Genomic DNA, 124,530 nt, shown 5'->3' with positions numbered 1-124,530 from the left:
CAGAGCACAAGGAAAGTTTCAAAGGCCTGAAATATCTTAGAGAAGTTACTGTGATGACCCAAGTAACTTTAGCCTCATTTGTCCAATAGTGATGCCATGCTAATATGGGGGACAGTCAGAGGGCCACGGAATGTCAATCCCTTGCTCCAGAAAACTGCTCATCAAACAAGTGATCTTTCTTTTGAGATTATAAATTCAGTTAGTAAAGATAATTCTGCTGACTTAATAGGCTTAGACTTCTGCAAAGCAGTTGACTTAATCTTGCATGACATTCTGTTAAAAATAGTACTCAACAAAATCAATGTAGCTTATATTAAATGGATGGAGAATTTGGTAACATGCATCTAAAAGTAATTATCTGATGGAGGAATTTCTAGTGTGTCCAAAAGCATTTACTCTTGGTACAATGTTATTCAACATTTTTATCAATGATCTGCCATTACTGGCAAAGTTCATGTGAAAAATGAAATTTAGAGGAACAGTAACAATTAATGAGAGGTGGGGTTGGTTTGCTTGGTAGGGTGGGACACGTTGGAGCACGCATTCCAGCAGAGCCAAACGTCACTGCATCTACAGCTCTGATGACTAGAACAAGATGAAAACGCGCATGGCAAAATGAAAGGGCTGTGAAGGCTATCAGGGTACCGGGAACTAACAAACCAGGGGTAAGACTGCAAAGCAACACTACAGCAAAGAATGTAAATATCAGGTGCAGGAGTGACGCAAAATGAGCACGTCAATTAATTTAGCTTGCTTAAGTGAATTTTAAGGTGTGACTTAATCTTAGGCGACAGTTAACTTCATAGACAATAAAATTTCTGGGAACAGAAAGCTTTTTAGTCTAGTAAAAAGTGGCACATCTAGAACTTGCATCTAGGCAAATTCAGACTGGAAATAAGATGTGATGTTTAAATACAGGTAATTGAACTGTGGAACAACTAACTTAGGAGCTGAGTGCACCCTCTATTGGTTGATATCTGGAAGAATGGTGTTTAAATATGCTGCGGTTCAAACACAAGTCCTGGGTCTGATGCGGCATTCGCTGAGTGAGTGTTTACCCTGCGTTATGTCATAACTCTAATTAGACAATCTGCTCTGTTATCTGTAAAACCGCTCCTCTTGTTTTACATAGCGATCAGTTTTACCTACTGATATTTGATATGTTGTTCTGGGCTGGCAAATCTCAACATCACGCTGAGATGACAGTCGTGTTTTGCGCGTAACGTGCGGCAGTATCGATCACGCTCTGTGATTAACAGCCTGTGTCGCCTAAGGGACGAAATGAATATTAACGTTTGCTCAAGTTGTCTGTTGAGATCGAATATTTGTGTCCTTTGTTGACTGCAGCCTGAAGGCTGCATCAGCTTCTTGTAAAAGCACAGAGTCCTGATTCTGAATGAAAGGTTTGGGAGTGGCAAAGCACAGCGTTAGTCTGCGTTTACAATCCCATCCTCTCACTTTTCCTTGGAAAAGCAAAGGGCGTGAAGGTGGCTTGGCTCCTCAGAACACTGTGTCTACCTCTCGGCTGCTGCTTTTGACTTTCACTCAAGAGCTGCTAAATAATGTTGTCATAGAAAAATAAAAGGGGCATCTGTGAACCCTTCCAGTCCGGGCTACGCACAGGATGGCACATACCAATCGCAAGTATCTAGATCTCTACAAACTTATTACCTTTCTACCAGGCAGCACAATTAACCAAGTCCAAGTTTTCTTACCAAATTCTTGCATAGCAGTGGCACTCCCTGCTCACAGTGGCTCAGTCCCGAAATAACCAGCATTTCCAAGTGTCCAGGATCTGTTCTTTCTCTCAGTGAGGTAACACGCCCACCAACTTTGCTGCAAGGAAACAGAAATTCCTCAGGGTTGGCTTCTCTGCTTACATAAACTGGGATAGCTCTATTTACCGGCACAGGGCTGTACCACTTTACATCAGCAGAGAATTTAGCCTGTTTATTTTCCATTGGAGATGGGTATGCAGTTAGTATCTCTTTTCCTTTGCACTTAGCTCCATATAGATTAATTTTGTCAATAATAAGGCAATATTTTTGCTGGTTTACATTATTATCCAAAGAGGCAGAAAAAAAAAAAGCCTACACGAACAAATTGCAGTCACAGTCATAAATGATCTTGGGTTAAATGGCTGCGCTGTCTAGCGTCCCGGGGGATAGCAGCAAAGAAACTCCCGCAAATCTGAGGGCAACCTGACTTGACAGCATAACAAGGCAAAAGACAGTCTGTTGCGTTAGCTTACCCCGCTGCTTCTCTGGCGACAATATTTTTGGATTGGCATTTAGTGGTAAAACAACTAAAATCAAGGGGAAATCAGGTGAATTTATGAGCAGGGGGTCAATGGCCCCAGGGACTGTTCTTAGTAAGTGGGATATATAAAGCTCTTCTGCTCTCATAACCTCTTGCAGTCACGGTTCTGGCGTCCCAAACCGGGGCAGAGCAGATCAGCTCTGATGCACGACAGCCGTTGTGCACCGGAGATGAGCTGCCACGGTGTGCCTGTACACACCACAATGTACCGGCCTGCCCAAGACTTTCTACCTAGGTAATTAGATAAGCTTCTCACTATGTCCTTTGTAAATGATGCAGGTCTGAGATTAACGGCCTGCAAATTGCTGAGTGGACATAAAGAACTGAAAGGTGGCAGGAGGGATTCTGAAAGCCACTGAAGCTCCAGGGAAAGGACTACAGAGAGGAAAACATGCAAAGGGGAAGTGGAAGCTCTGGCTGGCAGCATCTGCTGTGTGGGCAGGAATCGATGGCAAAGAAACAGGCAGCAGCAGCAGAAGGACAGGAGGACCCAATTCCCAGATTTTGATGGGACTATTTGGATTTTGAACATTAAAGTATTCCTGAAGGAAGAGGCTGAAATCTTGCCATTCTTGGTAGCTGTTTGACGCTTTGTTGAAAGGTTGAAGCAGAGCAAAGTAACATTTGAAGAAAAAGCTGTGGAGAACAGTAAAACACACTTAGAGTATACAGAGTTTTGAGTCTTCGCTGCCAAGGATTCTGTATTCTCCAGCTCAAAAGGAAAGTTTCTTCTTGTATTTACCACCACAGATATACGGGTATACCCAGGTATATCTGGGTGTATGCAGTATAAACTGCATATTTAAATCCAGTCACACTAGTAAGTCAGGAGATTTTGAGTTTTATTACTAGATATGGCAACAAGGCAAGTTACTTAAGCACAGGCAGTTCTGCAGGAGCTAATGACCGCACTGGTCCCGTGGTGGTTCCATGTAAGTTAGATTTAACCATTACCCTTAGATGGGAGCAGGGTCACACAGGTGTGTGGTGTCTCATCCAGGAGAAGATTATGTGGCACTGTCACTCAGGTCTTGGTAATGTATGGTGATGAAGGCAGCACTGCAAAAATAATGTTGTTGCTGTCTCATACCACTCCATATATCACTGTGCTTGAATGTCAATAAATGGGAGAACCTGAAAACAGTAAATCATTCCCCAATCATCTGATCCCTTGTTACAGAAGCCCTCTTTGTGGCTTATAGCCCATTTGTCTCACTTATAGGTGTAACAAGCCATTCTGGGGGCCTTTACCAGATGAATTCTTCCCCAGCTCCAAACCAAAACCACAAACCGGGCAGCAATCCTGAGCTGCAGGGTCTCTCATCCGCAGGGCTGTGCAAGCAGGGAGCAGACCCTGCTTCTCGCTGGGTTTGTTGGGCAGAGGTATGGTAAATCCTTGTGCCTACTGCTCTGTTTTAGTGCACAGGGAACATAAGCCTGCTCGTTGCATGCCTGGTCCAGCCCCCATCAAAACCCACAAGAATCTTTGCATCAGCTTCTGCAGGGTTTAAGTCAAGCTTTAAGACACCTTACAACTTTGCACTGCTGTAATTCTCCCCACTCACCTACCCTTCCTTTTTCATTTTACAGTGCATGGAGACAATGTGCAAGGAAATGTGCCACTTTACCTGTAGATTGTTGATTTAAATTGCCTAGTCCCAGCCTGGCGCTATAAATCCTCCATGCAGCTGGAGAGCCCCGTTTACTATAGCGGGTTTCCATGGCAATCCTGCACTCTCCCACGTTCAGCTGCACAGTGCAGGCAGCCCCCCCCTCCCCTTTTTCACTTCAGATTCCATTCACATAGTCTCCTATTGATAGGAAAAAAACCCAAATGGACCATGGATAGCTATTTCCTATCTTAACACACTTTCTCCCAGTAACTGGATGATATATATGTATTTTAGCAGACAAAGAGAACACTTGCCCTTTTCCAGACATTATTTGGCATGCAGCATAACATCCAGATATTCTGAAGGTCTAGTTCTTTCCTGACACACATTACTCTTGTTATTTTAGGACACCAATAGGAAAATACAAGCTTAATATTTCCTTGTGTTTCTGGCTGTAATCACTGCAAAGGAAGTGTATCTTTCTATTGCAGCAAATCCCTCCCTAGGCTTGGGGCAGCTTCATGGTAGCCTCCCACCTACATTTGAGCTGTTCTCCGCACAACACGCCGTACAGCTGAGTGTATGACACAGACCATGGAAAAAGTGTCTACTTATTCCTGACACCGTGGGAAACAGCATGAGCTGCTAGGATTAAAAAGAAAAAAGGAAAAAGATCAGTGGTACCAGCAAAAATTCTGCAGCCAGGGTCAGACTCCTCCCTCTGTGTCGCTGAGGGTTTTACATGAATATTGCTATTTTACAACATTACCTGTGGAGAATGAAATTTGTGTCTTATCTCAGGAACTGTGAGAAGACATTGTTAATGGGGTGGCCCATTTATCTCCGTCTTATTATGCTGCTGATTTGAGAGATGACAAGTACCCTTAAGAATGACTTCAGTATGTGGTGGTCAACCCTAAGCTCTTTGCAGGTTCAGATCAAATCCTGATTTATTAAGTGTCTTTATCTTCATCCCTTTTAACTTCAGCTCATGTTTTGTCACAGATTTCAGCGGGTGCAGGATTGGGCCCTTGGCTGTCAGACTTCAGAGCAATACACTTTTTTTTTAATCAGCTGCCTCTTCCCACCATATGCTTACTACAAAATTCATGTCACATCCAGCTTGCAATCGAAGTTTAGATTTGTGCTTTGATTGTTTGCTAACTGAGAATTGCTGTGAAAAGTGGTTTACAATGTAAATTGCTTAGTCAGGCACTGTAAAAAAGCCAACAAACAAGTACTATTTCCTTTCCTTTTAGCTGGACACACATCCCAAAATTGAGGGGACTCACAACACCCTCACAAAACTAGGCACGTAGAGCAACCCAGCAAGAGAAAGAAAGGAGTGTTTCTGCCAGAGCTGTGAATTACTGCTTATAAGATCCTGGGAGTGTATGTGGCGGGTGCAAAAGCATGGCTGCATGATACGCCGCTGTTTCAAAACACGGAGACTTGGGGGGAATTTCTAGTTTTGGTTCACAGACATATGCACTTCCTGAATTTTGCTAGGCCTTGTGGGTTATTGGTTTAAATATTTCCTAAACAGTGACAGTGCACAACAGCGGAAACTGAAGTCTCTGGGAGGTGAGCCTGCAGCCTGAACCGTGTCAGACAAACCTCCAGACTCTAAACTGCCTTGTACGGGGTTGAGCAATTTCCGAGCCCACTTGCCTTTGCCTTGCAAAAACACTAGAAAACCACGCTGGAGCTCAGAGTGCCGCAGTGTGGCAGAGCTGGGCACTTCTTGTCCCACTTCATCATTGTGCATGTAATGGCAGTGGAAACTGCTGGATGGGAAAAAGCAAGAGCCTCGTATCTGGACAACGTGCTCTCCGTGGGAAAATCCCAGAGGATGGGTTAGCAGCATCTCTCTTGGCAGATTCTTAGCTGCAAAAAACTTTGCAATATCCTTTCCAGAAAAAGCCTAAATGGCTTTTGTAAAAGCTCCACTGGGTATGTGATAGCCTGTAGCCTAATTTGCTAAAACGAGTAGGTGGAAGTCTGAGTACCTCTGTAGGGGAAATTTCAGTGTTTGAGGGCTGACGCATCATAAGCGCCATATGAGTGAAAACATGGGGCCTAATTCTGCCTTAGTTCCATGCGACAGGAGCTGTGGAGTCAGCAGGCCAGAACCGTACACAACTGGCTCATTTCACTCATACAGACCTAAAATACAAATCCAAATGGTTTTGCTCCTATCTGCCTTGGCTCACACTTGGCTCCCTGACTTGGGAGTTTCACACACTGCAGAAGTGGGATTTGGCCCAAGGATAGGATTCACTTCAGCTCTCAGCAGATTTGTGGTCTAACACTCCGAGATGTGCAGCATAACACACTGGCAATCTGTCACTCTCCTGGCTCTCGTCAACTCCAACAGCTTGCTGAGAAAAAACAGTGCCAAAATAGATGCCAGTCCGACCTGAGGGACTTGAGATGTGTCGCCCCTGCGCAGCCGAAAGCTCTGCCTGTCACGGCATGTGCATTCCCACTCCGCTTGGCTCCTCCATCAACCTAGTGGGCCGGGACCAGCCCTGGGCTTTCCTGGTTACGGTCACAGTTTCCCATGTTACCAAATCTTCACTGAAAGTTGCCTTCCCACTGCTGAGGTTTCACGTTACTGTTCTCTTCTCTCTCTTCGGTGGACTGGTTCGCTTGGCACAGTGGCTGCCTGTGAACCCCGAGACTGCAATTAGGGCTCTTATCGCTTGCACACCCTGAATAGCTGTGGCTCCCCTCTTGGATAAGCTCTGCATTCTTAGCACTGAAACCTCTAATCAGGCCAAAACTTTGGCTTGGAACAGCTTGAAATAGGAACTCCGCGACTCCAGTCTGCAGCTTAGGAATTCCTTGTTTGGTTAGACTTGAAAAGCTGAAATGCTGGGGATATCTGAGCACAGACTGCAGTGACATTTATTAGATTAGCAGTCTGGGTCTGTTTCTTCAAAAGAACTTCTCTAGAGACCACAGGGATCCATGTACATGAAAGGATGTGGCATCGGTATCTTGCCTCACCATCTGAGTACTTTCCAGTAATAACGAACACTTACAATACTGACATTGCTGCTTAAAGCAAATCTGTAGAATTATAAAGCATGAACAGATAATTGAGGACACAGACCAGAAACAAGAGCCAGATTCAATATAAACCAAAATGCTGATGAAACAGTACATCAGTCTCCTCTTCTCTGCAGAGAGGTGGGATCTAGAAGAGGATACAAAGCCTCTTCTCAGGGTACTTACTGAAATTCAACCCATGACAGCAGCAATTGATGGCCACTGTTGTAGGGTAACAAGAAATGTGTTTTGTGCCTATTTGTTTGTATTGTACTCACATGCCTTCCATGAATATCTGAGCCAATGGCAAGTATAGCATTAGGACCTGCAGAATTTCAGCATATATGAGAGGATATTTCTGGGAAACAAATTTACAATTCAGAAATGGAAACAATTCCCAGGAAACCAATGTCTAAGGGCCATCCAAAGGCAGCATCGGATGATTAGCCTAGCCTTGGCCATTCTATGTTGACTGTAGTAGTTCTGGTTATAACCACAGATCCAGGAATTAGCTGGGAGTAACTGTGGCAAAGAGCAACATAAACCAAGTTTCCCAAAGCAATGCATGGGCAGCATGCAAACAGAAAGCAAATTCACCAACTGAGATATGCCTTAAGGGATGCTTAGCCATCTGCAGGTGTAATCTCGGGGTGGGGGTGGTAGTTAAGAAATGCACCAACAGGATCTGCCTGGGATGTCACTGCTCATTGAAGCCCATAAGAAAGATGCTCTGTGAAAAGGCTGAGTACGAAAATGAAGAGGAGAGTGAATCACTGCAAGAAGTTTTCTGCTGCTACCCACTCTGGGTTGTCTTTGACCAAGGTGGAAACTGCTGTTCTCCAGGGCTGTCCTGGCAGAAATGGGGCCGGAGCCTCCCAGCACTGTGAGTGCTTCGTCTCCTGTCTGCAAGCTGAGTTTGCCATCTGCTGTTTGCTGAATAAACTGTTCCCTCTTAATCTGAAATGGGAGGGTAAGATCAGCAAAACCTGAAGAACCAGAATGGCTACCCCCAGATTTCAAATACTTAAAGTTAAAAACTGTGATAATTAAAAAAAATGACACCCTTGACGGTGGAAAAGCCTTATCTGAGACTTTAGCATACACTTACTTTATATTCTCAGGCTTTTCTTTATAACCACAAAGACCAGAAACCTTTTCGTTCATATCCCTCTAAATAAAGGCAAGATTCAGAATTAAGCCCCCTGCTCTCTTGAAACCGGGGGTTCAAGTGTGACAGAGAGTGCTGCTGAGAGCAGGACCAAAGGCTGGATGAGCCCACAGAGGATGGCGTGAGGAGAGGTGCCTTGCGATGACAAGTGGTGCTCTGCAATAAGGAACGATGCCCTGGGATGAGGTCTCAGATAGGTCTGGTTTCTCGCCCTGCTCTAGCACCATATTATCTCTCCATCCCAGAACTGCAGAGCTGCTTCCACCTGGGCCCCAGCTTGGCCACCGTGCTCCTCTGCTTCCCTGCCCTCCTCTGCAGCCACCCAGCCCTGGGAACGGTCATTGCCAGGATGTCAGATGCCCTGGAAAGGATGGAAGGGCTTGTCAAGAAAGCTGCTGGCATCTTGCCACATGTTTGCAAGCTGAGATCAGCATTCAGGCTCCTCTTGCTGCTGTTTGTTTTCTCCTCTGTTCCTAACAGACTCGCCCTGTTGCTACTGTAGCCCTGCACAGAAGGGCTCAAAGAAAGGTGTGGCAACGGTTGATGGCTGGCAGGGCTGGTGGGACTCCTCTGGATGTCCTCCTGTGCGTCCCAGCACCCATGGGCAGGGCAGGGACTGACCTGGCGTTTGTCTCAGAGGAACTTCTGTATTCCCAGCTAGTGCCAGGGAGCTGGTGCCTGTGGATGGCTCAGCCCAGGTAAGGAGCAGCAAATGGGCTGTTCAGTGCTGAGTTCTTTCTCACACCTCCCTTTGGAAGTGCCTTCTGGGATTAGCCACTGTAGAAAGACTGCAGCCCTCCCACAGATCCTCTCTGAAGTGCTTCTCTGCGTGCTTTTGCACAGCTCCTAAGTGGAAACTTTGTTCCACCTGTGGATAAGGCTTCAAAAGGTAAGTGTTAACAAGGCAGTAACAGGGGGACATAGGAGGGAGCTGACTTTCTTGACTCTCTGATCATACCATCATTGCCCCAGGTGGGCGTGCTAGGCTCCTGAGCTGGTCCCAGGGCAGCTCTTTGGGGTGTATTGACCCAGAGCAGGACATGGGGGTTGGTCCCTTCTCCCAGGTAACTAGCGGTAGGACGAGAGGAAACAGCCTCAAGTTGCGTCAGGGGATGTTTAGGTTGGAGATTAGGAAAAATGTCTTTACTGCAAGGGCTGTCAGGCATTGGAACAGGCTGCCCAGAGAGGTGGGGGTGTCACCGTCCCTGGGGGGGTTCAGACAATGTGCAGACATGGCCCTTGGGGACATGGTTTAGGAGGCCTGGGGGTGTTGGGTTGGCGGTTGGACTTGATGGTCCTAGAGGTCTTTTCCAACCTTAGTGATTCTATGATTTACCAGCTGTGGCATATCCCTGTCTCTCCCTGAGACTCCCTCACAAGGCTGAGAAAAGTAATAATAACAGGTAACATTTGCAAACACCACAGAAATGTAAATTATGAGGGCCTTTATGGGCAGTCAGCAATTATAGATGAGAAAAAAATATGTATAGGCATAAAAATGACCTAGTCTGTTCTCAAAGGGCAGCATTGACTAGTCCTTTTGCATGGTTATTTCAGACATGGATATCAAGCAAGCAGAGATCTAGCACAGCTGAAAGATGGATAACAGTTTTGCATCTGGAGAATCAGATCCTCTAGCTGGTACGTGGGTAATGAGCTTCCATTTTCCTCTGTACGGTCATAGAGAGACTCGGCTAACTTCATTGTAACCCAAGGATTTATTGCTTATTGAAAGTGGTTAGTTTAATCTGGATTGCATTATTTTAGACACAACGGAGCAAGTATTTTGAAGTTTGGAGACTGTTGGGCAGTTTTGTAACTGTGCTTGTAGCTCTACAGCAACACCAAAACTCCCCATTTCATGCTGCTTTCTAAAAGAAACCTGCTCTATAAATCTTCCTCAGCCTGAAGTTATCAAGATTCAGTTACTGTTGAATGCCATACGAGGATAGGCTGGGAGAACAGGGTTTGCTCAGCCTTGAGAAAAGGAGGCTCAGAGGGGATCTCATCACTGTGTACCAGGACTTAAGGGGCAGCTACAAAGAAGATGGAGACTCCCTAGGGAAGGGGTTGACTTGGCCTCGTTGGACACCTTCAAGAGTCGGCTGGACATGGTGCTGGGCCACCTTGTCTAGACTGCACTCTGCCTAGAAAGGTTGGACCAGATGATCCCTGAGGTCCCTTCCAACCTGGGATTCTGGGATTCTGTGTATGCAGTAAGTTCACACTAGGAGCTTCTCTGTATCTGATGTTTTGCTTTGTTTTTTTCTGTAAAAAGACACAAGCCATTTTTACTCTCACAAGAAATCCTGTATGGGGTGTTTCTGTAAGTAACTACTTCCAAATAGGATTGAATTGGGAAATTCAGCTCAGTCTTTCTTAACTATGTGCAAAACTGCCAGTTAATATCAGTAAGGACTTTGCTGAATAAACACTAATATAGCTCAAAGAGCATTAGTTCTGACAGAACTAAGCACATTTTGAAAACAAGCTGTATATAAAAGCAGTCCAGACACAATTTTTCAGGAGCAGTTCTGTGTTTCAGCCACCAGCTCTATAATCAGTTCTGACTTGGGCATGAGGGAAATTGCCAGTAGTGAAGACACGTGTGAAAAGATGCTAAAACATGTCTTTCATCTCTTGCTTCTGTAGATGTGGCCTTGGTGTGGAAGAGCCTTCAGAAAGCCAAAGCAGTGGTACGTGCAGTTCAGGGAACACTTGCTGTCACATACCTTTATTGCTTGCTGTCAGCTACCTGTGCATCACCCCCACAGTGTTTTCTTTCATGGAAATAATGTAATAGAAAGCGATGTAAACAGGCCATTTTGTTTTTCTTTTGCGATGAACATATAAACTCTTTAATCATTTGCTAAATGACTAAAAGGAGAGAAGGAGAAAAGCAGGGAATCTTACTGAATTTCACAACACTTCAAAATCAATGACAAGAACAGATAAAAGTTTGCCTTGCTGCAGTTGAAGCCCTGAGCAGACTAATAGCTGACACTCACTGAGCCGAGACATCCTCCGAATTCTCCCTGTCTTACTGTCCTCTTAGGAAACATAAGAACGTTTATATCAGGCACAGCAGCTGCAGTCATAACAGTGAAATTGCTTGGATGAATATGTGATATTAGCCAAATGCATGCAGCATTGTTCACGCACTCAAGGCCTGACACTAGTATCACACTGTTGAAGTTGCTATTGGCTGGGGTTACTTCCTGCTTATGCTGTTTTTAAAAACATCAGAGCAGCTCTGGTAAAAATCTGAGGCACACATACATGCAAAGTGTAAATAATGGACAGAGTTGATTTAATCTCTTATCTTCCCAGTCAACTGCATTCTTTCCAACTGTAGGAAATGCCACATGGAACATGCTTAGACATGCCAGTATTTACACAGTAACTAGGAGCTGCAAAATTAATCAGAGAGGCAGCGTATGCCAGCAAAAGGCTACCATGGAAAAAAAAACATATGTCTCCCTTCAAAAGAAAAATCTGCCTTTTCACAGCTACAAAGGATTGAAAACAAATTTTATCATCAAACATGGAGTTGTGCCAAATCACAGACAGCCAGAAGAAAGCCTTGGCATGAAAAAAGCTTTGGTGAGTTCTGAGTTACTGGGAAAATGCTGAGACAGGGGGATTGCTTTGGTGCTGGAGGGAAGGGAAGGTGACAAGAGACAGTGAAAGGCCCTCTTTATTGAGGAAAGGGTATATTCTCATCAGCTTTCTACTAGTGTTCCCTGAAGAATATCACAATGCACCACAATGCACAAGGAGTCACACCTTGCTGGGCAGAGCTCAGGCAAAAGACGCGGCATTAATATCCACCAGCTACAGCAAAGTAAATGTTACTTGTGCTTCTCCTCTGAGGTTTTTTTCCTAGAGGTAACTGAAGTGATGTAAATACAGCATTTTGTTTGTTTACTTTTGCAGGAAATACATAACGTGTTTAAAATCATCTCTAAAAGGCAAAGTGGGTTAAGAAAAAAGCAGGAAATTTAACGAAATTCCAGAACTCTTGCAAACTAATGACAAGAACAGACTTCACTTACTATTTTTGCATCTGCTGGGTATTTGTTTTTGAGATGGCTTATTGGCTGGGAACAGTTTAAGCTGCCAGCCTTTGATATTTATGGATGCTCTTTCCTTCCTAAGCAGCAGGGCTTTGTACCATGCTCAAGGAGATGGCTCACTGCCTGGACCCCTGTCTCAGTAACAAGGATAGCAAGAGAGGTGTGTTGAGTTGCTCTGTTAGAAGCTTTGCTGGAGCTCGTGGTTTTGCACATGAATCTTTTCTCTTGCTCCCAAGCCTTTTGAACAAGGGAAGGAAAGATGCGATGAATGTGGCACTGGGTTTAAATGACAGGGGCACGATGTGACCTGGCAGAGAACGCTTTAACACCATATACTATGGTACTCAAGTAGGTGGGACATGGGGTACTAAAGCTAGCATAGGTTTCTGTGCAAGCTAGTAACCAAATACTGAGTCTGCCCTGCAGCCCTGGGTGGCATGGAGACAGCGTACACAGAGGTTTTTACAGCAAAGAACAAACTCTTACTTTTCCTTCCCAGAACTGCAATGCTGCCAGGCTCATTACAAGTATGAGCGAAATTGTACCCAGGTGTCCAAAGGGTCCAAAGGGTTTGGTTGGGGAATAGTCCCCAGTAAAATGAACTGGTTTAATTTAATGGTTAAGGAGCCTTTTTTGTCATTTTGACATTGACATAATTTTGCTATGCTGTAGATGGCGAGAGGAACAGAGATGAAACAGCTTTGAATAACAAAAAGAGCAATGAGATTCCTCCAGCCTGCAGGTAAATAATAACCTTAACGTACAGCACTTGGTGGATGAAGAGGCGAAAGCACACATAAAGGGATTTAAAGTTCTGGGATGCAGGACTCCAGAAAAAGCCTTAGTATTCATTAGGAAAAAAGAAAAAGTCACCAGACAATTTCACCCTCGGAAATACTGACCAACAGGCCAGTGGAACAGCCAATGCCCTGACATTAGTTCTCTGTGTTAGTCTATCTGCCCATGCTTGTAATAATCACAGTCCACTTGGTACTTTCCCAATATTATCTCCATTTACCAAACTGCTGGTAACTGGCCAAACGCTGATCCTGTGGGGACACTGAGACCACCATCAGAGCGTGTTCTGGAAACACAACTGTCATTCGTATTAGCAGTCTATTGAATAATTTAATAAAATACCCTACATATTCAGTCTTGTTTTTCTTTTCCTTAAGGAAGGGAAACTGTGCTGCTCTTTCCCCTGCTTGGTCACAGACCTGTTTCCTTGAGAGCCCTGCTGTCAGCTCTGGCCCACTCCAAATGACACTGCTGTCCCCCAGGGAAGACTCATGCTCAGCACCTTGCAGCCCTGCCAGGAGGGAGGCTGTGGATGGTGAAGGCACAGCTGGGACGTGGTCTTCTGCAAAGGGCCTGTATAAACCAAGAAGGGACAATTTCAGGGAGCAGGCGGATTCAAGAGGTCGCACAGTACAAAAGGAAAAATCTCCCTGCTCCTTGCGTCACCCACCTCACACCCCTGCTGGGAGCAGTCTGTTCTCAGCTGTCCCACGTGGCAGCCAGAGCGATGCTCCTGCATCCACAGCTGTCCTGCTTCCTATAGACCACCTTCCATCAGCCAGCAGGCCCAGTGATCAGAAGCTGGAAGAGTTGAGGAAAAAATCACCCCAAAAGAAGTTAGAGCAACTCAAGAAGAGAATCCAGGAGCAGAAGCAAAAGCAGCAAGCAGCATCTCAGGAGCAGAAGTGCCTGATCTCTTCCTATGCTAAAGAGCCACAGCAAAAAAGACCCCTGAAGAGAAAGGTGTGCAAAGTGGCATCTGCTCCTTCTGCTCCGGTTTACAGAGGTCAGTAGTAGCCTGGCATCTATGGAGAAAGGCTGAAACTATGTATTACCTAACAGTGCTTCAGCACAGCTGAGTAACTAACGACACAGCTTCTGCCCCACATAAACTTTGGTTTATGTTGGGCAGCAACCATGTGCATGCGATAAATTCATTTACTGCTGCAGCCCTTGGGGGAGCTGTAAACCTCCCTGTGCTATACATATCAACCTGCCTACTGAGTTCACTTCTCCACTGGATTTACTGCCCAGCATGCAAAAATTTATAAATTTCTTTCCACAAAATAGTAAATAATTTGCTGCAAATATATTCTTTTCTCCCCTTTCCTCCCACATTCTTCCTTTTGCCAGATAAAAAGCATGAAATGGGAAATTTCTGCACAGTAATGTAGAGAGGCATCACAGGTATTTAAAGCAGGAACCGTGTAGTTCAGGGGCATTACAGGGGATTTAACAGTGCATTCACTGGAACTAGTGTGGATCTGAAAGCAAATATTATTAGACTTTCTTATCCTGCTTTGCTGCTAGATTTGGGCCTGAAGTACCATTCATCTACAGCTGCCACTTTAGTTTAGCGTGATTTAAGACCTCAGGTTGCTGTGAGTACTGGAGAGCAAGGACTGCCTTCGGCTAGCCTGGTTAGCCTGCCCACTTGGCCATCTTCTCAGCCAACGGGGGATTACTGGGGGTATATTAGACTAGAGAAGACGAGCTGAAAAGCTGTACATAATAAATCTTATTGCTATAATAGCATTAATGTTAATTCATTGAGCACTACAATCCCTGTCACACACCACCAGCTTCCATGCGTATTTCTCTTAGATTCACTCCAAAACACCTTTTACAATGATTTATGGAAGTATATTATAGTGCTTACCTCGGGCCTGTGGGAGCACATGTCCATGCCACCGTCTCCCCCTTCCAGCTGAATCAGGCAGCGCATTCTGCCATCACTGCGCAGCATCACCCCTCCTAATGGTCCGAAGCCAAAGCCACAATCCCTGCCGAGCCTCTTTTGAACATTCTCAGGGGAAAGGCTAGTTTAGTTTGTTTTGAACCCAGAGCATTTTACACAACTGAGTTAGGGAACTACCAGACAAACAGTTCAACTTGCAGATCGAAGGCAGCCTCTAAGGCTGGAGGTTAACAGCTCCAGGCACTTGGTTCAGATGCAGCTTGTTCAGCTTGTCTAACTGTACTCTACCATTAAAAAAAGTGTGTCACAGCTGCTTTGCCAGATACTACCTCTGTCAGACACCTGCAGTCTGGCCTAGGAAGGCTGCTTCTCCTTGTCACATGTACAGGAACTCAATGCTGTCAGATACCAGCATCTGCGCTGCTCCTTGTAGCCTAACAGGTTTCAATCACCTGTTTAGGCTTTAGGGCTGTGACCCTGAGGTCTGGTGTCTCCTTGCCTGATGAAAAGCACACAATACCAGGCAGAGAGGAATTTACCATCCCTGGACAAGGGAGGGATTCTAAAAAAGCCCTCAAGATCATAGGTTAGCAATGCTGTATCATAACAGTTTGTTCCAGGCAACTTGCCCAAGCATGCAGCGTTTGTGTACTCTGCTGGGAAAGGTTAGTCTGGAGCACCAAGAGAAAGGTGTCCCATTGCACCTACTGGATGTGCCATTTTGGTCAGGGCTGTCTGCATGTTACGCTGTTGTACAGGTAGATGGGGGTCACAGTCATAACCTCCGGGATCCTAACCAATGCTTGTTTTGCTGGGACATCTCCAGCACCACAAAAAAGGGAGTCCTGCTTGTTCTGTGACCAGTGTCATTAGAGAGACTCCCCCTTTTGTGTTCCAATGGAACAGGACTGGGTTTGGTTTGTTGGTGCCAGCAGTCATGTCTCCAGTTTGTTTTTAGCTGCATACTAATTCTTTTCTGTGGGTTTTTTCCTTCTGATTAAAGACCAAAGACCAGAGAGAAGCTCAGCATGGAGAATTCAAACACAAAGCCAGAGGCAGCCTTCACCCAAGTCCTCTGTTCTGGTGAGAGCAGCGACAGGCAAAGGTGAGGATGAAAATCAAGAGAAGTTACAGAAATTTATGGGCAAAACTACTGGAGGTCAGTGGCATCTGAGCACTCACCTGCCAAAATCTTTAGCTGGGTGTTAAAACAATACTAAATCCTAGGATCTGCAGTCAAGGACCAGGGCCTAGTTATACCAAGCAGGTAACAAAGAAAACCACTGAGGGAACAGGCAAAAATCAGCATTTGTTCAGGGAGGCGGAAGATGACCACAGGCAGCACAAGGAAACAAGGCTTGATTTCTAAATTAACTGTAACTAAACAGGTTAGCTGCTGGTCAGTTGTGCTGAGGCCCCTGGGATGGGGTGCCAGATTGGCCACCTGATACCACTTTCTGTCACTGAAAAATAAGCCATACATCCTAGGTGGGAAGAGCTGTCCATCACCTATTCAGTTCTGTGTTTCCTGGTGAATTAAGAGTGCCACCAAAAGGCAGGCGTTCCCTGGCCTGCAAAATAGGGACTGAATCAAAGTAGTGAAAAGTCAGAAGAATTGTCCACAGCCTTACTACAAAGTCAACAATGGGAACAGGATTCCCAATCACTAGTTCTTGGTTTTTCTTTGGCGGGTATAGCTAAGTGGAGTTTTTAATTACTGGAGTAATTTTACCCATTTAATGCTATTACTTTGCATTGGATTTAGTTGCATTCAGACTTTGTGGAGAACAGACAAACAGTGGAAGTGCGATGGGCGCTGCTCACTCAAAGCTCACTCAAAGCAAAGGTTGTATTTTACACTAGCCAAGTTATTACACATGCAATTTGTGTGAAACAGAAAGAAAAAAATCCAAGCTATCTAATACTGTGCAGAAGAAATGATGAGCATAGCAGCATCATGTGCTCTGCTACGTAAGTACTATTTAAAATGCATGAAATATATAATAATTTCCTTCTTCCTCTTTTTTTTTTTTGTTTTAATGGATTGTTTGAAAAATGGCTTGATCTTCCTCTGAGAGTGGGTCATAATAAGACCATGCCACGTGAAGCATTCATCATTGTAACTGCCAGTGTCATGGTGTCTTTATTGGCTATTAGTTTCTGTCAGTGAAAGAGCCAAGGCAGGGCTACAAAGAGATGAATGAGGGGCAGGGGTCAGAGCCAGAGTACTCAAGAATTTGATGAATTATAAATTTGCTGTAGTTAACAAAAAATTAAGTCACAACAGCTATAAAATATTCATCTGTTCATAGGTAGAAAAAAACAGGATAATATTTAAATAAAAAATTTCCTTCTAGCAAGTGTTTTCATCAGAAATACTGCTCTTGAAATCTAGCATAATAGTTTCTGTAGTTAATAAATGCTGTAGATAAAAAAAAAAGATTTAATTGAAATCAGAAAACATGGTGAAGCAAAGATTTAGATCTACATACTAACTTGTCAGTTGCATTCAGAGAAATCAAGACAGCATAAAAATAATTACATCCTGCATTTTTAATACTGCTAAACTAGAAAACAAAGTAATACAGCAAGGTGTTTCATTAAAAACGGTGATGGATCTCGGCTGCTCCAAGTCCAACAAATTTTGGCAATTCCACTCATGGTTCCAGCTGTCAGACACCAAACTGCTTAGATCTAATGAATAATTCCTCTGAAGGCTTCCCAAGTAAGTCCCCGTGATTATAGGAAGTGACTTCAGCCCCACAGAGAGTGAAGCTCTTCCTTGTCTGAAGAACATAATTTCTCTTGTGACATGACCCAAACCGTACGAGTAAGATGAGCCTCCAGAGCATCTCAGAGTCTGCTGCAAATCCTGCTGATGTAAGAGGCTGTGCCTCCCTCAGTGGCCATGGTACGGAGCCTGGGGCTGGCAACTGAGATGTTGCCTTACAGCAAAGGGGACTCTCGGGGCAATCCCTTTAACCAGTCAGTCTCTGAAAGTGCTTCGTGTCCAACAGGTGATTCTGAGGTGCTGCACACAGTCAGCTCAGCCCACTGACAAGTTTACTGAACAGAAGCTAGAAGAGCCTGAGGCAGTCAGTTGGCTGAGTACTGAACCACATCTTTGAGCTGAGGGTGGTACTGACTAAGAGTGAAATCTTTTCTTTAAAAAGAAGCTTAAATATTTTCATTGGGGGAGAATTTGATGGGGAGGATATCCATGCAAATACCAAATAAGTACCTGTTTAGTCACCTTCTGCTGGAGAAGTGTTTGCAATAAATACATAATTATCATAGAAACATAGAATCACAGAATGCTTTGGGTTGGAAGGAGCCTTTAGAGGCCATCCAGTCCAACCCCCTGCAGTGAGCAGGGACATCTTCCACTAGATCAGGTTGCTCAGAGCCCCGTCCAGCCTGACCTTGAGTGTTCCCAGGGATGGGGCATCTCCCACCTCTCTGGGCAACCTGGGCCAGTGCTTCACCACCCTCATTGTAAAAAAATTCTTCCTTATAATTATGCCAGTGCAAGTATTGGCATGCTGTGAATGCAACCTGGAATTATGAAGTAAAACAGTGATAAATGTCTATTATGTGACACCACCTATTAAGCAAGAATAATTTGTTTGTGCTGCATACTGCATCGTTTATTTTTGCATTATACATTGTCCCTTGTCCTGTATCGTTCATTGATTCTTCCACACTGCATCCTGCTGATTCTCACCAGTTTAAAAATTAATTAATTTACTCTAGTGAGTTTGAAGTAATCACAAGGAAAATAATATTTTCATCATCCCCCTCCCTCCAGTTCTCAAATCTGCTGGTACTCAGTAAGTACCAGCTGTCTGCAGCTGCCGTCACAGAAAGATGCTCTCAGATGCTCTCAGGTCGGTGTCCTGACCTCCTCTTAGTGTTCTTGAGGGCTCTGGGAGTCAACGGTTTCTGAGTAAAACTTGTAAGAGTTGTGTGAACATGCTTCAAGTGTTAAATGATATAAATGCTAATGGTAAAGCCTTAGGAAATCACTGAACATTCATGCGTTGCCCTCATCTGAGTCACGAACCAGCTCTCTGTCAGTCAGTGAACAGACCCTCGCAGAGTGATAGCCTGCAAGGCTTGAGTGCTTTAAAAACTTTTTGTTACCCAAGTATCATCAACCTTTTTTTTTTGTTAAACCTGCACTGACTGAAACTTTTTAGATCTCCCCACACCTTGGATGTGATTCCCGGAAATGACCATTAAAAAGATCTATAATAGAATTACAATTTCCTTTCAAGGAATAGTGAGGGTTTAATAATTAAATACAAGTCTTCTGTTTCAGGTACAAAGCCACATGGTGCTTCTGCATGGAGGGAAGGTCAGAAGTTAGCTAGAAAGTTACTTGGTCCACCCCCTACATTTCCAAATCTGAGGACAGCTGAAGAGCAGACCACAGCAAATACCTTTGGTACAGTTGCCTCTCTGCTACACTAGTTGTTTTGGCACACAAACAATAAAGTTGTTTATTAAAACTAGTTGAAATAAAAGGTTTCAAGGTCCTTCTGAGCACCTATTATTAATGACTCTTGCAATAACTCACCTGTCAGGTTAATGACCACCCAGAACAACTACTAAAGCTGTTGTCCCTCGTCAACTGGCACAATGGATCCATTGTGGTTTTGAAGAGACAATGCAAATGCACTATTGCCCTTAAAATAAGACTTGTCTGGATCATGACACAGGTTATGTCACCCTAGCAGAGATACGGCATCAGCTCAGGTCCTGCACATACTAGCGTACACTGCTTTTCAGCTGGTTTGGTTTGCCAGACACAGCTGTAGAGCTTCCTTGCATCTCGGTTAGCTGAGGCTGGCCACCGAGTTCTCATTGTGCTACAGTGACAAGATTAGAGGTTCATGAGATAAAGAGTTTCACTGCCCATATATGTTAAATTCTGTTTATACTGAAGGGCCACAGACTACACATCACATGTACAATTGGCCACTGCAACTTCAAATTTCACACTTACAGGTTTGCCTTCTCCTTAGAACATTACAGATTTCACAACAGATGTACAAGCCGAGGCTACACGTGCAGATAGTTCTCAGACCTATAGTAGGAAGCAGGTTTTGAGATGCACATGACAGATACAGGAATTGAAACATCTCTGAAATAATAACACCACTGTTTTTTCAAAATGTTTCCCACAGAACCTGGTAGAGGATTTGTAGCCATGCCAGTGATGGAAAACAGCTTCAGAGAAAAGGGAAATGAACCTGTGGGGAAAAACCCTGAATTCAAAAGCTGCATGGTTCCCCGCAGCAAGCCTGTTGAGAGGGGCAGCAATGCACCAACCAAGGATACAAAACAAATACTCAGGAACCTGCATTTGCAAAGCCAGTATCATGATGAACACAGACATACTAGGCTCCCAAAAGATACTGCAAAAGGCAAGGTAGAAGTTCTGCAGGTATTCCTAGGGATCCGTTCTCCTTCACCCGGTCCTCGGGCCATAACTCCCTCTGCCTTCAGTGGGGAAAAGATCCGATCTTCATTAATAAAAGATGGAGCTAAGCCCAGCAGCTCAGGAAACTGCAAAAGAGGAGAAAACATATCTCCTCAGAGACAGAAGGGCTCAAGCAGCCCTGCCCGGAAAGGGTCTGAGAAAGAAAACCTTAAGCACCCTTCAAAGAGGAGGGCAAGCACTAAAAAACCTCACCCGTACAGCCCTGAAATTGTTCAGGAATTTATGTATCAAAAGAATGAAGAAAGAAAGAAAAAAATCCTGGAAGAGAAAAAGTCTTTGGTGCAGGCCATGGAGATAAGAAACAAGAGATTGCAAGAAGTATACAGGAAACAGCAAGAAGCTATTGGAAAGAAAATGTGTTCTGACAAAACACGCAAGCTCATTGGGGAAAAAGCTTCTGCAAAAGAAAGTCCTCAGTGTAAACTTGAGCAAGTAAGTCATAAAGGAGCGGCAGACTGAAAACCCTCCAATCTTGATCAGTACAGAACCATGTAGGAGATTAAACGCTTTATGCAAATGCTTTGAAGTGTCAGGGGGAAAGAGTTTTATCTGGAAAAACAGAGCAATTAACTTCTAATTATGGCAAGAACTGCTGGGCTCATTAGTAAGGCTGGAACCCTTGCCTTCTGGGTCAAAAGCCTGGAAATCTCCATTCCTTGAGCTAAAAGAACAGGTTTGGTGTTTGGCATGTGCAGTTTTCTGGTTACATGAGCCAGTTAAGTGGAACAAAAGCCCAATACTATCCTCTTGTTGCCTAGCTATTTGGTGCTTACACTAACGGTCACTCCTGTTTCAGGAGCAAACCAGTGGTGGAATCCTGGAGAGGAGTTTCATGGCCTGGGTGGATAAAACATCCTGTACTCTACCAAGGAAAGATCACAGAGGCAGGTACTCAGACATAAAAAGCATCCTAGAAAGCCTCTTTCTCAGCACACACTGCAGACTTTTCATAATATTCTGTTGTAAATGATGAAAAATAGAGCAATGGACTAATGTACTGTCTGACCTTAAAATCAGCCTCACTGTGCTGGAGTCCAGAGCTGTTACCGAACCTGGGAGCATCTGTGAGTGCTTTAGAGCATGGAAAGAGACTGGTGCTCTGGCTATCCAGGTTGAGGCAAATTTTTTGGCCTACTTTTATGTTTTCTATTTTTCTGCTTTGTATTTTTAAATAATAATTATTCCTTGCCAGCCCCAGGCTGATTCTTCTCCGTATTTGTCAGCAGTTAAAGCCGAATCCTGAATTTATCATTTGACAAATGTATCTAAAGACAGGGAAATCTGTTTCCTTTTCTTTTGCGAGGCACTTTAGCTGAGGATACCAGTCTGTGCAGAACACTGCTGTTACTTTGTCTTTATAACCTGACATTTCTCCTTTTTTTTTTTGTTTAAACAGGAATGAACTTCTAGGTACAGTTCAATCACCTAAAGAAAGAGCAGCATTAGCTTCTCCAGCACCATTGGAATCTGAATTCTCATTTCTCAGTCCTCTGAAATATGAAGACTTGAGGGACTGCTCTCCCTCAGGTCTCCATACGCCTCCTCTGAGTTTTTCCCTTCTTCAGAAAGATGCAAAACCTTACTCCAAGGATTCGACTTCTGGTCTTTCTCCATACAGAAGTAAACAGGATCGAGTGAAAGCCGTACATAATCTCTCCAAGGAACTTGCAGAAAAGATCGAGATGGCAACTAAAAGACTGAATAAAGCAAGCAGGGTTAAAGACTCTGCTGACAAAACATTGACTGACACAACTTTGGGCCTTTTCAATGAATCATCCTCTGTCCCAGAGCCTGAGACATCCAAGGATGAGCAAGACAGGCCAATGACTATACAAATGCTTCTGGACACCCCAGATCCTGATGACTTACATGTGTCGTCAGATAGGAAGTTTCATGGACTCGGCAGGATTAGCCTTGTGAGTAACACTGAGGGAACAACAGCCCTGGACAGATGGAAGGAAATACCCTGTCCTTTGTCTGGTGGGAGCGCTGTGAGCACAGAATTACCATGGATCACTCATAGCGCAGGACAGAGGCATCTCAACGCTGGTGAAGACCCAAGCAACACATTGCAAGGTAGATCCTGTTGACACAATGCAACAGTGAGACCCAGGTGCCATAGCCCAAGCCTTTCAAAGCTACAAAAGCAGTGTTTAAGCCTGATCTCCCCTTTCCCTTTGGAAGTGTTGCGTCTTGGAAAATCCCTGAGCAGTGAGGCTACCTCCCTAGGCTGTATCTGTACTGCTCAGAGGGGGTGGCTGCTGGATCCTTGAGTATTTGCAGACTTGTTCTCTGCACAGCGCACAAATCTAACGGCAAGAAGAGCCACAGGTGCCCTCAGAAAGCAGCACAGGGAGCCCAGGGACCCTCTGGCAACCTCAAGTATGAGTGCCACTCCATATGTTGTCCAGTAACTTCAGATCAGTAGGGCAGAACCGTGAAATGCCAGCAAGTCTCCTCAGATCAGAAGGTTGCCAGAATGTTAGTAGTGAGTGGCTTTTGTTATATGTCTGTTTGGTTAGCACTGAAAAGTCTGTCAGTCCCGAGGTGAGAGGAGAGATGGGACTGAAGTAGAGGCTATCACATTAAGAAGTAATGATCTAACTTGGGTAATGATCTAATTACTTTCGTCTCCCCTTATTGCACCTGTGAAACTACATCTCTTAATTTTATCTGTGGCTTTGCCACTGATTTTGGACACATCACTTCACCTTCTGGTGCCTAGGCTTTCCCAGAAGTAAGAAAGGAATTATAAACCTAACCCCATGTACTTTTGAAACCTGTAGATAAGAAGAGCTATATGGAAGTTAAGTGCTCACACATAAATAGGCAGAGAATAGATGCCAAAGCTTGGGCTATTTCATTTCTACAAAGAGCATATTTATTAAATGCCTTCATTTGTCTTTTTAAAAGGTTTTCCTGTGAATAAGGGCTCCGAGGTAGGCATAAGCCTATTGCATGAAAAGCCAATAACCAGCCCAGCCTCTCCATCTCACAGATTCTTCACTAGAAGGTAAACAAATTTGGATATATTATTCTCTGCTAAATGCACCACACACACGCGTAGCTAAAATAAATAGCACCAATTCAGCACAGAGCCAGACTGCTCTTTACTCCTTACCCAGCAAATTGCCAAGTAGGCAGATTTTGACACAAGATATACTGAAAGAGGGAACCACCTATTTGTAGAGAGATGAAAGATCAATAGGAAAGGTTCAGCTGGGGTTTTTCGGTGAGATGGATCTCCCCTACAGTAGTTTTGCCCTAGATGCAACCTCCCAACAGCAGGAGGAGACAGGGAACTGAGGGGGGGATTTCCTTCCATGCAGCTGAGCCCTGCCCCTCCTGCCCAAGGGAGCTCTGGCTTTCCACCATGGGGAGGCACATCCCCACTGGCTGTGCCTGCCGACCCCTGGGAGCACAATGCCAGTGGCGGCCCAACGGCCCCCCAGGCCAGAGCTCCGTGCTTGGAAAGGAACACGTCTCTCACATCTCCCTCCCCACCCCAGTAAAATAAAACCCTCAATGTTTCAACATACGGCATTGGCAGAAGAATAAATCGATTATCTTTATGAGTACCTAGTTAAATCTCCACTGATCTCCTTTTTGCAGGGGATTAAAGAGTGATTTCATCAACTGAATACTCTAAATTCATTTTTAGTAATTGTTTTCACTCACTTTGCTCCCCAAGTGGGTGAAAAATTCTCATTACTGCAGCTCTACAGGTTGGGTGTATGTTGATGCGTGAACAGCATTAATGTAGAGCAACACCTACTCACAAACACTAAGTTTCCTTGAACAGGACACATGTCAGAGCATTGTAATTATTATGGAAAACAAGTTGTGAGGCAGGAAGTTTAGAAAAAAGGATTACGTTAATGTAGGTTGTTTTCAGTCAGCCAACGCTAATTAAATGTTTAATGCAGATGGCAGGCGATAGAACACCTTCTGTGTTTAGCCTGTGTCTTAGAGAGCGAAGACATATTCGTGTAACTGCCGCGGGGGGGTTATCTCTGGGGACAGAGGGGACCATGAAGAGACCTGTTAGTTCAGATGCAATCGCTAACTGCAAACCAGACCATGCCCCTGCCCAGTGCAGAGAAGGACAAAGCCAGAGCCCCCCATGGGGCCACACGTCTCTCTGCAGAGAGATCTTCCCTTAGAGAATAAATCCCCTGAGCCCTAGAAGATTAAATATGACCTGAACAGGCATTACTGAAGAAAGGACATATGTGCAGCAAACTGGCCACCATGTCCCCAGCTTCCCGCTCAGAGCAAAGGATGAGGTGTTGGTGCTGTGGGATCCCTGCCACGCAGGGATGGCATGGCTCTGCTTAACAGGCAGTTCACTGGTGCCTGTGCCAACCCACTGGCAGTTAAACTGCAGAGAGCTCTAATGAGAAGAAGGGCAGTTTTTTTAACTGGAGGCAGGATATAAGGCACAGCATTCTTTTTAAGAAGATAGTTTTCAGCTTCACAGTGCAAAGTAAACAGGAGGAAAATGAAAACTGGTGTGGTAAGTCCAGATAGCTCAGCTTATCAAAGTTATGAACAGTAGTTACTGGAATTACTGAAAGCTAAACCCCTCTTCTTTGTGCACAACTACCACATTCACAAAGGTTGGGCTGATTTGTGCTCCAAGAGATCGGTCGCAAGGATTATGGAGCTGTTCTGTCACAGAAGACAGCAAATGTATAAAACATGAGCACTCAGAGCTTGCAGTGACGAGAGTCAGAGCTGCATATGCACTGCACCTTCGAGAGTGCAGCCCACCAGTCTGAAGAAAATGGTGGGGTCCATTACTCTTGTCCTGATGCGTGCGTGTTTATATGCAACTCTAATTCACAGTAATGGAAGGGAGGTGCAGAACCCCCGTGGGCCCCGATGGGAATAGCCCCTCAGCTGTAATGGACAAGCATCAGACAAAGTAGAAATAAGACAGATTGCGCTGATCTCCTGAACAGTGCAATTACTGAGAAAGCAAAGCTCCGGTGTGTTTGAGCAGGGAGTCAAACAAAGTCCTCAGAGCATCACAGAAAAAAACCCACCAATAAAACCTCTCAAACAATAAATCACAACCCTCTTGCACGTGCTGTTTCAAAAGATGAGGAGAGCTACTTGCAGATAAAATATTGCTGTATTTAGAGATTAGAAGTGGAAAGTGTTGCTATATTGTGAACTCCAGACTCACCCCCTCGTGGGTTGAGGACTCCCTCTGATGCAGCAGTAGTGACAGTAAAGGGACAATACAAAAGAAAGACCACCCCATGTCTAACTCTCTCCTAGCTGCTGGTAAAGTAAATAATACAAAGGTTCAGGGTAAAAGCCTGTCTTTGGATTGTCCTCAACTTTCATTTGCATATGATCTAGATTCTAATTTTGCAGCTAGTCCTGAAGCCTGTGCGCTCACTCACGGGAAGCAAAAGTGGATGAGAGTCCTTCTGTACACACCAGTGGGCAGCACATGCCCGTAAGGACAGCACGAGGCTCCCATAATCAAGCTGCTCCTGAGGTTGCTCCAGCATCAGCGAATTCAAACGCCTGCTGAGGGCACACAGCAACGATCTGATCAGACAGAAAGCCTCATGGCAAAGGAGCACCGGTGTGTTAAGGAGGTGACTGAGGAACACGCTTTCCAGGGTCATAATTTCTCCTGCTCCAGACATATTTGCAGTGAGAGTGCCTGAACTCCGTATGGCGGAGCATTTATAGGGAGTGAAGGAAGCCTGTCTCTTGAGCAGCGTACACAACTGCTAACAGGCGGGAGTAGTGCTGTGTTCTTAGCCCTCAGTAGATCTGTGCCTGTATAGCTCATCACTAGCGTAGCTAGAGCTAGGTTAGAAAATGTGATAGTAAAAGCAGCTGAATTAGGTCTAAGCTCTGACTTCCACTGTTGCTACCAGTGATACTGAGTTATGAGGCCACAGCTGGCTACAATAGATATTCTCTTCAAGAGCTCATCTGAACAAAGCCACCTGTTAAAAACTGTTTTCCAGCCTCATCCACAAATATAAAATATCCAGTGTTACAAAATCAGCGCACTTGAACATGACCTTATTCACAACCAGTGTCAACAGCAGAGTTTTGTGTTTACATGTTTAATTATAGCTGTGAAAACAGTGACTTATGTTCATGCAAGAAATCCCTCAGGTGCCTCTTTCCATAAGAAATGTCTCCATTTCATGCACGGCTGCTTGGCAGTCCGCAGGGGCGGCTGACAGAGGTTTGTTGCTAATGCAAATGACTCACTGATGGGAATTCTCCAAACTGCCAGTAAATGTGTATGCAATTTCATCCTTCTTTTGATCCAGTTACCTATAGAAGTGGCTTTCTGTAACATTCTGCATCTTTTAAGAGTCAAAAAGACTGTAACGCTTTTACCATAAGTTCAGTGCACCGGCCAGCCCCACGGGCTAAGGCAGAGCAAGCAGCCACCAGGCAGAATCCTGATGTCCCGAGCTGTTAGATCACAGCTCTGCCTCCTACTGCAGACCCTACAATGCTTTCTCTTTAAAAATCCAAAGAGTCTCATCTGGGAATTGTGATGGTTTATGCCCACTGCAGAGCTGGTTGTGTCTGGAAGAGAGGGGCTGCTGCCCACTCCTGCCTAATCTCAGTATTTTCTGTAGAATCTGCATTGATTTCCACTGATATTGGCAGTCGCCTTCCCAGGAAACAGCCAGGGTTGGATGTGGACCTTGCCATCAGTCTTTCCAAACAGAAGCATGCATTTCTCAAGAGCCAAAGGAAAGAGTGTCATTGACTGAAAAACTAACAGAACACAAAAACTCATTGCATTTTCCGAACAAAGATGAGAACTGCTTTTTAAGAAATCCCCGTTACCTCTTCTCTTTCTCTCTCATCCACCTTTGCTCCCACTTTCTGAAGACTACATCCAAGACGCCTTAGTGGAAGCTGTTCTAATCGTTTTAGCAGTTTCTGGGTCATGAAAAACAAAGAAAAGCTTATTAATGAGAAAAATGAAATGAGATTTCCTTAAGCTGATTGCCGATAAAAGAAAAAAAAATAACCAACATTTTCCACATTCATTTTTCTGTATAAAAAAGAGAACATCTGTCACCATCTCAGTGTGTCTCGGTGTCCCTCTCTGTGTTTCAGCTGAGGTTTGATCAATAAATACCCATTTTCACACCTTCTTTCCTAATCTTTTTAATTAAGCTCAGATAGTTACAGATCAAAACAAAGTAAAACCAGTTAGCTGAGATCTTCATCAGGACTGTGGAACCTGGTGCTGATGCAGTTTTGAAATATTAAAGTATATATAGCAAATCTTAGTTGGCCCATAGCCATGCTCAGCACATGTCCCCGAAACACTGGAACAGAGATCAGTACTTTATGTTTCTGAAAAGATCTCAGAAAACTTTGCCAAGGTTCAGAGCTAGATTGTGCAACCAAGCCCTAACAGTGGCACAGATTGTACAATGCAGCCCTCATAAATTAAGCGTCAAACTGCAAAGTTGTTGTTTCTATTTTCCACCAGGCTGAAAAATATCCAGCTCTTTCAGAGCAGCATTTAGAGTAGGTAAAGACGAGTGTTGTTAGCTTTCCTGACAACATCAAGGTACAAGAAAGGGGATTTTTGAAAGGGGATTTGCAGGTATGGCTTTTTAGTGAGTCTTTTGTTTCCATTTAACAGAATTTAATAAACGATAGCTTTGTTAAAATGAAATAGCCATTTTTTAGTACAAAAGATTGCTTATACTCATGCACGAGCTCAAAAACGCTGAGTAATTGTTGTTACCTTGACACAGTCCGCAGAGAGAACTCACAGCTCAGAGGAATTGCTACCAGTGTGAGACTATTTCCAAAGTGCAGAATCAAGAGGAAATTGCCACCCAGTCTCCCAGAGAGAGCCTGAGGACACCAAACAGCCTCACATTACAGCCCTCTGCTGCTCTGAGCCCTGGAGCTGAGACTCACGACAGCTTTGAGCAGGACTTTGGTAAGGTGGCACTTCCCAAAGTGGTGGGTACTTGGTGCCCTTCTGAGGCACTTCTTAAGCTATTGCAAAAGAATGAATAGTCCTTCATCGCCAGATGATTCTTGCTTACCTAGAACTGAAAAAACTTCCAGGGTGAGGGGGAATTTCAAATAGCTCATTCGCATTCCACGTTTCAAAGGTGAAGAATGAATATATGAAAAAATGCCCCCTCAACCTTCATGTCCCATTTAAGAGGTAGACCCCACCGAAAATGCAATGGAAACGCTTTGCCTTTTCCATGCAGTGCTGCGCTGTGAATTCAGCAGAGCGGCACCTCACGGGTTGCGCCTGTGCTGAGTGACACAGCGACAGCTACAGACAGCCCTCGATGGAACAAACCCCATTCGCAGCAGAGCCATTTTCAGCACCTTGCAACTTCATCTGAAGGTCTCAAGGAGCTTTGCAATTAATTCTTCATAATTACCACATCAGATAAGTGTGGGATATTATCCTAGATGTGGGCATGCAGCATTTACAGGGGTTAGCCAAGGATGCAGCCTGAATGGAGAGATCTGTGCAAAGATCCTGCAGGGCTGGCCAAGGCCAGGGTGGGATGCAGGGCATCGCCGCTTCTGCTCAGAACCAATGTTTGCATAGAAACAAGGGAAAGTTTGTGGCTGAAAGGGTTAAATGGCAAACAGTAGCATGCAGGCTGCTCAGTCTGAAGAGATCTCTGCTTGCTTCCACCAAACAGTAGCAGATGGTGCATTGTTTTAAGAGCTTTTCTGAGACAAAAGAACAAGATCAGATAACCTTTCCTCAAAGAGGGTACTTACAAAAAGCCTTTGCTCTTATTAAGGATTCTTCATTGTTTTCCCCACAAAATTTTATACATAATATTGGATTTTGAGGAGGTGGAGAAGCCAGCATTGTTTACTATGCTTCTCCCCACCCCCCAGGGACCAGGAGGGCATCTTACATGATTGGACAGTAAGTCCGTTAACAGAAGTGTTTACCATAAGCAAAAGACGTTTTATTTATTTAATATTAATAATTAAGGACCCAATTCTGTAAGTTCTCTGGCAAAAAGACCCTGCCCTCCACTACTCACCACATGAACAATAGGAACTGCTGCCTCCTGTCTACAGCAGGAGAAACCTTTACCTTCTGTGAGCATCTGCAGGAGCTGACAGCGTTTGAGTGAGCTCAAGCCTAAGGTTTCGCTGTGAGCCAGCAGTTCCACCACGGGCCATGTTGCTGCAGATGAGGCACAGAACTGTCACTCTGAAGACAATGTGGTTTTGAAATATGGGTCACAAGTGGATGTGTTCACCGCTCTTACCAGGAAAAGGGCATTCAGACGCAAGGCTGTATTGTCTGCTATAATGCATCACACCAGCAGTTGATTCTGTTCTCTTTCACAGACACAGAAGTCACTGTGCACGTGCAGCATAATGATGTGTAATTACACAACTGCTGCAAAATAGAAATATTTACCTTTTAAAGAAACACGCATCATCAAACGGGTAATTGTCATGCCAAAGGCATGAAAAATTTTCTGTAGAAAACATACCTGGCAAAATAACAAATTTAATTTTGAAACATCATAAAACACAGTATAAAAAGCAGATATTCACAAAATATTCGTAACTATTTACTGCCTGGAGCAAGACAGTGAACCTGTTCCGAACAGTTGAATTTTCTTTTTAAACACAGCCAGTATAAAATCCAGAACTGCAAATGCTACAAGCACACGCTGCGATGGACACAAATCGTCTCCACAGGCGTCACTGGAAAGTATTTCACATAGCTCTTATATGCATCTCTAATCAGTCTAGGCACAAAACTTAATATAACCTAACGAGCTGATGAGGAAGTGGTTTGCACATTCTGCTTGTCTCAGAGACACCACTACATAAAATCTTTCCATCGTTCCTGCCAGACCACCAGTTCTCTTCCACAGGGAGCTGAGGAGATGAGCTACACTCTCCTTGATGCTGCAGCACACCCTCTGAATACAGCCCACAGTGCCCAAGTTTCCATATTGCTATTAAATAAGGGAAAAAGGTGATTAAAAAATTATATTTTCCCTGTGCCCCTTCCTATAGCTTTGCAATTGGACCTTGAGCCAGATTGGACTAAATGAGCCAGAAAGCTCATTTCCTCTGGCCAGATTCTTAGTATTTCCTTTCCCGTATTTGAGAGACAAGGTTTAAGCTGAAATTCATTGTTAAAAAAAATATTTTCTAAATGTTGAGCTTAAGCTTAGCTACTTATTTAAAGTAATTGGCATTAGGAAAGCAAATGGCATGCTCTCCATTATTCTTAAAATGCAGAACTTTAACCTGGATTACAAAGAAAATACATTCATATGTAACATCTTTCCCCTTAACTGCTGATTGACATATTTTCTCATATCACTAGAGGGAGCTGCCTTCTTGCTTGTAGCAGCGGGAGTAATGATTAAATTAGTGGAATCAGCAAAGAAGTATAACAGCATAGGTCCAGCTAATTGTCCTCTGATTGATAATTTGAGATAAGACAGGTCTTTGTGTGTTGTTTCAAAATCCTACACTGCCTTTTGCATTTTACAAATCTTCCGCCTGGTGAAGCTTCAGTGAGCTCCATCATCAGCCTCCAAACGTCTCTAAAGTAGTCCACGATGATGGCAGCGTTGACAGGCAACACAAGAATGGCTCTTGAGAATTGCTCTCACTTCCTTTGATACCAGTTTTCTCCCTTGAACTCGTTTCTTTCCATACCCTCAGAGACTGTATTTGCACTGCTTGTTAGCTGGCTGAAAAATCATCCTATAGCTTGTGTGTGCACAAGAATTCAGGACTTTGCCCCTCTCCACGCCGCTACTCCATAGCATGCTGTTATTTGTAAACTACCACTGCAAAGCATGTTGACACATGTGCATTTCTTGCTCAGTGCAGTCCGGTGTTGCTTTGCCATACAGCTTGGAGCCTTGGCATCTGTATTGCAAGTGCAATGCATTGAGGGAATTTAATATAATTGATGAGCAATAGAAGTAACATTCCATGGAAACTCAGGGTTCTGGTTAGGTCCAGGTTTAGGCCCAGCTCTCTACCGCTAGCCTGCAGCAAGAGCTGCTGCGCTGCTCTGTATGTGACATGCCGCACGTGGAAAGGTCAGCAGCAGGGCGAGGTATTGCCATGTGCTGCAACATCTGGCTGGAGGCTGAACTCTGGCCAACCCTCCGCACTAGAGGATTTAGCTATAAACACAAAATATGCAGAGGACAGGAGCAGCACAGGCCACATTAATCCCCTCGTTTAGCAAGCAGCTACTCTTCAACGACAAGTGGGATACCAGATGTATTGAGAAGAGAAGAGAAGAGAAGAGAAGAGAAGAGAAGAGAAGAGAAGAGAAGAGAAGAGAAGAGAAGAGAAGAGAAGAGAAGAGAAGAGAAGAGAAGAGAAGAGAAGAGAAGAGAAGAGAAGAGAAGAGAAGAGAAGAGAAGAGAAGAGAAGAGAAGAGAAGAGAAGAGAAGAGAAGAGAAGAGAAGAGAAGAGAAGAGAAGAGAAGAGAAGGAAAGGAACTGGTTCATCAGGTGTGGAAATAGAGATTCTCCAAGGTACTCAAAAATGCAGATGAGCCCATTGATTTTCCTGTGTAAACAAGTGTAGCCTTTAAGTTTACAGCCTCTTGCTTAGGGATTGCTCTTGGCTCACAGACCTTGCTGAAGAAGGGCCAAACAGCCATCCTGTTCACCTATGCTGCATATCTCAGCTGTGACCAGGAGTTAGCAAACCTCTTTTCTCTATCCCCATTTACCTGTCATCACTACAGCTCAGTTCCTGCATGCTACCAAATTCCTGAAATGCCTAGGTGGTATTTTGCCCACCCCTTCCCTTACCTGAAGAGCATCCTGAAATAATAACGCGATTGAGCTAGCACAGTAATTTGGAGAGGGGAAGGATTGCCCTGGCCTGGGTATCAAATGGGTCAATTCCTTCTGGATCTGTCGCTCTATTCCACAGCAGCATTTCAGGGCTCTTCACACCCCACCTTCATACACCTCCAGGCAATAATGTAGTCAAAGTTGTGCTTACATACAAAGTTGCAAGTATGTATTTCTGTAATAACTGGTTTGGACTGATTGCTGACATGGGCAGAAAGAGAAAAAGCTGTCCTTGAATAAAGCAGCAGTAAGTGCTTCTGCCTAGCTTCAAGTGATTAGAAAAATGAGACTTTTAGCCTGGCTTTTTTAATTATATGTCACAGAGATTCTACAGGCTTTACTGAGATTCTGCAGGTGCAGCGGAAAGTGATTTAATAAATAGCATTTTTTTTAAAAAGACTGAGTGTATGTACATTGAAGCTATCTGGGTATGCAGTCAAATGCCATTCATCATAATGTATGAGGACATGAAGTTTAGCCAGATGGTATTTTCTTTAATGCAGGATGTTGCCAGCACAAGAAATGCATCTGGAAATAGCCACAATTAGGAAAATTATGTTCAAAAGGGGTGAAAACCAATCAGAAAAAACTTTTTATTCACTTTGACATCAATACCATTGGTCAGGCTTTGAAGAGAACAACAATAACGTTGTTCAGTTTGAGACACAAATTGAAAATACTTGCATTTTAAACTATATCCTAAGAGATTTTCATACTTCAGAATGGCCCAGTTGTTAGTATTAAAAGCTACTCAGACAACATGGCATCGATAAATTCAGCTTGTAATTTTTTTTAAAATAAAATTTCCTTATTTGTTAGTATTGAAGGAGGCACCCTCATCTGGGTTTTGAAAGCGATGAGCTGTCTGCCTACCCACTGAAGAATGGTTCACTTATCTTTTTTTCTATTATATTGATTAAGACCAGTAAAAAAACTTCCTTGTAGAAACAACAGCTCTTTCACCCACAGAATTTTCCTAAATATACCATTTCACAAAATCACCTCTGGTAACTATAAGCATTAAAGAGGCTGAATTGGTCCTCAAAATTAGAAAGACTGCGGTGAAACCAAAATCTTTTTAAAAGGTTGAACTCTTCATTGGGCGTGTGATTTCTAGGTAACTCAGTACAATTTTGCCTTTTCAAACAACTCTCCAGAACCAGGAGATACGTGTTACTGAAATAAAGATGAGATTTTCATCCAGTCTTTTGATTCTGAAGAGTAGGGGCTTAAGAAAAGCCTCCTATAGTAACACCGTAACAGGTAAGTGAAATTCACAATCAAGCTGCTTATACAAACACAGCAGCATCCTAATAGAAAATCTGCATCAGGCTTGAAGAATTAACATTTTATTTCACTCACATCCATGTAAACACAAAAAGCATCCTGGCATGCAAAGAAGCCCATGTCTCTGCTCCTTACATGTTAAATATCCTTCAGTATTTAAAGCAAAACCAAACCTTGCATGTCGTGGGCTTATCCTGAGGCATGGGCTAATTTGGATTCAGACAGTCTGGATAGGGATACAGATTTTATCTAAAGTTTCCAAGTCAAACCTATTTCTATTTATGACCCACACTTCAATTCATTTATGACTCTGGTTGCTGTGACAGTGGCACAGCACAGAGTAAACACCCAACCTGTTTGCATAAGCTTAGCAATTCATCTGAGAAGCTCAAAGCAGCCAAGAACATATCACTGGTAAATATTACATCACCTATACTGTAAAAAACAGACAGGAGACTTACAAGAAGGAAGTAGCAGTGCAATAGGTGCACTGGAACAAGAGTTGTTTTCCCCACTTAAAAGTGAAAGCTTTTTTTCACGGTTTTCCCTTCCCTGTGACAAAAGAGAGAAATCAAGCCTGCACCCCCATAGAGGGAGAAGCTGCAAGATGGAGGGGGCACGCAAGAAGCTGCTAGAGTTCCTGAAGAGGTGACCAGGTTGGGAAACTTTTATTTTTTTGTAACTAGTGGGTCTGATCAGTTGGTGCAGCAAAGGAGCAGTGGGAACAAGAGTGGCAATAACACACACTCTGAGCTTTGGGCTTAGAATGGGAACAGGTTCCCAGTCCTTCTCTTTCCTGGCATAGGCCCTCTTGAGCCCTACCTCCTCCCCTCTGCCCAATACTTGCAGGACTTTATGCTAACAGATTTCTTGGCAGGATGTAGGTAGCGACATTTTCCTTCTTCAGATACAGTAGAAGAAGTGAACGTATGCAGAGAAGTTATTCCAGGAATAAAGGCAGTCATCAGGTTTGGGAGGCTTCCAAAAATAAGCCCAGGGAAGATTCAAAAGGAAAATAAGAGTCAGGAACAATGTACACATCCCCCCTTCCCCTTTTGGTGATCCCCTGTTTAAGTCTATGCATTAGGACTCAGGCATGTTTTGAGAAGTACAGTCAGGCCTGAAATGCAGCAAAGAATGCCGAGAAGCAGATGCCCCAATACTGCATTGGAAACATCATGATGCTGTTAGATTATTTACAAGGTACACTGGCCTCAGTGATGACCCAGCAAGTCAACCCTGCTGGCAAAACACTTAGCAAATGCTTAAGTCCCAAAGGACTTTGAATGTCTAGAAACACATTTTCAGGGGAGTAACTGGAATCTGAAAGGAAGAATCTGCTTCCACTGCCTCCCTCTGGTTAACTCTGGTACTTTATGCAGCTGGCCCCTATTAAATGGAGCACAGGTGTTTTAAATTAATCAATGGTGACTGTTACCATCTGTTTCCTAAGCTTCTGCAGGTGAGGGAGATCCTAGCTGCACAGAACTGGAAGAGAAACACAGGAGCCATCTGGACAATTTGAGGCAAACCTCCCTGCTCCTGGCTCACAAACTGAAGGTACAGTAAGCAACCTAGGCAATAAGTAAAGAGCAACTCAAGTTCTGCTATCCCAGGTAAAAAGGTGCTAGCTATCCCTAATTCAGGTGGGTTTAGCTATAATCAGTTGGTATCATCTGACTGTGCATCAGGTTTACAAACCCTATGTAGCTGTAAAGGAGAGGTGCCAGCCTTAGTTTGCTATTTGGAAATCCTAGTCTAGCACTGGTAGGTAAGAACGCGTTGCCCTGCTGCAGCCAAAGCAAGTGTTTGCACTGCCTTCCACAGGCAGCCGGATGCGACAGGAGCTGGCTGCACCATACCTGTGCTGCCCTCCCTCGGAGTTTACTGCCCTTTGCCCCCCAGCTCTGAGGAATCATGTGATTTGGTTAAAACCATCATTCATAGAGTGTCATTTCCTAACACAGGTCCATCAGCTCCAGCAGAAACAGCAGCTTACTGTGCTGAGGGAAAAAGCAAAGCTAGAGGTACAAGAAAGCCAGAGGCTTTTGAGTGACCTGCTTCAGCACCGTTCAGAGGTAAGTTATCATTCCAGATCCTGTGTTACTACTTCTGGATTCATCAAAATGCTCTACCAATCCCCGCTGGTTCTTTTCCCTCACTTAAAGTCCCTTAATCAAAAGGGGGTTTTAAACAGATAAAAACTGGAGGTCAGGGTAACTTTTTGGAAGTGCCCAGGTTTCTCAGGTACTGGAGTCCCTTAGGCTGTCATTTGGACTGTTGATCTGAAATCCTTTAGATGCTGCAGCTTTTGGTATTTATGGCTGGTTTTGCTGTAAAACGAAGTGACAGCTTTTTAAGTCCTCAAGAGATAATTACTGATACTTGCTCAGACATGAGAGGCTAGTGAGATGCTAATCTTGACCAAAAAGTATCCTTTTAAAAAAATAAATTAGAATTCTGTTTATTTGTTTTTTCCCTTCTGGCCTTGGATTCTGAAGTCGGCTAGGAACTGATGGACTTCAGTGTCTATTTGTTAGAATAAGAATTTAGCCCCATATGCATAAACACAAGCTCAGCCCTCATGTGCAATTCCAAGCTCTTGTTATATCGTTGAGAGTATTTGCTTTGGAGGATACTTCAGCTCAATTAATGTCTCTCAATATGTTTGAACAGCTTAGAGAGAAGTTACCTCTGGAGTGCTTCTTTTGGGGTTTGGTTTTGTTTGTTTGTTTGTTTTGGGTGGGGGGGGTTTGGGGGGTGGGGTGGGTGGGGGTGTTGTTGTTTTGTTGTTTTTAAAAAACCCTTAGGATGAACACAGTACCCTGACTCCCATGAAAGTAGCTCTAAACACAGAACGGTTTGTGAGCTGTTATACTACCTTACCTCCATATGCCCATGCAGTTTTTTCACTGTGAGTGGTATCCAGTGGCTAGTTAATCCAACTCGGAATTATTGGCATATGACAAGTGTTATCTACAATGAAGGGCTTTCCCAAGAGGATGAGGGAAGAAGGCTTAAAAGTTCTGCCTTTCAAATGGACCATTCAGGTGTACAGACAATTTCTGTGTTTGCAGGAGTGCAGTAGCTCCAAAGACAGTTATTCTTCAGCATCAAGACTGGACCATGCAGAGCGAACGTGGAGACGACACCAGTCGGAAGGTGCCAACACAGCTGGCAGGTACAGGAGGCGGTACACATCCAGGCACTCTGATGGTTTAACCTGCAGTTTGACTATATGGATGGCTTGGGGCTCTAGAGCGTTTGCACTGCGTTGTTTCTAAAATAGATGTTCATGTCAAGTCATTTAAGAACAGCTTACATGGCCGTCATGTTTTCTTTAAGACTATGGCCTAACCATTTTATTCATTCAGATCTCTGCTGTGAAGTATCCCACTTTGCAGTACAGTCTTTCTACCCTGATTTATGCACAAACCACAGTGTAAATATCTTTCCAATGTTGTGGGAGAACTTGCACTTTTCTTTTTTTAAATGTAGAAGCCCCGTTGAAACTTGTGGGAAAACATGATTTTCCTCATTTTGCTTTACCATCATATATCTTGGTATGAGTGAGAATATTGTATGTGCACATTTTTATGTTTATTTGAAGTGGCATAGATTAAAGACTTGAGAATTGCTTCTAGAGCCTTATGCATACAATTACCAGAAAGGCACCTTTGCGCAGGTAAAACTTCCAATATTGCATAGAAGTGAGCACCATGCTAGTCTGAAAAAGATTCAGCCTCCACAGAGGACTTTGCTATGAAAGCTAGGAATTGAAATAGTATCTCTGCAATAACAAAATATTCCCTTCCTTTCTTACCTTCAGTAATCAAGAGATACATTCACTGAAACAATCTGCATTGAAGATAGAAAGAGATCACAGTCCAGTGGATCCCAAAATAGTGGGAGAAAGAAAACCTCTGGGAGGAAGGGGTTCATATTGCTCAGTGCTTCAAGAAGGTGAATACTAACTTAACGGATTTGGTGGTATTGGGCAAACAACAACGCTTTCTAGCATGGCACGAGAAACAGCGCGGCATCCAGGGGCTGGAACATGTAATCACAAATTGCACTGATTTACTGACTGATTTTGAAAATTTTGACCTTAATACTTATATTATGCATATTTAAACCATAGCAATCTCCATTTGTGCTCCTGACGCTTCTACTGAAAATAGTCTTGGGAGTGAAGACTTATTAATGCTATTTATAGGCACCCCTCCCTTTTTTTTTTTTTTTTTTTTACCTGTTTACCATGACTTTAGTTGAAAGTGAGGCTGGTGTTCATAACTTGCGCCTGAAAGCTAATGGCTGTGGGGTGACTGTGTTCAGGCTCCTGCTCAGGGCAGTGCGCAGGCCTGGCTGCCAAGTCTTTGCAAAGGCGCCTTGAATTCAGGAATGGATGCTAACTCATGTACTGTGGAAACCGTTTTCAGGGTCTCTTTCTCCTTTGGTAACAGACAAATATTTTACTTATGGTGACTTTAAATCTTCTCCTCAGGATCCCTGCTGGCAGAGCATGGGGAGCTGCTGCACGACCATCAAACCTTGAATCTGTTGTCACCTCCAGTGAATCTGCCCCACGGGGAGACCTGTGCAGGGGATGACTCTGGAGAGAGCAGTGAACAGGCCAGCTCTGACAGCCAGGTGACACCAGCTCTTGTACTAGTGTGGGGGGTGTTTGTTCTTTTGAGGGTACTTTTTTGGTTTTCGGTCCCCATGTCAAACTCATCACGACACTTCTCTAAAAACGTGACGCTTTGCTCTGTCCCCAGTGGAGTGAAGTTGGCCGGCACTATGGAGGCTCCAGCACCTTCTGCCATTTCAGCTTGGCCATGGTGGAGCAATGTCTGAGGGGAGAAGAGCTGCGAGCTCAACACCAGGCTGCCCTCCTCAAGCTCCGCAAAAAAGCTCTCCGGGAGAAAGCCAGGGCTGAGCTGGCCTGGCTGGGCCACCAGAAACGGTGAGGGGGAGACGTGTGGGCAGGACACCACAGGCCTGCCCTGATGGGGACAGGTCTGTCAGCAGGAGGTGGAGGTGCTGCTGCCTGCCCAAAGGAAGAAAAACTGTCCCGGCTCAGGGCATGAGAGCAAATATAAAATCTTTCTCTTACAGAGTAAGTGCAGATAAAGGAGAAAGAGAGGAGTCTGCAGAGTCTTATTCTCTACAGAGCTCCCCACTGCAGCCTCCTTCAGGTGTGGTGTGAGCCCCTCCTCAGTGCTGACTGGGTTGAGGCACCGTTAGGGACAGCGTGAGCCCCCCTCGTGCGAGGGCTCCCTCGGCGCTGACTGGGCCGAGGCGCCGTCAGGGATGGCGTGAGCCCCTCCTCGTGCGAGGGGTCCCTTGGCCTGACTGGGCCGAGGCGCCGTCAGGGATGGCGTGAGCCCCTCCTCGTGCGAGGGGTCCCTTGGCGCTGACTGGGCTGAGGCGCCGTCAGGGATGGCGTGAGCCCCTCCTCGTGCGAGGGGTCCCTTGGCGCTGACTGGGCTGAGGCGCCGTCAGGGATGGCGTGAGCCCCTCCTCGTGCGAGGGGTCCCTTGGCGCTGACTGGGCTGAGGCGCCGTCAGGGATGGCGTGAGCCCCTCCTCGTGCGAGGGGGTCCCTTGGCGCTGACTGGGCTGAGGCACTGTCAGTGACGGCGTGAGCCCCTCCTCGTGCGAGGGGGTCCCTTGGCGCTGACTGGGCTGAGGCACTGTCAGTGACGGCGTGAGCCCCTCCTCGTGCGAGGGGTCCCTTGGCGCTGACTGGGCTGAGGCGCCGTCAGGGATGGCGTGAGCCCCTCCTCGTGCGAGGGGGTCCCTTGGCGCTGACTGGGCTGAGGCGCCGTCAGGGATGGCGTGAGCCCCTCCTCGTGCGAGGGGTCCCTTGGCGCTGACTGGGCTGAGGCGCCGTCAGGGATGGCGTGAGCCCCTCCTCGTGCGAGGGGTCCCTTGGCGCTGACTGGGCTGAGGCGCCGTCAGGGATGGCGTGAGCCCCTCCTCGTGCGAGGGGGTCCCTTGGCGCTGACTGGGCTGAGGCACTGTCAGTGACGGCGTGAGCCCCTCCTCGTGCGAGGGGGTCCCTTGGCGCTGACTGGGCTGAGGCACTGTCAGTGACGGCGTGAGCCCCCCTCTCGCGAAGGTCCCCTCAGCGCTGACTGGGCTGAGGCACCGTGAGGTACAGTCTGAGCCCCGCTGGCGCATGGCGTCCCTCACCAGTCGGTGCTGTGTACTGAGTGCTCAGGGAAGTCTGGCTGCCTTGGATGAGATCCAGGCGATACGGCCCCAGGGTGGTGAGATGTCCTCCAAGTCTAACGGAACTTTCTGCAGAGCCTTCCATAGCTACTGCTGCTTTTACAGCTGCTTTGAGAAGAGCTTTGATCCTATCCCTGGCATTGTTTTCTGACGAGCATTAAATCATGGCATTTAATTATCTGATAGTGATTCCCATCCTTCTCTGGTCTCCAGCTGTCTGGAAAACTTTCAAGATAGCAAGGGAGCCTCTGCCGTGGCTGCAAAGCAGCGCAAAATCCTAATGGAGCTGAAACAGGAGCAGGTAAAGCTGCAGCAAGAGGAGCTGGCTTTCATCTTATAAACAGTGGGAGGATGCAACATGGGGAGGTGCCTGGAGCTGCTGGAGCAAGAGGGGTTTGTTGGTTTTTTTTAAAAAAAAGCCACTGATGTAATTTCACATGCATTATTCTGGTTTCTTCCTACATTCAGTGAGGTTTTTTTTGTGCCAAAGTCAGCAGTCTGTAAATCTTAAAACACCTTCTTCTTTTTTTTTTTTTTTTTCCCCTTGCTACTCCACTGTTACTGTGGATTTTTCTATTTGTGCCACAACAATCAGGTCATATAATGCAGGTTTCTACTGATTTATGCAGATTTATGCTTCTGATGTTGAAATATATTAAATTAATCTGACAGCTAATTTTATACTCTCAGTTCTCCGGCTTCTGAGAGGAATGCTGGGTTCATAATTACACTTGGTAATCAGAAAATTTCTGTCCTACTCACTAGCTTGTATAAGCCTCTGCTTTCCTTCAAGAAATTCCTATGCAGAGTGCAAACCACAAGCATCCTGTAGTTTTGAATGACCTGAAGATAATTTGTTTCCAAAGGTCTCACCTCTGAGACACGCTGTCTCCCAGGATTCTCCCTTACCTGTCATTAGTTTTCACAGGTAACCCCCAGTCAGCATTAGTGAAAAATAAAACTGCAACAGTCCTTTACAGAAAAAGGAACAAACCCTTTGTTTTGTTGAATTTTCAGGATGTTTTGTGAGTAGTATTGCCTTATGATAAGAAATACTATACATAGTTTTAAGTAGGTCTTTTTTCTCTTATCTTGGCTCTCTTACGCTCCTTTCTTTTTCTGCTTTGCGTAGGCAGAAATCCAGCACCTGCAAAGCATCTATAGGGAAGCCCATCAAGAAAGAAAGCTTTTATTAAAGCAGCAAAGAGAAATCTTAATGATGCGGCATTCAACGGCACAACTCCAGGAAAAGCTGTGTAATTTGGCCAGGAAGCAAGAGGTTATTAAGTCACAGTCTGAGCAGACAACTGAAGTCAGAGCTGACAATACAGCTAAGGAACCCAGGTGAAACCTTATGTATTACCATTTCCTTTTAGCTTACAAGGAGCCCACCAACTGAAGAAGGAATAAAGTTGAAGACAATAAGACTTATTTCTAGCCCGAAGTTATACTCTGCCTCAGCAGATTCCACAGCCTACCCAGAAAGGCCTGATCTGACAGAGAATAGAGTTGTGTCCAGCTAAAGAATAAGCAAAGCAAGAAATATGAGGGTTAAGTAAAACCCTTTCCACAGTGGTAGCTGAAGAACCAGTCCAGTGGAGAAGATGGAAGCAGTTATGTCCTAGATAATTGTGTGAGCTTTAAATATTCCAAAGAGGGAGGTATTATAGTGACAAGTTTCAAAAACCGCTATGTTCAAGCAGTTGATGCATCAAGATCACTGCTTATCCTTCTGACCAATATTGCCTCACTGTTTACTTGCATGCCCTCCGTATGGCCAACCTACCATCTCATGTCCAAATCAGTAAGTTTCTTGGGGCAGGTATCAGCTTATTGCAAGGTATGTGAACGGCATCGAGTAAATTAAGGTGTCTGGATCCATCACTGGAGATAGATCCTTTCCATACCACTTACTAAATTTTTTAGGTAGAATACCTTCATCACTTACACTGATTTATTTCAGATTCTTTCATTCTTTGAAAAGAAGTACCCTTCTGTGCAGAGGGAAAGTGTTTTAAGTGAAGTCTTGAATTTTACTAGAAAATTGTTTGAGTCAGTATTTACACCAACTGGACTGTTTATCAGGGACTGCTTCTGATGTCTACAAAAAAAATTTACAGGGAGTTACATTATGATCTCAGTACTTCTATATCTCACAAATATTAACTTCTTCAATAGAACAAGCTAAATCTGAGCCTTAATCCTGAAATTTAGAGTCTACGTATATGCATATATCTGCTTGTGTCTATATACATATATATATATATATGTAATCATGTAGTACTGTGATTTGGATTTATCATTAGAAGTTGGGAAAGTCTGTTTCATGCTGAAAAAGCCATGTTGATCTGCCATCATAAGCTTATTGCACATGGAAGGGGCTGCACTGGGTAATTAATTATTTAATCCTTTGTGCAAAAGGTGGAGTGACAGTTGTTCCCAAGGCAGCTGTGCTTCCATTAGAATGGCTCCCTGCTCTTGCATTCAGTGTCACAATCCTCTGGGCTTTAAGAAAGCCAGTCCTTGCAGGCTTTATCTACTAATTTTAAACTGCGTTTTTGTTTGAGCAGGTAAACGTATTTCACTATGATTATCTGCACTATAAAATGTTAAGCAGTGTTGCCCGAGTCTGTGGGACTACAGCCTGTCGTTGCGATGTTAGGAACAAATGTAGCTTTGAAGCATCAGGTCTAGGCAAGTTAATTTACATAGTGTTAATAACCAGGATATCTTTTAACGATGACACGCAACCGCTAATGATAATTTGCATTTTCATGATGGCTCTTAACTACAAATTCAGAATACTTTGCAACTACATATTAATGAAACTTCAAAATACCCATACGGAATGAGCAGAAATGTATTGATTTGATTGGTGAAATTCACTCCCTTGTCGTCATCTGGCTCTCGGCCTATGCATCACTTAACCCCTTGGAGCAGGTTTGTGTTTCACTTAGGATTTAACCACGGAAGGCTTTTGTTCTACACGGAGCTTAATTTTATGCTTAAACTGAAGTGTAGAGGTGTCATGTAAAATGCCCACAGTCAGGTGGTTCAGGGGTTCAGTCAGACTGTTCGGAGAAAGCGCTGGCTTCCTGTTCCCCAGGCGCTGTATTCCCAGCATCCCTGTTTGCTTTCTGCTGAGCCAGCAGAGCTGAGCAGAGCAGATGAGGGCCCAGTATTTGCACTGCTCAGAACAGCAGTCTTCCGAAGCAGGCTCAGATGAACAAAACCATCTAGTTTGCTTCATTAAAAAACAAAACAAAAACCAAACAAACAAAAAAACCCAAAACAAATGCAGTTAAAGACAGATATATATCTATATGAATTAAAAAGCCCCTTTCATTCAGTGTTACCCAGACCTTTAGCAGACTGGTGAGTCAGGTCTGTGCATTTACTTAAGTCCCCACAGGGAAAGGCTTTCAAATAAATCCCTGCATGGAACTGATCTATAATTCATGGTGTTATTGATTGCAAGTCACAGAAATCTTTAAAAGGTTTCTTGGCTGTGCTTTCACTTCTTATTACTGACAAGCCTGCTCATAGGAGAACATATTAGCATCAGTCTAGAGCAGACGGGGCCTGGAGGAACCGGCACTGCACCCAAACGCCAGCCGCTGCATGAGTGTGTATAGAGCTGCTCCCTATGTGAGAGTGCAGAGTGGTAACTCTGCTATCTATCCACCAGTGCAGGTATGTTCATATTCTATACTGATCAGGAAGGCAGTTAATAAGTAGGGCTGTAAGGAGGTGGAAAGGGTTAGGAAATACTTTTAAAAGTGAAAGCAAATTGAAATAATAAATAGATTACTAACATGCAGCAAAAGCTGCTGGTTTGGGGTTTATTGATGTATGTTAAATACTAGAAACAAGGAATGCAAAACTTGTAATTGTTATAAGTGGACAAGCTTTTAGCTAAGAACTGGGAATATATCTTCTGAATTCTGAAATCTGCTTATTTTTAAGTCGTTAAACATTAGTGGTGTTGAATCCTCTATAGGCCTGTTTTATTCATGTTTAAAAAAAACTCAGGGATTTGGCTTCTAAGCACTGTCACATTATTGATTTTAATCTATTCAATATATTTTTAACTTTTTAAACTGTTGTACTAAAAAAAAAAGCCCACTACATGTAGATCACTTTTTTCTGAACAGAATAACTTACTCAACTCTCTATTCTACAGCTTGTACCACTAACAGAAGTCTGAGTGTAAATTGTGTTGCCTTCTGCTTTTGCAGTAAGGAGACTGTTTTATCATTATCACAATCAGTATCTGATGTCCCAAATGTCCACAAAGTTGTGGTGCTACATTTAAAGTGGAAAATTTAACGAGTTCTGTTGGAATCTGATCATTGATTGGAAATGGAGGAGGCATACAGGTTCAGAGTCTGAGCCTGATTTTGCATTTTCAGGGCTGATGATTTCTTCAGTCTCCTCCTATTCTTGTCTATGAAGATTAGAAACCAGTATCTAGTGGGAGAGAGGGGAAAGGAGAAATAAATACACTATTCGGAGTGCTTCTGGCTTTACTAATTTGCTGGTTTATAAACATAGGTGCACATGAGCACTATCAAGTGCTACCAGAAGCATTTAATTAATACCTTTATTGACTTTGTATAGATTTGTCATGATTAACTTGGGAACACGAAAACAACTCCCAACCATTAATTCCTTGTCTAACTGTTTACAGCTTTTCTACTGAGAACAAGAAACCATTGGTACAATACCAGAAAGAGGCAGAGGAGTCCCCAGGTTTGGAGCAGTCCCTTGGTGTACAAGGCCCCGAGGTGCCTGGAATGGTGGCCAAGAAAGCGTGTGGTGTTACCAGTCAAACCACAGACTCAGTCTTTATGGTTAAAGATTCCATAAACACAGGTACCCACTAAAGAAGACTTCTGTAGCAAACCATGTCTGTGACTGCTTAGTCAAACTGAACAACTTGAGTCAAAAGTTGAAGTCTCAGCTGTTCTTTGGAGCAGTTCAGATGATCTTTCAGAAGAGGACTGTCGAGCTAATTAACCCATGAGAGAGAACTTGTGATGTTGATCTGCCCCTCAGTTACCTCCAGCATGGGTTCTGGTACCAGGAATTTGTTCAGGATTAGCAAGAAGAGGGTGTAACAAAGGTTTAAGCTGTTTTGCTGAGGTAGCAGCTATGCGTAGGTGAAGAAAGAGAAAAAGAGCATAGAAATTTCTGGAAGTGGGCTTTACAGTTGCTGCCACGTAACTGCAAGATACGTAAGGTGATGATTGGGTAAATAAGGTCATTGGTCCTTTCAGCTTCTGTTGGTGTGACAAGGAATGTGTGGGGCAAAACTAAAGTACTCAAACTATAAATATTTTTAAATTAGCCTTTTTGAGCAAAAGAAAAAAGCTATGGTCAAGTTACTCATAGAAAAAAAAATGCAGCACTGGAAACATTGTAACTTAACATTGTGCCTTTCAGAGCTTAAGGCTCAGGATCATGTTTTATTACCTCTGGAACATGCAAATTCAGCTAGAATGGATGAGTCTATCTCCACACCCATTAGAAGAGAAGGCAGAAAGTGTGCGTTTCGGGTAAGGATCACCTCTGTAATTCCATTTGTGCCTAAAGAAATGCTGCCCTGGGTTATATTTGCCTTAAGGTAGGACAAGACTCATTTGACAGTTATGAACATCAAGTAGAAATCGGTCTTGTGTGTTGACTATGTGCACTTTAGCTAAAGACTAAAGAGACATGGGCTGGTTTACCACAACTTTCCTGCCCCTTCCACTTTCTCTGTGTTGTTAACTCGTGACAATGCGTTTAAGCCATCTCCAGTGGGTAAGTGCTGTGCCGCTCCAGGAGAAACTAAACCTGTCCCTGGAGCAGTAAACTATCGTTTGTCCATAGCAGCTGCAGAGACTAGTCTTTCTCCTATTTCCTACACCAGAGAGACAGCCCCAGCGTGGGTACATATGCCTAAGAGTCCATATTCACTTGTATATCTTAGTGTGAACCTAATCTCTGATCTCTTAACTGTTGTTTCTGCCAGTCTGCCACCAGCAAAGTCCTTTCCTCTTTGGACATTAACTCTGTCTCTTAAATATTTACATTGTAGGAATCTGTGCTGGAGGAAAAGGCATTTATTTCAAACCCAAAGATAGATCCTAAAGACGATGAAGATATTCATCCACGTGCCAGCAAGTTCACAGTGAAAGGCTTGGGGATGCTTTCTACTTTGTGTAACTTATGCCTGGTTCGGGCAGAAAATACTCTTCAAGGAACTGGTAAATCATATTTAATGCTATTATGTCCAATCTGTTTCAACCACTTCAATCAAACTTTAATCCAGACAGAAAGAGAGACAATCTTCTCATTTATTACTGAAGTGTCTTCCTCACTATACCCAATACATAAATCACTGCTAGGCAAGATGGTGGAGATCTCTCAAAGGTTTATTATGAGACATGATTATTCTGCTTCCTCAGAACAAAATCATAACTTGTTCTCATTTGTCATTAACAACTTACTCTCTTTTGAGGCATTTTAAAAATAATTTAAGGTTTTCTTTTTAAAAGAACATAGATCAGTTGAAGATAGACTTCGACAGGACATGCTGGGGTTATTTTTGTTTCCAGGTTTTATCCTCAGTTCATATTTCTTGTTCTCAGTAGGACATATAAAAAATAAAACTGGCTGTTTATATATGACCCAGTTATATCATTTATATAGTTCTGGGCATGCATAATCTCTGTATTATAAATATTTGCATATTGTGGAAATATTTCATATTTCTGTTATTTTTCTAATGAACATTCTTTCTTTGTTTATTCCTATAGCAAGGGAGACTATAGATCTGTGTAATTAAGAGTTATATCATCAAGATCACTGTTACTAAGTTTGGCATAGGCTGCACCTTAACTAGATTCTCAAGCCTAGCTTTGAGCATGTGGACATCAAATTGTCTGAAATAAATCCTGTCCCTTAGGCAAAGAGAAATTTTTCCATGGACTTCAGTGGCCCACAATTGCACCATTAGTGCTTTGACTTGATTTTTTATATTTTAAAAAAAAATTATATATATATATTTGGCAAGGAGTCTTGTGCTGTTCCATAACCTAGAGTGTCAGTGCATAGGCACTGCCATAAACTCTAGTAGCAAACCTTAGATCCCTGTAGTCATGGCTACTTTGTGTGACTGAGAGAAAAAAGAACCCTGTATTTGCCATCTGTGCATTTCAGGTGATGCTACACCATCCTTAGAAGATCTAGAGGAAGAGACTCTGATAGCGGAGAAAGCACACAAGGTGCAGAGAAGTCATAAAACTCTAAGAGAAGAGCAGGACACCTGCAGTCCACTTCAGGCATGTGGCAAGCTTGTAATTTATCTTAACTGGGTTTTTCTCACATAAATATTCAACAGGACAGTCCTCGGTATTGGCTGTCATAGAGATATTGTGCTTGGAACTCAGCTTGCAGGCAGAGAAATTGAAGTTGTATTGAGGTTTTGTTGTACTATGTTAAAATGTTGCCCTTGAGTCTGGGGGAAGTCCAGCAGCAATTCACCTGTATTTAGGTTTCCTGTATATTCAGTGATTCTTGATCACACTCTCTGCAGCCTGGGAAAAGGAAGAACAACCTTGCTTGTGATGATGAAGATGGGGAAAGAAGATCAACAATGATTACAAATGAAGCTACATTAGTGAAAACCCAGTTAAGAAAAGGAAGGTCATCAGAACAACAGAGGTACTGTATCTGTCAAGGCTGACACCTTCAGTCCTACCTTGGGATTCTTTTATTGACGTGACAAACCTTGCCTTGTTTGGTTTATGCCCATGGTTTTCCTTCTCTTGCATGAAGAGGAGGCAGACCTGAATGACGTTAGCCTGGGACTATTTTTTTTCTTGAATAGCTTAAAAAAAATCCCCAAACACACACACCCTACCTCACCCCACCAAAAAAACCCCAAATCACCAAACTCATAAAAAAAGAAGAGTTTGACATAACACTTGTCACATTTATCAGACATTGTCTGCCAATCTTTCTTAGGTGATCTAATTCTTTGGAAACAGTTGAAGGTGTGCTGAAACAATGCATTCCATACACTTCATAATTTCAGTTTAATCAAACTATAATGTTGTATTTTCAGATTTAGCACAGACTGTGAGAGAAAACTGGAAATCACACATATAGATAAAAAAGTACCTTCTAAAATCCCTTTGTCAGAAGGTAAGAAATATCCCCTTCCCAGTAGGGTTTCTGTAGGTATTTAACATACAGTCCGAGTAATGGCTCTTCATGGAGTTTGTCCATAGCGGATAATAGCCTGCTTCTTGTATCAGGTAGTGAAGCTACTTATTGGGCTAAAATAATGGAGATCTTAATGAAAATCCTGTTTTCAAACTCTTCTGCTCAGCGACATTGGACATTATTGTATTTGCTTGCTTGCTGCACTGCTGAGTTCCTCATCTTTATTTAACTTAAGTCTGATTTAATTTTTTATAATGATATTAAAGACTCCTGATCTTGAATGTGTATTTAATGCTACTGTCTTTTGAATGCAATTTACAGCTGAGGTTTGAATCCCAAGTTACCTGTCAGCAACCCCTTCTATAAAATAAAAGATTTTTCTGAAATGCTGACTTTTTTTTTTAATGTTCCAGTTAAAGAAGTGGAAGTACCTGTCCCTTATGAGATCCATCAGGTGGATGGTAGTCGGTGCTTGAAGTGTTTGGACGACATTTCTCATCAGTCTTCTGACGAAGAACTAAATTTAAAAGCATTTTCTGAAAGATTAGCTTCCACTGAGCCCCTGTGCAAGTCAAACAACAACTCTGTGAGATGTGAAAGTGCCCAATCAGATTCTTCACTCCCAGAATTTCAGAAAGTGTCTGCAGCTTGGATTGACATCTTGGAAAGCTCCATTTCAGACTCTGAATTAGAGATGAAAAACGGAGAGGACACAAATGTTAGTATCCCAGAAGAGTTTACCTATGACAATGGTGCTGCATTTCCTAATGTTTCAAAAGGGATGCTAATAGTAATAAGTAATGGAAAGGAAACGTTACCTAGAGACAAACGTGATGAACATGAAGTACCCAAAGGTGATAATACTTCATCACGCTCCCAGAAACACCCTGGAGGTGTTTCAGATAATGGCTGCACTGATCGCTTGCTTTCTTTCATTCCATCAAACAAAGCAAATGCCTCCAAAACCAAGTCAGCATATTCCTCCCAATCTGACAACCCTGGCAGGGGAATGGATGAGCCACATCTGGATGCCTTGGAAAACTACAGCAGAAACAAAACCTGGTTTCAGGAGATCACAAAAGAGGGTAAAGACGCAGTTGCCAGCTTTTCTTGCAGTGATGACACTCACTCACTGAAGAACTATGAACAGCAGAAACCTAGTTATCCAACTAGCAGAGTGAAAAAGGATGATGGAATTGGCAGTTTATTTGTGGATAAAAATAGAGACTTAACAGGGTTTCCGCTGGCAGGTTCTTTGAAACATCTAGACTTGGTTGCTGACCAACTTAGGAACACCATCTCTTTCCCACCTGACAAAGATATTACAAATAATGAACCATTAGCATGTCTATCTTCAAGAACCTTATCAGTTTCAGGAGGTGAAGATAATCGTGCGCAGCTTTTGAATGAGACACTCGCATCCAGCAAACTCAGTAAGATCATATCTCTGTCCATGACCATGCCAGGAATTTCTGAAGAAGCCCGTACAGAAACCAATTCATTCAAGTCTTTGCAAAGGGTGGCCACAGGAAATCAAAATAACTCACCAACTGAAAGTCAAGCCAAAAAGGAAGTGAGGGCACTATTTTCTTCTGCCTCCTCAAAAAAGCAATTGTTTCAAGCCGAGAACTGCTTTTCCAAAGGTGAAGACAACACAAATTTTATTAGTGATGAGGGTCTTCCTCCAGCTGATGAGGATACCTTGTCAGAAATACTGTCTCCTGTTGATGAAGTATTGTCCTATGGAAGTGCTGACTTGCCATCCTCTAATAAAAAGGATTTGTCATTTCCAAGTGAAGATCATCATCATCATCCTCCTCCTCTCCCTCTAGGTGCAGATGCAATGAAAAATGAAGATCCTAGCTTCAGTATGGATGATTTCCTATGTCCACCAGAACAAATGACAGCCTCAGAGACTAGACAGTGTATGGATGAAGATATATCACCAAAAATGGATGCATTATCCCCATTACCTGATAACACTGTGCCTGAAGAATTTCCCCTGCTTAATCAAGAGACAACTGATGTTTTTTCAACTCAGGATGGTAGTCTCTCAGAACAATCTTTAACAAAAGATATTTCCAATGCAAAGGAGAGATTACTAGAATACCAAAAAGGGGAACATGAGATGCCTTCTCAGCATTTGGAGTTTCTGCCTGTGTCAAATCCTGTTTCTTCTGGTCAGGCCAGTAAAAGTCCTGACTTCACGATGAAACAATGCAAAACATATTTAATGCTGCCCAAAGCTGAGGAGGACACTGATGATCCCTTACTGTCATTTGAAATTGGGGACAGAGTGTTAGTAAAGCAGAGCCAAGCTGGTACCCTAATGTTTAAAGGACGTACTTGTTTTGATAGTGGCCATTGGGCTGGTGTTGCACTTGACAAAGCTGAAGGTGATAATGCTGGAACTTATAAAGGGGTGAAGTATTTTGAGTGTGCTCAGCACTGTGGTGTCTTTGTCAGACCCGATGAGATCTCTCACCTGTTGGGGGCTAACAAAAACAGTTGCAGTAACACTGGGGACAAAGACTCTGACTCCTATGATGATGAATCCTTCAAAGGAGACCACAAATACTCTGAAGATGATGGGCAGGGAGGAGGGCTTACAGAGCAGAAAGCAGAAGACACAAGCAATGCAGGAGGATCAGAAGTGAAAGAAAACCAGTCTAGGTTACACACTGCCTTGCTGTCTGGAAAAAAGCAAAAGTCTCCACGTTCTGACCAGTGTAAGTGCAATGAATTCCTCTGCCAAAATCACTTAACATACTTCGGATCAGATAAAGAAAAAACAGAACTGACACAAATAAAACAAAGGATACTTGCAGATGTGCTCCCAATTAAAAGTAAGACTGGTTACACAGATGAGGTAAACACAAGCAAAAATATTTGTTGCTCAGTAGAGGATCAGAAAAGAAATAAAGTCACTGATGATATTGCAAGTGAACAGTGTAAAAAACTTCTGTTTGACACTTTAATTGCATTTTCTCAAACAGGTCAACACAAATATAAAAGTGCCTTTGAAAAAGACATGATGAATTATGGCAAAGGCCTAAGACAAGAAGACAATCAGAAACTGTTTCTCCTCAAAGAAAATTCAGTTGCAATCTTATCTGAACAATCAGGAAAGGCTTCTGATGTTTCACTGTGCAATTTCAATATGCTTTGCGTTCATGGTTGTCACACAGTAGCAGAAAGAATTGTAACTAAATTTGTCGATGATGCAGTTAAGGAATATAAGAAGATAAAAAGAAAACATGGATCAAAAGCAGACAAGATATTTCATTCATCTTCAGAGACTTCTCCAACCACTTTGCCAGTAAGTACAGTCAGAAAGTTTTTGTCTACACAGGCAAGTGTTTGTGTTGCCCCGTTGTCTTTACCATCCATAAAAATTAAATCATGTCAACATTTGGAACCAGATTGCTCACTTAATCTGACCCATTCCTCCTTTAAGGAATTATCCTGCCCCCAGTGGATAGCACTTGTAAGGTGGCAACAAGCATGAGCTAAGTATGGGGATAATGACTACAGCTAGCCCAAATGAAGCAAATAGAACTTTGTATTGGAATTTTTCAGTCAAAACAGATAAATCTGCACAAACTTCAACTTTAATTAATTTCAGAGCAAACCTGGACACCTGTCAGCTCATCTACCTGACTCCTTTGCAGCTCCTGGCTGCAAGACCTTCAGCTTCCAAATTCTGTAGTATTTCTGCAGGCAGCTTCTAGCAAAGTCAAGACTCTTTGTTTGGCCCCCCCGGGACACTGGAACCCCAAATTAAACAGAAGCTTTTGATGCCTGCTGCTTCCAATCCCATGGGGGCTAATTTTTACTTCTTAAATAGTCCATCAGGAAATAGTAGCACTGAAAGTTTAAAAAAAAAAAAACAAAACTAAAACAAAAACACCCAAAACAAACCCACAACCCCCTCCCCACAAAACAAAAATTGCTTTTGGGGATGGGGAAAGTAGTCCCAATTCAGAACAAAAATGTTTCAAAATGTCAAGTTTCATAGAACTCCAAATATGGAATTCTTTCTAATTCTGATTTCTGCCAAATACAGTTAAAATAGTTGGGTTTTTGGCGCATCAGTAAGCCTTTCCTTGAGCCCATGAGTAAAGAGATGGTTTTAAGTGTAACCTTAATCAGTTGCTAATAATCTCAATATCTCTCAAATTTTGGAAATATATGGAGTATGTCACCGAGCTTTTTCTTTTTCTCTCTACTAAAGTTCCTTATAAAAATCCTTGATGCTGGTGTTTTTGGAAGCTCTGAAGACCTTGATCAGCCTAATTCTGACCAACATACACTGGGGAGACAAACCCAAAAGCAATACTTGTACAAATTAGATCAGTGGCACTCAGCTCCTTGGAAGAAAACTGTGGAAGTTCCTCTTGTGGTACCGCATTACAGTTCACATGTTAAGAAATTATCTGCACATGCTGTAGAACAACTATGGACGCCAGAAAACATGTATTCAAATTTCAGGAGAAACAGTGTGCCAAGGCGCTTTGAATGTAACGATCTCCCAGGGAATGACTTGGAAACAGAAAGCAAGAGGATGTATAATCAGGTATTTGTAAAGCACTAACTGTTATTAAACTTTTCTGGTGTTCTGTAGGCTGCCTCATATTAGCTAGCACTTAATGTTATTCTAGCTAATGTTTATTCTAACTTAATGTTATTCTAACACTAAATATAGCTCAAGGAACACTGAAAGAGGTATTGCAAAGTACTGCTTCTGGTAATCTGCTGCAAAATAATTCCACTCAAATAGCTGTCCTTGCTGTGATACAAGCCTTTTGCTAGAGCTCTTCAGTCTTATGACCCTGGACACCAAGCCCAGTGTCTGTTTGGGGCCTATTCAGAAAAAGCCCAAGCTTCTTGGAAAGCTGCAGTCTAAAGAGTCCAAGCCTGCTGCCTCAGATGTCCTGCTGAGTTTGATCAGATCTTCATGTTCCTCAGCATCCTGGAACTATTGAATTTTGTGGACCTCGGTCTACGCAAGGAGATTTTATAGAGTTCCATCAGGGCCTCTTGCATAAGCCATCCATACTTAGAGGGTTTACACATTGCTGTCAAATATCTTCTGCTGTACAGGTTTCCATGCTCTTTAGGTAATGGTCAGCATGACATCAGCTATAGGAACATCAGTGATGCAGATGATGTTAAGAAGTTTTGCGCTGAGATGCAAACCTCTACTGTTACCAGCCTAATGTCCTTCACACGCACTGAGAAAACTTTTGAGAGGGCGTGAGAAATTCAATTTTTGTTGGTACTGGGGTTTTGTTGTTACAGGTTATATTTGATTTGACCCATGAGTTGCTATGCGCAGAAAATCAAGGGACTGCAAATCCGAATAAATTTCAGTGGATGAAAGATTTTGGATCTCGCTGTTCCAGGGGCCTCTGCAGAACAACAGACGTCGATGATGTCAAGGTACATTCTGGAAATGTAAAGTGTACAATTACAAGAATCGCTGAAGAGAGCAGATGTTGCAACGGCAAAAAGACAGAAATGTGAAATTTGGGAGGATGATGGCAGCATAACTGAGGTGATTAGAGAAGGAAACAGCATTGCTTTGAAATGCTGGAAGAAACAGAGACTGAGCTGATTTGTCTAAATACTCCAAACATACGGATTTCTGTAGAGGAATGGGAACTGGGCTTCTAAATCTCTCTGCTTATGACTATCATGGGTGTAACCTCTAGAGTAATCTTATGTTTAAAATGTGTTGGTTGGCCAGGATTGACCAGCTACTTCTAGATCAGTTCCCTAAACTCTGGGACATTTCTAGATTTAAAGCTGGATCTTCACACTGGCCCCTGCTACAACCTTCACAGTGACAGAATTCCTATGAGAAGAATTCTTTTCAGCCTTTTTTATTTTGTAGACGTTTGTTCAGGGTGAAATTATTAAAATAATGAACCTGGAAAAGAATGACTTAGAAATGAAAAGAAAAATCCTTAATATGACCAAGTATGGAAACTGTAAGAGAGACAGAGTGGACCTTATTCTGGTAAGCAGCCTTCCAAATGGAGATTTGTTTACTTTTTCTAGGTTTAACTAGAAATCTCATGCTTTTGTGAGAATCACGTTTACTTAAAATAACTTCAGAACTTCAAGTTATTGCCTTCCTTTTCAGTACGCCTGCACTAATAATCCAGTATTTCTAGTTCTTGTGAGTGGTTTCAATTGAATAAATGAACTTTGTATATGCACTGGTAATTTGTTGCATTAGGTATAGTGTGTTAGTACCTTTCAGAACTGACCCTCCTCTTATTCTTGAAGTAAACCTTCATATCCTTGTTATATTTTAGATTCAGGAGCTCTGCAAAGAAGAATCTCAGTGGACTTACTATGATGATGATGAATTAACTGTGAAGATGAGAATGACTGAAGAAGTATTTGATGGTTTGATCCTTGATACAATCAGAGTTCTTAATAAGATTTATCTGAGAAAAGCCTGCAATTAGAAGTTTTCCTTTAAAATTCCTCTATTAGGGCTTTTTATCTCTGGTTTGTGGTTTTTTGGTTGGTGGTTGTTTGTTGTTTGTTTTTGTTTGGGTGTGGGTTTTTGTTTGTTTTTGGTTTGGTTTGTTTTTTTAAGGCAAAAATGTACCTTTTAAGAATTTTAATTCTGGACTTGTACCCAATACCGGTGTGGCCTTGGCCTAATTTATATGTTCATGTTTACAATGAAAGAATGCAAGCAGAGACTTAAGCAGATAGAAAAATATTACATAAAATATTCTTCCTGTGTTTTGTGCTTTTAAGATCAATGTTCTTAGACTGGTGTCACACAGAATCTAAACGGTGGAAGTTTTATTCTTGTCTGTTGGGTGTTTTTTTTTTTGATCAAGGGGGCACTTTATTCACTTCTGCATTTCAAAAGCACAACATGTTTTAAAATTGTATACAAGCCTATACAAACAGGGTTCAAAACCAATTTATGTGTAAATTATCTTATTCTTTTTTATCGTGTTCAGGGTGTGAATGATAAGTGAATCATATATTGAAAATAATGTTCAGAAAATCATAGGTAATTGTCTTAAGAACATAAATATGCAGATGGAATTAAATCTCCCAGAAACTGAACTGCTGTGGACCTCTGCAGTTTAGAACAAACTCATCTAATTGGAACAAGTCTAAAACTCTTCCTGATGGGTACAGCAGAGTCACAAAGGTGACTGTGCGCCAGATATTTTTTTTATACACTGTGGAATTAGTTAAAAGTAGCCCGGAGATGACTTCAGAGATGTGGCGTATGGAATGAGCTTGCCCTGGCAGGATCTAGAGCCAGACATCCAGTGTTAATGCCTACAACTTTATATAAATGAGACAAATATCAAGGAAATGCACTTTAAATGGGATATTTTTCTATCAGCAACTCCAATTTCTGAAAATTATATATGTACATGTGATTTAGGTTATTTATCATGCAATTCATGAGTCATTTGAATCCTTGCAACATCTCAATGTAAGGTGCTGAGGATGAACTTCAAATGGCAAAACAGGAAATCAATCATCCTATTTTGTATTGGCAAAATTTGAAAAGTCAAGATTTTAATATGGAAATATAAGCTAATTGTTCACCTATTTTGCATTAAAAGAAGACCAATGATATATTTTTATTTGTTAGGTTTTTAAAGAATAGATACTATGCAAATATTTCTTACTGGAATTCAGAAACTGTTCATTATTGAATAACTGAATGTAAGTAGATCTGATTTATTCAAATTCCATTCATTCAGGATGTATTTCAAATAAAATTAAAAACAGGACAATTAAATATAAATTATGTGTAAACTTATGTTTAAAATCACAAGACTTACAATCTGGTTTTGGTGGGGAAAAATAGAAAAATATTTTATGTTCCTATTTTTAAATACTGATGGCTTAACTGTTTTCATACTGAATTGTTTATTTTCTGAATAAACAAAATAAACCCTATGCATCTCATTTTTATTTATTTCATATTATATTGTACACATTGCTGTTCTCATTAGAAAATGGGATTTGAGGTTTAGCAGGCAGCTCTAGGGGATGTCCAAAAGCCCTCTCCTGGTAGTTGCCATATGAACAGAAATAAATGGCAACTTCTGCCCCAAGCGCGTTAACTGTTGATCTCATGTAAATTATTTTCGTGTCCCTAAGTGGTACATTTTCTTAAGTCTCCCACTTTTATCCCCATTGATTAATTAATCCCGATAAGTTATTTGTTCTAAGATTAATGTTTTCTTGTTGTCAGTTTATGGCAGAATTTAACTTAATTTTTTTTCTCCTAGACTTTCTAGACAAATAATGATGAATCTGTATCTTGAAGCACTACGGTTTTTCCGTTTATTGTCACTATGGTTTTGCAGCAGCAGCAGGATCGTTGTTGTGTTTGGAATGAAAGCTATTAAAAATATCACTTAGATATGTGAATGAATAGCTGAAGGACTCATTTTATTTCAGAGCGGTGCTTTATGTTACGCTATATGTTACACTTGAGGAAGATAACCATTATACTTGCTATTAGGTTTGTGAGCGGAGCCTGAACCCTTGCAAGATGCTATATACAGAAGGACATGGCTATAAAGTAACCACTGCTGATGAGAATAAAAAGTGTATACATATAGAACATGCCAGACATATTTAATATCCCCCACCATTCTGTGATCAAACCCTTAGATTCTGGCATCCAGATATATTGACCTGTTCAGTCAGTGGCAAGACTTCAATATCAAGATTACTCTCCTTCAAGGTCTAATATTTTGTTTGCCTTGGTTTTGATCAATATTAACCTCTGGGGTCAATAAATCTTGATACTAACCTCAGGAGGAGTCATTATCTTTCATAGAAAATGATTATTTCTCAGTTAAACCCTACATTTAATTTTCCTGTAATCCATCTCTTTCATCGTTACACGTTTAACAGTTCTTCTGAACAAAATGTACTCTAAAATATCTTAGGCACTGCAGATTTTTAAAATCCTAATTAGCAGCTGCTACAAGATTTTTCAATTCTTTGAAGTGGTTGGACTTTGTTATTTTAGCCACCTACTTTTGTTGCTTACAGTGCCTGGTAAAATAGAGACAGAAAACTCCTCAGCTGGGACATGATACAAGCAACCATGTACCTAACAGCTGTTGATATGGACGCAAAAGATATGCGACTGAACTTCTTTGGGTATTAATGGTCAAGCAAAGATGATCAGGAAAAGAAAAGGCAAAGGTGGCAGAATCTGTTACTCCGTTCTCAGAGGAAAAGACTTATACTGTAAGATTCCCACCCTTGCACTGTCTGTGGATTACCAGCCAGGTACAATAATAAACTAGATTCTAACCTCTGAATTTACACCGGTGGGCCTGACGTAAGAATTCAGATCCATTTGTTTCCTACCTGTTCTTGAAGGATTAAAAGCAGTGTTTGTGATTAACAGAAGCAAGAATTATCTTTTGGGGGACCTCAGTCTTTTATTATCTGGGTTTTAAACTCATCTGAAGTCGTCCTCTGGGGACATTTCTGCAGTTGGTTTTCTGCCTCTGTTAATGTAATGAAAATATTTGAGCTTGTGTTTACAAATGAAAAGAGACTTTCATACTGTGGCTATGGCTATAAAAGGTGCTAAAATCCATTACTAGTGCACAACCAATATCAACTTACTAAAAGGACAGTTTCTAACATCCTCTTCAGAGCTCACAGCGTCCTACATGCTGCCTTTCATCGCATCTTGTGTTGAGGAGAATCGGCTCTTCCCTACCGAGTGATGTCCTTCGGGATGAAACAGTTCTTGATGCAAAGGCCACACTGTTTTAATCTCTTCTCTGTGAGAAGCTTTGTCAAGTTGAAACTTGTTTCTGTAGCAGATTGCCCCATAAACCGGCCACCAAGCTACCTGTTTTAACCTCATTCGGTTTATTTTCCCTTAAAGAGTCCCCGTGAGGAAAGGCGGCTCTGAGCACAGCGGCAAAGGGTTTATCTGCGGCGTGTCCCTGTCACCAGGGTTCGGTGCGGCCGCCCTAACGCCTCCCTCGCCCTGCGCTTCCGGGGCTGGCGGTAAGGACATGGCGGCTGGCGGTCCCCGGGGGGTAGCCGCCAACAGGCGCGTCCCCACCTGGGGAAAGGCCGGTGTGGCGTGGGGGGCGGCGGGGACCCCGCCAAAGCCGCGGGAAGGAGCGGCGGGCCGACGGGCGCTGGCGGCGGGCACTAGGCCGCGTCGCCAGGGCCGCCGCGTTGCTATGGCGCGGCCCCGCCCCGCCCCGCCCCTCGCCGCTGGCGTCCCAACATGGCGGCGGCGGGCGGCGGCGGGCCGCTGGCGCTGCTGGTCGCGCTGCTGCTGGCGGCGGCGGCGGCGGCGCGGCTGTACCGGGCGGGGGAGGACCCGCTGACCGTGCTGGCGGCCGGTTCGGTGCGGCGGGCGCTGCTCAACTCCTCCACCGCCTGGGTGGTGCAGTTCTACAGTTCGTCCTGCGGTCACTGCATCGCCTTCGCCCCCACCTGGCGGGCCCTGGCGGGGGACGTCAAAGGTGAGGCGCCGCCGCCCCCTCCGCGGCGGGCTCACACCGGGCCCCCGGTCACCGCCGCCGCCCGGTTCTCCGCAGCTCCGCCCGGCGTGAGGCCGGGCTGCCGCGGGCCCGCCCCGCAGCCGTCCGCCCCCGCGGCCTCCCTTGGGTCCCCGGGCCGCGGCCCTCGGTCCCCGCTGTCGGTGCTGGGGCCGGGACACCCGTGTGGGCCGCAGGGGTGCCTCGTCGTCCCTCGAGGCACGTGGTCGATCGTGGGATGCTCAGGTGCAGCAGGGCCTCGGCTCGCTGCGTCACCCGTGGGCTTCGGCCGTGCCTTGGCACGCGTGGCCGTGCTTTGCGCGAGCATCGTCCCTCTTCTCGCGTCTCCGGTGGCGGGCACGGCCCTCGCCACGCTGGCTGAGCAGCACGCGGGACAAAGCCAGGAGCAGGTGACAGTAGCAAGTCTCCAAATAAGAGGTTTGGTGGGAATCTAGGCATAAAAGATCACCGCCTCACACACGCAGAGCGACCCAGCTGCGGGTTTACACGCAAGCGTCTCTGCGTTGGGGTGTGCAGGTGGATGCGCTGAGGCAGGGGAGGTATGTTTAGACTAAACTCTGAGGAAAGATCTTTATCTTCTGAATGTTTTGTAAAGAGACTAGCCTGTTTTAGAGGCTAAATGAAAAATAAACATTGTGGTACTGGAGAGGCCATGTATGTGTTTGATTTATATCTTGCAAATTCAATGTAATGTGAGTGGGCTGGAAGGGGGAAAAGGCCTGCCAGGAAATAATAATACAAATACCACACTAAGTGAGAATCAGACTTTCAGGTTTGTCAAATAGTGACTTAAGAAGAGATGGTGGTCTCTGTGGTTTATACTGAGGGAGACCTGCCTTCCTCTGTCTCAGTCTGCTCAGTTTTTTTGGCAGGTGCTGAAGTGTTTTACTCCATTGGTAGACGTAAAGTAAGGAAACAAACAGGCCCCTCAGGTATCGCTTAAATTCAGTACCTCTGGGGTGAGAAGACCTGAGATTGGATTTGTAGGACATATTATGCTTAATATAGTGGTGTTAAAGGCTTTTAAACCACTCTGAACTTAGCATTTGACCCAAGAGACATTTCCAGGATGGAGACAGAAGTTTTAATGCATTCGTATGGTTTCAGTGCGAGAGGGAGTGAAGAGCTCTGGCTCTTCTCTGGCAGCCTCGTACATGAAAAGTGTTAACGATTAACAAGAAATGTAGGTGCAGTATTACGTATACGTGGATTTAGATAAACGGAAATGGAGGCCTACTCGAAAATAGGATCTGAGGGAACACAGAGCAGTAATGGCTTCAGTGCATTTCAGATGTTCCTTACTTGCATGAGGTTTTTTGTTTATTAAAGCAGTAGCTTTTTTCTGTTTTCTTTGCATAAATTCGTGTAACATTTTCACCTTCTGATTTGTTTTGCTTGTGGCCAAAACAGTATTAGATTTTCTTCTTTTTTTGAAGAAAGATAAGAACAAGGAGGTGTTTGAACACTGCAGTGAAGATCATGAAGAGCCTGAACTGACCAGAGCTTTTGTCAAAATAAGACTGGGATGTGTTTATATATTACTACAGCAGCACAATACCTTTGCAGGCGGTATTTTTTTGTAACTTGTAGTGACTTCTTCAAACATCTATCTTCCTTCTCATCTGCAGTCATGATAACTGCAAATGATGTTATGCACTTGTATTACTATAACCAGTTAAAGCCACATCTACTCTTTAATCCACTGAGTTTTTTATGAAGACTTTCATTTAAAAAGTGCATTTTTATGTTTGTGGACATTGGCACTACCAGCAAATGCAATTGGCTCCTGGTGTTATTTGTCAGCAAAATGTTTCCATTTCAAAGCTGGAATGAATGGATTTTAATAGGAGACTGAGAACAGTCGCGCTTTTCGTTGGTAGCTTCATCAAAAAAAAAAAAAAAAAACCAACCAAAAAACATGTTACCCACTTAGGCTGTCCCAACATTTATTTTTCAAAAATATTTACTTATCTGCTAGGATATTACAGCTATCTTTGAGGATGCAGGTGCATCTACATTAGAGAACTCCTAGATCACTGTGGTTGTATTTGGTAATTTGGTATAGTCCAGTTAAACTGGTGCAGACTACTTTGCCCATAAAAGGTCTGTGCTAATATACTTGATTTTTATTTCATTTCTCATTTGTTAAATCATGGCAATGCTGTCATTGCAGACTTCATAGCAGAACATAATCGTCCTGAGAAATAGGAATGGTGCTTGCTTTTGTGTAATTCACATTTTGCGTTTAATACTCCCTCTCCTCTCAGAACAGGCTTTAAGCTTAGAGTCATTGCTGCTGCACCCCTAATCACACATTTAGTTTTATTATAGTAGTGTCCAAAGTGGCCATTATAGTTAATCGTACTTTTTCTGTCTTAAAAGATGATTTGATCGATCCACCAAAATGTGTAGCGATTTTCTGTGCAGAAGTAACAAACCCTTGGAAATCCCAAAGACAACAGTCCTTGAATTGTATGCAGAAGCAATCCACTCCTCTGGATTTGGAGCAACTGTTCCAAGTCTAGCAATAATGATGTCCTTCTAGAGGCTGTTCTTTAAGCACATTTGGTGGGGAACCCCAGAGACCTTGTCATTACTTGGGAAGGAGCCTTTTTGTTAAAATACTCACAAGTAGCATGCAGGGAGATGTTCCTTGTGATGCACCTCTCTTCTCCCTGAGTTAAACTTTGTTACAGAAAATGGCATGGCGTTGCATCTACCTGCTGGAGGGAAGACACAAGGTTAATGCAAAGAAAGTATCTTCCTGGTAATGCACCGTGACTGGTGTCTTGGTATTCTGCAGCATTTCTTAAGCGGGAGCCCGTTTGACCAACCTGCTGGATTTCCAGTTTGTCGAATACATTCATTGTAACTTGATTAGCAAAACCAGACATAGTGTTGGTTAATATGATACCACTCATCTACCCCTGTCGTATAGTTCATGAGTTAGTATTTCAAAAATATTAATGCTAATTAAAAATTCATCAGCATTTTGAAAGAACAATCCAGGCCACAGTGCCCCTGTAAAGTTACACAGACTAGGCTGGGCATTCCAGCAACTTTCACATCCTTTAGAAAGGAAAAGCTCCTTTTTAAGCAGAAGCAAATGCTAAGCAGCACACATCCCAGCTGGTGCTCTTTAACCCAAGTATTTAGCTAGAGATGGGCTTGCATTGTTGTGAGCAGGCTATTTGCATTAGGTTCCTAGTGCTTCTATTCATTGTGCGGAGGAGGATCAAGACAGGTGGAAAAAGGAGGAGGAGTGGTGAAAGTTAAATGAGAGATATACCCAGAAGCCAAACTTTTTTTTTATTTTGCATTTTATTTGATGAAATTGACTGTTGTATCTTTTGTGCTCCTGTGAATACATGCCCATCTGCTCTAGCATGCTTGTAGTTACTCCTGGTGCCTGTTCAGCTGTTGGCATGTTCAGCACAACTGAAATTCTTATCAGCTGCCCCATCCTCCTCCAAAGACAAATAAAGGTCAAGCTAAATTTCAAAAGCAGCTAGGCATACAACTGTCAATCAGATCTTGAACTTGATGAAGCTTTCGTGCTCTTGGCTATAAAAGCAAGTTTAATTTTAGTGCTTTTTTAAATTTTATTGGTACTTGGGAATTGTGATGTACCTTCAAATTCTGCCCACAGCTGTTTTGATTTTAGATTAGCTTTAAAAAGTAACTAAGAAGTCTCTTGGAACAGTTCTTCTTTAAAGTGATTGCTGCAGTGGAGCATGGCTCAAAAAGTTAAGTTCCTAGCAAACTGTGAAGGAAAAATCTGTAAATTAGTTGAAAGCTTTTATTGACGTTATATAAGCGTATTTATAGGAATACTTGAACTCTGGTGATTATTGCTAGGAAACATTTATCAAGGACACTCACAGTGATGTTCAAAGTCACCTATTTAGCAGTCTGGTTAAAAGTCAGATATTTTTTGAGGTATATCTAATGTTCAGGATGTGTTGGAATTCTTATTTAGGTGTATTGAAAATACTGATTCAGCTAAGAAAAACAGGGAGGTTTTCGTTATTTTAAAAATCAGTAGATTGTATTACTTGAGAATAGAAATGAATAGCAAATGAGAATTGACTGAGGGCTTGATTTTTATGCCATTGGAATCTATCGGAGGTCTGTTGTTGATTTCCATGGGAAGCAGGGTCATCCATCAGCTGGGATCCGTGATCACTTCTGCTGAAAATTGAAAGATATCTTTGTTTTCAGACTGGGAACCTGCAATTAGAGTCGGTGTGCTGGATTGTGGGGAAGAAGAGAACTATGAGACGTGCAAAGAATACGGTATTCACTATTACCCAACTTTTAGGGTAAGTGTCACAATACATTGCCTTAGGTATATGATGCACGCTTCGTAGTAACTAAAACCCTAAAAACACTGCTTGCGCGGAGTGTTACATGTAACTGGGTGTTTTAACTGGTCTTTTACTTTGCTTTTGCTGAGAAAACTGTAGACTTGATAAAAGATTAATTTGAGTTCTTGCTGAATGCAATAGCTGGTGCAGTTATTTATAGCAGTAATTCAGTCCTCGGTTCTGAATCTGAAAAAGTCGCCTTGAAGGAGGATACTATTCGAGAAGGTACTAAGTTGTTACATTTATATAACACCTAGTTTTAATATATTTGTTCAATAATAACAATTTGTATAAATATTTTTCAAATTCAAATGTTCATGATCATTTTGGTACGTGAAAGTAAAGGTGATATATTGAAATTGCATCATGAAATCAGCTGATTTTATGACTAATTAAAAATTTACCCGTGATTGATCCTTCACTGTTTTTCCAATTAATTTCATAATTTGCTTAAACTGGCTTTTTAAAGGGATCTTGTGTTTGCCAAAAGTATCTATGATGGTTGATTTTCAGGTCTAAGTGCAATTTTTAACTTCTCTGTCTTTGTCGATCTGTGTAATTACATTATTAACTGTAAGTATGAGCAGAATGTGATGGATGAGGAGGGCTGAATAAGCTGTGTTTGCTACAACAAGAAAGAGAACAGGAGATGTTTGACAGCAGAATTTGTGATGTTCTGCTCTGATAGAAAGAACAATATTTTTTTTATTCTTTAAACTTTTGGGTGTAATTTGGAATGTACTCTTTATTAGACACTGAACCTTTCTATCTTATTTACTATAGCAGAAGGCAGTCAAGCTCCATTGTATATCCTGTTTAACCACTGGAGGGAGTTGAGAAAATGTGAATAGTGCTCTAAGTGTATACACAGTTGGTTGTACTGATTCGGTAATCAGTTAATTTGTGCTTGGGTTAGTGTTTGCTGTAATGGATCAGTACACAATATTGAATTATGCGTTACGGTATTTTTCCTCTAAAAGTTGGCTTTATTTTATATCAGAGTTTCGACTTCTACATATAAGCTACCCTCATAATAGTTGAGAAGCAGGTCTTTGGAACTTATAGGCTAAGAGGGGAAATTGTCTTCTGAACAGATAGATAAAAATGTTCTTTAATTAGAGCTGTAAAAAGTAAAAACTCTTGGAAGCCATTTTTTTTTCTAAACTGAGCTTTTGTCTGATGCAGTGAGTTATTTCAAAGCAATAATACTTTTTTTTTTTCTCCCACACAGTACTTCAAAGCATTTACAAAGCAGTTTACTACTGGAGAAAATTACAGAGGTAATGATATACTACTGTAGGAAATCCCCCGAGCAGTTATGCCTATCAGCCAGGAATGCGTCACACAAGAAGCAAAATCGCTTTGCCTGTCAATTAGTTTAGACAGCTAGAGATGGGATGGACACTAAATAGCTACTTAAGATATGATATTACAAGTACTGTATGAAAATGGAATATCAGGTAGAATTTTAGGCAAAACATTTGTTCAAGGACGTAGGGCTCACAGTCCTCTTTTTTTTTTTTGAAATGTAGTTCTTAATTTTCACAAATAGCTAGATAATTTTAAATTATTATTTATTTTATTATTAATTTTTTAAAATACCTTTTTTCCACCACACATCTCATCAGCCTCAGATCTAGTTTGCTCAGTCCTGACTCTCCTGCTTTTTGATCTGCCAGCCACTTTCCAGGCACCCTGAACCTCACTGGGGGAACCCCTATTCAGATGTTGACTCACTGAAAACAGGCTTATCCTGTGTGTCTGACAGGATCACAGCTTGAGGTGGTTTGTCTGGGGACAAAAGTAGTGTTGTCTTTTTCAATGGATTAACATTTAAAAGGCCAGAGGTCAGAAGAGAGACCACCTGCACCATTAACCCTTCATGTAGAAGTAAAACCGTAGTTCCACCCGTTACTTCTTGGCATTTGTGAGAGTCTCTGGTTTTTAATTTTTTTTATTTTAGAGCAAAAAAAGGTATTCTCACCCTTCAGTTACTTCCTCATATTGTGACTTGGTAACGTCACCTGGCCCAATTGCTGAGAACGGTGCACCTGTGCACTTTTTAATGCAGGATGGATATCCTTATTACAAAAAAGCTACTGAAGTTGCCCACACCAACTATTGTGAAAATGAGCACAGATTTAGAATGAAGCATTGTTTGAAGAGAAAATCGGCAAGGCAGGCAGATGGTTAGATTTTGAAAAGTTTTGAAGTTTTATTAATTTGGGGGTGGGATGACAGCTTTGAAATATCTCTTCTCAATGTTAAAAGGAAATCCTACAACTCAATCTTTAGTCCCTGATCTTCCTCAAATAGTATTCTGTTTTTAAGTCCAAATGTAAAGCAAAAACCTGAGAGTAATTTTTTTCCCAGTTTTCTGAAGTGTTGTATCTTTTTGTAATCTCTACTCAGCAGGAGCAGATCGAGAGCTGCAAACAGTCCGTCAGATGATGATTGACTTCTTGCAGAACCATTCCCAAGAGTTGAGACCGCCTGCTTGCCCGCCATTGGATCCAGTTTTGTAAGTTCCTTGTTTAAAATAGAGCTGGTGTATGCTTACTGTGTTAATGAAATAAAATGTAGAAGGTCCTGTTAAAGAAGGAGGAAGCTTTTTTCTTATTATCAGTTCTGCTACAAGATTGTAAAAGGAAATTCCATCAATAACAGTGGGTGTATTGCGTTCTAGCTGTGCTAAATAGCTTTTCTTTTCTTAAAAGGTCCAGCGATATCACCTCTCTTCTTGACAAGAACAGCCGTCATTATACTGCCATTGTGTTTGAAAGTAATAACTCCTATGTTGGACGAGAGGTAATGTATGACTTACAAATGACATAGTGAATCTGAATGAATGTTATCATAATATGGCTGAATTTTGTTATTTAGCCAAGCAACAAGATTTCTGATGACAGGACTGAATTAAAGGGTCATAAAGGGCAGGTCGTGCATATTTGAGATATCACAAAGACAATAAATTATATAGGGCCGTTGTATTTAGTCACACAGAGGAACTTGCTTACCAATTAATACGGTATCATGTTAACCTATTGCATTCATATTTCAGTGGAAGATTAATTTATCAGCTTCATTGTTAGCACAACTCCTTTTTCTTTCAAGATTTGGAAGACCACAACAAAAATATTGTCAGATAATGTTATTGTTTTGTTACTGCTAGAGAGCCCTTCCTAATATTCACTCTCTGGGCAGCTTTTGTGATTTCAACTCTTCATAATAATCTAGATTCTCTGGTTCTCTTTCTTCCCCTATAGATTTTAGGAAATTATATTCTAAATTAAAACGGTAGCATAAAATTATTTTCACAGCTCTGAGGCACTGAGGAAGTAAGAGTCTTTGGGTTTTTGCTTCCCCAACCCCCCCAATAAAATATTTGCTTTGGCATTGTTTCACCACCTAATGAGCCTGCTGTTAGCTCAGACAACTGTTACTTTTCTCTTCCTGCCAAGATCTAGGATAAGTAAAGAAAATAAATTACATAATTATCTAGGCATAATCTGTGTAGAAACATCCAATGTCTGTGAAATGTTTCTAATTAGATCTGATGCTGAGACGGCCCAGTTGTGTAAGTGGAGGGGAGAGTGTGTTGCCAAAAGTGAGAATCACTTTGAGAATCAGGCTGCTTCTAGACATTTGTTTTCTGGAAGCTGCTGTTGATACATGTGGGCATTACTGAATAGAAGAAATGTGATGATTATAAAGTTCTTCAGCACTTTATCACACTCGCTTTTACCTGCTGTTGTAGGAAAAGACTGAGTGTCATCTGATTAACAGAAAGTGGGGTCTGCTTTCAGAAGAAAAAAGTATTTGCTAATGTTACGTAGCATTTTAGCTTTATAGAATAGTCTAGTAAACTAGAAAATAACATTCTTTTCAAGTTTATGGTATGAGACAACATGGACAAAGCTAATAGAAGTCACAGCAGCTGAAGAAAGGAAGGCCATGCGTTGATTGCTAATGACAGGAAGGAAGGAAAGGTCTCTTAAATTACAGGCTTGAAAGTGAGGGAAAACGTAGCAAAGATAATATTCACCTGAAAGGGAAAAATATAGTGGACACTGTGAAACTAACAACAGAAAATGATATAGAAGAGGCAGAGGGGTGAAAATAAAAGAATGACAAGTAGAAATATAAGAAGAGTCAGAAGCATGGAAGGTTTTGTAGGTAAGAATGGAACATTTGAAATGGTAGTACAAGAGCATAGGCTAATGGAAAGATGTGGGGAGTGTGGTCATGAGAACGGCAAAAGAGGATGCCTTTAACAATGGGGTCTTGAAGGATTTAAGAAGGGAAGAGATGAGTAAGCTTTTTTTTTTTTTTAAAGGACAGATTTTCATTACTTATAACCAAGTCACTGTATTTGTAGGTGCAGCTTTGGCTGTAGTTGGCAAAGAGTTTTGATAGTTGAGTCCTGGCAAATCTTTGAGGCATCCTGATGTTATCACCACCTTCTGCCTCTTCCACCCTTTGAATTTTACACCTTGTGAAGAAATTTGTGCCCACTCCCAGCTGCTCTAGTGCAAAAGCCCAGCACCGGGTCTAAACAACTGATGAAGATTGGTTTGAGCCAAGATGCTGGACTGTGAACTGGAACTTCTGAGATACAGGCACCTATTCCTGTATGGAGTCTGCTGCGGGGTTGGTAAACAAAAAAAGCCAAACAGAGACCTGGGTGCTGTGGCACCCCAGACTACACAGCTTGATTTGGCAGGGCTTGCCAGGCAAAGCCTTGACTCCTGTGGAGCCCTTAATTGTTTTCTAAATCACGGACTTGGACATCAGAACGCCCTAAAGTGGTGGGACCAAATAAATGTTTCTTCACTACCTGCAAATTTGCATTCAGGCTCTTACATAAAACATGAAACATGAACCTGGAGGTGCCTGTGGATTATCCTCTGGGCTTTTTTGAGGTTTATGAGGACATTTTATCATTCATTCTCATGTTTCCTTCAGATGTTAGACTTCAAAGGGAAAAGATCAAGACAGACCAAGAAAAACCACAGAGAATAGGAGTAAACAATTTCTAGAGAAGAGTAAATCTTCTTTAACTGAAATTGTTAGTATCCACAGAATACTTGTAGATGTACTTCTTGGAGAACAGCTTAATGATACCCTTAAAGGTATTTGCTATTATTAGTCATATATTCACTATTATTAGTATTATAGTATATATTATATTCACCTGTTTATATGTCTTGTCCTACAAGACTGGATATTCCTTGAAAAATGCATCATTCCTGCCATCTTTTTATTATCCAGGTTATTTTAGACTTGATCCAGTATGAAAACATCGTTGTAAAGAGGGCGTTGAATTTTGATAAGCCTTTTCTTGAGAAACTTGGTATTACCTCAGTTCCTTCATGCTATCTATTGCACCCAAATGGGTCCCATGGATTAATTAGCATGTAAGTAGTTATCTGCCTGAGGAATACGGGGAGGTACACTTAAGTTATAAAAACAGTTTCCATAGCTTCTTTTCATACAAAGTTATTCTATAACCTTTTTTTTTTGCATATTTATAATGACGTTGTGTCCTGGCATGTAATCAATACATTGTACTGACTGAAGCTGCGTGTTCCATTTCTTTGTGTTTTAAAATTGCCTGTCTTGAGAGCTCTCTAGCAGTTATTAAATCATCTAGTGGTCTTGTTTACTCTTTGCAAGTGTTTGTAATAAACAGACATGGGTTATGCCAGTGGAAGTTAGATTTCATCATATAGTAGGGAAGATCAGCCAAAATGGTGTGGTGGCTAATTATAACCTTTGTGGTGTTTGACCACAATAACAAGTTTATGCTGCTGACAAAACTCCCTTGTTCAGTAGATGATTTGAAGTAATGTTTCTAACTGGAAACAAAAGCTCTAAGCCAGTGTTTGTTATATGGACAAATAAGCTGGTGGTTCTTAATGAACCATTTATTATTGTTACCTCTGGTTTTCTAATAAGAAACCTAATATTACTTTTCTTACCACTTGCCTGTTTATAGCTTTAACCTATTACTGTGATACTTCTGAAAGGAAAACATTTTGAAATAAAAGTGGGAAAAAGTCAATGAAGCATCACAGTTCTTAAAAAAAAAAACCAACAACTTGCTTCTGAGTCAAAATACTCTCCCATGAACACATCACCTGTGTAAGGTGAACTGATGTTTTGATGAACATGATGTGTCCTTATTTTGAATGGAATTTCAAGCCACTAATCCGAATGATTTTTATTACTATTCCGAAATTGAACATGATTTCCTTTCACTTTGTATCAAAACATAACGTGTTGTACTAGGACTGTAAAACATTAACCAAAGTGAATGTCTTGTTTTATAAATATACTAGTTTGCTTTGGATATTCCCTTAGTCTGAGATAAAAAGTAATCTTTACTTTGTCCATTTATGTGCAGTTTGAAGCCTCTACGGTCTTTCTTTTCTTCGTATTTAAAGTCACTGCCAGGTGTAAGAAAAAAACTTCTTTTGCCACTCCAGCTACCTGTTCAAGAAAACAAAGGGGAGAGCACAGAAATCAAGGTGTGGAAGGAGTTCGATAAGTAAGTGATAACCTCGATTTTCAGATCAATGCTTGGTTATAAAAGTTTGCTTGCAGTTTTTTCTTGCCCTGTGGGAAGCTGTGCTGCGATTTATTACAAAATCCTAGTGCAGTTCGAAATTTTACTCCATTTTACGCAGGTGATGCACCTTGAGTTGAATCGGTTGGTCACTACTGAATGATCTGCATTCTTCTGCCCAGTAAAATTAAATGTGTTAGTGCTTAATACTGGAGAAATCATGGCATCAATGCTGAAAGCAATGCTCTCAGCTGTTGCTTCAACTTCATCCATTTCTCAGTATATTCAGGCAACGCCTGTGAATTAGTTCAATTCCAGCATCAAGGTTACAACTTTATGATTGTGAGCAGTGTTTCAAACAATTCAGAGGTGAAATTATTGAGGGCTGCCAGTATTTGGTTTTTAGCAGCAAGCACCCGCACTGCTATGGAAGGAACATCTTCCTCCAGAAGTGTTGCAGAATACATAATTGACTTAAAAATACCAAACACTCATCACCTGTTACCTGAAGTATATAGATCGTTGATTTGAATTATTGGAAAACTTCAGCGAGTAATAGCTGTCCCTGAAAAAATAAATAGTAAAATAACAAGGTATAACATTTCCGTAGAAAATGAGAATTCTCTGTGTGTATAATAGTGAAGCAGTGCCCACTAAAACGTGCTTGTCAAAGGCAAGAATAATAGAAAATACTAAAGTCACTGTAAAAGATGTTTATCATACAAAATCTGGTAAGGTTTATCTTCACCCTCTTTGTCTGTTTGAGAGAAGGATGCAAAGGCTTTGCAGAGAGATAATCCCCCAGCATCTTTAGATGGAAAAGATGTAGGACTGAGTGCTTTCATTTTGTACTTATTTTCCTTTCATGGACATTATTAATGTCATCTCCTTTCAATGATTATTATAAAATCTTTTATATGAAACGTTCTGTTACCAAAACAACTTAGTTAAACTGAGCTGCTTTCCAGCAAGACAAAATCTTGTTGACGTGAATCTCAAGTTCAAATATCTTCTAAACAGGATTCTTTAGGGGAACCTCGGGTATTCACAAGGATGTCTCTTTATTTAAGAAACTTGAAGCAGAATTTTGCTGTTCTTTTAAATTTGTGAGTACAGTATTAATTAAGGAGGTAAATTCAGAGTAAGTCTGTAGTCTGAGTTGTTAAGAATATAGATTGTTCTGTATTTTAGTATGTTATTGCCTGCAAGTTGTTTAAGAGGTGGGGCCAGCCAGTTTCTTGAATTGATTGTTCTTTTAATTCTGTTGGGGTTTAGAAATAATAGTGTTACTGAACTCTTACAAGGAGGGTTTATTAACTATGTGAACTTCTGTTTGGTTGATTACAGTGCTCTGTATCGTACTGTCTAGAGTTTGGACTGTTAAAGCATTGAAATAGGGTGTTTTACTTGATGTATTTGTACTTTGTAAAGTGTTTTTTGTTACGAAGGTGTTTAGTTGTGAGAAAGAGCTCTTAAAATCTTTGATTTGCTTTACGTGTTTTACTTGTACCTGTCGTAAGGTGCCTAATTCTGTCTTAAGAGCTGGTGTGATTAAAATTGGCTGTTAAACTTGTGTGCAAAGAACCTACAGTAAAACTGCATTTGGGAGAGGAGTTCTAGATTCAGTCCTTTCCAACATTGGCTGTTTTCGGTCTTGTTTGCACTCCTGCTCTGTGTATAATCTACTTTTGTTCAACAAGTCTCCCTTTTTTCATAGTATGTCATTTTTCTCTTTGTGGTCAGTCCTGAAGAGAAGCTATAATTTCTTTCCACTAGCTGTTTCCTTGCTGGCAATGTCAGGGTTCTAATTTCATCACAAGGTAAAGCTGGCTGGGAGGGTAAAAGTTTAGTCAAACGTAAAAGAAATTCTTGTGTGTGGTTATGCTTCGTTTGACTAATCTCAGAACAAAATGACATAAAATTACTCTCTTAAGAGTACAGTTAAACTCATTGAACTTGACATTCACCGTACCGAGCACTGCTGTGTCTTCCCGTACTGGTGCGGGGTATACTGCAATCACTGTGGAGTGGCAAATGTTGAGGTTTTAATGACACCTACTATATATCAATTTTACCTTCATGACTGGTGAGAAAATGAGCAAAAGAAACCTGCCACTTTATAACGTTATATATGTGTCTTTCAGATCTAAGCTGTACATGGCTGACCTTGAATCGGGATTGCATTACCTGCTCAGGGTAGAGCTTGCTACGCACAAGACACTTGAGGGAGCTGAGCTGAAGACCTTCAAGGATTTTGTTGCAGTCTCTGCCAAGGTATACACTTCTAGTCTTTGATTATTTGTAAGAATAAAGTGACTCTAACATAAAATTTATTATGTGACATAAGTCTCTCAAAATGTCTTTCAGAATGTTTAAATATATGCTTCCTCACTAGCTTAAAAATAATTTTCTGTTTTTTTAAATGTTATTTTTGAGTTATTGTATGCTGATCTGATATACTTATAGGGTTGAAATGCATTTTAATTTAATCTTAGAGGGCTCGAAATTAAATAAAGCTTAAGTAGTCTGCAGCATATTGAACAAACACTGTAAATACAGCCCATTTATCAGCTTTCCAGGATAAGTAGCTATTGTAACTAAGTGGGATTAAAAAACCTTTGGTTTTTGTTCTTGACTTTTGGATTTTGTTAGTGCATGCTTGGCAAATGGTGTTCTATTTAGAGATGTCTAAATTTTGAATATAATTGAGGTATTGAATTTAATTGAGTATTTAAAAAATAAAGATGCTTACATATTACATTTGAGTGAAGGGGCAATATATATAATATAATGTGATATGACTACAAAAAAAATTTAAATAATTCAACTTTATAATGTCAGACTCCTGAAATGACCAATGTTTCTTTGTATTTACTTACTGAGCAGCCAACACTTTGTTTTGTTTTAAAGAAAGCGAACCAATATATGTTTAAGGGAATAATAAGGCCTATATGAACTATTTCCAAATATCTGGATTTATCTGAAAATCAGACAGACAGTTTCTTCCCCCCCCCCCCCCCCCCGCAGCCGTCAGAGGTCAGAAATCTCTAGCTGGCCTCATTTCTTTAAGAAAGTGTAGCATAATCTTTCCATTGTATTATCCCTAAAACATCCTCTCTTCTTCCTGATGGCTCCTGGCCAGCTGATGTCATCTGCTTCCCTGGCTATTAGTGCGTAAATGGGGAATGCTCATCTCCAGACTGCCTTTGCACAAGTGGGGACCCAGTCCTTTATTTGCATTCTCATCATGTAACACTTTCCTCGTGGTTCTCATTCATGGTTCTCGGGTGTTCCATCCGATACTAGCCTCCTGTGTAACAGCGTTCGTAGCGATGATAAATCCAAAGTCACAGAGGTCTCTGGTTCCCTACTTGGGGAATTTTCATTGTTGCAGAATTAGGTTTTTTGGCAGACGGTGCAGAAGTCTGTTTTTTGAATCCTTCGTGAGACTGATACCTACATGAGATACTGTGCAACTATTGTCTTTTAGATAGTAATGCGTGATATTCTGGGGCTCCTGCAGGAGTAGATGTAGTTAGAGTATGCTGTCAGTAGTTCAGATGTGCGCTGCGTTTTTTACAGGCTATTTAAGAGTTGTCTTTGAACCCAAACCATGCACAGGGTCCCTTGTGTTAGGTACAATACAGACAATTAGCAAAAGGGAGTTCCTGCCCATTAGATTCGCATGGTATCAAGTAAGAAGTCTATGAATTACAGATATTATTGATAGTTAGACAATTATCTAACTAGCCTACGTAGTTAGACGTGACTAACATATGTATAGCATGTTCTGTCATAAATTGCTTTATGTATTTAATGTAGCAGATACAGGGACTTTATCTCCCCATCTGTTGAAATACTGCTCCCTCCGGAATGGCACTTAGAGGATGGCATGCATGCTCTACTTAATTCTATAGTAATTATAACTATTACTAAGGAAAAATACCATTTCTACTGTAAAGTAATGGCATTATCCCTGATTTACAGTTCCTCACAGTCATCTGCCAGCCTCTGACTTCTTTAAATTGCAAGTTAAGGAAGGCGACTGTCTCCAAATCACTTTGGAAAACAGTTACACACATGAGGTGGAAAATGCTTTTCTAGATAACCATCATCATCTAAATTTACAGAAATCTGAACAAGTATTTTTATAAGAACTAATTTTTGTGATTAATCTTGTAAGAGTGAGATGGGACTTCAGCCTCCCTGGTTCACTTAGGTCTTGTGCTCCTTTTTGAACTATACACTGAGCTGAGTTACCTTAATGTGATATTCTACGTAATCTGTCAAAAGTTGTTCTGTAGCATTTCTGCCTGCTGCTGAGTATTTTCATTTTACTAGTTAATATTTTGTGCGTGCAACTTCTTAAATTTTGTAAGAAAAGTAGTGTGAGGTGGCTTTTTACTGAAAGCAGAACAAGTAATTAATTTGCTCATACTAAAAGAAAATCTGAAGCATTTTAAAGACAGGACCAACGCATCTAGATAAAGATAAATGTCTCACTGCTAATGAGATTTGTGCTTCAAAATATGGGTATTTTCTTATTTTTTTTTTTCTCAGCTTTTTCCTGGCCGTCAGCCTGTGGTAAAGTTGTTAGAGACCTTGCAAGAGTGGCTGGTGAGCCTTCCATTAGACAAAATCCCTTATGATGCTATCCTAGATCTGGTCAACAACAAAATGCGGGTAAGCTGTTGCTAGTTTCCAGCATAAAATACAGCATTAGTAAAGGATAAGATTCTGTATCAATCTAAGACATCAGTTACTGATGGTCCCTCAGTCATAATGGAGTTATAAGAAGGTTAAAATGAAAATAAAGTGAAACCATTACCAGGAAAAAAAATCCAATGAAGGAACTGAAATGAGAGAATTGAAATACACAATCCTGCCTCAGTTTTGTAGCGAGCAAGCAATCGCAAACATAGACACGTTCCCTAACGTCAGCTTCAAATGATGCAAGATTCCCAGCAGATGTTTTTTGAGTTGCCTTTGCGTGCTATGCCCGCCATCAGCAGGATTCTCTTGAAGGTCAGAGTTTAAGTGATGGGAAACTTACCCACTAAAATGGGCGTTATTCCTGAAGGGTTTCCCCAAATGCTCTTTCATTTCCCGGCACAGTAAAGGCCTGGCTAAGAATCCCATCTCACTTTGGTAATGCAAAGCCCTTTGACGGGCCACCTTTGTACAGAAGTTAATGCCAGTCTGTCTTCCTGTGAAATGGCCTTGCTATCTGAAACTTGGAAACTTCCTGTGTGTTTTAGGAAGCAGAGAGATAAGTCTCGGAAACTGAAATCTTGCGCTGGATTTTAGGTATAATGAATAAGTAGTGGTTTTGTTTTAAGAAGAAATAATAAAGAATTCAGCATCTTAGCCTGTCAAGACTTTACCACTAAGTTATGTAGATCTTGCTGAGTAATATGGAATTCTTAATGTGCCCAGGGAAACCGTAGCTCTCAGTTTACTGTAGTATTTGTGCATTTTGTGGTCGTACTGTGCCTAAAAAGAACTTCACAAGTTAAGCTGCTTAAGGTATTCTGTCAGACTAATTAGACATTTATGATGTGCATTTTAGTAGGTTTGACATCAGTGACTGTACGTTGTGTATCATGCGGTATATTTGGAAGAGGGATGAGTTTTATAATGGGGCACCAGAGTAGCTCAGACTTAAGGATTGTTTTAAGTTTGTTTACCTTAAGCATGAATCATTAGCAACAAGTGCAGAGAGTCATTTACTGTTCTTTATCCTCGGATCACCTCAGTTTCGAGGTAGGATCAGCTGTGACTGCTGTTATGTTCAGTAGTGAATTTAGGTCCCAGAGCTGCATATATCTTAAATACATAATTTTTTTTTCTCTCAGATTTCAGGGATATTTCTCCCTAAGAAAGTTCAGTGGGTCGGATGTCAGGGCAGCAGACCAGAGCTGAGAGGTTATAGCTGTTCCCTTTGGAAGCTGTTTCACACCCTAACTGTTCAAGCTGCGCTGCGACCAAAAGCTTTGATAAATACAGGTAAGCAGCAGTTATTTGAGACACTTGAAGGAAGAGACAAATATGTGCAGCAGTTCTGCTGTGCAATAGAAGAGGTAACGGAATAGAGCAAATTTTTCTGTGTGTAAGTACTCAACTAACACATTGGTGGAGGACAGGGGCTTTCGGGGCTTAGCTTTCAGGTTTGTACCAGCAGAGGTCAGAGCATAGCTTTAGTGCAGCGGGAGGGCTTTGAAAGAAAGCATGTCAGTTCTTGCTTAGAAATGTGGTAAATGAAGTATGTGGCCCTAAAGATGCGAGCAATAAAGCAGAAGGAGAGAATTCCAGACAAAGAAATTTTGAACTACCTGAAAAGGGATGAAGATTGTTCAGGTTACCTGAGCTCACACTGTTTATTTAATTTTAGAAGAATGAGATTTAACTGTACAGTTTAGTAGCTATAAAAGCTGTACAACTGTTAGTCAATCCTGTAATTTTATTTCTTAAATACCAAATGTTATGACTGGGATGTTTTTCAGCTGGATGTGCCTAGCGTCCATTAATCGTGCAGTGATGTACTACTTTGCAAGCATTCTGTAGAATTGCTTATTTTTACACTTGCAGCATCCTGTGAAGCAGAATGTTAATATTCTGGTGACGATTCGTGTTTAAGAAACATGCTGGATATAGAATCTGTTTTCATGACACAATGGAAATAGAATTACTGATGCTAAAATATTGGCCTTCATATGTTTTTATTCTTGCCAGGACAGTGCTTTGTTTGATTATAGTTCTATCTAGCTTTCATTTAAACCTTTCTAATGTCTTTTCCAAGGAATTTAAGAATGCTGGATGGAATGTTACTAGATCATAAAACTGAGAAATTTGCAATTTATCAGATGCTGATTGTATGTTAGGAAAAAAATAGTCTATTACTTCAAAATATGGATCTATGCATTTGTCCGGAATTACTTGCAATCACGGTGAAAATCTCTCAATTCTTAATATTGAGTCTCCTGCAGAATAGGGATTTTTTTTTTGCTAGCTAACCATCCTGTTGTTGACTTCTGTTTCTTTGTTTTGTCTTGTTTTGTTTTTTATTCATGTGACAGTAGGTTGAATCCCTTTAATTTAGTACTGTGCTCTGCCTGGTGAGTTTGGGGGCTTTTTTGTACCGGATATATAATCTGTTCAACAGGATCGTGCAGAAGTTAAATTTCCCCTTTTGTCCCAGTTGCCAAAGGTGTTCTAATTAAAAGTAAAAATGTTCTTAATATTTAACTTTACAAAATCGCATCTTAAATTGCTGCCACGTTTCAAGCACGAGCTCTAGTCAGTCCAAAGTTAAAAATACATCGTAGAACCTGAAAACTCTTTGGCACACTTAACCATCGATTTAAATCGGGACAGATATGTGATGATCACTTCTTACGGCGAAAGAATTGGGTCAGTCTGAGACTGTCGGATTATGTCTTGGGAGGTTTTCCTCTCCTTATTGCTTGTTTAAATCCCATCTACTAAAAAGCATGATGTACTCCCTAATCCTTCCCACCACAGGTAGGGTTTTATGGTTCTTGTCCACTTTAAAGATTAGGGTTACCCTGAATTGCAGTAGTTTGGGAGGAAAGAGAAAAGGAGGATTACACAATGATACGTGGCAGATGTTAATAGAAGATTCATCTCTGGGCTGATAAAAGAAAAACAAACAAAATGAGCCATTTTGCGATTGTTTGTTTTTCTTTTTAAAGCAGCTGTATTTTTCTTGATAGCTTCCTCTGCTTGTGGAGTCTGGCAGTCAGCGTGAACTTGCTGCAGCTCCCCTGATAGAATGATTTTTATCTGTTTATATTTGACACGTTTTAACATTGAACGGTGTAATTTGAACCTGCGGTGGGATCCAGCATAAGGGAGTCCGAAGGAACTCTGAACAGAACTGCTTATATCCGAGGACATATAAAATCATTGTAGAAGTCTAGTCCTGATCATGCTTAATTATATGAAATGTGATTTTAGGTAATAGGATCTATTGGTGTGAATCAGACAAGCTTGCGGATTTTATAAAAAAACATTATCTGGATTCTTTTTAATCTGTTGCTGAATTTGAAGGACCTCCCCACAAAATGAATTTTCAAGAGCGTAACATTACACAGAAGAACAGATATAATTAAATTTGTGTATGAATCTCTGTTCCTCCGTAAAGAGGTTATTTGCTAGTAGTTACTTCTGTTGTGTGTGGTGTTGGTTTTTTTCTAAATATATATTTTAGTACACACAGTAGAACTGATTTGCCTGAAATTCATTCCAACTTCCCAAAATTATTTTTCAGCCTTTCTTTTAATACTGTAATTTAATCTGCTTTAATCTCGTAGCTTTTATTTATACATGCCTGTTCAATCACGGATATTGAATGTCTGAGTGGAGATTGTTTGCTTTTTATGTGTTGTGTTTTTTGGCTTTAAAGACTCTTCTTAAACATGGCAGCCAAAACAAATAATGTTCTAAATAAAGGTGTTTATGACAGTCTTCAAGCATTTCTTATATGTAGCAGATAAGTGCTCTGATAGTTTTGAATAGGTTTTGTTGAGGATATTTTTTTAAAAAAAACCGATGCACATACGGAGGGCATATGTGCTACCAAACTCTTTGTTATGCACTGCCAGAATAGGACAGTGAGCAAAGCACCGTAACCCTTTACTACAGAACCTACAAAACCTGCATTGTAAATTACTCGTGGTAGAGGTGTTCAACTGCAGGGGTCGGTAATTTGATCAATCTGCATCATAAAATGTGTTTCGTTTGACAGGTGTATATTCGTGGTAACGTATGGTACGTTTGTAAATACATTTTGGCATAATTTACTAGGTCAATTAAGCATGAATCAGAAAATCTGTGAGACAGAGATGAAACCATTAGGATTTCAAGAATTATATCAGGTTTCCAAGCCACTTATAGATGTAGGGACTACCTGCTGTCACAGTAAAGGCCCAGGATACAGTTCTCAATCTGTAAAGACCTTAGCTTATTTCTGAATGAAATAGTGATTCTTTTGCATTATCTTTAGTGTAAAAGTGTGAATGTTGTAGGAAGAATAATGCGCTTTTGTATTTATTTTTGAAGGAGTTCCTGAGTAACTCTTGAAAATGCAAATGTTGCTAAGTAGCTATTGTGTATGTGCATTCAGTGCCTGCCAAAAAAGCCGTGGAATTAATAACTGCAATGAGAGTCTGGTATTCTGTAATACCTCAGAGTTATGGAGTAACAAACATCACAGGCACCTTGTGAAATACTTCTCAGAGGGGTTTTGACTCTTAGTTTTTCAGTAGCAACGACATACTGTGACCATAACTTTAGTGCCTGAGCATAAATGTGGTGATGAATGCATAACATAAATGTTCATGTGGTTGTTGGGCAAGGTATTGGAGAAAGCCTCTGCTTCCAGAAGAATTGTGTGAAGTATAGACAGCGTGGGCTTTGCATTTTTAACAATTTCAAAATGTCCTCTGATAATGGGCTTCTGAAAAAAAAAATTGTAATATTTGATTTTCGTTTAGTGAAGTTTGTTCCCCCCTCAAATTGCAAGATATTCTTCCTAGAAAGGTTGGACTAGATGATCCCTGAGGTCCCTTCCAACCTGGGATTCTGGGATTCTGGGATTCTCTTTGAAAGGAGAAATTTCACTGTAAAGAACATGTGACCTTTAACTCTTGCTTTAGTGTGTTGTTCAGGGTAACTTTGAACACAATTGTATAGACCAAGTGTGTTAGTATGTGTTGGTGTAAGTGGCTACTTTGCATTTTTAATAACGCTGCCTCTCACCTAGTGTTTTTTGAGCCTTAGTGTGTTTGAAATAATTCCCTTGTAGTTGTGTCTGAAATCCCAGACAACCTTTCAAAACAGTTTGTTTTGAAAGGAAGTGTTTAAGATCACTTTAAACTACATTCTTTATTGCCAAGTAATCTGGTTTCTAAAAGTGTCACTGCAACTACTTAGTGAGAATATCATATATGTATTTCTTTGGGGAGGGCTATTTCTTGTAAGAACTGTGTGAATCTTTTAACCCCTCTAATATCTTTGTGACTTACTGAGGTGTAGGTTCTGTATGATGGCACAGTTGCTATGGATATCTTCAACTTATAAAAGCGGCTAGTTTCTTATTTCTAAAGCAGAGGGGTAAATTTGCATGGAACAAGAAGGTAGCAACGCTTCCTTTCCTTTTCCCACAGTTCACTTTTACGTATGTCGAAGTGCTTGTGTTGAAGCTATGTTTGTGCTGATGGTGCTAAATGCATCTATCATCTGCCTTCCCAGGTCTTGAAGACAATCCCCAAATAGTACTTCAGATCATGCGGAGGTACATTCACCACTTTTTTGGCTGCAAGGCTTGCACTCAGCATTTTGAAGAAATGGCTAAAGAGTCCATGGATTCTGTGAAAACCTTAGACAAGGCTGTTCTCTGGCTCTGGGAGAAACACAACGTCGTGAATAACAGGCTCGCAGGTATGCAAGACCTTGCTTAAGGAAAACCCACCAAAGGTAGCTGTGCCTGAAAGACAGGGCTATGGCATTTTATACAACGTGGCTTCTATCTGAACAAAGGCAGGCAAATCATGCTCCTAACGGGAGTTTAGAAACAACAGTAGCAGTTGTTCCACCCTGACGTTCTTTTATTAAATACTGACTTCAAAAGATTAACTCCACATTTGCATCGGTGTACAAGGAAGGGTACTTGTGTATAGAGCAAAACCTAGAGCATCCCAATCAACTCTGACTCTAAAGACCAACACGCTAACCTTTGCACGAGTGAGAAACACACGCTTGAGATATGCTATCCTCCACTAACATGGCTACCTCTTATGATAAATAATGAAAAAACATCATTATTGTCAAAGATACTGTTTCTTCTGCGATTTCACCTGTTGCTTGATGAGAGGATCTTTCTGGAGTACAAATCAAAGCCTTTTCAAAAAAGGGCAATACAGTTCAGCTACCTATTGGTGGATAAAAAATATTTAAATTTCTTTCTGTAACAGTTTAAGTAGATGTTAAAGCCTGCCTTCATCTTGTTCTGGAGAGATACTGTATAGAAAATGATGATAATTGAACAGCAGATTTTCTCAGCGTAAAAGAGCCTAAACTATTAGCAGATCAGCAACTGAATAAAATAAAATTACTGTATGAAGAAAATCTGCTCCCCCACTAGATTGCTATGTTTTCAGCTAGACTAAAAGTACCATTAAAATACTGGTTGTATTTAATCCGTTCTGTTATGGGGATATCAAGTAACTAAAGCACTAAAGAAAATTGGTTTCTCTTTGCACTTAATCTCTGTCTGCTGTTATGGATCTGTGTAATGTAGCATTAGTTACAATTTAAATATGCTGTATTGTGTTTATATTATGGTTATGCTGAATTCCCAAGATTTATGAAGTATTAAATACTGTTGTGAGCATAACCAGTTTGTCTCCTTTCTCCAAGGAGGAAGAAAGTAAATGATGAGGTATTAAATAAAAACATCCCCTGACGTTTGTTACTATTGCCAGGTTGAACACAGGAAAAAAAAGTCGCCTTGTTAACTTGAAGTCGCTAAGTAGTGGAGCAATATACTGATTTAGAACATTAAGTTATTGGAAAACTCGCATGGATATTGATTTAGATGATGCAACAGCCGGCTAAAATACCCTTTTAGTAAGAAGTATAAACATGCTGGAATAAATAATAAAATTAAATTATGCTTTTTCAGTTTACTAAAATTTCTCTTTGGGACAGTGACTTATTTTAATTCCTAAAAGCTGCATCTGTATTTCTGGTAATATATAGAGCTTGCAATGAGAAATTATGTTTGACTGGTCAATGAAAACGCCTTGGCACAGCCTTCAGGTGCGGGTCATAAGATTGCTGTATATGGCTCTGCCCTATTTAACTCTTCCCTGTTGCTTTAGAAGGTACAGAATTTATAGCATTCTTCTTTTTGGCAGGAAAACATGAAGTACAGAAAGTGTTCTGTTTGTAGTCTTACCGTAAGATGTTTTGTTTCTACTTTCTCTGCTGAAACAAATTGCTTACTGAGTGATCTTTGTTTAAAGATACCCGAAATGCAGACTTACTCTCTTACTTGTAAATGTCAAGGAGACAAATTAATTTTTAAGCATTCTTTGAATGCCTAAACAATATTTTGCTCAAAATCATGGGGAAGTTTCACGCCTTTAAAAACGATAAAAATAATAATAGAGAGAATCTATAGTTATTCCTGAAATATTTTAAGCATTAGTGTACTAGCAACAATCAGATAAAGTAGCTTTTTTACCAGATAGAGATTTTTGTTCTAAAAATTATCTCCATCCACACTTTAAAATGTTATTTTTTTAGAGCGAAATGCACCACTGACTACAGTGTTCAGCTCTTTGCCATCAAGACCAAAAGGTGGCCAGAGCTGTGAGCAAGCGAAACGTTAAAATTGGATCTAGTTCAAGACAGCTTTATATGTTCAAACGCTAAAAAGCAAGCTGAAAAATACATCTTAAATATGATAATGGTTTTTAAAGTACTGAGAATGGTTTGCTATAGTAATAATGCAAGCTATGAAAAAGCAAGCTTAGGACGGAATGGTTCACAATATAGAAACATGAAAATACCTGCAGGTCTTTGGCCTTGAAACTGCTTGCTGCAAACCAAGCTTCAGGATTAAAGAGTATTGAGTGCAAAAGGGCTGTTTTGAACTATAATTCAAGTTAACCCCTGAAAGGCCCGGGTGGTGGCGTTTTCACACCTTCTAAAAGCCTAGCAGTTGTAGTATCTTGTGTTAGAATTGAACACTAGCTGAGAGAAATGGAAAATAATTAAGATTTAGCGTTTGTATTTGAGAGAGGAAGCAATGCTTCAGAACTAATTGAGGCATCCATAAGGAAACTTATGAATTTCCAAATTTGTTCATGATTCTCTTCAGTTTAATACAAATATTGTGCTGTGGGCTTTTTTTTGTTGCCAACCTCACTATTTGTAGGTGGAAAATACTCTCTGTGGTTTCCGGTGCGGTGTCTCATGGTTCAGCCCTCCCGGTTCATTCACTTCTGTTATTGTTTTTTTTTTCCTCTCAATTAGGTGATTTGACTGAAGATCCAAAATTTCCCAAAGTTCAGTGGCCAACTCCAGACATTTGTCCTGCATGTCATGAAGAAGTTAAAGGATTGCACAGCTGGAATGAAGCCCAAGTTCTACAGTTCATGAAGTATCACTATAACAGTGAAAATATTCTCTATAAATACACTGAAAGCCAGACTGACCCCAGTGAGACTGAACAGGGAGATACAAGGGAGGGGAAGGACAAAAGCCTACTGAAGAAACCAAGTGGAAACAGAGAAAATAAGAGCCAGGATAAAGAAAACGTGCTCGATTCAGAATCTAAGGTGTTAGATAAGCTAATAGCAGATCACGGACCTGTCAAAGGTAGCGGTAAAAGCGCAGTTGGATCAGCCAACCTTAAAGAGACGAAGCAGGCTGTGTCTTTCTTAGGGATTGGATTTTCGAACATCGACATGAGTCTGTGTGTCATTCTGTATGTAGCGTCGTCCTTATTTTTAATGATAATGTACTTTTTTTTCCGAATGAGATCTAAACGGTGGAAAGTGAAGTATTATCGTTCATCTGTATAGAAGTTTAATTGGAAACAAAGTTTTCATCGTATGTGGCTGTTCGGTACCAGATGCAGCTTTAATATTTATGATCAGGGATTTTATATACAGTATTCCTTGTTTAAAACCCCTTTCTTCCCAAGTCATTTCACAAGTGTTCTAGCTTAATGTGCGGAGCTCACCGTAAGGACCCCAGTCTTTAACTGAGGCACATAGTGCCATCATCAAATGCCCGCTGAAGGAAGCGTTGTGTTTTCAGTTAAGACTTTTCCATGACTTACCACCTACATCCTTTACTCATTTTCAGAGTAAACATTACATTATGCAGTCGACTGTGCCTGGTTTTAGAAGGAAATTGGATATTGTTTTGTGCACTTCAAGTTAGGGTGGTTTTTTTTGTTAATTTATCCAGAGCTGATTTTACCTACCAGAGTACTGAAGAGTGATGCTCTGTAACCTTGGCTGCTTCATTTGGAGAAGCAAGAATTCTGATTCTTTCGTTCAGGAAACAAGAATTCTACTCTGATTAAATCAATTCTAAACCTCTGTGACTTTTTCTCAAATGTTATTTACACTGTATATTTAGAGTGGAAAGCATTGCGTGTTCAAATAAGCCTTCCATTCTCCCGTGCATTCCAGCCAAGGATGTGTACGTATCTGCTCGGGTGAGAGGTTGGGGGCAGGTTGTACCCCAGTAAGCAGCCTGATTCGGTTCGCTAATGCTGGCATCTGTTATAATGGAGTTAGATGTAAGCAAGGACAGACCCGGCCCCAGCGCGTTACTTGCTCCTCTCTTGGATGTGTTGATGGAGCATTAGTTAATGTGCCTCACTCATTTAGGAGCCAGAAAAGCAGCTGAGTAATTACTGTGTTATCCAGATGGAAACCAATTCTGATGAACCCCAGCAAAGGGAAGCAGTGTTTGTAGTGAAGGACAGTGAGATTTGCATCAGGCTGCCAGAACAAATTTACAGATCTGGAAATGCGAAGTCTCCGATGATGTTGGACAACTCCATTAAAATATTGTAATTCTCTTTCTTGTAAGGTGGGGTAAGTCCTTACTTGGTATTTCCAGTTCTGAGCTCGCAGACAGCATCACCCGCCAGCTGTAAAGTTGTCTGTAAGACATCTTTAAGACGTCTTACACATTCTTCACTTCTTCGCTACCCTTCTTTAAGAAGACGCAACTTCTGTCATTAGAAGAGCGGCCCATTTCTCTTGCCCTTCTGCTGGAGTGCTCCTCTCTTTGGGTCAAGAAGGGTGTAACTAATGGTTGAGTTAGAGCTGCTCCGATCCAGGATGTGGCGGCAGTTGGGAATACGGCTGTTGCCTTTACAGACCTGTCTGGCTGCCCGGGGTCCTGGCTGGCAGCAGTTAGAAGAAACCATGAAAACAGTTATGAATTTACCAATCGGAATAGGAGTTCCCTTCTGATCCTAGCTGTGGGAGATAATTCACGTCCTGGATAGTGAAGTTTATAATCCTATCCAATGTAATTGAGCATGTTCTAGTTATCCATTACCTAATCTTTAGTTAATCCTAATAGGTTTTGGCCTCAATGTTTTCTTGTGGCAGTGAGTTCTACAGATTAATTATGTTATATAAAAAGGCTTTTCCTTTCAATTCTACATTTGCAACTTTTAATTTAATTGAATGTTTGCTGGCTCTTCTGTTACGTGAGAAGGAATAAATAGTCCCCGGCCAATTCGTTGTATTTATACTGTTAGTGCGTCTTCCTTTTATTTCCATCACCAGCCCTAGCATAAAAAATGTAAAGCCTAGCCACAAGAATGGTCTAATAGCACAAAGACTCAACAGGGATATTTTTTCATAATCAATTCTTGTTTGTTCACAAAACTGAACGTTTCTGACACGAGTTTCTGCAGGTTCCGGTAGGAATAACAGAATGGAGCTTCAGAGATTTACTGTCCCTTGGTCCTTAAGTTTATCAAACTAACACACGTAAAGTAAAAACCTGCTGTGGTTATTGTAAACATGTGTCGGGGGGGGGAAGAAAACCTCCTTTCACATGACACTGTCAGCCTGACGTACATAGAGGCGCGTTATCTGTGGTTTCCCTGAGCCATCTTCGCTGTTTATTGTATGCACCTGATGGCTCTTGCTCCGAGGTGGGAAACTTGACTCCGTGCTCGCTCCGGGAGGTGGGAGGCGGGAGGCCAGCTCCTGCCTTCTGCCACACGCCGCCTCCACGGAGCCGAGAGCTGCTGGGAGCGCCTGCGGACAGCTGCTTCTGCCTGTGGTCTAACATGAAAACTCCTCTCTTTAATCTTGACGTTAAGCCTGCGACATCAAGTCAGTCTTAAGTCTTTTTAAGGATCGTTGCTGTTCCAGAGTTCTGGCACAAGGAGCCATCATGGGGGTCTCTCTTCTTTAGGTATTTATAAGAGTCCCTATAATTATCTTTATAGGCCTAGGCTTGAATATTAAAACAACTTGTCAGTAACTAGGGAGAGAGTGAACCAGCGGTGGGAGGTGGTCCAGGCTGGCTTGTCGGTGCCTCCTGCTTTGTGCTGGAACCCAGCGAGAGGTCCCAGGAGGAGCTTAGTTAAGAGGAAAGCCCAGAGCCTCCAAATTTAGTTTTGAAAGTCAGGCAACTTTTAAGTGACCTGATCAGGGGAGATGTTGATACCAGCCAAGAAGCAAGGACATTTTCACTTCTCAAAAAGCCCACCAAACACCAAAATAAACCCCAAACTGCAGCAGGGCAAGTATTGGATCTGGAAATCTTGGTGAGTTTCGGTGGGACTGTTGAATTTCCTGCTGTCAGTATTGCGGCACATTTTGAAATGAAAATCAGTCATGACTGCTGATGTTCGGAGCTCTGCCAAATAGATGGACGTGAGTTTGTTAGCTGTGAGTCCTGCTTATTTCCATCTGCGTATGAAAACAAAAGGCTTTGAAGGTCTGTAGGGATGATTTTGCCACTCAAACAGCAGCAAATGTGGGTTTGGAGTAAGGGTTTTTTATTTTAACTTTCACATTGCAGTAACTGCTGGAAACATGACAAAATGAACGGACACTCAAACTTGCTGGGTTTTTGTGTTTAAGAGTGTAAAAGCATGAATGTAGGATGTTGATTGTCCGTGTTGGTGCTCCAGCTCTGCAGCCAGCTGGTGGGCTAAGGCTTTCCTTTTAATTGCTAGTAGCGAACTCGTCTGGAAAAGTTTGCTTGACTTTGAATTCTGATGTGTAAAGCTTCGTTTACTTATTTTCTATCTTTATAATGACAAATAATATCCTTTCATCTACTCTGACTGTAAAGATACCTTATGTCTGCTGGGGAACATGTGATGCTGCTTTGCTGCCGTGCGTTATCGGAGGGTGAGCTACAAGAAAGCATTTCCTTTTTAAAAATTGCCCCGAACCCCCACCTCCTCAGTCCTGGGGGTTTTAGGTGCGTGTTGTGTTGTACCGCAGGAGCTTCTGCAACGCCGCGTTCGTTTGTGGGTCGTACCCCGCTGGTGGCGGGCGTTTCCCAGAAGGATCTCTTGGCCCTTCGTAATTCACAGAGCCTTTGCTCTTCCAGTGTTTTTAAAGAGGAACTATTAAACCTGCAGAGAAAAGAAGAGGAATACCATGGAACGCGTCAGGAGAAAAGCTGCAAGTGCTAAAGAAACCTGATGAAGTTGTTCCTAAGAACTCTCTAGTTTTACTTTCCAGCCGTGTGTCCATCCTGCCGTTCCTGCCCAGAGCTGGATGGGAACTGCCGTCTCAGCAAGAGGTCCGCGCTGTCTTGCCTAGGTCTGTGCGTTGCATATGAGGTGTTGAAAATAGTGACTGTAACAGCTCGGTAATTTAAATGTTTTATTTATTTTAATTGAATAACTTGACATTTTCAAGTCTCTTCTGTTTTGGTTAGTTTGGTTTTTTTTTTTAAACTCAGTCTCATACCTCTCTAGGAAGGAAAAGTGACCGTTTTGTACTAAATTGTAAACTAATGTGCTTGTTTAAAATAAATCACAAACATTTGGGCGAAGCGGTGCGTTTTGGCTTTTTACTTGTATTTTTTCAAGTTCTTTTTAGCTAAACCATATTGCAGCTCGTACACACACCCCTTTCAAACCGGATTGGCTGTTTTACCTAGGTACTTAATCTTGAGAAGTACCAGGAACAGGTAAACTTTTACTCCATTTCTTCCACTCTTTCCCCATAACTTTATAAAATATCAGCGAATGTTTGCAGGAGTGATGGAAAAATTGTTGGATTCTGACCAATTACTTGCACGTTACCTCCGTATATCAACACACATGAAGAGCTTCCTTTCCCTTGAAGCCGAACGTTTCTGTGGCCCGGAGGGCGCTTACCTCCGCTGGGCGCCTCGGAGTCCTTGGGCAGCTTCTGACACCCGCAGCGCCGCCGAGGAGGTGGGGTGGGTGACCGGCTAAAAATATCTACCAGCAGAAGTACTCCAGGATATTTTTAGAAATCAGTAAGATCTCTAAACCTGTAGATAAGGTTCTTTGAAGTTTGGCGCTGCAACTACTCCAGGGAAACCGTGTGTCCTTGCTGGCCTGTGGCCTTGCCTGGAAAACAGGGCTGGTCCCCTGGGGAACCTGATGTCCGGGCTTGTTGCCTGATTGCTGTGAGGGCAAACGCGGACGTTGTCCCTGCTGGGGCAGGGTCAGGAGTGCCCTGCCCTTACCACCCCTGGTATACACCTGCTGCCTTGTCTTAAAGAGATGCTAAGGGATGTCCTGGGAACTCCCTGCTGATCTCTACAACTGCCTGAGAGGGGCTGGAGTGAGGGGGGGTTTGGTCTCTTCTCCCACGTAACAAGCGGTAGGATGAGAGGAAACAGCCTCAAGCTGTGTCAGGGGATGTTTAGGTTGGAGATTAGGAAAAATGTCTTTACTGCAAGAGTGGTCAGGCATTGGAACGGGCTGCCCAGAGAGGTGGGGGTGTCACCTTCCCTGGGGGTGCTCAAAAAACTTGTAGACGTGGCACCTGGGGACATGGTTTAGGAGACCTGGTAGTGTTTCACTGGGGGTTGGGCTTGATGATCTTAGAAGTCTTTTCCAACCTTAATGATTCTGTGATTCTGTGATCTGATGCTCCGTTGTCAAGGTGGGGGGAGACAAGGGCTGCCATACGCAAACTGGCACAAGTTCCTTGGAAGGAAGGAAGGACGGTGCAGCCTTCGGGTCTGTCCACAGAAGGGAACAGGGAAGGGAATATGTTTAAGCCCAGACTTCTCAGGGAACCCAGGGAGGGAGAGAAAAACAGGAATAAATATATGTTTGGTGGTTTGGGTTTTTTTAATTGTGACACACCACAATGAGGAAGAATCTGGGCAGGGTCTGATGCTACAACCTGAGCAGGAGGGCACAAGAGCGTGCGTAGTGCAGAGATCATCCAAAGGGGCTTTTGTGGAAACCTGACGAGATGGTGCCACAGTGCGAGCGACTTGGGGGGGCTGAAAACATGAGGCTGTGCAGGGCTGGCACGTGCCATCGACGGTCCCAAGCGGGACATTGGCCACCGCCCTCCATCCTGCACAGCCACGACCCTGCCCTGTGCCACGTGCGCTGGGGAACAGCCACCACCCCACAAACACACACCCCCTTTCTTAAACTGCTTCCTTAGAGGATCAGACTAAAAATCCACTTATAAAACTGAGCTTAAAAGAGCCTGTGTGGGTCATCACCTGCCCCCCACCCCCACCCCTACCACGCCCAGAAGCTGTTTGTGGCCCTGGGGAGGGTTGAGATGTCCCAGTGCTGGTGGTACCCAGCAGGACCCATCGCGGTAGCCGGGACCATCTGGCACAGTGCTGGTGATGCTCCACCAGTGCTCTACCCGTACCCCAGCCTGGTGTTTCTAGGTACTTCAGTCAGAGACCCCAGATCCTGGTCCCCAAAGTGTCTCCCTGCATTATTTTCCAACCCTATGGGTCTGAGCTGTCCTGCGGGCTGCGACCTGTCCCCCAGCCAGATGAACCATCTGAGGGGCCAGTCCTGACCCCTGCAGCCCTGCACCACGCAGGACCCAGAGCAGGCAGGAAGGCACCCAGGGGTGCTCAGGAGCTGTGTGGGGCCAATGTGGGTGCTATGAGGTTGGGGCTCGGCGCTGGGCCCGCTCCCCGGCTGCCCCCACAGGCAGGCGAAAGTCCCTGTGCTGCCGTCCGGCAGGAACATATGTGTGTTTGGAGGCTCCCGCCCCTAAGCTGCTTTTATTAATTTGTAATCCCCTGCGAGCAGGAGGTAAAGGGATTTGGGGGATTAACGGGCTCACAGTAACAACCACAATTATCAGCTCCGGCTGCCTGGGGCAAGCGGTACACGCACGCACGGGGCTGTGCGCCCCGGCGCAGGCACACACAAGCACACAAACATGAGCCCACAGCCCTCTGCACACACACCAACACCTCCGCACACGCAGATGCGTGAGTACCCACGGAATAGAGCCTGAGCACGCAGGTACGGATGCAGGCTCCCACACCTGCACGCACACACAGAAACCTGCACACCCCTACAGGCACACCCGCACGGATACACAGGCTGGCACACGCACCCCTTGCGCCCACAAGCGCGCACACGAACTGCGTTGCAAACAGGCGCATGACCATGCACACACACAGAGCCGCACACACAGCCCCGCGTGTGCGCGCCCCTGCATGCCTACATGCACACGCGTGATCCCGCACACGCACCCACACACATGTCCATGTCCGCCCTGTCTCATTTAGCGCAATTAACCTGCTGCAGCCGCAGGGCACTCATTGCCCTGGGCAACCCCCACCCCCCCGCCTCCCCGCGTTACCTCCTCGCGCTCATTAACTAATTAATGGAGGGGGAAGAGCCCCCCCCGCGCTCCTCACGGGCGGCGTCGGGGCAGACCCACGCCGCGGGGGGCAAACGAAATCCGGGCGCGGGGACGTGCGGGGGGCGGCTGGTCCCAGGGGGAGGCTCGCCCCGACGGCGACTCCCTCGCCCCCCGGCGTGCCGCAGCCGGGGGCTCCGCGGGGGCCCCGGGACCGCTTTGCACCCGGGGGCAACGGCTGCACCCTGAGCCCACGCGTCGGGCGCGGCGGCCACGCGTGGGACGTGGCGGAGGCGGTGGTGGTGTTGACAGTACCCCCCCGTCCCCCCCCTTCCTCCCGCTTTTGTTATGCTAAAGAGCCCGGCGGTGCCCCCGCGGGGCAGCTGCGGCCCGGCCCGACGGCGCGGTGCCGCCCCCGGCCCGCCCCGGCCCGCCCCATCCCCGGGCGGCGCCAGCCCCGCGCCGCTCCCTGCGCGCCCCCCGCGCCGCTCCGCCACTCCTCCGCCGCCACCCGCGCACCTCGGACGGCGCCCGCCGCGCCCGCGGGGGCCGCGATGCTGCTGGAGCGGGTCCGCGCCGGCTCCGAGAAGGCAGCGGAGCTTTGTCCCTTCCCGCGGAGCCCAGGTGAGGGACGGGGACCTTGGGGGGACGGGCGCGCAAATCTCCGCGTCCCCCCGCGGAGGCACCGGTGGCGGCTCTGGGAGGCCCGGCGGGAGCGGGGCGGCCCTCGGGAGCCAGCCGGTGCCCGTTCCGCGCTCCCCGGGGCACCGTCGGGGCTGGCTGCAGGGGAGGGCGGGCGGCCCGACGGCAGCGGGGGGGGTGTCAATCCCTGTCCATCCCGCCCGCCCCCGCTCCTTGTCGTTCTCTCCTGCCTCCCCGTCCCCGACACTCCGGACCGGCCCACTGCCCCGCGCAGCCCGGCGGCTCCGGCCCCGCGCCCGCTCCGGACGCCCGGTTGGTCCCGTCGGGGCTGGACCGGGGGTTCCCGCCCGCCCCGGGGGTAAAAGCCGCCCGCCGACCCCCCCATCCCCGGCCCGGCCGCGGCGGGAGTTCTGCCCCGTACCGGGCAGCGCCGGCTCCTGCCCCGCGGTCCCGCCGCTCCCCGCGCAACGAGGGCAGGGACGAAATGGGGACTTTCTGCCCGCCGCTCCCCCCCTGCGGTGGGCACCCCCTGCGCGCCCCGCCCGGCTCTCCCCGGCTTTTTCCCCGCTTTGGAAAAACTCCCGTTAATTCCTCTCCTAAATATATTTTTTTTCCTCCCGTTTAACGAACGGACACAGCGATGTCGGGGCGGGGAGAACAGGCTGCGCTTCCCTGCCGTGTCCGGGGCCCGGGGGCGTCTCCCCGGGGCTGGCCGATGCGGGTCCGGTCCCGGTGCGGGGCCGTCCCGGTGCTCACCAGCATCGACTGCGCCCGACGGGGGCTTAAAACCAAACCAACGAGGAGCCGGGGCGGGGGCCCCGCCGCTGTGCGGGGGGTGCGGGGGCAGTGGGAGCGGGACCGACCCCGCAGCCCCCCCGGGCAGCCCCCGCCGTCGGGCGGCCACCCCCGGTCCCGCCGCTCGGTCACCGCAGCCGCGGTAACTGCGCGTTTGAGGCGGCAACCGGGAGATGCTTTTGCTCTCGCGGGGTGGGGGCGGCCGAAAGCGACCCCCCCGTAAAAGGAACGACGCGAAAACGCCGTTTGTTCGCAGGACGCGACGCCCGTTCGTGGCACCGCGGCCCCCGGGCGGGCTCCGTCGGGTCCCGGGAGGCAGCGGGAAGGAGCGGCGGGGCTCACGGGGGCCCGTCGGCGGCAGGACCGGACCCGGCGGTGCTTTGCCCGGACCGGGGGGCGGGGGGTCAGATCCCGGGGTTTGTGGCTCAAGAGCTCGGGGCAGCGGCCGGTGCTGCCTGACGCCTTCCCGCCCCCGGCGCCCCCCGCCCCGCGTTTCGTTTCGGGGCGTCCCGGAGCCGTCGCCCTCCCGGGAAGGGGCGGTGGAAGGCGATGTGCCGGCCCCCGGTGCGGGGATTAAATACATGCCCTGCCCGGCGCTTCAGACCGCACCGGCGGGGGGGGGCCGGCGTCTAAAAATAACCCGCTTTAGCGAATTAAATCCCCGGCGCCGCGGGGGTGGCAGCGCCCGCGTGGGGGGGGAGGGGGGGGCGGGAGAGGAACGGTCGCCGTGGTTTGGGGGGGCCGGGGAGGGCCGGCGGGGGGAGCGCGGCAGTTCCGCACCCCGGGCCGGCCTCGGCAACGGCGGGGGCTGCGGCCGCGCCCCGCGGAAGATGCGCCCGTGCCCACGGCCCGCCCGAGTCTCCAGGCAGCGTAAGAGCCGCGGATCGGGACCTTGCGGGGCTGTGGCGGGACCTTGCGGGGCTGTGGCGGGTTACCGGGCCGGGGCCGGGGCCTTTAGCGCTGCCGTTATCGGGGTTATTTGCTTGGTCGCGGTGAATTGCTGACGAGCCGGTTAATACCTGTAACGATACCATCTCCCATCTCCGCCTCCCCCCCCGCGCAGCCCTGCATTTCTGTACCTCCATACGTGGTCATCTTCGTGTATCGATACTTTTCCGTCTGCATCTCTCTATATCTATACAGCCGTGTCTATACATCTTCCCGCCTGTATCGATACTGATATATCTATATTTATGTGCCTTTATATCTACATTTTTACCTACCAATCTATAGCTATATACCGATATTCATATAATTATGTCTGTCTGTACATTTTCGTTCTCTGTCTACTGTATCTGTTTATTTTTGTATCTATTTCTCTATATCTGTATCCTTATGTCGTCTCTTACATTTCTTATCATATCTCTTATCATCTCTGTCGGTACCTGCAGGGCGACAGGACAAACCTACCGGCTTTTTATTTTTAGTCTAATTCTCGTAATTTTTGGCAGTTTCTTCCCCCCTGCCCGGGCTGTCCCGCCGTTATTCTAGAGTTGTAAGAAAAGGAAAATTTTGGTGAATTTTGGAATTGTAAGAAAAGGCAAAAAACGCCCGGAAAAATCGCGTTGCAACTTTGCCGGCGGCTCGGCCCGGGGCTTCGTTCCGTTCCCATCACCTCCTTTCTCGTTTCCCTCGGTGTCCCCTGGCACTTTCCCCGAGGGTGCCCGGCCCGCGGGGGTAGAGGGGGTGGGTGGTTCGCTGCTCTCCACGGCGCGGCAAGAGGCTCGCACGGCGCCGCGCCAACGAATTTGAACGAATACTTGTTTTTTTCGGGCCGCTCCCCAGGCCACCCCCGGGTCCCCCGTCGGGAGGCAGCAGCCCCTGGGGCGGCGGGGCGGGCCGGTGTCGGGGCGGGGGCTTAAGCGGGGCCTGACGCGGGCTGCCTCCCCGCAGAGATCCCGCTGTGCGCCGGCTGCAACCAGCACATCGTGGACAGGTTCATCCTCAAGGTCCTGGACCGTCACTGGCACAGCAAGTGCCTGAAATGCTCCGACTGCCAGACGCAGCTGGCCGAGAAGTGCTTCAGCCGCGGGGACGGCGTGTACTGCAAGGAGGACTTCTTCAAGTGCGTGGGGACGGGGCGGGACGGGACGGGGAGAAGTCTGGGTGGGTGTTGGAACGGCGGCGCCCACGGGCACGCGTGGGGTTCAGCACCGCGGACAGCGGCGCTGCGGGGTTCAGCACCGCGGACAGCGCCAGGCCGGGCCCTCCCCTCTCCGTGTCCGTCTGTCCCCTCTCCGTGCCCGTGTCCCTTGTCCGTGTCCGCCCCCCTCCCCCGTGTCCGTGTCTCGTACCGTGTCCCCTCTCTGAGTCCGCGTGTCCCCATTCTGTGTCCGCGTGATCCCTCCATGTCTGCGTCCCCCCCACCGTGTCCGTGTCCCCCCCCTTGTCCGTGTCCTGCTCCTGTGTCCCCTCCCCCGTGTCCGTCCCCCGTCCCGTGTCCCCTCACCGTGTCCGTGTCCCGTGTCCGTCTGCCCCCCCCTTGTTCTTTTTCATGTCCGTGTTCCCCCCCCCGTGTCCGTGTTTCCCCCCATGTCCCGTCCCCCCCACGCCGCACTCAGCAGCCGCCGCTTGTCGTCCCCCCACGCTCAGGCGCTTCGGGACGAAGTGTGCCGCCTGCCAGCAGGGCATCCCCCCGACCCAGGTGGTCCGCCGGGCCCAGGATTTCGTTTACCACCTGCACTGCTTCGCCTGCATCGTCTGCAAGCGGCAGCTGGCCACCGGCGACGAGTTCTACCTCATGGAGGACAGCAGGCTGGTCTGCAAGGCAGACTACGAGACGGCCAAGCAGAGAGGTACCCCCTGCCCCATCCCTCCCACCCCCCAGGGCAGGGGGGGAGGCGGCCCGGGGCCCTCCTGCCCCCCGGGACGCGCTCCGGCGCCGGGCGGGAGGGGTGCCGGCAGCGGCAGGGGACGGGGGGGGAGATCCCCGGGGCCCCTCCGTGGTAACTTCGCCTCCATCTCGCACCGTGTCGGCAGAGGCTGAGTCCACGGCCAAGAGACCCCGCACCACCATCACGGCCAAGCAGTTGGAAACCCTTAAAAACGCTTATAACAACTCTCCCAAACCGGCGCGGCACGTTCGGGAACAACTTTCTTCGGAGACGGGGCTGGACATGCGGGTGGTGCAGGTGAGCGGGGGGCGGCCGGGGGTCCCCGGCGGGGCGGGGGGCGGCGGGGCCGGGGCCGGCCCCGCGGAGAGGGAGCTCCCCGCCCTGCCCTGCTTGCAGGTCTGGTTCCAGAACCGTCGGGCAAAGGAGAAAAGGCTGAAGAAGGACGCGGGAAGGCAGCGGTGGGGTCAGTACTTCAGGAACATGAAGCGGTCCCGGGGGACCTCCAAGTCCGACAAGGACAGCATCCAGGAGGAGGGGCCCGACAGCGATGCCGAGGTCTCCTTCACAGGTCGGTCCCCGGAGCCCCGCTCCCAGCCGGGCTTTGCTGCGTGCTGCCGGTGTCCGGGCTGCCCTCCCCGTCTCGGTGCTACGTTAATAATCTCCAGCCATAATACAATGAGTGAAAACAAGCGCCCGACGAGCGGGGAGAGGTGCGGAGCTGCGGGATTTACCGGCGGGGCTGCGGGGGGGTAGCCGGAGCCGCCGCAGCGAGGGGCAGCCCTGGCTGAGGAACTGCAGGGGAAGCTCCGCTCTCCCCCCGGGGGGGGCTGCGTCGGGTCCAAAAAGGGGCAGGGAGAGCCCCCGCGGCCGGCGCCCCGCTGTGAGAGCTGCTGCTCATAGACAGCCTTTGCAAGAGACTCTTGGAAATACAAAAACCAGAGAGTCCGGAATCACTGAACGTTTCTACTGGAAAAGTATGTAGAAATATTTTTTTTCCTCCTATTCATAGGATTTCAAATTAATCCTATGGTTTTATTTGCATAGTTACTAGTTAGGACTCCTTTCCCGGTTCTGCCTGAGTCATCAGCTCTCCGCTGCGCTGTGAAAGGGAGATTGCTGCGTCTTGGGAGGTTTCTGCATCAGAGGGTCGCATTTTCGGAGCAGAGATTTCTGCCAATAAGCCCAGGGACGTGGCTACGCTAGCCCTTGCCCTGTGTAGCCTCATCCAGCACTCTCCAGACCCAGGGCATCTGCTGTAGGAGCAAGTCGGAGGGGGGGGAGGGGGGATTAGTGCCTGCGGCGCTGCTCGGGGGCACATTCTTCACGGCCCCAGCACCAGCCCAGAGCTGCCCCCGGGCCAAAGGGTCCCTGCCAACGCCCTCTGGTCCGTGCTACCCACCGCAGTGCCCAAATGGGCCTCTGTGTGTGTGTTGTTTTCAGGAACGCAGGAGAGAAGCTGAAAAGCAAAACTCTGTGTGCATTATTTACACAGGGACACGTCTATAATGCATCTATGGTCATACACACACAGCTTTGCGTCTCAGCTTCTCTCCTGTGTTCCTAAAAACTATTTGATTTTCAAGTCTGTTTATACACGCTGTGCATCAGCATCATTAAATATGAATATACTATAAATAATAACTAAAAAATGTTGAACAATTATTGATAGCTCGATGCCACAAACAGGTTTGTATCCTAGGCAACAGAGCAGCTCTCGCTGTCCATAAAGCCCCTAACAAATGCAAACAATTTTTACAGGTAACTTAAAAAATATTGCCCATTTTTCAGAAGTGTTTTTAGTCATACAGGTACATTTCATTAGCCTGGTCCTGAGCAGAGAAATACTGCTGAGATTTAGTATTCTTTTTTTTCTGAGCAATGGAGAGTTTTTCTTGCATCCGTGAGTGCTCAGCTGGCTCCTAAAAATGATATCAAAACTCAAGATAAACCTCAAAGCCAGATAGAATTGCAGAACAAAAGGTGGAAAGACCCTGAACTCACATTCCCCTTTAAAGGATTATTTTAAAATCACGGTCTTATATTTTAATATGTACTTTTCATGCATATTTTTAAAACCCAAGATGTATTAGATGTTTGTACTCAGAAAAAAGAATAATCCTGGGGCCTTCTATGAGGATCCGTCAACAAGGATGGGAATAATAAGGAATTACAAGGGGCAATTGCGTGGCTGCTCAGCTCCCATCCATCTAATCTATTTATACCCAGAGCTTGCAGGAGTTGCCATGCGACCGCTGCCAGCCGTGACGATTGCTTTCCCAGTAAAACCAGTCCATTTCCCTTTCAGATGAGCCCTCTATGTCCGACATGAGCCATTCCAATGGGATTTACAGCAATCTCAACGAAGCATCCCCTGCCCTGGGGAGACAGGCTGGGACCAACGGGAGCTTTGCTCTGGATCACAGCGGCATCCCGGCTCAGGACCAGTACCACGACCTGCGATCCAACAGCCCCTACGGGATACCCCAGTCACCAGCTTCCTTGCAAGCACTGCCAGGTCACCAGCCTTTAATCTCCAGCTTGGTTTACCCAGACAACGGCTTGGGCATCATGGGACAAAGCGGACAAGGGGTGCCCCAGTCCATGAGGGTCTTGGCCGGGAACGGTCCCAGCTCCGACCTCTCCACCGGCAGCAGCGGGGGATACCCGGATTTCCCTGCCAGCCCAGCCTCTTGGCTGGATGAAGTCGACCACGCTCAGTTTTGATACAGGGTCCACCACCTTGCAGCGGGAAGGGAAAGGACTCGGTGCTGTTAAACGTCATCTACTCTTGGAAATAAAGGAGGGACAGACCGTGGTCGCTGAGCGGGGCAGGAAAGAGTGACGACACGGAGAGAGCAGGTGTGCGTTCGGAGGGCGACCCAGCAGTGGGTTGGCAGAGGACGGTGGGCAAAGGCGGTCACGCCGCAGCGATACGGAGCGTCCAAACGGAACTGATTATTGTGTCTTTACTAAACACCAAGACTTGTGCTTTACAGATTTGATATAAGGTATTTCGCTTTCTGTTGTCAGTGCATTCTCCAAAGCAAGGACTTGCTTCATCACCCATCCACACCGAAACCTTTTAAAGAGAAAATAAAGTCCTCACCCATGGTAAAAGGCGTGACAATGTCTATATTTCTATAGGAGAAATGTTAATAGTGAATCGCTTCAGAAATCCATGGTAGAAAACTCTGTTCTTCCAGCAGATTTTTTAAAAAGCGCACCGATGCGGTATGTTTTGTTTTATTTTGAATTTACATTGACTTTTCTAAAATGAAATGCTCTTTAATATGCCAATCATTTATCAACAACCCTTTTCCTTTGTGAAATGAAAATCATATGTTAATTCTGCTTCTCATCTTTTTAATTTGTAGATTGCTAGTTTTATCCTTCCATACAAGCATTAAACCGTGAATAGATGTATTTATTACCAAATAACTACACTTTTATCACGCGGTCAAGAGGTGATTTTTCTTGACCCAGGAACACTAGCGGCTCTGGGTTGTGAATTTTATGCTTTTCTTTCAAATTCCTTTGCAACAGTTTTACTGCAAAGTGTTTCAAAAATCACCCTGATGTCTCGTTGCCAAATACCTTCTCGGGGGTCTCTCAGCAGGGGGATTCGGTGGCTTTAGTTCAAGCCGTTCTCCAGGCACCGCTGGGAGCGCGTCGGAGCGAGCAGATGCTTTCCTGGTGACCCTTCTCTGTTTCAGGCATTTGTGTATTCACGCAGATATAGCGCGAGCTGATTGTGAGGAAAGGCAAGACAATATGTATATCGTTATCTGTAAAACTTATGGAATTAACTGTAGATTATGTGAATGTCCAGTGTCTTTTATTTATATTCTCGCTTTCTCTCTGATGATCAAATACTTCAAGATTACAAATAAATTTGTCAGCTAAACTTTAAATAGTCTTTTGCTAAATTCACATCGAAAGCATCGATATAGGTAAATACCATACCTGCAACTAAAAGGAAAAGCCCCCAACACTCAACCCCACGATTCAACAAAGTGTTGAAATGAGCTCTTCCATTTAAATACAGGAGCAACGCCATCGATGTAAAAATGCTTTCATAAACTGAAACAAATAATGACGGTTTTGGAGCCTGGCAATCCTTGGGAGATCCAAGCACTGTTGCTTTAGACATGCACAGGCTTTGGTCGCGAACAAGCTATTTTTGATGCATCATGGGTTATTTTTTAGCATTCATTGAGAAGGTAGAAATATGTAGAGCAGAAATCTGTGCTGATAAAGTAATAGAAAATAGCTGAGTGTGATACTGTCTGTCTGTGGACAGAAAGTGGTGCACATGAAACACTAAAAGTCAGTTATTGGTTTATTTCAAAGAGAAATCAGAAAGAAAAGAATAAAACCCCCAAGAAATTAAGCTGGACCGAACATGTGTGTGTACGCACCCACGAGAGGTCCATGCACACGCGTGTCTTCATATACAAACGTCTGTAGTCACGGTCCTCAAAGCAGAGCAAAGCACTTTGCTGAAGTCTCCGATTTAAGAATCAGATGGGAAACACTATTTAAAGCACAGGGGCTTCGAGCCTCTCACTCCCCTGGGAAGCCGGGGAATAGCTGTTCCGGGGTCTGCAGTCTCTATCAAGCATCTCTGAGAGTGTGCGAACCCGGGAGGCCGCCGGCACCCCGGCCCGGCGCGCTGCCCCGGGGGCTCGCCAGAGGTCAGGCGGCGACACCTGGAAAGTCCGTCCGGGTTTTGGTTTCTTACTTTTTCTAAAGGCCGCTGCTGGAACAGGGTGACGTGACGTTGTCTCCGGCCTCTTGCTAGAATGGCCCGTGCTGTTCTGCAGCTGCGGGGGCACGTGTGCTTGCCCGAACACGCTCCCTACTTTCTGGGCCTTTGCTTGGCGGAGGCGGGACACTGACGCCTCCGGGGGCGAGAAGGTAGTGACAATATTTGCAGGAAGGTTTGGCTTTGCAAAGCCCTTGTTAACCAGCAGCGCTGTGTAAGCGTCCTTACAGCTTCTCCCCCTCCCGTTACACAGGCATTGCACCCGAGGAGAGGAGCAGTTTCTGCTCTCAGTGAGCTATGGGAAGCCTGCCCAAAGCAAAACAGGTACACGCATACTGCCCGAGTGCTGCAATAGTCACTCAACAGAGAAACTCAGGCTTTTTTTTTCAGGAGACCCAGTCCAAGAGCTACGGCAGGGCAGGGAGAAGCCCCACTGTGTGACACCATGGGATTTTTGGCGTAAAAACACCACACCAGGTTGGACCTGCGGGTGAGATGCGCAACTTTGCTCATGTCTCTGCTCCTGGGGGTGTTTTCCGCTGGGTGAAGCTGTGTCTCCTGCAGCCAAGGCAGAAATGTGCCTCATTCAGGTCTGAGCCCAGAGCTGGGCTCGGCAGCAAGACTCTGGAGCTGCTTTTTCTTCCTCCTCCAGAACTGAGTAATAAAGAGACAACTGTTGCTGCTAGCCCGTAGGAACATTGCAAGGACATTTCTTTTTGAAATTTATGGATCAATTAGAAAATGATGGGATTTTTAAAAAGCAGATTACAGAACTTCACCCAAAGAGAAAACAAGAGTTTGTGTTTTCAAGTATTCTGTGTTTTCTGCCCTCTTGCCCTGTGAGCTAGAAACACCCTCACCAAAGCTGGCTAAGCGCTTTGCATCAAAACATTTTGGCAGTCTAAGTATAAATAATATTTTCCTATAAAAGACTAAAAAAGACTCTAAAAGACTTTTATTTCCTAAAAAAGAAAGAAGAACAGAAAGACAGAAACACAGTTGATTTTAGGATAATGCTGCCGTTATAAAACCACTGTCAAGAAACTGTAGTAACTGAGCATGTATTTTATAGATCTTTTTTTCATCGCTTCCCTCCCAACAAATAACGGGCACTGTTGTTCCTCTCGCTCTGGGAATTCCCAGCGGATGGCTGAATTTAAGAAAGGAAGAAATGCAAATTCCCCTCACCCCCCCCACCCCCAGCCTTTGTGCTTTGCTCTGAAAGGCAGAACGGGCTGAAAGTTGCCGGCGCTTGTGCTCGCCTGAACACGGAGAAGAGCTTCCCGAACGTCCTGATATAAAATTCAGGGATTGTATTTCAGCCTCTCCTTTCAGGGCTGAGGCTCAGGGATTCCATTAATATAAATGCTTTCTTCCCGTTAAAAAGAAAACCAATTTGAAAGAAGCAAATAAAACTAACACTATCCAGCTGACTGACAGCTTGTAAAACCCAAGCAGAATTAGGACGAGGGGTTTTGCGGTGCTCAGTTTGCAGGTGAGCTTTACAGCCTCCCCTGATTTGCGTGAGCGCATGACATGGGAGGCAGGAAATTTTTTGCACTTTCAGTGAGGAAAAACTAATGTATGAACCTTTTTTTTTTTTTTTCTGAACATTAATCTTTCAGAAGCAGTTGTGCCTAAACTTGCATTCCCTACAGATGCAGGAAATGATTAGATTTTGCGTCAAACAGTAGAAGTAACTTATTTTTTTTCCTATTCTGATTTCCTATATGAGGCCAAAGCAAACAAACCCACAAACCCCCCATGCTAGGAGAGACAGACACCACCTTACTGCTAAATCTTCTCGGCAGTTCCTGCAGGGGTGTCAGCTCTGCAAGGGGACCTGTTTCTTGCAGCGGCCGAGGCTGTCGGCGCCCGCAGTAACCCAACGCCTGACCACCCGGCTGGAAGCAGCAAGGCCAGCGGGAGCCATGTGCCGGGAGGGAGGCTAATCCTCCCGGCTCCGCTCGCACGGCTTCTACGGGTGCTACAACGCGAGGAGCCGGTGCGAGCCGAGCCAAACAGGGCTGGGGCATGCAGTTTAGTCCAGCCTGATCCAGGGGAGCGAGGTGGTGAAAGGGGGGTGACCCTGGCTGGGGTCGTAGGGCTGGCCTGGGGCCAGCCCGCTTCCCTGAGGCGCAGGGCTTGGGGACCTTAGTGCCCCCCTGGGGACGTGGGGCAGGTGAAACCCCTCGCCCACAGAGGGTGGGGAAGGTGGATGGTGCCGGGTCATCCTCGGGGTCCCCTCTGGCAGCTTCTCCCAGATGTGTCAGAGCGTCTGAGCAAAGGCGTTCTCAGCGCCCTGCACATCCCGCCTTGCCTCTCCTGCAAGAAACAGGGTCTGTGGGAGCAAGGCAGGAAAGCAAAGAGCTGCGTGATTTATACACTGAAATAACATTTAAAAGCAGAAAATTACTTTGTTAAAACCCGACAAGAAAACCAAGCTAGCAAAAATATGCTGAGAAAAAAAAGCAAAGGTGTTTAAATTAGTTTTTTTTTCTTTCTGACATCTTTACTGTGTGTCTAGGTGGAGTGCATTTCGCACTAAACCACACGTGCAGGCGTGTTTGTTGGCACACGGGAGTAGCGGGTAGGGAACAGAGCCTGGGGAAAACGTTGATTTAGGATGCAGAAAGCGCTGCTTTTGTGCTCAGCATTTTGCAATCTGGGGATGAAAGATAATTTAATAGTCAAATATGCAAGGCTTCTGGATTTAAATGAACTTTTCCGTGTTAGAACACAGTCAGCTTCTGCGCATTATTTCTCTTGCAGGATACACAAATATACATGTGTGTGTGCGCGTGTGTGAGCAGAGTGTAGGGAAGGTATGTGCGCTGCCTACAGAAAACACAGACTGTGAGCCCCTGACAGAAGATGCTGTTTAAATGGTCTTTTCTGGTTTATAAGCAGAAAGTGCATACCGGCTATCACGACATTTTGTCTTCTTTCCATTTTGAATGAAGACTCGGGTAATTTCTAACAAACGAATAAAGCAGACCTGGTGTAGCCGCGGGGCTCTGGGGCCAGGCAGCCGGCAGCGGCGTGCCAGGACCGGCACTGGCCAACGCACCCTCGCTGCTGTTTCGGGGCTCTGGGAAGAGCGATGCTCCCGCGGGAGGAGCATCCGAATGGAGGGGACCCGGGACCCTTCCTGCACAGCTGACGACCTGACCCGTTTGCTGTATGTGAAGCGCTGAGATTCTTGCTCTGAATGCAGGGAAAATGCAGAGGAAAGCTCACAAATGGCTCCATCCTGACTCACCAGAGATGTTTTTTGACACTTATATATGACACAGACCCTCCTCCCGCAGCAGAGGCAGAGCTGCCTGTGGGGAGACGGAGACATCCCAGAGATGTGGACTCACGAAATATTCCAGCAAAGATGCTGCGTTTTAACAGGCAATTTTGGTCACCAGCCTCTAGTTCAGACAAAACCAAACTCCACGCCTCTTTTTAGCTCCCTGGTTACTTTTCCCCCGTGGTCACTTTTCCCCCGTGGTCTGAAGAGCGTCTCTGTCTCTCTGGGGAGGGCAGAGCCACTTGCTGCCAGTATCTGGCTGGACACACACCCTGCGTCCTGCTCCCACCCGGGCACTGGCCTCTTCCAGCTCCTACGCAGGAGCCTGTAAAAAGTCTCCGAGTCAGCTGGAGGCAAGTAAATCATTCCTGACAGCTACATCTCTACAGGGCAGTTAGAATTAATGTAACAATTTGGCGTTTAATGAAGCAACAACATGCTGAGCTGCAGAGAATAGCTGGGACCTGCTGCAGTCATATTATAATCCCTGAGGGACCCAAACGGCAGAGACTTCATCAGATGCTGACTTGTTAGGCTGAGCAAACTGCCATGTGGGAGGAAAGCGGAGCGGCCAGGAGCCGGCAGCCCCCTCCAGCTGGGAGACAGCCAGCGTCGGCCAGCTGAGCGCGGCTCGCAGGGACCAACCTCCGGCTCGGAGCCCAAAACCATGTGGCCTTGTGCTCCCGGGATGGGCATCGGTCTAAACAGAAGGAGCAGCCCAGGGGATGCGAGGGCAGGTTGGTTGCGGATTGCCCGTGCCGCTCTGCCGGGAGCTGCGCGCCGAGGGTTGCGGGGAGCCCTCATCCTAAGGCAGGTCACAGAGATGCTGAATCAATGTTGTTTGGGTAAAAAAAAAAAAAAAAAAATCTACTGAAGGTTGTTGGAAGAGTAGAGAAAATAAATCAGCGTTGGAGGTGCTGCTGGGCGGGAGGGAGCTGGCAGAACAATATGTTTTGTAAATAAAAACCAGCTTGATCAGGTGTTCTGCACCCAAAAGTCTCTGATTTCCACGGAAGTTGCAGGTATTCCAGCCGTCTCCAGGATAAGTCCTTTTAAAAACACGCACTGCATGAGGGAGGGAGGGAAGGGACAAATGCAAATGACATTGGAGACAATCTCCCGTCTCCCATGTATATACATATGCTCTCAAAGCGTCGCAGTTTGCAGCAGCTTGGATGCTTTAAAATAAATCATGCAGTGCATTTAAATTTTTTTCTAGCTTTTAAATGAAACCATAGCACAAAACAACATCCTCTCGCTTCCAAAGCCATCCATGCTGGTTCTCCTCTCCAGGGCTGGCTGGTGTGTGTGTGTGTGGCCATAAACCTCAGCGCGTTTTGTTGTGAAGCCTCATGGTCACCGGCTTTAAGGGCTTGACAGGTTTATAAAGTGCTGAGTGTCCCAGAGGGACGGCGGCACTGTTTGCAGAGAAGATGAAGCGTGCTATATCCAGCTGGTCTAACAAGGCAGCGGGAAATCTAAATTAATTCAGGAATCACTTCTGTTTTTCCAAGGGAGGATGGTGTTCTCAATCTATGGAAATAGCACATCAGGAGAATACTTATTAACGGCAGGCACGGGGGGCACAATGCCAGGCTCCCCTCTCTTGTAGCGGTGTAAATCAGGGGGCATTTAACAGAAGTGCAAAGCAGCAGAGTGAAGCAAGGGCCCCAGGGCTGTGCCACCACACAGCACCCCACACTGGGCGGGATTTGGGATGGAAAGTTTATTTCCACTTGAAACAGGTGATTTACTGAAACCTGTCTGTAAAGAGGGATCAGCCTCAACAAGTCCCACCTGGGCTCCGCAGCTGAGGCCAGAGAGGAGTTATTTAATGGCTCCTGGCTGCCCCTTTCTTAGAGCTGTGTGCTTGCTGGTTCCTGGCCTCCCTTGAGCACCATGGCATCACTCTGTATTGACAACCTGGGACCTGGCCTTGACCCTCCCTTCTGTGCTGAAGGTCAGTTGTGGGGCTGGGTTTGGGAGAGGCTGTTGTAAATTCATGGGGTGTAGGGGTTGATCTCATCTCCAGAACATGGTGCTTGGTCTTTCCCTAGGATCTGTCCTGGCATCAGTGCGGGCCATGGACTAAGCTGTATGTGCTTCTTTATGTCCATAGGGAGGTTCATTCCTAAGATGTGATTCTCTTCTCAACTGAAAACACCAAAACAAAACTGAGATGGCCTCAGCATGGTATACCATAAGCCTTTACTTTAACACAGACTAGTTTTGAGGGGTTGGAGTTGTTGCCTGGTTCCTTTTTGTGAGGCCACATAATGCTGAGCTGTGGCTGCTTTTCCTTCTATGTGCTGCAAGTTGGACTCAGATTTGTTGGGTTTTGTTTTGTTTTCTCAAATGTGAATTATAATTTGAAAGGCAGGAGAATTTCTGGACACTGGATGCTGAAATTCCTGTTTACCTGCTCCTAGAGGCAGTCCTGCCATGGGCCTGCTGCTGCCTTGTCTCTGGGGGGTCTCTGGTAAATGAGAGGGTTAAAACCAAGCTGTCTGTGTGTGCAGAAGAGGAGGGATGGTGGTGACCTTCTAGTGAAGGAAGGGCTGAGCACTGTGGATAGCTGCACCAGAACCATTGCTTTCTTAGGTGTGGTGGGATGGAGGTCCCACAGCCCAGCTGGTGCCTGATGGGTTCATCTGAGGATGATGGAGTGGAGCAAGGCTGTGTGTGCTAAGCAGACCCAGGTTGGCAGAAGGTGGGGGGGTGGTGGTGATAGTGGTCTAAAAAAAGATATCTGTTGTAACTATGCTCTTTGGAATGTTAAATATCCAGCGTGGTCCTCAGTACCCCGCTTGTGTCTGTCAGTGTACAGCCCCTTGGGCCCAGCTCTAGCAGCAACTGCTCTGATAAGCCTGAATTGAGAGCCATGGGGAGCCTTTAGCTAAATGAGGGAGGATTTGGACAGCAGACCTCTCCGTTCGGGATCTGGGCTCCAATTGTTGAGTTTATCATGTTGAATTGGCTTCATACTAAATGTGGCTTTTATAAGAGCGATTGAGAAGGAGCAGAGCCAGATCCTGCTTCTGTTCCTTGCCACCAGCAGTACTTAGCACAGCCTTTTCATTTTCATTTTCTGAACATACTCTTCTTCCTGTGGCCTGTTTCTGAGAGGAGGCTGCCATGAACTTCAAAATTAATTTTCCTGGACTGTCCTAATCGTTCTAGCTGAAACATCCCCTTGTTATGCTCTTATTGGGACTTGGCTCTGGGGGATAAGGGTGTTTTGATGAACCTGCCTGATGTGGCAAAATTAAAACTTATTCTGGTTTTAATTTGTACTAATCATACACTCAGAAATAAAGAATTGGTCCCCCAAGTGTTTTTCTGGACTAGAGGACCAGGCTCACTTATTTGCATGGATTAATATGCTGTATGCTAATTGTGGGATGCCGATATTAGCCATGCTGCAGGAACGGGGCAGTGGAACCACACCGAGTCAGTCTGGAGACATAGCTATAGCCCAGATCCATTGAAACACAAATTCGTGCAGTATTTTATCACTAGATTTGCCAACAGGAAAAATAATTTTCAGAAACAAATTCCCTTGTGTTAGTTGAGGCAGCTTATTAACTTACAACACTAATGGCCGTGCTTTGATCAGATGGGATATTTCTTTCCCACTGCCATATAAAGGGCAGTGGCTTATGTCCTATGTGTGTGTTTAACTGTTCAGACCAAACGCAGCACGACGCAGTAGGCTCCTGCGCAACCCCACAATGAGCAGCGCGCACAGGAGCGGTCACTGAAATAACTGAGCACTCGGCTCAGGTTTTTGCAGGCTGGTGCCTGGTATCAGGCCCGGCTGTGGCGTGCCGCCCTGAGGCATGCCCTTGTGCCCCAAAGCCTGCCCTGGGGGTGGCTGGGGGAGGTCCTCCTGCACCACCCAAGCTGTCTGTGCTTCTCCTTCCTTACAGCACCAGCATGGCCGGTGCTGCAGGGAGGCAAGGGCAGGATGGGAGGAGAGCTGGGGCTGTGGGTGCGAGGTGCCTCTGCACTCTCGTGCTTTCGCAGGGTTTTTGGGCCCTGGCATGGCATCAAGGTGAGCCTGTTTCTCCTTCAGGTGTAGCACAGCTGGAATATGATCGCTTTTGGGGCTCTGTGGGTTGACGCATTACTTGTCATTAATATTATATCAAGCCAAGCGGAGATCGAGTTGCAGTGCGTGGAGCCTTGACATGGTTGTGCTTTCCCTGCTGTGCCCAGCAGGCTTGGGGGAGAGGGCTGGGATTCCTGGGGTGAGGCTGGGATAGGACTGGCAGCAGGAATATAACAGAAGTCAGAGGAAAGCTCATGAGTCAGGACTGGGTCTGGCCCTGACACCCCTGGCTTGCTGCATCTGTGGGGACAAAAGTCACTCAAGAGTCACCTCCTGCTTCCAGCACGGCAGATGTTTTACTTTCTGCTAATCTTGGCAGAAAGACCCAAATGATCAGCAGAGGATGGAGGAAGGGAAAACAAGAGCCTTCTATTTTCTGAGGCCATCCCTGCTCCCCTTGTGCGTTAGGGCAGGGACGGTGTCAAGTTTTAGCCTACCCCAGGGAACAGCTTTGTAAAGTAACGGGTCTCTGCACCAGTGCTCCTTAGGGCAGAACCACGGTTATCGCGTACTGCTCCAGACCCTGTGCTGGGTGTTACGTGTGCCCCATCACACTTGTGTGCAAGTGCCTTTGAAAGATTTCTCTACCGATAGCTCTATCAGCGACACAGCTATAGCTCTGTGTGTGCCTACAAGCGCATCATATGTAACACGCACACTCATGGGCTGGGCACCACGCGTGTATGCTGCGACACTGCCTCGCACCCTCAGCTGGCAGCAGGTGGATGCTCCAGTTACAGATGGGAAAGTCAAGCCAAGACTAATCTTGGGTATTTTCTAGCTGTCATGGACTAACCTGCAACCTGATGGCAATTACGAGCCTGGAGGTCAAACTGATCTTTGAAAAGTGGAGCTGAAGGCACATACGCTCAAGGCAGGAAGATGCTGGTGGTCAAAAAAAAAAAGAAAAACCCAACCCGCTGGTTGCATCATCTGTGTTTTGGGGAGCTCTGTCACTTCCCACAGAGCAGCCAGTCGTGCTAATGAGAAGGCTCGCTCTGAAGTCACCTCTCCTCCATTAATTAAAGCTGTTTGGTGTGAAGCAGTGAAGAGGAATTGAGGAAGGGCTCTTGATGCAGTTACACTTTCCATAGATGTTGCTGAGTATCCATTATGGCCCGTGAAAGCCTTGTCAACATTTTTCCAAGGAAGAATGAAAATGTAAATAACTTTTTAAAATGATTCAATGTCACTGTGGTATGGAAAAAGGTCATGCTGCTGGAGACCATTTATCTTTTGCCGATTTAAAGAGCTTTTTTCCTATTACATTTTTTGAAATTAATGTTTTTAAATGTTACCCAAAGTAATGTTAACAATCATGGGGTTTATGGGATTGATCGTTACGCAGGCTGGGATTTAAATTGAAAAAGATTTGTTTTAGGTAGTTGTTGCTGAGGGGGTTTAACAGACTTTTTGATTTATTGCTTATAAAAATGTTTGCATGGTTTAATGAAAAGAGAACCAGATCCTGAGTTCCCACACAAATGAGGGTAGAATATTTCTTGCGAGTGAGTTTGGGATAATGGAATCAGAGCTCTTAAAGTGTATAAATCTGAGGTGAGCCTGAAGGGACAGGGTCCTTATGTACAGATTAAGTGTTGGAGGGAAGATAAGTTGGAGACTGAGCTTCCCCTTAGCCCTGTATAGCGCTGCCCCTCACTGCTGTGAGGGCATCTGGAGCTCTGTGAGCCTAGCAGTGTAGCAGAGAGTCCCCACCTGCCAATGTGCTTGGCAAAGCCCTGGTCCAAAGGAGCAGTGCAAAGCCAGAGTTCAGGTGTCCCAGACAGCATGGGCACAAATGGTTTGTTGTGGGGTTTTGGTACCTATTACCTGCCAAGCATCAAAACGAGCAAAACACTGCATGGATGCAGATGAGGTCCTTGACCTGAGGAGGGTGGGCCAAGGAGGGGACCTTGGAAATAAGGGCTGGGTGTTAAAAACTAAAGCTCAGGCTTGTTGGTGTGGTTCAAAGAAAAATGCTTGGAAATAAGGGTGTAGAGATACTGTTTGCATCCAATGAGGGGAAAGCCCCACATCTGTTCCACAAAGGGCAATAGCACCAGCGATGACAGGCTGTCAGGGGAGATTGGATGTGGCTACCTGCCTCCTGCGGTGGCAGAGCACAGCCCCCCTGACAAGGCAGGCCAAGACCTTCTTGTTAGCTTGCCCGCCCCAGCTGTCCTGCAGCAATGCTGACTTGACTCTAAACTCCCCTCAAGTAATTTCTGACAGTGAAAACAGGTGACACTTGGGAAAGGCTTTCTGCTCCTCTGCACAGGAAGAATTTTAACAGAATCTTGGTTTGGGGAAGGGTGGGGGGGAAATAGCTCTGCTCTTAATAGAAATGCTTGGCCTGCTGAGATGTACTTGCATTTTTCACCTCTGCTGCCCCTGCTACATCAAGTGTGAGGGAGCAGAGGATGCCACAGCTGGTGCTTTGCATGTAATTTTCACCCTCTTGTTAATGACCTTGCAGGGATTAGCATGGCCTTCTCCATATGCCAGTAGATTATGTCTGTTGGCAGCTGCTACTACTGGAGCAAAATGGGATAGTTTTCATTAGGAGTGCTTGACACTAGGTTGCCCTGGGTGTCGTCAATCCTAAACTGTCAGTGCCTTTGAATAAAGCAGTGTACAGATGTGATTTATTAGATGTGTTGCTGCTTTGCTGAAAATGTGGCATTTTCAAGTCAGCAAGGTCTTGCAGAAGTGTGGAAGGACCTTCTTGCTCTTCCCTACCCACTTACCCTTCCACCCCACAGGCTCTCTGGGGCTGTGTGGTAGTGTAGGATTGAAGAGCTGCCCTGAAATGACTGAGTGGCATGGGGACTTGGATGAAATAACTCCCCTGTGCTGTTTGGTGTAGCTACATGCTAGAAAATACGTGTGTGTTTGTGTTCAGTGGGGGGAAACTCTATTTTTCAACAGCTTTAACTTGTAAATCTGTTCCAAATGAGCATTTCTATCCAGCTTGAATGGGGTGTGGGGGAAGCAAAGACTCTTCCTCAGTGTTGAAACATGATTTGGCTTTGAAATGATTTTGTTCTGATGCTTAAGAAAATGTTCAGGTTTACCACACAGATCTCTCCCCCCTTAATTCAAGCAGTGCAGGGGAAAGTCAGATTTCAGTGCTACCTTATTCCTGTAATTGAATCACGGGCATATCCTGAGACTGCAGAATATTTTTGCAGACTGGGATGCACATGGCTTGCTTCTGGGGACAGGGTTTCTAGGATGCAGGGTAGGGGGTGGGTGAGATCCTCATCCAGCTCCTGGGGAGAGATGCTGCAGAGGCTTCCTTCCTCCCTTTGCCCTGGGAAGAACCAGGCTCTCTGTGTTCTGCAAGGTTATTAATCCTCTGTTTATCCTGTTTTAAAACAAGCAGTTTAAAGGAGGCTGTCAAAGATGATAGGCCACAAATCCACGTCATTCTCTTGATTTGCAACAGCAAAGCTAAACCCTCCTGTGTCCCTCCCTCCTTAACAGAATGAGGGCTTGTGCTCCCCTCAATAACCCAGCCCACCCCAGCCGGAGGAGACCCGTTCCTCGGGCAGAAGTGCTCATTTAAAAGGGCCTAAGACTATCCTGATGACATAGGGTGTAACCAGACAGCTAGTCCACAGAATTCAGTGGTGTTATTTAGGGCTTATGTCCACCTGACAGACCCATCCATCACCCATGTGGCTTTATTGAACAGCAGACTTGGGTAAGGGACCAGCTGTTGTGGGAGAGTCCTGAAGCTCTTTGCTCTGCTGGACTTTGTGCCCACTCAAGGATGGGCCACTGGCCCTTCTGAGCAACACTGAGCAGAACAGCTTCACTGCAGTCTAACTACTTAATGACTCTTTGCAAGTTCAAGTAACCAGCAATTAACTGTTTAAGGCATGCCAGAGGAGGATTAGCAGCTGTGCAATATGCCAGGTATGATTCATCTTGAGTATACATGTCCTTTCTAATCAATAGGTAACTATTTCATCAGCAATAGTTCTGGTTAAATCTAAATTAATAGTGCATGTGGGACACTTGATTTAAAAGTGGTAATATAATGTTAAGTGAATTTTGCTCATTTTTATTACAAAACAAAAGCTAGAGATTGTAACAGAGCAGCAGAGCTGGGCCAGCCCAAACTCCCAACAGGCACTGTCAAAAAATAAAGAAAACTGAGAAAATCCTCACATTTGAATTGAGCTAACTTATTGGCCCATGGTAGTCTGGAGATGTTCACAAGCACTGCCTGTGGGCAAAGCTCCCGCTTCCCTGGCACTGAAGGAGGCCTTTGTGCAAGTCTGTATGAGCTGGGTGCTGGGAGGGCTGTTTTGTGCCCAGGGTCCCCAGGGACAGCCAGGGTGGGGGGCTGTGGGCGCCTGGGGAGCAACTTGCTCTGAGCCCCTGAGTAATCTCCTAGTCAGAAGAAGACACAGAGGAGTGGTGAAAGGGTGTGGGCAGGGGATGATAAATGAGGGAGGAAGGAAAAAAGAAGCAAGAATGGAGAATGTGAAAAGAAGTGCTTGAACTCTGACTGCAGTAGCATTACACCACAGATGGGTTTGACTTCTGTATTCAGCAGTAGGAACAAAACGTCACCCTTGGCGATTAGAGGCAGCATCAGCACAGCTAGTTTTTGGGAGAGAAGAATAAAACAGGTTAGTTAACAATGACACCTCCAAAAAGCCCAGGAGGTAAGTAGAACAGCCTCTTTCTCATATGTAAAAACTAAAGTCCAATACTACAGAATAAAAAGGAATAAACAAAGCTATCTTCTTGTCACCTATTACAGCACCGAGTACATGAATCCTGTCAGCATGTGACTAGCAATGATGCTAAGGATTACATGAATGAGACTGCAGCTGGGATCCTTGCTGGCTCTGGGGCTTCTCAGATCTGTGGCGCTTGATGTTTTGTGCCCAGGCCAGGGAAGGCTCTGATCTGGTGTGGGGTAACAGACCCACCCCCAGCCACCACCATCTGCTCTCTGCCAGCTGGGCCATGCCTAGGGTGTAACCCCCATATTAGAAGAAAGAAACTGCTCCTTTTCCCTGGCTTTCTCCTTGCTGGAAGCCCCACAGAGGTGTTGGGGTCCAAGTAAAACCACCTGCTCTTCTCCTGCCTGGAAATCTCCTTTTGGAGCCATGTTGAAGTGCTGTGAAAATATCCTAAAATTGAGGTGTGTGTTTTGCTGCCCACGCTCATGGCTGGAAGGGTTTCTTCCTCACCAGTGGTCTGCCTGAGCCTTCAGCTGCACCCAAAGCTCCCTCTGCACAGCACTGGAGATGCTTTACCGTATTCTCAAATTCCCTGATAGAGGAGGGCATTTCAGAAGGTGTAAAACCGACCAGCCTGATTGCTATGCTGACTCGTGTTCCCGTGAACATCCTGGGATGTGAAGGAGAGAATGTGGAATTTTCACCAGCCTCGTGGCTCAGACACACGTGTGCTTTTGCACCAAGTAAATGGGGCCCTGAAGAAAATCTGGGCATAAAATTGCAATGCTACTGTTTGCCAATTGGGTTGCTCTGCACCTTTCAGGCAGGTAAAGGGTTCTGCTTCCTCCTCCTGAAAGTGAGGCAGACAACACTGTGGTAGGGAGGTAACGAGTGGCAAGGTTGCTTTCTTAGAAATAATGGATGTAAAATATTTGTTTAATCATTTTTGCAGTAGGATTTTGGAGATTTCCAACAAAAGTTGGGTACCGACAGCATCAGGGGGTTTAGAATTTAATGAGGTGACTTTAATTATTCAAATTCCTTTTTTCATTAAACTAAGTATTCTATTAGTTTAAAATACAGAGATATTTGAATATACTTGGTACTTGCAGTAGGGAAATTAATAGTCATGGTAGGAAAGTCTTATTGCCTTTTTTACCCCACTTTCATTCTATTCTCATTGGAGAAGAGCTTGTTCCAAAGTTTAGTTAATTATTTAGACTACTCATGTAAACCTTGCTGAAAACATTCTCTTGACATCATAAGGCTAAATTAGAAAGAGAATTGACATGAAAACAGCTTTAACACATTGGTTGTCAACACCGATTAAATATACGATGTGATTTTGGCACAGTTAGCGTTCCTGATACCAGGATTGCAATCTCGTGCAATATGACATCAGCCCAGAGAAAGATGTTAGAGTGATGAGAGTGCTCGTACCCTAGAGATACTGGGCCCCAATTTAAAATGGTAGAGTGCAACTGGTGTTCACAGCCTGGCCCAGAAGCTAGCAGGGCTGCCCTGTGTCAGGCCAAGGCATGCGGGAGAGCCATGGGGACTGAGCCAGGGCAGGACGACTTCTCCTGCTGCAGCCGTGAGCTCCCGCAGCTCCTGCACCCCTCGGCTCCCCCCAGGGCTGTGCAGCCATGCCCTGTGCTCCCCTGGCCCTGGATCTCTGCCCTTGCCAACCCCATCCCAGCAGCTCAGCACCGTGATGGACTCAGCCTGGTGTGGGTTTACTTTGTGGTGCCAATTTTGGCTGTGTTTTTTTCCTAAGTGAGGGCATCTGGCACTTTGTATTCTCCTGTCTTTTACAATACCGTGGCTGAGCTGGGGTGCATTGGGAGGGTGACTGGCTTCTCCCTTTGCATCTCAGAGACTGGGTTTTGTGTTGATGTGGAAGCAGCCTCCTCACAGTTCAGGGATGATGCTCCCAACACTCCCTTTCCCAGAAGTCAGCACATGACACTCACATAGTACGATTTCAAAGGCACACAGCTTCTGCAGCAACGTTTATCAGGAATGACAGCAATTTGGTAGAATATTAGGGTGGGGAGAAACCCCAACTCCCGAACACTAGAGATCCTCCCTGGGGCACCGCCAGGTTAAAGCCTGCTCCAAGGTCTTCTGAGGGGACGCAGACCTGGCTCGCACAGGCCTGCTCTGAGGTCCTGCAGAGAGCAACACTTGCTTAGCAGGGGAAGGGGTCCCAGTTTCAGGGGCTGATTAACTGTAATAACCTCTGGATTAAGACTGGTCACAAACATGCTGAGGAATGGATAGCTCTGGGTAGGAGCAGACCCAGAGGGTTGAAAGGCTACTTTCAAGAATACCCAGGGAGCATCAAGTTAGTCAGGACACTCTTGATTCTGGACTAGATTTTTTTTTTAAAATGAGGTGCAAGTCTACAACCAGAAGACACTAATAAGCAATTGCATTAAATCAAGAACTACATTTGACTTTATGGATTGTTTATGGGGTCTTTCTTTTATTAATTCTTTATCCTTTAATATTATAAAGGATTTGTGTCTACAATAAATAATGTAAAGTTACATTACATCCTCTTTGGCTTAAAATTTTAATATTCCTATTGCCCATCTCCATAAAGAAATTGTATTTGAGGTCATTGCATATGTACAGCTGCAGTCATAACCCTAATGGAATTACTATTCAAGCACAGGCGAGATTAGTATGAATGCCAAGAAACTACCCGTCTGTCAGGGGAAAAGGTAAAAGTTCAGAGTTCAGCTTGCATCCAAATTATTTATCTCCCTAATAACTTAATAGATTGAATATATTACTTGTCAGTGACCTTGATGTGCAACAATAAAGACCCCTTGGTTGTGTCAGAAAATATATGAGACTATAATAAGTAGTACTTATGTAGTGGAATAAAAACATATTCTTTATGATAATGAAGTCTCTTCCCACAAGGACATCACAAGGACATGAAGGCATGTAAATATAAACACCAGCTTACATTTGAGCATAGCTAGACAGTGGCTTCTCTCCTGAAGTCAGGTGAAGAGATGCTGGCTGTGCTCGGCAGGTGCCCCAACCCGAGCGTGTCTGCCTGGGCAGCGGGTCCCTGGCCGCACACGGCGAGGGATGGCTTATGCCCCTTGCTGCTTGCCCAGGCGCGTGTAATGTTCTACATCCCTTCTCCCAGCCGCTTCATGCAGAGAGGCAGCCCTTGCTCTTTCAGAGTCCCATTGACCTGGTGCCATTTCTAATTGTGTCCATTCTGGATGTCTCAGGCATTTAAAGGAATCATTTAAATGAGAGTTTAGGATCAAAGGTAATACTGCAAATAGGCATGTTGTAAACATGCCTAAAAATAGGAAGGTAATTTCCCTGAGTGCCGTGGTCTCTGTAGCAGTGTAACACAATGTCTCTATTTCTTTCTGTTTCTATGTCTATTTTTCAAGGCTTCACATCACCCAAAGGGGAAAACAAAAAGCCCTCGAAGGATATTGTTCTTTAATAAGGCTTATGATTATGGATTTTTTTCTTCCTCAGCCAGCACAGAAGCACTATTAATATACTCAAATGGAATGAGTCTCTCCTCTTTAATAGGTCATTTTAATCATATATTTAAAGTTTTTCTTGGAGATGGAGGAGGAGGGTGAGAGGCATGTCAGAGAAAGAGGAACTTATTTTATCTGTTTAATGTTTTCCAATTAATCCTCACGGTGCGCCCACCCGCAGTGCTTAAGCCAAGCTGAGTGCAGGGGTGGTGCAGCTGGCTCCAACTGCTCCTGGCATGTCTCCTCGCCTCCTGGGATACCTTGGGTGCGGGCTGTGGGAATGTGAAGGGGTCCCACGTCCAAGCCAGAACACTAGTCTTAGAAAGCAATGTGGCATCTTGTCTCTGAGGTCCCTGAAGTTGTGAAGAATCTTCCTTTCTTCTGCCCCCAGCAGTGCTGCGTGCTGGGCTGAGCCTCCAGCCCCTTCCCCAAAAGTGTGGGACCCAGCCCTGGGCTGAGGAAGCACCTGAAGTCTTGTCCCTGCTCCCAGAAAGCCTGCTGGAGCTGGCACATGTGCGGTTGTGCTCCCATTCCTCAGCCACTTATCCCAGCAGCCTCACGTTTTTGATTGTATTTATGGCCACTTAATCTGTGCTAGCAGCCAGGATCAAATATATCTCCAAGTATTGATCAGCTTTAGGCTGATAGAAGTTCAAGCTCATGAGGTCTCGGTCTTTGACCCTCAAATAGGATATGAATCTCAATCCAATAGACTGATATTCACACGCAGTCGCTGCCCAGGGTTGCAGGCTGCAAGGAAAAAAATCAATGAAGAGTGCTAATGATTCACAATTTATAGAGCAGCTGCCATTTTAATATTAGAATAAATGTTATATTGCAAAGGGATGGGAACATAGGTGGTGGCATGGAAAATATTTCTTTAGAGCCTTTTCTGTGAGAAAATGATGTGCACAGGATTTTATGAAGTATAATTTATTGGCCTCATTTAGACTTATAATTTAAAACTCCTTATGAAAAAGGTATTTAACTAGAGTGGATTGGGTAAGGAAATGGCAAGGGCAGAGCAGGCTGTCTTGGAGTGCTTCAAGCGCAGGCTGGTGGGGGAAAAGGAAGCAATATCTGAATACATGAGATTGGATTTAAGAACTCCCCTCCTGCTTAAATGTCCCTGCAGCATCCGGCAACAAAGAGGCCCTGTTCTCTGGCCCGGCTCTTCTGAGCGCACTTGTAAACAAAACAAAAATTATATTGAACATGCCGATGAGGTATATTGAGAACATCAAGATCACATGATGGATCGTGTCAGAGTGGAGTAGTAGGGCAGAGAGTTCTGCTGCACTGAGGTGTGATGGCTAGAAAATTACTGATGCCGAAGAGAAGGGGCAGGCTGGAAGACAGATTTCAAACCATGGAACATATGAGCTCTCTGTCCAGATTACACAGGTTTTATTGTATTCTCAGATAACTAAGTCTCTGCAAATAGAAATGAGTTTCCTTTGAGGTTTCTTTATGATAGCTCATGGGGACAGGTTTTCTCCAGGCTGTGGCAGAAAGGCAGGAATGACAGGGGGGGCTGTCAGGAAAAAATGGAAGGTAAGCTCTGCCCTTTTGCCTTTCCTTGGCTGTGATACACTGGGGACTGGAGCTGTGAGTCTTTCTGGAGAGAGCAAGGGGATGGAAATAAAGTGTCTTCAGCTGCTGCAGTTCCCTGCATGACCCAACAGCTTGGGCCAGGCTGGCACTGGTGAGCTGGATCCCTTCCTTGGGCTACACGCCAGGGGCTAGGAGTATCCTAGGAAGCAGTATCGCTTCTGATCCGCCAGTGCCATGTCCTGGAGGATGGCTGCCAGAGCTCTCTGTTAGAAGATGGTGGTTTTTTACTTCTCTGCAGAGAGCAGCATCCCCATGTTGGTTTGCAGGCCACCCTTATTGGACAGGAAAAGGTTTCAACCTAGGAAAACTACATCTCTCCCTCCAGCTTCCAGCCAGAACTGCACGCTTGCTCTCAGTTCTCATATGTAGTAAGTCTTCACCTATAAGTCCAGTTCATGGGACACTACTTCAGTGTGCAATAAAGTCTTTCCCTGCATGGATGCAAATGGTAAAAGGATTTTCAGTACAAAGAACCCAGGCTTTTTAGAACAGACAAGAAAAGATGGAAATCCTACATCAAAACCACAATTTATGGCATCAGTTTTGGCCATCTCTATTTTTTTTCTAGAAGTGAAAAGAACTTAAATAATTCATCTGCCTGAGAGCTCATAACTCTCTGGCCTGCGTAGAATATCTTTCATATATCTCATAACCTAGAGCCTATTGACAAACTGTATGAAAAATAACAGCCCTTTCACTTGCAAAAGCAAAATCCAATTTATTGATTGTGATAGTCTAAATAATAGCATTTCTATTGACCAAAAGGTATTGCCCAAACAGGTTAGAGTTTACTTAACTCAGGGCATGAAACATCCTACGCATACCATCATCAAACCAAAATGTACTTGATCCTTTTCCTTCCTTGGTTATACTGCCACTGTGACCAAACTATTTTATGAAGAATTTCATGACAGGTGCTTAATGAAGTTAAAACCCAAGATCTTTGGGGGCTGAGGGGAGGAACAGACCCAGGGCATGCATGCATTCATTTTTCTTAGTCTGACAAGACGTGGCAAAGGCTTACACACAGTGTGAGCATACAGCTGCTGTAGTAACCTTTAGGTGCTCTGAATTCACAGACTGGAGTTGCAGGGGTCCGCCTGTGGTGACCGGGCACCACCACCAGTCTTGGGGAATCCTGTAAAGGGGGTGCAGTTTGAGTGGAGACAGCTGGATGTGCCTGCTGGTGTCCTTAAACTTCCTCCAGAAAGGGCCATGGAAGAGCTTGCACATGGACTTTCCAAGGTGATGGATTTGTATTGTCTGCTTGTGTGTGGATTCAGGGAGAGGCAAAGGATGGGGAGGTTTTACAACTGGTCTAGGAAGGCTGAAGACCCGCACTGCCTTCTCGGCACTCCTCTGTGGCATGGAATGCTTCGTGCTGTCTAAGCGCGGCCCACCAAGCAAGTCTCTGCACTTCATCGGCAGATGCTTCATGGGTTTTCAGCTCTCTGGTGCTGCCTTGTTTAGTAGCGGTTGACAGGGCTCTGGTGCCTACTGTGAGGCTCCGGTGCCGTGCTGGTAACTGAGTCCAGTGAAAGCAAGAACCTGTTCTCCTGCTGCCATCAGGGCGACAGATGTGAGAAAGTTTGCACCCAGATCTGACCCTAGAATTGGGTGGGTTTGTTCTGGGGTCCTAAATGTGCTTTCTTCCCATCCTGAGAGATTGCTGCTTTCCTTTGCTTTTTTTTTCCTCACTCCCTGTCAGTGTCTCTCTCCTAATTGGGCAACAAAGATTGTTACAGCCTCATAAAATACTGAAACCCTTTCCCCATCAATTCTGTCTGTTGGAAAATGTTGCTGTCCAGTCCCAGTCTTGCATACATTCTATTATTTAATTCACAAATGTTTAAATAGGGGCCTAAGAGATCCCAACTGTGTCTTTTTACATAATGAAATTACAAGGAGTCATATGTTACTACCATCCATAAACTTACTGTGCACTTTACATAAAATTCAGATCGGGTGGCTCTGCATGCATACATATTTTACATTTTCAACTTTATTAAAGAAATGAATAGAGTGCTGGAAGGGCTGCTCTGCTGTATGGTCAATTCAGATCCTGGGGGCCATAAATCTGAAAGCCTATGATTTGTTGTTCTTTGGTCACAATAAATTAAGCCTTTCTTGATGGAAATGTTGGCTACATTTGTTGCAGTTTAGGTCACAGTATTTGGACAAAGATGCATTCGGATGTGCTGGGAAGGGAGTTTGTGCTGGGTCCAATGAAGCAGGGAGAGTATCTTGTTTTTGTTGAGCTACTGGAGCTGGAACCCACAGCTGATTCTGTGGCACAGGTTTTCAAGGCAGGATAACCGAGTGAGGAGACTTTCAGCTGAGGGCTGCTTGCATTTTAAGGGCCTTTGATGTATTCCTTGGAGCTTTTTTGCCTGCATGACGCAGTGGTAGGGGAGAAAGGCAGGGCTGGATGCAGGTGTGGCTCGGGTGGGCCAGCCAGCTGTGCCCCCATTGCCTGAGTGGGGAGATGCCAGCAGGGCAGTTCTCAGGAAGAAGAGAAAGGCAGGGCAGCGCTGTCTCCTGGGTAAAGCCAGCCCTGTGAAGTCCATGGCCTGGCATCATACAAATAAAACCATGTAATTTTATCTCCATTTCTAGGAATAAGTGTCCTCAGTTGCTACTGAATGGTGTCTCTGGGTAAGGAGCTGGTTGATAAGCAGGGTCTGGTGAAGCAAAATACTACACTTTCCACCATGAAATCATAATATTTAAAAACAAATCACTTCAAAGTGCTTAAGTCTGTCACGTCTAGCATGAATGATGATTTAGTTGATAGTTGCTTATATTTTTCCATTAAGAAAAAATAATCACCATTCCAAGCTTTTTCTTTCTCATCTAGATTTAAACCTTTTAGCCAGAAAGGAACAATGGTCTTGCCATTGAACAAGACAAAGGGCTGTTCTGCTGAAATAGTAGCTCATTTAGAAATAACCTCAAAGCAATGCTGAGATAACCTGCTAGTCTGCAAAGGCTAATCACAGGGTAACTGGCCTCCCCGCCACAAATGCAGGCTAGCTCACAGACCTGTGTTCCTTTCCGAGCACCAAACTTCTGGATTGATAGGCAAGATGAGCTACTAAAATGCAAAGGAAATGATGCTATTACCAAAGTGGCAGATTTTGTGTTTAAAGGAGGGGGGGAATAATCATAGGAGTGACTTTTTTCTCAGTGGGGATAAGATCAACACTGGGGAAGGTGACATGGTGACAGATACAACATTCCCAGCTTATTGGTCTCAAAACCAACCAAACATTAAATCAGACAAAGCTGCTGACAAATTGGCATTTAACCTTTTTCCTGGAGATGAGTTTGCTGGAAGCAGAACTATGCCAATATCTGTATATTAGATACAGATACATGTATGAGAACTTACAGCTGTTTAAGAAGTCACTAAACAGCTCAGGGATATTGGCATTAATTTTACCACACTGAAACATAAAGAAGCATAATCTTTTCTGTCACAGTACTATAACAAAAGATTGGAAGGTGTGGGTGGCACATTCCAAATCTGCTGTGAATAAATATTGGGTGAAGAAAATCTATTTTGTTCCAGTGAAGAATATATTTCAAGTTTACTATTAAAGTGGCCAGGTCATGCCTATCCTCTGGCCTGGAAGTCACCCTCCCAGAAAGGCAGTGCTGTCAATTGGATGTTAATCTGTATTAGATCCCACATCTGCCCCTTATCAGCATGGATACTTCTGAATCCAAGCGTAGCTGTGACCCCTGGAGGCAGAGCCCGTGCTGAGGAGGCCTGGCCATCCTGTGCCTGCTTAGTGTGCTCAGTTGTGGGCGAGCGAGCCCTGCTGAGGCGTGCAGGGCTCTCCTGGTGTCTTCTCCACTTCACACTTGGCTATTTAAAACTCCCTGACTGAAGTCTTGTGCAAAAGGCCTCAGCTAAGCCCTGCCCAGCGGTGCCTGTGAGATGCTGACATGGCAAACCTGCTCTGCATTTCAGCACCGGCCAAAGGCTTTACCTGTTAATTGCCAGGTATAATCGCCTGGCAGGTGCTGGCTGAGGGAGCCGGTGTTACTGTAAATGCACAGAAAGAATGGATGGATTAAGAAACAAAACCAGGAGAGAAATAATGGGAAACCTGAGCTGGTACCTATGAAATGCTTGTGAACTTACTGTGTCCCCAGTGCTGAGGGAAAGCTCCTCTGACCTCTGCAACCCGCATACCTCCAGCACTAACACAAAGCACCTGACAAACTCTTCCAAACACCAGCCTGAACTTGAGGGGAATTGCTTGTGCTGAACAGTGATTATAATTCCTGCTGTATATCCAGATTTTGACAAGTAAATCTCATATTTTAAACACAGGATTAAAAAATTTTATTACTACAGTGGGGATTAAGTAGCAAAGCCTCAGAATGTAAGTCTGCAAAGTAGGAAACACAGGAAAATAAAGTGAAATCTATTGTTCAAAACAACTCGGGCTTAACCCTTTGTCACCTGGTGCAGACCCAGATTGCAATCGCTACAGCCCTGTAATAATTATCCCCGGGTCTCTTGTAACATTTCACAGGATAGGTAGGGGATATGGAATTTCTTCCTGTTGTTTTTCAAATCCCTCCATTTCCAGACTTGGCCACACCATCGTGCTCAGAAATAACAGTGGCATTGAATAGCATCCAAGGAGAAATTCAAGCTTGCTGGTCTCATTTGCTGCACTGACTTGCCTGATTATGAAGCGGTTCATTTCCGTTCCCTCTTGTTTGTTTTTCTGGGGGAAAGTCTCTTTATTAAGAGCTCCATTGTAAAAGTGCAGTAAAAGTAATAACTTACCAGCTGGCAAGTTTTCAAGCCTTTGGGTGAAACCCTGACCCCACAGGAGCCAGCAGATATCTAGCCCTTGTTTTCAGTGAGCCTGGGATTTTACCCAAAATGCCTAATTTTGAACCTGGTCCCCAGAAGGGTGATCTTGGGAATGAAGCAGAAGCCAGGGAGCTGGAAAGTGTGGGTTCTGGTTCCTAGCTGTGCATTGCCTCAAAACCTCCCTGTTCTAAAATGATGGATAATAGTATTTCTGTACCTGCCAGGTAGAAGCTTAATTCATCCGTGGCTAGTAGGTGATTTGAAATCCTTGGCTGAAAGCTATTAGGGAAATGGAAATAATAATTCTTCCGGGATGATTTGAATACAAAAATTTAGAGGCTGCCACCTCACACCTCTAACTTCAGAAAGTGAACTCACGAAAGGCACCGTTGTCACTCCGCTCAAATTTCCCCGCCTAAATATTCCCATCCAGAACAATGAAACGCTCTCTAAGAGAACAGTGAACTTTACCACAGGGAAAATCGTAGCTGAAATGGGCACCGGGAGTAACCACCTAATGGAAGAAATATTCAGTTTTTTAATGAATAAAGATACAGCTTGATGTTTTCTATGTCTTGTCTTCTCTCCCTGAGCTCGAACGTTGGAAAAATTGCATTTTCCCCAAGAATACTGGAGATTAGCAGCTGCTGGACTCGGGACCGCTGTAGAGTTTAGAACGTGATGTGTGATCTATTATGCGAAAGCCTGTCAAGCCAACAGCTCCTGCTGTTCCTAGGGTTCAGCTATTTTCTACCAGTATTGCTTTTCTGAACAACTAATGAACACCTAATATCCAATTAGCTGTCTGTTCCATCGCATACAGCTTAGGAATCTAATAGAATCACAGGCAGGATCTTAAACCTTGCACAACTGAAACCCTTACTCTTGGCTCTTCTGGACAGTGAGAATTCTGGCAATTTTTTTAATGACTCTCCAAATGAAGGTTTCTGTGTCTCCAGCAAGGCCATATGAGATTTTGACTTGGTTTTAAGATTAACAGGGAAACAGTTGATAAATGTAAGCCTTCAGAGATTCCCCTGCTTTGCTAAGGGAGGTAAATCTATCTAATCATAGGTTAATTACCAGCTATTTTCACACTACCAGAACATTCTTAAAAAACAAATCGATGTCTAATAAATGATTTGTGTGTGTCCAATAATTAAAACCCTAATGATCAGTGCTCACCAACCTTCCCCAAGCGGAAACTGTCAGAAGATGCTATTTCATTCCAGTGGTATCAGCAGCGCAATCCTTCTACGTAACCCACTGATTCTTGCACAAGGAAATAAAATTATTAGGCGTGATTACTTAACCCCTTAGAGTGGAAAGGGGTTGTAGCAGTTGTTGGAACAATAAATGAATACAGAGTTATTTTGCACACTGGCACTGTTAGCTACATACCTATTTTTCCAGGCAAAGAACACAGAGGTTTGGCTACACTGAGTACAAAAGAAAGCTGCAGGCAGGAGGAGAGGTCATTCTGGGGCCAGAGAAATTTCAAGTTTTTCTTTCCATGTAATTTTAGCTGCCTATTGATATGGTTCTTAATTAACTAGTAAACTTGTCTTTTCATTTCCAGTTAAATGTATTGATGGTGCATTCTGACTTGGCTTGTAGTCTACTTTTTTCCTTTTGGTGTAATTAACACAGAGATGCCACAAAGGTACAGGTGACATTAAAAAGAACTTTTCTTTATCCTATGTAATTGTCTTTCTCTCTCCATTCTATTATATAACCAGTCTAATGAAACAGCCCAGAAGGCTGCCTTAGAGGGAAGGTGGGCCTAGTTTTTCAGTAGTGCTGGGCTTGCTTGGGTGAAGCAGAGTTGAAGACAATCCCTGCAGTTTGGAAAAACATAGCTTACTGCTTTGTATTTGACATGGGCCTTTGAGAGGACACAAACACCTGGGAAGCTTTCATCTCTCCTTACCCTACAATCTTTGTGCTACCAAAATGTCCCTTCACTCCTTTAAAATAAATATGAAGAACGTGGCTACTTCTCTGGGCAGTTTCAAAGCCAAGACATGCAGCAAAGGGGAAGGCAGTAGCAACAGTTCTGTCCCAAAGAAAGAGCCCGAAGCTGGTGGGCAGCCCTGGTTTGCACATTAGGCATGCAGCAGGCAGGTGTAAGTTAAACTCACTGCCCTCAATCAGAGCCTTACCACCACCTCATTTCTGTGTGCTCTGGGAAGCCCTGTTGCCCTAGCGGAAGGGCTGCCTTGCAGAGTCAGAGCCCAGTGTGAGGGGACGCCTGCTGCATTCTGCAGAACTAGTTTCAGAGCTTCCATTCCTCAGAGGAGCTCTGCCACTGCAGGAAGGGGGGCTCTGCATGTGCGCAGCATGGTTATGGGAACACAGGGTCTGCTCTGCCGGCGCAGGCTATCGGCTCATCAAGCCTGGGGCCCTGTGCTTGTTTTGGAAGCTAAACTCATTGCAGAGTTTATGCCGACTTCATAGGGGTGAGATGGGGCTGGGGTAAGTGGGAAGAGGTGTGAAGCCTAAGGTAATTCTTCAAGATGAAAGGTTTAGTTTTTTTCACAATTTATTTTACTAGACTTAGCAGATGTGGTTGTAACTTAGAGACTGAAATCCAGAGGTGGTTCTGGATGATGTTGCCGGAGCTGAAGCCCAGGTTAGTTGGAACTGAAAAGCTATTGGAAAAAGATCACATTCAGATAACTGTTATGTTTAGGGGATGACTGGGTCATGCTTGCTGGGGGGTACAGCCTTTCAGAAAACTCGTACACAGGAGGTGGGACTGAATCAAGTTGTTCAACAGGTTGACTTCATACCGCTTCTCTTGTCAACTCTAAAAGTACTTGCTGATAAATAATAGATAAATACTGGAGGATAATGTTGCTCTGCTGTTGTGAATTGTACAGAGCTTTTATCATCTCTTAATGCAGACTATGTAGTGGGGCTATGACTTGGGTAAAAGCTCTGGGATTTGGCACAACAGTAGGAAAGAACAAAAGATAACAGAAAAGGCAAATGGAGGTTATAGCTTTTGTTAATTAACTTCTTTCTTGGCCTTTACTTTCACAACTGCCAGCTCTCCAATTCCCTGCTTTGTCCATAAAGCCCTGTAGTCGCAGGTGACTGATCCTGGGGTGGGTTTATGTTACATTTAAGATAAACATAAAGGCACAAGTAATGAGTTTGGAACCACTCCCTGAGCAGCTGGGCAAGGAGAACTCCACCACGGACTCTGGTGGGGTAGGAGTATCCAGCAGTAACAAAGGCAGCACACAAAATGAGGCTTGTTGAAGCCTTGGGTCGTGGAGCATGGTGAGCAGAGGGGACAGGCAGTACAGGAGGCAGATGGGGATGAGGAGAGCTTGCATCCCAATGGAGCAGGTGGATGTAGCGTGGAAATGGAGGTGTCCAGGTCTGGGAGCGTGGGATGGTCTCTGCTATCGCCATGTCAGGAATCGGTGTGCTGAAGGCCTGTCCCCAGCAGCCTCAGAGGTGGTGGTGGTGGTGGC

General features: G+C 44.4%; 5 protein-coding genes across 8 annotated transcripts; all 5 read left to right on the top strand.

The window, feature by feature from the left end:
* The first annotated feature begins 8,647 nt into the window (after window positions 1-8,647).
* On the top strand, window positions 8,648-20,987 carry LOC135316180 (centrosome-associated protein 350-like). 2 transcript variants are annotated; one of them, XM_064468493.1, is made up of 10 exons: window positions 8,648-9,043; window positions 9,712-9,795; window positions 10,807-10,850; window positions 11,664-11,757; window positions 12,313-12,390; window positions 12,903-12,972; window positions 13,406-14,034; window positions 15,950-16,051; window positions 19,268-19,393; window positions 20,136-20,987. In XM_064468493.1, the coding sequence occupies exons 2-10, from the start codon at window positions 9,753-9,755 to the stop codon at window positions 20,909-20,911; spliced, it is 1,962 nt and encodes a 653-aa protein (XP_064324563.1). In that variant the 5' UTR covers window positions 8,648-9,043; window positions 9,712-9,752; the 3' UTR covers window positions 20,912-20,987. The 2 variants fall into 2 exon arrangements, with proteins under 2 accessions (XP_064324563.1, XP_064324564.1); XM_064468494.1 differs by lacking the exon at window positions 12,313-12,390.
* A 265-nt stretch (window positions 20,988-21,252) lies between these two features.
* Window positions 21,253-47,226, top strand: CCDC187 (coiled-coil domain containing 187). The gene is made up of 16 exons (XM_064469114.1): window positions 21,253-21,340; window positions 21,849-22,528; window positions 23,366-23,465; window positions 28,225-28,415; window positions 35,063-35,169; window positions 35,577-35,687; window positions 36,687-36,790; window positions 37,439-37,572; window positions 38,114-38,259; window positions 38,388-38,575; window positions 40,059-40,146; window positions 40,978-41,189; window positions 44,536-44,720; window positions 45,291-45,403; window positions 45,928-46,096; window positions 47,052-47,226. Exons 1-16 carry the CDS (start codon window positions 21,285-21,287, stop codon window positions 47,219-47,221), a joined length of 2,754 nt encoding a protein of 917 aa, XP_064325184.1. The 5' UTR covers window positions 21,253-21,284; the 3' UTR covers window positions 47,222-47,226.
* A 248-nt stretch (window positions 47,227-47,474) lies between these two features.
* LOC135316249 (centrosome-associated protein 350-like) lies at window positions 47,475-56,009 on the top strand. 2 transcript variants are annotated; one of them, XM_064469112.1, is made up of 8 exons: window positions 47,475-47,555; window positions 47,959-48,038; window positions 48,473-50,788; window positions 51,056-51,378; window positions 52,294-52,635; window positions 53,361-53,501; window positions 53,956-54,081; window positions 54,383-56,009. In XM_064469112.1, exons 1-8 carry the CDS (start codon window positions 47,488-47,490, stop codon window positions 54,536-54,538), a joined length of 3,552 nt encoding a protein of 1,183 aa, XP_064325182.1. In that variant the 5' UTR covers window positions 47,475-47,487; the 3' UTR covers window positions 54,539-56,009. The 2 variants fall into 2 exon arrangements, with proteins under 2 accessions (XP_064325182.1, XP_064325181.1); XM_064469111.1 differs by having other exon boundaries at window positions 48,473-51,378.
* A 2,293-nt stretch (window positions 56,010-58,302) lies between these two features.
* On the top strand, window positions 58,303-83,685 carry QSOX2 (quiescin sulfhydryl oxidase 2). 2 transcript variants are annotated; one of them, XM_064469116.1, is made up of 12 exons: window positions 58,303-58,576; window positions 62,834-62,934; window positions 64,211-64,259; window positions 65,395-65,500; window positions 65,697-65,787; window positions 68,251-68,396; window positions 69,386-69,529; window positions 71,692-71,821; window positions 74,108-74,230; window positions 75,403-75,553; window positions 79,820-80,008; window positions 82,610-83,685. In XM_064469116.1, the coding sequence occupies exons 1-12, from the start codon at window positions 58,336-58,338 to the stop codon at window positions 83,158-83,160; spliced, it is 2,022 nt and encodes a 673-aa protein (XP_064325186.1). In that variant the 5' UTR covers window positions 58,303-58,335; the 3' UTR covers window positions 83,161-83,685. The 2 variants fall into 2 exon arrangements, with proteins under 2 accessions (XP_064325186.1, XP_064325185.1); XM_064469115.1 differs by having other exon boundaries at window positions 65,392-65,500.
* A 6,788-nt stretch (window positions 83,686-90,473) lies between these two features.
* LHX3 (LIM homeobox 3) lies at window positions 90,474-97,028 on the top strand. The gene is made up of 6 exons (XM_064468775.1): window positions 90,474-90,543; window positions 93,250-93,421; window positions 93,949-94,151; window positions 94,336-94,487; window positions 94,587-94,758; window positions 96,496-97,028. The coding sequence occupies exons 1-6, from the start codon at window positions 90,474-90,476 to the stop codon at window positions 96,912-96,914; spliced, it is 1,188 nt and encodes a 395-aa protein (XP_064324845.1). The 3' UTR covers window positions 96,915-97,028.
* The last annotated feature ends 27,502 nt before the right edge of the window (window positions 97,029-124,530 follow it).

Source organism: Phalacrocorax carbo, chromosome 18 (assembly GCF_963921805.1).
Source record: "Phalacrocorax carbo chromosome 18, bPhaCar2.1, whole genome shotgun sequence".
Classification (NCBI taxonomy): domain Eukaryota; kingdom Metazoa; phylum Chordata; class Aves; order Suliformes; family Phalacrocoracidae; genus Phalacrocorax; species Phalacrocorax carbo.
This window is presented reverse-complemented; position numbering and strand designations above follow the sequence as displayed.

Bases quoted from the DNA above. Each gene is read 5' to 3' on its own strand.
- QSOX2 (XM_064469115.1), top strand. From the start codon at position 58,336: ATGGCGGCGGCGGGCGGCGGCGGGCCGCTGGCGCTGCTGGTCGCGCTG. The intron at 58,577-62,833 runs GTGAGGCGCCGC...CTTTGTTTTCAG, and splicing joins CCTGGCGGGGGACGTCAAAG to ACTGGGAACCTGCAATTAGA. The intron at 80,009-82,609 runs GTATGCAAGACC...CCTCTCAATTAG, and splicing joins CGTGAATAACAGGCTCGCAG to GTGATTTGACTGAAGATCCA.
- LHX3 (XM_064468775.1), top strand. From the start codon at position 90,474: ATGCTGCTGGAGCGGGTCCGCGCCGGCTCCGAGAAGGCAGCGGAGCTT. The intron at 90,544-93,249 runs GTGAGGGACGGG...GCCTCCCCGCAG, and splicing joins TCCCTTCCCGCGGAGCCCAG to AGATCCCGCTGTGCGCCGGC. The intron at 94,488-94,586 runs GTGAGCGGGGGG...CCCTGCTTGCAG, and splicing joins TGGACATGCGGGTGGTGCAG to GTCTGGTTCCAGAACCGTCG.
- CCDC187 (XM_064469114.1), top strand. From the start codon at position 21,285: ATGGCCTGGGTGGATAAAACATCCTGTACTCTACCAAGGAAAGATCAC. The intron at 37,573-38,113 runs GTGAATACTAAC...TCTTCTCCTCAG, and splicing joins TTGCTCAGTGCTTCAAGAAG to GATCCCTGCTGGCAGAGCAT. The intron at 38,260-38,387 runs GTGACACCAGCT...CTCTGTCCCCAG, and splicing joins AGGCCAGCTCTGACAGCCAG to TGGAGTGAAGTTGGCCGGCA.
- LOC135316249 (XM_064469111.1), top strand. From the start codon at position 47,488: ATGATTACAAATGAAGCTACATTAGTGAAAACCCAGTTAAGAAAAGGA. The intron at 51,379-52,293 runs GTAAGTACAGTC...TCTCTACTAAAG, and splicing joins CTTCTCCAACCACTTTGCCA to TTCCTTATAAAAATCCTTGA. The intron at 52,636-53,360 runs GTATTTGTAAAG...TTGTTGTTACAG, and splicing joins GCAAGAGGATGTATAATCAG to GTTATATTTGATTTGACCCA.
- LOC135316180 (XM_064468493.1), top strand. From the start codon at position 9,753: ATGGATAACAGTTTTGCATCTGGAGAATCAGATCCTCTAGCTG. The intron at 10,851-11,663 runs GTACGTGCAGTT...GCCTTTTCACAG, and splicing joins TTCAGAAAGCCAAAGCAGTG to CTACAAAGGATTGAAAACAA. The intron at 12,973-13,405 runs GTAAATAATAAC...CTTTTCCTTAAG, and splicing joins GAGATTCCTCCAGCCTGCAG to GAAGGGAAACTGTGCTGCTC.